The 140,415-nt window shown below is 30.9% G+C and overlaps 21 protein-coding genes and 1 long non-coding RNA gene across 46 annotated transcripts in view; 14 read left to right on the top strand and 8 right to left on the bottom strand.

Annotated features, from left to right (window-relative positions):
• LOC113864683 (proton pump-interactor 1-like) overlaps positions 1-312 on the bottom strand; it is a 5,397-nt gene extending 5,085 nt beyond the window's left edge. The window contains exon 1 of one of the 3 annotated variants that reach the window (XM_027498686.1): positions 122-312. The gene's annotated coding sequence lies outside the window, so the exon portion shown is untranslated. The other 2 variants (XM_027498684.1, XM_027498685.1) reach the window with 2 other exon arrangements.
• A 10,783-nt stretch (positions 313-11,095) lies between these two features.
• On the top strand, positions 11,096-14,008 carry LOC113865038 (beta-glucuronosyltransferase GlcAT14A-like). Its single transcript, XM_027499378.1, has 4 exons — positions 11,096-11,749; positions 12,074-12,149; positions 12,230-12,345; positions 13,506-14,008. The coding sequence occupies exons 1-4, from the start codon at positions 11,170-11,172 to the stop codon at positions 14,006-14,008; spliced, it is 1,275 nt and encodes a 424-aa protein (XP_027355179.1). The 5' UTR covers positions 11,096-11,169.
• A 612-nt stretch (positions 14,009-14,620) lies between these two features.
• On the bottom strand, positions 14,621-23,265 carry LOC113864802 (protein SPA1-RELATED 3-like). Of its 9 annotated transcripts, none has more exons than XM_027498922.1 (8): positions 22,910-23,085; positions 21,547-22,596; positions 21,223-21,380; positions 17,678-18,623; positions 17,446-17,592; positions 17,002-17,313; positions 15,756-15,815; positions 14,621-15,399 (listed from the first exon to the last, which is right to left on the bottom strand). In XM_027498922.1, exons 2-8 carry the CDS (start codon positions 22,390-22,392, stop codon positions 15,223-15,225), a joined length of 2,646 nt encoding a protein of 881 aa, XP_027354723.1. In that variant the 5' UTR covers positions 22,393-22,596; positions 22,910-23,085; the 3' UTR covers positions 14,621-15,222. The 9 variants fall into 9 exon arrangements, 6 of the variants coding, with proteins under 6 accessions (XP_027354723.1, XP_027354724.1, XP_027354726.1 ...); XR_003504922.1 differs by having other exon boundaries at positions 14,692-15,399; positions 17,399-17,592; positions 22,910-23,265; XR_003504921.1 differs by having other exon boundaries at positions 14,800-15,399; positions 17,418-17,592; positions 22,910-23,048.
• Positions 23,266-28,698: 5,433 nt separating this feature from the next.
• On the bottom strand, positions 28,699-36,158 carry LOC113864665 (probable serine/threonine-protein kinase At1g54610). 3 transcript variants are annotated; one of them, XM_027498643.1, is made up of 8 exons: positions 35,059-36,158; positions 33,829-34,113; positions 33,048-33,365; positions 32,243-32,470; positions 31,758-31,858; positions 31,111-31,225; positions 30,281-30,751; positions 28,699-29,511 (listed from the first exon to the last, which is right to left on the bottom strand). In XM_027498643.1, exons 1-8 carry the CDS (start codon positions 35,470-35,472, stop codon positions 29,308-29,310), a joined length of 2,136 nt encoding a protein of 711 aa, XP_027354444.1. In that variant the 5' UTR covers positions 35,473-36,158; the 3' UTR covers positions 28,699-29,307. The 3 variants fall into 3 exon arrangements, with proteins under 3 accessions (XP_027354444.1, XP_027354445.1, XP_027354446.1); XM_027498644.1 differs by having other exon boundaries at positions 28,854-29,511; positions 33,048-33,347; positions 35,059-36,115; XM_027498645.1 differs by having other exon boundaries at positions 28,854-29,511; positions 31,111-31,220; positions 31,756-31,858; positions 35,059-35,472.
• Positions 36,159-42,110: 5,952 nt separating this feature from the next.
• LOC113865619 lies at positions 42,111-43,729 on the top strand. The gene has a single exon (XM_027500305.1). The coding sequence runs from the start codon at positions 42,718-42,720 to the stop codon at positions 43,150-43,152; it is 435 nt and encodes a 144-aa protein (XP_027356106.1). The 5' UTR covers positions 42,111-42,717; the 3' UTR covers positions 43,153-43,729.
• Positions 43,730-44,899: 1,170 nt separating this feature from the next.
• LOC113864789 (cytochrome c oxidase copper chaperone 1-like) lies at positions 44,900-47,807 on the top strand. Its single transcript, XM_027498901.1, has 2 exons — positions 44,900-45,005; positions 45,913-47,807. Exon 2 carries the CDS (start codon positions 45,971-45,973, stop codon positions 46,211-46,213), a length of 243 nt encoding a protein of 80 aa, XP_027354702.1. The 5' UTR covers positions 44,900-45,005; positions 45,913-45,970; the 3' UTR covers positions 46,214-47,807.
• A 149-nt stretch (positions 47,808-47,956) lies between these two features.
• Positions 47,957-48,608, bottom strand: LOC113864790. The gene is made up of 2 exons (XR_003504920.1): positions 48,299-48,608; positions 47,957-48,155 (listed from the first exon to the last, which is right to left on the bottom strand). It is a non-coding gene; the product is annotated as an uncharacterized LOC113864790 (long non-coding RNA).
• Positions 48,609-54,337: 5,729 nt separating this feature from the next.
• Positions 54,338-59,928, top strand: LOC113865278 (probable ubiquitin-conjugating enzyme E2 26). 2 transcript variants are annotated; one of them, XM_027499721.1, is made up of 8 exons: positions 54,338-54,664; positions 54,752-54,860; positions 56,081-56,227; positions 56,314-57,465; positions 57,543-57,606; positions 57,992-58,131; positions 58,225-58,536; positions 59,386-59,928. In XM_027499721.1, the coding sequence occupies exons 2-8, from the start codon at positions 54,789-54,791 to the stop codon at positions 59,686-59,688; spliced, it is 2,190 nt and encodes a 729-aa protein (XP_027355522.1). In that variant the 5' UTR covers positions 54,338-54,664; positions 54,752-54,788; the 3' UTR covers positions 59,689-59,928. The 2 variants fall into 2 exon arrangements, with proteins under 2 accessions (XP_027355522.1, XP_027355523.1); XM_027499722.1 differs by having other exon boundaries at positions 54,608-54,860; positions 56,130-56,227.
• A 681-nt stretch (positions 59,929-60,609) lies between these two features.
• Positions 60,610-61,029, top strand: LOC113865120 (translation initiation factor IF-1, chloroplastic). Its single transcript, XM_027499494.1, has one exon. The coding sequence runs from the start codon at positions 60,610-60,612 to the stop codon at positions 61,027-61,029; it is 420 nt and encodes a 139-aa protein (XP_027355295.1).
• A 3,316-nt stretch (positions 61,030-64,345) lies between these two features.
• Positions 64,346-67,096, top strand: LOC113865119. The gene has a single exon (XM_027499492.1). The coding sequence runs from the start codon at positions 64,346-64,348 to the stop codon at positions 67,094-67,096; it is 2,751 nt and encodes a 916-aa protein (XP_027355293.1).
• Positions 67,097-69,060: 1,964 nt separating this feature from the next.
• LOC113865116 (putative RING-H2 finger protein ATL19) lies at positions 69,061-69,663 on the bottom strand. Its single transcript, XM_027499487.1, has one exon. The coding sequence runs from the start codon at positions 69,661-69,663 to the stop codon at positions 69,061-69,063; it is 603 nt and encodes a 200-aa protein (XP_027355288.1).
• A 4,719-nt stretch (positions 69,664-74,382) lies between these two features.
• LOC113865489 (3-deoxy-manno-octulosonate cytidylyltransferase, mitochondrial) lies at positions 74,383-80,144 on the top strand. 2 transcript variants are annotated; one of them, XM_027500079.1, is made up of 8 exons: positions 74,383-74,822; positions 76,283-76,328; positions 76,959-77,045; positions 77,936-78,060; positions 78,721-78,860; positions 78,987-79,038; positions 79,163-79,273; positions 79,924-80,144. In XM_027500079.1, exons 1-8 carry the CDS (start codon positions 74,541-74,543, stop codon positions 80,014-80,016), a joined length of 936 nt encoding a protein of 311 aa, XP_027355880.1. In that variant the 5' UTR covers positions 74,383-74,540; the 3' UTR covers positions 80,017-80,144. The 2 variants fall into 2 exon arrangements, with proteins under 2 accessions (XP_027355880.1, XP_027355881.1); XM_027500080.1 differs by having other exon boundaries at positions 77,936-78,064; positions 78,725-78,860; positions 79,924-80,046.
• Positions 80,145-80,977: 833 nt separating this feature from the next.
• LOC113865040 (thioredoxin-like) lies at positions 80,978-84,281 on the top strand. 3 transcript variants are annotated; one of them, XM_027499382.1, is made up of 3 exons: positions 80,978-81,288; positions 82,698-83,015; positions 84,044-84,281. In XM_027499382.1, the coding sequence occupies exons 1-2, from the start codon at positions 81,075-81,077 to the stop codon at positions 83,009-83,011; spliced, it is 528 nt and encodes a 175-aa protein (XP_027355183.1). In that variant the 5' UTR covers positions 80,978-81,074; the 3' UTR covers positions 83,012-83,015; positions 84,044-84,281. The 3 variants fall into 3 exon arrangements, with proteins under 3 accessions (XP_027355183.1, XP_027355182.1, XP_027355181.1); XM_027499381.1 differs by lacking the exon at positions 84,044-84,281 and adding an exon at positions 83,762-83,839; XM_027499380.1 differs by lacking the exon at positions 84,044-84,281 and having other exon boundaries at positions 82,698-83,537.
• A 2,505-nt stretch (positions 84,282-86,786) lies between these two features.
• LOC113865471 (E3 ubiquitin-protein ligase RMA3-like) lies at positions 86,787-89,020 on the top strand. 2 transcript variants are annotated; one of them, XM_027500048.1, is made up of 2 exons: positions 86,787-86,967; positions 88,016-88,990. In XM_027500048.1, exon 2 carries the CDS (start codon positions 88,093-88,095, stop codon positions 88,849-88,851), a length of 759 nt encoding a protein of 252 aa, XP_027355849.1. In that variant the 5' UTR covers positions 86,787-86,967; positions 88,016-88,092; the 3' UTR covers positions 88,852-88,990. The 2 variants fall into 2 exon arrangements, with proteins under 2 accessions (XP_027355849.1, XP_027355848.1); XM_027500047.1 differs by having other exon boundaries at positions 86,792-86,967; positions 88,071-89,020.
• Positions 89,021-96,753: 7,733 nt separating this feature from the next.
• Positions 96,754-99,444, bottom strand: LOC113865479. 3 transcript variants are annotated; one of them, XM_027500066.1, is made up of 2 exons: positions 99,381-99,426; positions 96,754-97,736 (listed from the first exon to the last, which is right to left on the bottom strand). In XM_027500066.1, exon 2 carries the CDS (start codon positions 97,732-97,734, stop codon positions 96,997-96,999), a length of 738 nt encoding a protein of 245 aa, XP_027355867.1. In that variant the 5' UTR covers positions 97,735-97,736; positions 99,381-99,426; the 3' UTR covers positions 96,754-96,996. The 3 variants fall into 3 exon arrangements, with proteins under 3 accessions (XP_027355867.1, XP_027355866.1, XP_027355865.1); XM_027500065.1 differs by having other exon boundaries at positions 96,773-97,736; positions 99,405-99,444; XM_027500064.1 differs by lacking the exon at positions 99,381-99,426 and adding an exon at positions 97,863-98,557 and having other exon boundaries at positions 96,802-97,736.
• Positions 99,445-103,161: 3,717 nt separating this feature from the next.
• LOC113865634 (expansin-A12) lies at positions 103,162-105,290 on the top strand. The gene is made up of 3 exons (XM_027500327.1): positions 103,162-103,219; positions 103,681-103,990; positions 104,978-105,290. Exons 2-3 carry the CDS (start codon positions 103,749-103,751, stop codon positions 105,288-105,290), a joined length of 555 nt encoding a protein of 184 aa, XP_027356128.1. The 5' UTR covers positions 103,162-103,219; positions 103,681-103,748.
• Positions 105,291-106,180: 890 nt separating this feature from the next.
• Positions 106,181-108,364, top strand: LOC113865932 (pentatricopeptide repeat-containing protein At4g21705, mitochondrial-like). Its single transcript, XM_027500745.1, has 2 exons — positions 106,181-106,470; positions 107,005-108,364. The coding sequence occupies exons 1-2, from the start codon at positions 106,207-106,209 to the stop codon at positions 108,238-108,240; spliced, it is 1,500 nt and encodes a 499-aa protein (XP_027356546.1). The 5' UTR covers positions 106,181-106,206; the 3' UTR covers positions 108,241-108,364.
• A 2,817-nt stretch (positions 108,365-111,181) lies between these two features.
• Positions 111,182-118,285, top strand: LOC113865650 (choline transporter protein 1-like). Its single transcript, XM_027500349.1, has 10 exons — positions 111,182-111,514; positions 112,094-112,452; positions 112,658-112,803; positions 113,623-113,806; positions 114,922-114,995; positions 115,078-115,191; positions 115,802-116,158; positions 116,617-116,877; positions 117,302-117,529; positions 117,857-118,285. Exons 1-10 carry the CDS (start codon positions 111,330-111,332, stop codon positions 118,049-118,051), a joined length of 2,103 nt encoding a protein of 700 aa, XP_027356150.1. The 5' UTR covers positions 111,182-111,329; the 3' UTR covers positions 118,052-118,285.
• A 1,407-nt stretch (positions 118,286-119,692) lies between these two features.
• LOC113865474 lies at positions 119,693-122,204 on the top strand. Of its 5 annotated transcripts, none has more exons than XM_027500054.1 (4): positions 119,693-119,775; positions 120,788-120,833; positions 121,599-121,703; positions 121,853-122,204. In XM_027500054.1, the coding sequence occupies exons 3-4, from the start codon at positions 121,628-121,630 to the stop codon at positions 121,957-121,959; spliced, it is 183 nt and encodes a 60-aa protein (XP_027355855.1). In that variant the 5' UTR covers positions 119,693-119,775; positions 120,788-120,833; positions 121,599-121,627; the 3' UTR covers positions 121,960-122,204. The 5 variants fall into 5 exon arrangements, with proteins under 5 accessions (XP_027355855.1, XP_027355851.1, XP_027355854.1 ...); XM_027500050.1 differs by having other exon boundaries at positions 120,783-120,833; XM_027500053.1 differs by having other exon boundaries at positions 120,783-120,833; positions 121,596-121,703.
• Positions 122,205-124,085: 1,881 nt separating this feature from the next.
• LOC113865688 (stem-specific protein TSJT1-like) lies at positions 124,086-125,672 on the top strand. 2 transcript variants are annotated; one of them, XM_027500406.1, is made up of 4 exons: positions 124,086-124,297; positions 124,655-124,895; positions 124,993-125,113; positions 125,479-125,672. In XM_027500406.1, exons 1-4 carry the CDS (start codon positions 124,086-124,088, stop codon positions 125,670-125,672), a joined length of 768 nt encoding a protein of 255 aa, XP_027356207.1. The 2 variants fall into 2 exon arrangements, with proteins under 2 accessions (XP_027356207.1, XP_027356208.1); XM_027500407.1 differs by having other exon boundaries at positions 124,993-125,046; positions 125,479-125,508.
• A 1,261-nt stretch (positions 125,673-126,933) lies between these two features.
• LOC113864797 (protochlorophyllide reductase, chloroplastic-like) lies at positions 126,934-129,708 on the bottom strand. The gene is made up of 5 exons (XM_027498911.1): positions 129,575-129,708; positions 129,377-129,475; positions 128,260-128,791; positions 127,539-127,897; positions 126,934-127,446 (listed from the first exon to the last, which is right to left on the bottom strand). The coding sequence occupies exons 1-5, from the start codon at positions 129,623-129,625 to the stop codon at positions 127,291-127,293; spliced, it is 1,197 nt and encodes a 398-aa protein (XP_027354712.1). The 5' UTR covers positions 129,626-129,708; the 3' UTR covers positions 126,934-127,290.
• Positions 129,709-131,145: 1,437 nt separating this feature from the next.
• On the bottom strand, positions 131,146-138,284 carry LOC113865114 (WD repeat-containing protein 44-like). The gene is made up of 7 exons (XM_027499481.1): positions 136,983-138,284; positions 134,553-134,643; positions 133,739-133,896; positions 133,601-133,652; positions 133,412-133,494; positions 133,177-133,270; positions 131,146-131,898 (listed from the first exon to the last, which is right to left on the bottom strand). Exons 1-7 carry the CDS (start codon positions 138,282-138,284, stop codon positions 131,300-131,302), a joined length of 2,379 nt encoding a protein of 792 aa, XP_027355282.1. The 3' UTR covers positions 131,146-131,299.
• Between the last annotated feature and the right edge of the window lie 2,131 nt (positions 138,285-140,415).

Raw genomic sequence — 140,415 nt, 5'->3', positions numbered from 1 at the left:
AAATACCTTGAATGGCCACACCACGAGATTGATATACCCAAAAAGGCAGAAAAATTGAGAAGAAAAAAAGCTTCAGAAAACAAGGAATGCAGAATGATAAAAGGGGTAGAGAGAGGAATACCAGTGTGGAGGAGTGAGATAAGCACAAAAGGATTTTACCCGCAAGAGAGAGAGAGAGAGAGTTTGCAAAAAAGAAGACCCTTTTGACTCCCAAAATCCAATTCCAAAATTAGGAAAAGTACCTCAGAAAGAGAGAGAGAGAGAATTGAGAGCAAAATGGGTCAGATCTCTCTCTGTCTCTCAATGCGGAGACTGAATATAAACCAGTGCTAGAGAGAAGGTGAAGAGAGAGGTTAAAAAAAGCACGCACCTTTATGTGAACAAAGTTAAATGTTTTTATTTTAAAATTCTTTCTTTAAATATTACATAAATTCAAAATAATAAGTTATTTCCTTTAGCCAAGCGGTGAAAAAAGGGAAGAATTTATGAGAAGAGTGTGCAATTGTGTGCATTGTATTTATTAAAATAATTTTATAATTTATATTTTTTAAAAATTAATATAATTAATTAATTTTAATTTATTAATAATGTTAAAAAATACTATTATGAATTTTATGTTACTAAGAATTTTTATTTACGTATTAATTAATATAAAATTATATTAATATTACATTATAACTAATTAATAATATGAAAAATTTATATTGAAAATAAATCAAAATAAAACTTAATAAAAGATAAAAAAATAATATAAATAACATTCAAATTATTAAAAATTAATGTTTATTCATTTTTCTATTTTTATTCACAATTTTTTAAATAATATATGTATATAAATAATTTTAAATAATTATTTTAAATTTAAAAAATTATTAAATTTAAATTTAATCATATAATATATCTTTTAATATTTATTTAAAATATTATTTTAATTTGATAATATTCATATAGTACACTAGGAATTTATTCTTATTAATTTTTAAATTTTTTATGACATGATTACCTTTTTTTTGTCTTTTTAAAACAACATTAACTTATATATATATATATATATATATATATATATATATATATTTCACTACTAAATTGCAATAAAAATAGTATGGCTATTTTTTTTCTGAAAATGAAGGACAGCTAGATATTTATTCAATAATGTATCGACATTGTGACGCAACACATAGTTAATGCGCATTTATGAATTTTAAGTTGGACAGTTTTATGTATCTTGTTATCAACATCCATGTTTATCAATTTTTGACTAAATAAATATAATTTATCATTTATTTATAGATTTAGAGTAATTTTGTAACATCATTTTTTAACCATTCTTAATTATTTCTTCAAATTTGACCTGAATCAAATATATCATGTATAATTTTGTTGTGTTACTTTACTTAAACCAGCATGGTATTTTAAAAAAAATTACAAAATTTAATTACAACATGTGAAAAAAATTTGGTTGTTAGAACAACTTTAATTGTTTATTTTTCTGTAAACTAGTCCTTACTTTTGGAAAAAATTTTTAAATAACTTTTACATCAAAATTTTCATTTACTTTTTGTATAGTAAACAAATTTTTATGACATTTTAAATTTTTTAAAATTTATATTAATACTAAAGGTATATATGATTGATGGTAGAAAGTTTTTTTTTTTTTTTTAACAATTACTAAAAAAATTACTTGATCATAGAGACTTGATGAGTAATTTTAATAAATGCAAGAGTAATATCTCTCTTTTCTCATAATAAGCTTGTAGGTAAATTGTATAATGTATTCTCAACATGAGCTAATGGATTTGTTGAGACAAAATTTAGTCTGAAGTAAAATTTATTGGTAGTAATAAACTAAAACCTTTTGATACATCGAAGTGATTAAGTGGAACAAAAATTGTATAAGTCACAGTTTAATACTTTTATGGTTTAAATACCCAAAAAATCTATTGGTTATGTTTTATTGTGTAATAGGCTCGGAAAGTTTTGGTAAACAAAATAAGCCTTTTGAAATAACTATGTTGACAATGATTTTTATATTGTTCAATTTGATTATCAATGACAAATTGAAAGTGATAAAAGGTGATTCTTAAATGATTTTAGATCATTACTTATCTATCTAATCTTGTCTCTTCAATTTACTAATCTAATTGTCAAAGAGGAAAAAACAAGCTCAATTTCAAAGGCTTAATTTGGTACTATATGGTGAAATTGTTCTAATTGCCCATGTGTATATCATTTTGCATGTGGTTGTATGAAAGTGAATCTATCTAAGCCTGTTGTTGGTATGGTTGGTCTCAGTGGTCTTTAGCATAATATAAATGTGAAGCTCTACATATTATATCTTCTTATGATTGTTATAGCACGTGGCTAAAATTTACTCTCCTGCTCATAAGGAGCAAAATCATGATTCTTGAGAATATTACAAAATTTTCCATGATTGATTAATGATAGATAGGTGGTGAGGAACAAATCAATGACAATGGTGACTAGCTACAATCAACGGTCACTAATCATGAGAAGTTGAATTTAAAAGATTATTTGTCATTACATATGGATTATAAAATAAGGAACTATAATGTTAAGTAAAAGAAGCAACAAAATACTAATAATAAAAATGAAAAGAATCAAGCCAAATCATTTTAACTGAGGTTAGTACCAATAATGTAAAATTTTCTTTGAGGGAAGCACCTATATGTAACGCTCCGAATTTTGGTAATATCAATTATTATATATATATATATATATATATATTCATATGTGTGTTGATTTATTTGATAATGATATTTATATGTATTAAGTACATGGATGTGTATATTTATGTGTATACATGACTGGATAGGGCGGAGATGGGCTAAGTGCCTAAGTGCCGGGCGTGATACTGGGTTGTTCTCGCTGTAGCGAGAGGGCCCTGGGAGGAAGGACTGAAATTGTCGCCTTTTCGCTGTAGCGAGAGATGTATCACTGTAGCGACGAAGCGACAATTTGAGTTGTATTTCTAGCTGCAGTCTTGCTGTAGTGAGAGGATCTCGCTCTAGCGAGATTCTGCAAAAACTAGAGTGCTGTTTCGTCTGATATTTTCGCTGCAGCGTGAGGGCGTGTCACTGCAGCGAGGTCCCGCTGAAGTGAGAGTGTCGCGACCAGAAAAGGATTTAAAAGGAGTTAGAATTTGGGGAGAGTTATTTCTCCCTCTCTCTTCCATCCTCTCATACCTAGAGTCCTATTCCACCGATTAACTGCCTCAAAAGACGTTCGGGAGCTTGATTAAAGGTTGAATTCATGTGGGGAACGCTTGGAGGTGAGTTTTAATAGTTAGAGTTCCGTTTCTCATCCCCTTTTCTCTGTTTCTGAGTTTCCTTGGGTTCTCATGGAATTCTTCCATGCGTTTTAGGCCGAAATATGTGTAGGGAGCACGTCCGTAGTCGAATCCAAGTGTGAGTCTTCAATCCAAAGTAAGGGGAGACTCTACCCTATCTCAATGTATTATAATTCTTGTATGTTTTATTGATTAATGCAATGTGACTGAGATAAGGAGTAGAAATTGTGTATTTGATAGAAATTGGTGTGCACTGTGATGTGTGCTAAAATAGTTAGGCCCCGTCGGGGTGATTGTGTATGATGGAATACCATTGAATTGTGAATTAATGACATTGTGAATGAATGAAGGCTATGTACCGTACATTGTGAATAAATGTGGGCCCGAGGGCCGTGTAATATAACTGAATTTTGGCTATGTGTCGTGTAATGTGAAATAAATGTGAGCCTAGCGTTGTGTATTTGGATGTAATATGAACTGTGTACCGTGTGTAAGCATGATTATTGCATGCGTAAATGGAATATATGTGAATGGGCGTGTCAGCGCCGTTGTTATGTGCTGTGAATGGTTCGGCGATACGCTGGGGGTGTAGAAGATGAGGACGGTAGAAATACCTTGGAGAAGAGGGAGTAGTGGTGACACCGACTGTGGAATAGGTGCACCACGGGCCACACACTCTCTTCATGACTAGACCTCTGATCACTACCTTTGCTGAGCGACCCGTGACTGCTCACGTAGTATCCGTGAGGTGGGGGTAACCGGCGACTATTCATAGTGTAAATTAGTGATCACAGTGCCACAGTGAGTGTGGCTGGTGTGCATATGCACGGGTTCGTGGATTGTACTTATGAATGTGAAATGCTACCGATGCCATGAGTGCATTGGTGTTAAATTGACTTGAGTTGTGTGATAATGCTGCTTGTGATTGTATTTACTTAATATATTGGTAATGTGCTGGAGGTGAGACTCTATGTTGACTGTGTGATTTTGGGTAGTGTAGAGTACTCACCCTTATATTCATTTTTTAGGTAACCAAGACGATCAACACTGGACTCAGTGAAGGGACGGATGGACTGCTATAGGACATAGAATTTATTTTGAAAATGTTGTAATTGAACTAGTCCTGTAGCAGTTATTTGATATTAATTTGTAACACTTCACTTATTTCGAAATCTTTTATGAAAATTTGGTTATCTGGTTTGCGAAATTATTATTTAATTAAAATTGAATTTAAGGTGTTACACTAGACAAAATAATCATGTGCTTGTTGTTGGTCTAATTAAAAGCAAGTGAAGAAAAAGGCATCAATCCTACTTCCACGCAGAAAGAGCACCAAGGTGATATTTAATTACTTCCCTTCTAGGCTTATATGAATGAGTTCATCAAAGTTTTATGAAAATAAGTAATTTGAGTTCATCAAAGTTTTATAAAAAATAAGTAATTTACCCACCAAGTGTGATCAACATCATGGTTATAATGATGCTATCACATCCTCCTTTGCTCATCCTTTATTTTATAGCCTTTTTAATGTATTTGAAGATTGAGTTAGAACATTCGTGATGGCAAAAATTTGAATGATAGGAAATATCTTTTGGAACTCTTTAAAAGATATAAGCCTAACATCATTATTTTTATGAAAACTCATATTTCATTTGATTCTAATGAAAAATTTTTGAAAAAAATTGGCTATAAGGTAATAATTGTAGAGAATGCTCGTGACAATGCTAAAAATAAATGTTTTTATTAAAATTTGTATTAGATTGCATTGAAAATCATGAAAAAAATGTATTCATTATAATTCTTTGAAAAATAAAATTTCCTTTTAAGTTTTTAACCAGTACCCTTAAGCACTGATTAACATGTGCCATTATTTTAAATTATAAAAATAAATTAATGCAATTTTACCACTTAAATTCTTTTTATTTATTTATTTTCATCTAAGTAGTTATTAAAATTTTGATTTATTTATTGTACCACAATTAAATCCAATCTTTTTCTCTAAATAAACTGTGAACAATCTTTATAATTTTTTTTTATGCCTTCTAATATAAATTTGTATTAAAATTTATTTTAAAAAACAAAAAATTATTTTTAAAACAGAAATTAAACATTCCCTTAGTATTGGTAGACAATAGTCCACCCTATTAGTTTGACTGTAGTGACTTGGCATTCGGTAGAAACAAAACTCACACGCAACCAATGTGAAAAAAGAAGCTGATATGCAAATATTTAATAACAAATTCCAAATTATTAGTTCTATCAAATAATGGTTTGCTATAGCTATTATGTTGTTTAACATTGCTTTTCATCCAACTAGCTTCAACGCACAACTAGTAATGAAAAAGACAGGAATATAAATTAATAAAGCTAACATATCTAAGCATTGATTTGTTATAATGTCAATTTTCACTCATACCTAAATATTAAGGACAGAAATCACACAATTTGAACATGTAGTACAGAGTTCCTCCCTTCTAGACTAATTTCCTCATGACTGAATTTCAGGCTCACAATTTATTCTCTCAAAGGTAGATATATTAACTGCAAAGTTACACGTTGAATCTAAAAGTGCAACGGTTCCCATATATATGAATTGTGACATATCACATACATTGCTTGCATCGAAATATGATCTTCAGTAATAAGACTTCAAATATTTGGGGCATTTAACTCAAGAAGGATAAAATAGAGAAAAGAAGCCTTTAGATCAATCATCAGGAAAACCAAGGAATCTATTTATATGCTTGGCTACAGGTGTGGCATCACCTGGAGAATAAGGTAGGAGAGATGTTAAATCCATATGTGCTACAGTTTGATGGAGTGTTGAGGACTAGCACAATATAAATGTTTTCTGTCAGCAAGCTCTTCTGCAAGCTTACTTTGATGATTATCCATCAAATCGTCATTTACAACTACAATAAAAGATTTGTCCAGCCGCAATGTCTCAAATATGCTACCGGACCCTGAATAAAATTTAAAATATCTACAGTTAGTTGACTACCTCTAGCCCAAATAATAACAACAATATCAAAAGCACAGGTCACTTTAATTTCTTTTATTATATATTCTTTGTCCTTTCGATGAAAATAGTAACCTTTCTGTTTAATCACAACACAGCAGTAATACAGAGAGGCCTTAGGGCAGCACAATCAAGAATAGGAACACATCACTCACACGTTGGTAATATCAGTATAACTCAGCAAACATTTCCATTCATTTGTTGGGCAAAGGGAAAGAACAAAAAATGCATACTTCACTCCGGTAAATCAGTGCAGTCCGGAACAATTGTACCAAGTTGCATTGAACCAACAGTTTTCTAAGGCAAAATTTGTATATGTAAAGAACAAGCCCCAATTGGGGAAGCTCACATTAGATGCGCTCAAAGAATCATGTTGGTCAGCCCCTATTAATCAGGCTTGCTAGGAAAACAGTTAATAGTAGCTAATTAGTTAACCAGCTAAAGTAGAAGCAGAAAATACAAGCGAAGGCAGTTAGTTGGCCAGTTTGAGCCAGTTTTGAGTGAGCGAGACCAAGCTCTTAAACTCCTGCAGAAGTGGTGTACCATTCTTGCTCTACTTGACCCAGGACCTGTAATACCTATCAATAGAGTGTATTTTTATCCACTCATTTTCTTTAATTGTCAAATAACCCTAGCTGTATGAGGATGAGAGGTCAGTCGCAAATACCTAACATTGGTTGGTTTAGGCAAGGAAAAGTTAGTTACTTAGGATTGTGATTGAGGTTTCTCGTTCAAGAGACCCTACATTTTGCGTCAAGATTCGGTGTTCTTGATGAGTGTTTGTAAAAGAGATAGCAGGTTCAGTTCCTAACTTTCAAACAGCCATTGATGTGGTGTTGGAGGAGGGTATTCAATAAAATTTACCATTTTTAAAAAAAGCTATTTATAATATATAGAATCTGACTTTCAAACTATAATGCAGCCACATCATCAAGCTTAAATAGCATGAATTTTGCCATGTGAGTTATTTTCTTGGTTAGCTGCCATCCTTGGTGGAAAGAAATTTCCGTCCAATGCAAAGCTAACAACAAACACTCAACTACATTGCCATAACCAAACCATGTAATTAACACCACAACTCTACACCGTCAAAATATAAATCAAACATCGGCGTGAAATCATTAATATCCTGATAGCTGATAAATCCTCATGGATGGAAGAGTAGAATACAATATAAGCCACCAAAATCAAGTAACAAATAAACTTCTCGGCTTGACTTACATAACAATAAGTGAAAAATCATGCAATAAAGTAATAAACAATCATACCTGCAGGGTTATGACAAGAGAAGCTGATCTGAGATGGTCTGCAATACTAGACAAGAAAGTGAAGTAGTCTATAGCCAACGAACCTCTCCTTTAGACTATAATTAAAACAAAAAGGTTACTAATACTAAACTCATTAAAAAGAGAAGTATAGGCCATAGAAAAAAGAGAATAATAAACTCTTCATATTATCTCCCTCCATTTCTGATGTTAGGTAAACTTGGTTGCATGCACAGTTACTAGATGTTAGTTTCTGTCCGAGTTTGTAAACAGATATAAAATCAATGATTGAAATTTTAACAATTTCATAATTTGTTGTACACAATGCTATATTTCATTAAACTACTAACCACTGATTTTCTAAGCATCATTTACAACAAAATTTTATGTATATCCCTCACTTAAGAAGAGCTAAATCCATGTATACATATTATCCAGTGATCAATGACTCAATGCAGTGTATAACTTTCTTCAAGCAAGCATAGAAAGCTGACTCAGCAAATGTTGAAGTGACAAATTCACACACCCATGTCAGCAAAAATTGATTTAAAATCTAATTATCATAAATGAAAATGCACAACCAAAGAAGACAGTATTATATGAGAAAGCAAGAAAGAGAGAGAGAGAAGCATGCATAGAGAAACTGAAAGAGAACACAAGAGAGAGAAGAACCTGAAAGAGACACAACATGCGAGAGGGAACCCGAAAGGGGAGAAGAATTTACAAATACGATGCCGTTAACATGCACTTGGGAAAACTTCTATGTGAACCGTCAGATACAATAAAAAAATAATGAACGGTCAAGATAGCTTTCATTTTACCGGTTGCACAAATTATGTTAAAAGAATATAATTTTTGCTACTTAATCCGTTAATAAGCCAATTTTGAAAGGTCGAAGACCTATGCCATTCTCAAGATAAATAAACATCTACACACATACTGCTACATTCTTATTAAGACATACATTCTATCCTATTTCTATTTTAATAAATAATGATCATATTCAATATCACATCATACACCAAATATAGTGTATGAGTGGTCAATTTATAGAAAAGCATTGGGAATAAAACTTCATACCCAATTGATCCTCATTCAAGTTTCGTTGAAGGCAACCCATGACAAGTAAAAATACATAAACAACTCCATGCCATGAGCCTGCTAGAAACATGCATGCAAGTAATGTAGAACGTGTCACACACTCAGATATTACAGGTAACAATATCAAACTTTTGTTTAAGATCTCCTAATCATGCATTCAGATCTTCTTTTTCTGCATGTGGTGAAGCTAGTTGACTTATGATGCCCCTAGAATTTAACAAAGTTCATAAAAATGCCTTTTTATGTATACAAATAAATATAGAAGTAATCTTTTAAATTTCATTATGCAGGTTTTATACTTGGTAGCCAAAGAACTCTAAAATGTGCTTTAGAGATTATTGAGTCTTTTAAAATAATTTTTATAATGTGTTTAAGGGCATATAATAAGAATATAAATAATATTTTTTATTAAAAATATAAGATGTTACATAATTTAACATAATAATAATATTGAATGCAATAATTTTTAATAAAAATTTTGTATTTTTTAATTTCTTATTCATTTGACTTGAGAATTATCTTACTTTAATTAATGTAATTAACTATTATTTTATGAAAATGACAATGAATGTGATACCCAAGACAACTTGTGGCAAAATGGTAAGGAAAAATATGCTCTTAGAAATGGATGTTTAATTGAGTATTAAAATATCACTTATTAGGTGGGGTTTTCATTTTATATCTGAATAAATTAGGCTCTCATAAGTCTTGACAGTGAAGCAGTTTCCAACAACCAGCTAACATGAAATAATTAAGTTGATCCAACCGATTCCCAAAATACAATTTCAAACTATTTGAAAATAGTCTTCAAAAGGCACCATTTAAGAAATTAATAAAATAAAATTTTTATTAAAAATCATAAAACATGTTGATAATATTATTTTTTTTAAAATTTATTTATTTTAATATCTGATCCAATTCTAAAGATTTTTTTGCATATACAATAACTCAAATCTGAGACTTTATCTAAGTAATACTGAGCTGCTTGCTACTCGAATGCTTTATAATTTATTTTGTTATTATGTGTCTATCTTTATTATTTGAATTATGAGAATAAAATTTTAATTTTTATTAAACAAAATATAATAATACTGTATTTAAATTTTGTTCTAAATTTATATTGTATTTAAAAATTTTCATAATCTTAAATGACGAAATTAGTAACTTTCATGTAAAAAGAATTTTTTATTAATACAAATCACTGTAAACAATTTTGACAATTAATATATCTAAAAATATTTTTTATTTTTTACAATGAGATTATAAAAATACGAACATATTTGTTATAAAAAGAATCGAATGTAATAAACGAAGGACGTATAACATAATAAAAGAAACAATAATTATACTGTTTGAATTGTAGTTAGCGTCTTCTGGGCAGAGCCTTGGAGTAACAGAAATGTAAGCTCAAGTGAGATTGATAGCGTCGTTAGAGAGAGAGATATATTCCAATTAAATAGAACCACTTTCTCATAAGTTTCATTTACATGTATGTATATAAATCATAATGAAACACTCAAACAAACGAAAGAAACCCATTTTTTGTTCTAATAATCTGTCCCTCTATTCTATGATTCTTTGTTCTATTGTCCACCTCCAGAAACAGGTTTGTGTGTGTCCTGTCTCCTTTGGTACTATATATTGATCAATGTAACATGCATACATACAACATGTTATGTATATGTATGTAAATAATGATTAATCCTATGATTGGCACCTTGTTTCATGCATATTTGAGCTTGACATTTAGCCTTATTATTTATCACCATGCAGTTTTTCTGTTGTCTTATGTTGTGTTTCTGTTGTTTATATGTTTCAACAACACAAAATGGAAAAACCAAAGTTGAATTTTTTATGTGGGGTCCATTTTGATTTGCCATTTTTTATGATGATTTTCTTTCCAAGACATTTTTTGGGATCACATCAATTGTTCTTTCCAAAGACATTGAAAACACAGTAAGGAATCAAATTTGTTTATCGTTGCTTGAGTTGAAGTGGTCTTGATTTCATCCCAACCAATACAACGATTGGTTCTAGATCCTTGTTTTTCTGTCTATTACGTTACAACCGATTATGGTTTCTTAGTTTTCTGTAGCTTTATTCTTTTGCTACTGTTTTTCCATTTTTTTATGCACTAGATATGTCTCTCATAGGAAAATCAACGTATTCTGATATAATTCACGCATGCATACTCATGTACCTGCCAATTTTGGTAATTTAAACTGTCTTTTTCTTTGTTCATTGGTACTTAACCTGTTTGATGTTGTTGGAACTGCAATTCCTTTGTTTATCAAAACAGTTAACATCATTATTCATTTCTTGAATTTGTGACTGAACAGACACTATTCCAAGGCAAAGCGTATTGAGAGGATACATTAAGAGGATCCCAAATATCATGTGGTTTTTTCAGTTGCTGCTAGTTGGTGAATTGACAATTTGATTTCAGTGATTCATGGAATACATGATAAGTCTCAGTGATGAGGTCCTTTAATATGGAGCAGAAATGGGTGTTTCCTTTCATTTTGATTTCAGTTGGGTGCATATTCTTTGCAGCCACATCCTTCAACGTGAGACTTGTCTCTACAATTCACAATTTCAATTCTATATTCTTCTTTCTCCCATCACGTTTAGCCACAAACCAAACTGCTCCAATTTTTGTGGAGGCAAAGATTTCTGCCTCTGCTACTGCTCCAGCTCCTGTTGTGTCTTCAATACCTCGATTCGCTTATCTGATTTCTGGATCAAAAGGTGATATGGAGAAGCTTTGGAGAATTCTTCTTGCCCTTTACCATCCACTAAACCATTATGTTGTTCATTTGGACCTTGAATCACCTTTAGAGGAAAGGTTGGAACTAGCTTCTAGAATAGAGAAACAGCCTGTGTTCACTGAGGTTGGAAATGTTTTCATTATTCACAAAGCTAATATGGTCACTTATAGAGGACCAACCATGGTTGCTAATACTCTTCATGCTTGTGCCATTCTGCTCAAGAGAACTAAAGACTGGGATTGGTTTATTAACCTTAGTGCTTCAGATTATCCTCTAGTGACTCAGGATGGTTAGTTTTTTTTTAAAAAATATATATATTTAGTCCCTATAGCTATCAATTATTTATAAATTATTCTCAATATATAAAAATACTTATGTTTTGTTACCGTTATGACAAAAGAGATTAAAATGTAACAAAATATTTGTACAAAGATTAAAAGTTAAGTTTTTTAGATATAGAAATTAATTTTCAATGAACCTCCTGTAGAAGCAAATATGTATTTTGACTTTTTTTTTATAAGATTGTTTCGGTGCATTTTGTTCTGATTCAAATTGAAAACTGTTTTAGCACAATGATTGATAGACTAATATGGATGGGTATATGTTTATGCAGATCTTCTATATACTTTTTCAGATTTAGACAGAAGCCTTAACTTCATTGAGCACACAAGTCGTTTAGGATGGAAGCTGTAAGTTTCTTTTTTCTTCCCCTCTTCAATATCACATTGAATTTTGATAAGTTCTTAATGAATTGAGCCAAACTGTGCAGGGACAAACGAGCAATGCCTTTAATTGTAGATCCCGGGCTTTACTTGTCAAACAAATCTGATGTATTTTTGGTTGGTCCTAAGAGAACTTTGCCAACAGCATTTAAACTATTCACTGGTTAGTTTAACCCATCAAACCTTTTTTCTTTCTCCTTAATGGTTAACTATTCAAATGGTTCACTTATGCTTATTTGGAGAATTTATGTGTATGTTTGGGAGTGTTGAGTTTTGGAGAGAAAGAGAGAGGGGAATAAAATTTGTGTTTCCAATAAATCTTCTCCAATTTGATAATTTTTAAAATAAAATAATAGATAGATTAATATAAACTTAATGTCTGAATATTTCTTTTTTATTTTTATAAATAATATATACGTCTCTTATTTTAAAAATAAGAAAATTTGTCCTCCCTTACCCTAGATAACTGTACCAATCATACGTTGCAGACACAACTTCAACTAGCTCCTAGGACACAACACAACTTATTTAAGAATCATTGCAATATATCTATGTAATTTGAAGACCTGTGTTATACCAAGAAAATGTGTTTGTTTCTGGAAATATTTTCCTTTTACATCAAGAAAAATGAGGGGAATAAGAATATTAAACAATATTCAGACCTGAGTTTTCATGTCAAACATTTTTATAATCTATGAGCTAACGTAATTCTACTGTTTAGCTTACTAAATGCTGAAATTATTAGTGTTGGTCGAGTCTTCTATGTTAGTTAGACACAGTAGCTTACATATTTTTTAGGCTGAATACATTTTAACTATAGGATGTCATATATTCCATTTTCAAAATTCTTTTATTATTACTATTAAAGGTCTACATTCACTGTAGATTTGGCTAAAGTAAAATTTTAAAAAGTTAAAACAATTTTCACCTTTCGATTTAGTTTTTGGAGTTGGATTAAGTTTTAACCCAAATTTAATGTGATATTAAAGTATATCCTAAATCTAATATTAGGACACTTTTGATTAAAAGAAAAAACTTGGTTCTACGAATTTTTTCAGTGTAATTAACTTGCTCTGTAAAATATTAATACAAGCTACTTGGTACTGCAACTTTCTCAATACAATTTAAAAAATAAAAACAATTCTAGCATTGAAACGTTTACTATAAATATGGTTAAAACAAAATTTATAAAGGGTAAATAAATCCTGGTCTTACTTGGTAGCTTTTGAGGTTAAGTTCGCCCAACCCAAATTTAAGAATTACATTATCTACTTTGATTTCTAAACTTTTTTCATTAAATCATGGTGGGTTGCTACATTGCAGGTTCAGCATGGATGATTTTATCGCGTGCATTTGTAGAATATGTTGTGTGGGGTTGGGACAATCTACCAAGGACCCTTCTTATGTACTACACTAATTTCATTTCCTCCCCAGAAGGCTACTTCCAAACTGTTGTATGCAATGCGCCAGAACTAGCTAGAACAGTTGTCAACAGTGACTTGCATTATATTTCATGGGACATTCCTCCAAAACAACATCCTCATGTGCTTAACATCAATGACACAAACAAGATGATTACAAGCAGCTCTGCCTTTGCAAGGAAATTTAAGCAAGATGATCCTGTCTTGGATGTGATTGATAAACATTTACTGCATAGGGAAAAGGAACAACTATTCACCCCAGGTGCTTGGTGCTCTGGCAATCCTAAATGTTCCAAAGTGGGGAACATTTACAAGATCACACCTGGTCCTGGATCTCAAAGGCTTCGTGTCCTTGTAGCTAGGCTAACTTTGATGGCTAAATTCGGTCAGAATCAGTGTAAATAGATTTTATTGAAAACTTCAAAAATACTAATGAAACACATTCTTTCTAGCACACTTTTAATTATTGATTAAAATTTATTAAAAATTATAAAAACACTATAAGTCGGACTCCTAATTTAATGATTTTGTCTCATTGTTTTGAAGCTTTTAATAAGTTTTAGCTTATAATTAAAATAAATGTGTTAGAAAGTGCATTTTGATGACTTCTCTTGGGAACTTTGATGATTAGAGTTGGAAGAGTGAAACAAATGCAACTTACTTAAATGGCCAGATACGTCACTCTAGCATCCAGCGCCTTATTCTTAACTTGTAAGGCACATCAATCCCTGATATGAACTAAGCCAATATTGCCAATCGTCACCATATTCAGTACCAAAGATAGCATCAGGGTCATCCTTTTTTTTTGTTTAAATATGTTTTTCTCTCTTGAAAAATTAATCAATTTTGATTTTAGTCTCTCTACTTCTTTTTTCATTATATTCTGGTTTTGTGAGAATACATGTTTTAATTTGTTACGTGGCGATGTGGCATAGTCATTAACACGTATATAACTTGATTTTGTCGCGTCACTACATAACAAAACAAGCTTAATAATAGGGACTATAAAGAAGTATTCGATAAAAACATGTATTTTCATAAAATTAGAGATCAAACGATAAAAAAAAAGTGTGTAAAATTAAAATTGACTAAATTTTTGGGGCAAGAAATATACTTTACCCCTTTTGTAATCCTATTTAGATGAGTTTTCACAATATTTTGCAGCATCAAGATTCCAAAATCCATCAATTTTTTACGTGATCTTTTCTTATTCCTACGAACAATAGATATTTGAATCATTAGATTTTAGGCTCATTCAGCCAAAGTCATCGCAAGACATGAATTTTTTAACCAAGTTATTGGCACTGATTGGACATGATCAACAATCTAGGGAATCTCGAACCAGAGGGGCTGGATATGATTAGCAACCTAATAGAATATCTAATATACTTTTCACCTTTCTTTTCTATAGCATTTTATCTACAGAACATTCTTGAAGAGATCAATCTCACTTTTTTCTCTCATTGCTTCCGTCATGAGCTAATGCAAAAACTAGTTACAAGTTCGTATAGAGTTCTCTACAGCCTTTCCCAGCAACAGATAGTGAACCTTGAACAATGTTTCTGTCACCTCCCTCAATGTACAAATGTTTGTGTCTTTATTACAGATTAAAGGTCAACTTAAGTCATCTCCAGAATTTTGACATTGCCTGTGGAATTTGCAGCAAGTAAGGTGGAGGATTGACCGCGCCAACAAACAGAAGAGATGAACTGTGAAGAATCATCCACTTCATTCCCAGAACTGTAAAATTTGAATGATAATGCTGGCATGGGAAAAGCCTTGTGATATATGAACACCTATTTCACAAAGAATAAGACCTTAATTAATGGGAAATGATGTTCTTGGGGAGACACATTTAGGTGTCTATTTTGTTTTAGGATAAGTATTTTTGGATGTGTTTATAGAAAAGATAAAATGCCAGAGAGAGAGAAATAATTATATACGAAATCACATATACTGAAAAATATAATCTCTTTTCTCTTCATTTAGTCCCTAAGTTTCAACAACTTTATTTAGCACAGAATTATGAGAAAGGTATGCAAAAGCAATATTGTTCTAACAGAACATTTAGAAGAATCAAATGAAAGAAACTCATTATCAATTATATACCAAAGATAACTGATAAAACAATGAAAAAGGACGTATGAAATACCTCGTTTGTCTCTGAACCGGTAGCAATGTAACCATCAGATACAGACAACCCTACAAAGTTCTGCAACAAAAGGAAGATGCATCAGCATGATGCACAGAAATCAAAACACTATATGCATAAAATATGATGTAAATTAATTACAAATGGCCCAAAAAAAATTAATTACATAAAATTTCCTAGGTAATTCTAAACATATATATTTTTTCTTAGTCATTCAAATTATGTAATTTAAAGGGTAGAGTCCTAGCAATGATAAGGTTGTCAACTTGTAACCTAGAGATCACGAGAGTAAATCAGGGAAACAGCTTCATTTGCAGGGTGTAAGGATGGACATATCTATGCACCCCAGACCCAAAAGATAGAAGCCTCATGTACTAGATCTCCCTTTTATTTGTCATTGTGTTTTTGAATCTCATGATTTGATAGATTACAAGTCACAATTCAAAAATCAGTTAGGAAAACATTTGAAGTGTGATTTAATAACCCCAACCATGGCATGCGAACAATTTTACCGTGTGAAACATCCAAAAAAGTGAATTTCATATGTGCATGATATCTAGTAAGTGCTTCGATAAACCACCATCGGCCATTGTGTGAAACTATTTGTTGCCAAAAACTGCCCACTTTGTGCCACAAATGCCAATTGACAATGGTTGATTACTTCTGATGCCATTGCCAAACTAACAGTTCATGGGTGGTTGGTATCCCAAGAGTTGACGTTCACATTTTCCGATTAAAATTTAGCATATTTGGTCTTGTCGTCAATTTACCTCATCCTAAAACCCCCAAATCCTTATTTCTATCTAAATATTTAACGTTCATGACAGATTAGTGATATGAAATAATTTTAAAAGTTTACAAGTAAAAAAATTAGTGAAAAGTTGAAGGATTTTAAAGACTGGGTTTGAAAAGAGACAATTTTTTTTTTTATATTTTTATTGAGTGAAATTTGAAGTTTTTGTTGGCAATTTTGAATAAAAGAAGGTTTAAAACAATTGAATCAATTTCATTTTTGAAGATCTTAAGTAGAATGTAAGAATTTAAAGGTTTTGCATAGTAGATATGGCAAGACTAAATTTGCTTAATTTTAAAAATAAAAAAATTTAAATGGCTTGAAACAACTTTGGGGACCAAAATTATATATAGTTCAAACTAAAGGGCCAAAAGCCATAATAATTTCAAAGTTTAATCAAAATCTACTTCATATTTCCAACAAAACACAAATAACTGTTATCAATACACGTACCTTAACATTTAAGTGACCAGTGAAAGATTGAATTGGCGAGTCTATTACACGAGCTGAACACAGAGACAAATCCCAAAGCTTCAAAGTGTTATCTGTGGATGCAGAGACTAGGTTCACAGTGTCTATGAATTTGATGTAGCTCACTGTTTTATTATGTCCAACTAGTGTACAGAGAGGCATTTTCAGGTTGCGAAGATCATAGTAATATATCCGATGATCTGCTGAGCCAAATGCAAGGAAACGAGCAAAATCAAGGGGGAACTGAACACAGCACACATTTGCCTTCGTTTTTATGGTGCCAACACTTACTCCCTGCAGTAACATCCCAGACGAGAGAAAAAACCCATCAAACATCTAGAATTATACACACAAAACATACAATAGATGACTGCAGTACGTTTAGTTTCAAAGCTGACATCCACCAAATGCAAAAATGGAATTTGCCTGATTGATACTCCATAGCTTGACAGAACCATCATCACTCCCACTTGCCAACATTGTTGGATCAGCTGATGAGAAATCAACGGACCATACCCGCTGCTCATGCTCCATCATTTCAGACTGCACTTGACTTCTTGTCACATCCCATAACTGAAACAAGTAGGCAACAAATTGCATATATTGCCATAGAAATTATAGTCAATCTATGATTCACATTTCACAAGCATTGACCTACCTGTACAACACCTTCAAAATTACTTGAAGCAATTTGACTTTTGATGTAAGTATTCCAACATATACTGCTCAACTTTGACCGGCTAACCATCTCCACTACTGGATAGTGGATATCACAGTCCTCGTTTATGGTTGTGTCACATTCAAAAACTTTAATTTTCTTATTTACACCAGCAGTTGCAAAAAATTCTGCATCACGATCAAAACTGAGAGAGCATATCAGGCTGGAAGACTGCAAAAGATCTCCTTGTTTCAGGTCACCCTTAACCTTCAACTTACTGAAAGATAAGTACTTGCACAAACCCTCAAGGAAAGGATTTATCCAAGGGCTTTTTCCCTCTCTACACTGCTCTTTTGACACTACTTTATTGACACAACTCCTTGGAGTCACAACAACAGACCCTCTATCATCAGTAGCTATAGGTGAATGTGTAGCCACAAGTTTCCCCAAGGAATAGGCAGATCTGCATCGTGTAAAACAGTATGCTGACTCTAGCTTCGTCAAGTTCTTCAAAAGTCGTGGATTTTTTGAAAGAATACTTCCATGATTTTTCTGATCATTGCATATGTTATTATTGCATCCCTCAGTGCTGTCAACACACAGATCTGGTCTGACCCGTTTTCTGGTTCTTAGACAAGCAGAATCCTCATTATCAACAACTGTAATGGATGGGAAACTTGATGCTGCACAATCATCACTCCCTAGTCCAATGCCAGTTACCGCTTTAAATACAGTTTGCTGTTTAGTCACTTCTTCAATATCTGAATGCAGAAAAGAGATAGTATGTTGCAACTTCTCAGCAGCTTCCCCTTTTTTCTGTTGAATTAACAAAAGGAACTCTAGCAACAACTCCTCATTATCTATCCTTTCTCTGAGTTCTACTGCAGCTTCACGCTCTTCCATATCATCTCTCGGTTCATTAAGAAACTCACACTGCAACAACTCCCTGCAACACAGGCAAATATTACATATATACAAATAATATATATATATATCAGTTTAGTACAAAATTACAAAAGCTTTGATCAGTAACGATCACGATTCTTCTTAGACTATATTATCTAGAACAGCTAATAGGCTATTCAGATGCAAAAATTTAGAAATTATTAAGATGTTCAGCATCAGTTAAAAATATGGCCAAAAACAGTCCTAACAAGATTTTTGGGGTTGAGCTAACTTTTGGGCAAATATCCAAGTGAAAATCAATGACTTTTGTGGAAAAAAAAAAATGATTGAGAACATTGAACTCAAATTTGGTTTTGCATATTTCTAAGGCAATTAAAGCTTTACCCGAAAGCACTCTCTACATTATTTTAATTATATGTTTTTTTGTACACAAAATAAGCTAATCAAAAACATGCAGAAACCAAGAAATATTGGATTATGGCGTGTTATTGACAATTCATTATAAACTATGCAAAAATTAGTATGCTTTTTGTTTTAAAAAATTGATTAAAAACACTATTCAGGAGTTTGGTTTTGCTCTATAACTTTTACATGATTAATGTTTTACAATTGAAATCTCTCTCAGCAGTCAGCATAATTTGTAATAGTTTGAACACAAAATAAAGTAATCCAAACAAGAATAATTACAATTTACAAGCATCTAGTATATGGTGTAAGAATATGTAGCCTCAACCTATCTTAGCCTAAAGGTATTGTCAAAATTTCCCCCATCCCTTCTTTACTCCCGTTATGTGCCTGACTGTCCTTTAATTTATCACTATCAATAGACTTGCTGTCCTCATTGTTTATCTAACTTCATTGATATTTGTTGAAATTAAAGGGGCTTTTTAGGTGTTTAGGGAGGGAAAGGAGCTAAAAGAGACTGACTGCACTATGATTGACATCAACTTAACTTGATATGATGTGTTACAGTGCAAAACCAAACATAAAGCACAATACATCATAATTCTAACTAAGAAAAGGAAATAAATCATGAAATATAAGGAAATAAGGAAACTAATCCTAAGAGATAATAAGGAAAGAGGGAAAAGTATCCTACACGATGTTCTATGATACTATAAATTAATCCAAGTATAATCAAGATATTCTAACAATAATATTGTTCTTTTGAGGGTCAGAGTGTAGGATATGAATCCAAGGGTACATGCCATCTTTCCATGCCTTAATTTCCTTCACTTTCACTAAGTTTTTTTTACATCCATATTCCAAAGTCACTTCAGTCAATCTAGCATCTCAAAGCTTCATAAGATGGTCTCCAAATTATCACCTTTGTCGTCTCTTAATATACCACCTTCACAAACAAGTACGTATTTTTCCTTCAAAGCATGTCAACAATAATCAGATTGTGTCCCCTAGAATTGGTGGATCCCCTCTGTATTTTTATTTACTATCTTGTCACCTTTATTTATTTTTTTGTCTCATTGAACCCAGTTATTTTTAATGAAAACTCATACTGAAATCTTTTCTATATTCCAATCTTTAGGTGTGGAAATTTACAATCAATTACCAATTTGTTTTCCACTATTCTTATTGTACACATAGATAATTCCTATGGATTTTTTTCTAATTGGTTTTGTACATTTATGATTTATGTCATTTTAGGGAATCCTTCACAAATCTATATGTGCCCACATCTTTGGCTGGCATTACTAAGCATGAAAACTGTCATTTGACTTGATTGAGTTACTCACACTTCATTTGAGCACAATCATTTCTATTTGCATTTTTAGGGGAATGTGGTTCTCACTGCATGCTATTATTAATTAATTGCATACTATCTTCCGTTTTGCAAAACTAGATTTTCTCTTGTATTTTGTTCCCCATTCAATTTCTATATTGTCTTTCCACTTGTGTTTTAATTGATGGATCCATTCTATCTTCACTACGTTGTGACAATTATATAATTATGTCTCGTTGAGACCTGATTATTTTAATCAGAAGTCATACTGAAATGTTTTTTATATGTCTGTTTTTTAGTGCTGAAGCTCACTATCAATTTTGGTCCTCTATTATTTTAACCATGGATATTTTTCTAATAGGACATCCTTCACAATCTTTATGCGCTCACATCTCTAGGCTGGAGTTACTTAGCAGGAAAATTGTCATTTGATTGAGATTATTCACACTTCCTGGAGCAAAATCATTTCCTTTTCACATTTCTAGGGGAAAGTGGTTCTCACTCCATGCTATTTAATTGATTGCATGCCATCTTCAATTTTGCAAAACCCAATTCTCTCTTCTATTTTGTTTCCTACTCAATCTCTATAATCTCTTCAAGCTCCCATCTAAAGAAGACAAACTTCAAGCCAAGTCCATCAAGGAGAACTGTAGACCACAAACCAATAAGCTTAAATAATCTCAAGTCATAAATACAGTCTTTTCCTATATTAAAAACCATCTTAAAGATCTTTATTCAAAATAATTAGGTAGGTAGCTTATTCTCAACCTTCCCATCAAAAGTTGAGGAATTACAAAACAGAAAGGAAAAAGAAAACAGTGCATACAAGTGGTACATAACATTGTCACCAGCAATTTGGATATTTGATATATATAAAAGCCATGCAATTAAGAGAATTTACCCCAATGTTGGACGACCACTCGGCTCAGGATGTAGCAACCATAAGCAAAATGAAGCTTCTTTAGGCCACTTTAGAAGTAATTGTGGAGGAAGAACTCTATGTCTAAGGCTGGACATGGTTCTGCTCTTTTCTTCACTTGAGCTAAGTGGACAGAATAGCTGATCACAAGTATGATACTCAAGTTAGAAAATTGAAATAGAAAATAGGATCTTTGAAAACTCATCATAGGAACGTATAACAAGGAAAAGAATTAAAAAATCAGATCAAAAGCACCCGACTAAAATCTAACAACATAAACAAGATTTGCATATTTTAGTTGTGAACCTCAAAAAGGAGAACTCCCAATCGGTAAACATCTGAAGCACAGGAACTTGGAGCACCAGCTACCTCTTCAGGACTAGTATACCAACTTGCCTCCATCAGCAGTACCTGTTTCGTTGGAAATGATTGCTTCTTTCCAACAACTTCCTCAGCCTTTCTCCTATTTTTCATTTTATTTTCTTCTGTCTCTTCTATTAATGATTTAGGCGCTGCAAACACTGCACTTGAAATCACACAACTAGAGTCCGACAAAGCAGTTGTTGTAGTAGTCTCAACAGGTACAGAATCTTCACTTCCTAAACATCTCTGATGATGCACATCATTGAGATGGATAGGTGTTGGCATTTTAATATCAACAGCTTGGTGGTTTAATCCATCTTCTTCTGAGGTATCTGATCCAAAATGTGAACAAGATGCTGACTCAATAAATGAGACACGGTTGAAAGACGACATAGCAAAGCAGGAGGGCCGCACATTATGAAAAACAAGTCCTTGAGAATGAGCCACATGAACAGTCTCTACTATCTGCCTAAAAATGTGCAAGCACTCTAAAACATTCACTGTTCGTTCAGGTTTGTCTAACCATAGCCTCAAGCTATTATCACCACATTCTATAGCATAAACAAAAGGGTCAACCCCTACTTCTTCATCCCCAAGAAAACCACCAAGGTTTTCATGTTTATCACCTTGTGCAAACACAACCCTGTCTCTCTCATTTTTGAAGCTAGAATCCTTTGACTCCTCACCAGAAAAGGGGTTTCTTTCATGAGGCTCTGGGCTCCTATTTAAGCCTCCAAAACTATCTAAGGCCGTAGAACTGAAACACTTCTTCCAAGAAGAACCCTCCATCTTTATCCATTAAGAGTTGCATGAAGGCCAAGGAACACACGTCCAAGACTTGGTGTAATTAACCAACATGTTTCACACTCATGCACCAACCCCACTATCACCATTATAACTCAAACTCATTTTCAGTGGTAAACAAAGATACCCAATGGACCAAAATCAATACCAATTTCTCAGCTTGTTGCCACACAATGCATTGACAACTTCCTGCAAAGTTACCAACGTGAATACATGAACTTTATCAGCATGCAATTCACCCCATTAAAGAAAAACCAATTCATCAGAAGTGAAAAAAAAAGCACTTTATTTTATAAAAAATATTAGAAAACAAAAAAAACATTTTTTTAAAAACTTCTCTGCATAGATTTCCCAATTATAGCGTAATAGCTCTAACACATAGAAAATCAACGTAGACCCTACAATGGATCAAAATTTTTCCATTGGATTCCAAACGTCCACCTGAGAAAATATAAGAGCAGAAAGATACGTGGAGAGAGAGAAAGAGAGAGAGGTGTATCACCATAGAAAGATCTTCAGTTTCTAGTAGAACAACCTGAAAATGGAATAACACTACAAAACTTCCTAGTTTCCAGTTGCACTTGCGTAGTACACCGAACCTCCACAAACGCATAAATCCACCACATGTCGAAATATTTTTGAAATAATAAAAAAGAAAAAATGAAATTAAACAAATTAGACCAAACAAACCTCCCCCACATAAAATAAATAAATGAATGAAAAAACACAGATCATACATGAAAATATTTAACTTCAAAAAAATAACTCTATCGTATTTCCTATTTTCCATACCATGTTTCCTCGTTGAGTCTTTTGTCAATTTACAGTTAATTTGTTTCAGATAAGTTAGTTTCTAATATAAAATAGGATGAATTTAAGGCTTAAAAGATTATTTCAATTCTTGTTCTGAAATTATAATAATGAATGTTAAAAAAACTTATATTTAATAATTTCAAAGATTAAAATAACTTTCTTATAATTTTAAAACCGAAATTAATCAATACTAATTTAACGTATCTATTAAAATGTCAGTACTTGCCTTGAACACTTTATTCTACACACACGACGTGGCTTTGCCATGGCCTCAACATTTGAACAAGGTTAAAGAATAAACAATAACAAGTAGTGGTGTTAAATATTTTTAAAATAGTAGTATATGCCAAGGACTCGGATGATCTGTAAAATACAAAAACACATAACAAAATTTGACGGAAACTGCATTGAATCCATATTCATACGCCAATTGTATTTGTCATTTGATCCATTTAACCAAGTAAAAGGTAATCATGTTCGGTAAAAGTGTCACCGAATATAGTAAAGATAATTGTATGTGTTTTGGTTATTGGATTGAAGACCAATCACAATCAACAAAGGTGCAAATAATGTTTCATAATTACAGTAGTAATCATTGAATAATTACATATTTAAATAGATAATTGCAAAAGTCTGGCATGAGTTTGGAAAACTTGTGCAGAGATTCTTTGTTAACCATTATGTGAGCAATGGAGTGTGCTTGCTAATATCTTATGTCATCATCAATGGATTTTCAGTTGAACCATTTGAGAATACTTCAGTGTTTTAGGATCACGCCTTTTAATTAGTTTGGTCAAATGAAATTTAAATATATATATTATTGTTTATTACTTTTGCTTTAACCCTTTATCATTGTTGTTAATTTTATTTGTGCTTCATATCACTTTTCCTCAAGTATTTTTCTTATATTTTGATTCAAAGAAGGATGATCAAACCAATGAATTTCAATAACAAGGAAAGAAGTGAAAGAACTTTAACGATAGAGAGAGAAGAAAAACACATTATTATGTTCACCAGAAATGATAAAAAATAATAATTTTTGTTATATTCATAAAATAAATAATTATATCAAATCATTATCTTAAAAGAAATATAATTTAATTAGTATAATAATTTTTTTCCTTCCAAAATCTTCCATTCGGGTGGAGAAACAAAATTAATTAGAGAAAATTTTTGCTTCAATTTATTTTAATCCTTTTTTTCTTTCAAAGTTTTAAACCAAACAAATAAACTATGCATTTATTCTCCATTCTCTTTCAACTAAGCATAATGTTTATGATTATAATTATTTAATTAATTTGGTATATTATGTGCATTTTTATCCTCTAACCCTACATCATTTTTTTCATAGTCTCTTCACCTTTCATCATCGATTTTTTTATTAAAATTATTTTATTATCTTGCTCCTCATAAATTTTAGAATTTTAAAAATAATCTTTATTACTAGTTATTGATGAGTCACATCACTTACTTTTTCAAAATAGTTATTAACAAAATATAGTTAAATGCATATAGCATTATTAGAGGTGATAAACAAGAACCATTTTTAAAAAAAACTAAAAAAAATTATTTAAAAAGCATAAAATCAAATTTAATTATATTTAAAATAACTAAAAAATATTTAATCATTAAACTTAAGACTGTCAGACAAATGTCTATTTCAAAAGAGGCCACTAAGCCTAGACAAATAGCTTTACCAGTTCCCATGTCATTTCACCAATAAAGTTATGCATTAATTCACCACAGACACAGGAAATATGTAAAGTCAAATCAAAAGGGTCTTTGCATTAATTTGTGATTACTCATGTAACCAAAATGCCAAAATAATGTTTAAAAAATTCTTTGACCATTGACATCAAAATTTGTGGCCACGTATTGTGTCTTTAGAAATCAAAGTATAAACGCTCATTATAAATTTAGTGTGCATGCAAAATGATATTCTGGTTATAATTTCTTACGTTAACTATTAAAATAAACAAGCAAATGTTAATTGTTTTTACATAGTACTTTTTATTAAATCACTCACTCAAACACTCATTGATGAATTATTTAACCTAATTATTTTATCTAAGTCAAAGAAAAGACAATTAAATTTGTTTCTGTAATAATATACTTATTATAATTTCTGTTTTTATGTACTGCTGTGATGTCATTATAAAATATTTTAAATTTTTTTTATCCATAAAAAAAGATATCTGCAATGACACTCTGACGATCAAGTAAGTATTCGATATAAAATAATAAATATTATTAAAAAGATTTCTATTTTTATAGATTTAGATAAGTATCAACTATTGTTTATATTTGTGGGTCGCCCAGTATCGTGTTGGATAATGTTATTCTCACACAAAAAATAAAATAAAATATATTTTATAATGAAAAATAGAAAAAAACTTATGAAATAAAATGAATAATGTGATAAAAATAATATAACAAAATCATGATAAAATTTTTTTTTATAAACATAGCATACTCGATTATGATATGCATTAAGTTTATACTAACTTTAGTTTTAATCATTGCGATTATTGTTATCATGGTTACCTTTCTTTTCATAGTTACCATTGGTAATTAACTTTCAACATAACCACTGTACCGCAGAGGAAAAAGCTAGACCATTAGACATTAATCTCATTTAACTTCAATGATTATTTTATTTATTAAATTTGAATATTTTATATTGCTGAGTAGTCAAGAAGATTAAATATAATCGATTGTGTTAAAAAAAGTAAAATACAAAAATTCTTATCAAATAAGAAATTATTATAGTGGATTGTAGATTTGATAATTATATTTATTAAAAAAATGTCTCTCTTTAACATAATCATATTTTGTCACTCATCAAAAGTATAATTCAAACATATATGATTTTAACCCATGCTTTTATGCCATTAATAAATAAATAACTTATGAAATATATCCTTAGTCAGCCTGCATTTATTGAAGGGGTCAAGAGAGATAGATAATGACATTGTTTGCAGCATAAGTTACATGGAAGTGGCACCTTAGATTTTGTATGGCAATATATAAGACCTACATGTTTTGATTTGAACCACAAAATTGGAACCTATAACCATTTGTGGGTTTTGTTGTAATAGGTAACAAGTATATAAATGTAGCCTTTATTAAAGATGCTCACCTGTTCTCATATTATTTTAGTGTTTTGTTTATGAATAAAATTTTGGTTTAATATTTTAAATATTTTTAATTATAATTATAATTTTATATAAATAAAAAGTTAACATACTTTTAAAATTGTAAAATTTTAATTCAATTAAAAAATAATGTTGAAAATATCTAAAAAAATTATATCTAAATTTTATCATTATTTATCATTGGATCTTTCGTTGATGACAAAACGGGGGTTGGTAGTGGGACCTAAACAACATCCAAAATTTATGATTTTTCAGAGTTGTGGCTGTCGTTTCCTTCTATTGTTTTTTTTTTTAACTAATTAATTAATTGATAGATAACGACGATACTTAATTTGCATAAGCCATAGAAACCATAAAAATTAAGTGAAACGTTTGATAAATAAATTTAAAGGAAGAAAAATTGTGATGAGAAATTGGAAAATGGAAAGCATATTACAGAATGTGCCCACAAGATATTTTCATTTGTTAGCAGAGAAAATCAGAATCATGCGTCAAACTACAGAATCACACACTATTTTTTTTCTTTATTGTTTTTCTGGAGAGAATGTGATTATAATGAAACGTGATTATTTTATCTCCAATTAATTCTTCAAGGTTTATAAATCACTACATAGTGAAAGTTCCTCAGATTTTTTATTATTATTTTTTTTTGCAAAGACAATTCTGTCTTCATAACTTCCTTTTCTATAAATCTAGAAAAGAAAAATCCTTTCTAAAATGCAGGTTAGTTTAATAACTGAAATTAGAGAAATATTTTGTGAACAAAATTGACACAATAAAAAAATATCTTGTTTAATTTTAAAAATATTATATATATATATATATATATATATATATATATAGAGAGAGAGAGAGAGAGAGAGAGATTTTTATCAGATTATTTTATTTTAACATATAATATAGTATTAAAATACAAATAAATATTAAACATTGGATAACATTTATAAATATCTAAATTAAATTATGTGAAATTTAACATATAAAATAATAAAGATAATATTACATGATTCTTATTAGACCCTTCAGTTCAATTTAACAATTTTTGTTTTTACAATGTTAAGAGTGACACACAATAATTGTTATAGTCTAAATATCTTATTTTGTAAATTAAATGAAATTATTTTGACCATATTAATTATCATAAATGTCACTTAATGTAATATCTTAATAAAAGTTAACACTATGATAATAAAAAAAATATTGAATTGGAATAAAACATTTAACAAACTAAGAATTAATAAATTCATTTTTTAAATTTAAAAGACCAATTTACCCTACATATATAATTTAGGAGACTAATACAAAGTTTACTCTTTTTTTTTTTTATATCTTCAAAAGTTTTAGTTTTATTCAAAGTAAAAATATCTCATTAAATCTAAGCCAAACAAATAAAAAAGAATTACAATAAATAACTTGATAATTCTTGATTAAAAAAATTGACTAGATAACTTTTATTTTCCAAATTGAAATTTATTTGGTACCACCTTTTCCAAGAAAATGATAGTGCAATCAAACAAAAAAGAAAAAGGAGTATAAAAATAATTTTTCTTTCAATCAAACTAAATCAGTTTGAGATTTAGTTTCACAAGATAAAGCATATCTCAAACTAATCAAAAAATAAACGGGACAAGTAATAAGTTTATTTTTATTTAATAAATAATATAACCTCAATTAATTTGTACATTGAATTTGATTTCTTTTTCAAGCTAATCAACGTAAATATTTTTTTTAAATAATATTAGTATGAAACTTTAAACCTCTGTATAAAATTATTACGTTTTGACAATTTATTTGTAAAAAAAAACAATATTAACCCAATTATGAACCCCTCTATCTTGATTGCAACTAAGATTTGACTCACTTAACAATCGATCTTCCACTTCTATTAAATCAAGACTTGAGTTTGTTTGTAAGCTTTGTTTGAGAATTAATTTTTTAGGAAAATGAGAAGACTTGTGCAATATTTATCCATATTTGAAAGTTTTAGACAAGGGAGAGTTTATAAAACCCCCCCCCCCCCCCAATCCCATATTTTTAAATTCTCTTAATTTAGAGACTTTTGTATTAACTCTCCTTTTTCTTCCTTTTTTTTTCATTTTTTTTTTAATTCTTTTCCTCCAAACTACTAAAGAAAGCCTTAGAATACAGCGTAGTAAGAGACTGTATGTAATACTTACTATAAATCTAGTTGAAATTAATAGTCTTCCCTAATCTTGCATGAGAATAAACTTTTGAACAAAACTTAGATGCTTTTAGCAATCAAAATTATAGTTTTACCTCAATAATCTATAATCTATGATCATATCAAATGCAAACCTTTTAACCAAAAAGGAACTCTAATTGTAATTGGTAAACATTAATAACACTTACAAAACAATTCATAAATTTTACCCTAAACTTTTCCAAACCTAAAGCCAGCATGACAGGGTAACATAAGTTTAGACTTAAAAAAAACTTAACCTGACCCAACCCATAATCAAGCAACCAGTTTATTTTTTTATTTTTGCCCAAAACCCACAGTCCGACCCATAGTAGTCACGTAGTCAGAATGAAAAGATAGACCGACCATATCACACAATATGGGGCTCAATAATAAAGTAGTGATGCATCAGAGAGAATGAGAGGAGGCATAGAACAAATGCACTTACTTAGGCCTCTTCCAAGTGAATATTAACTCTATCATAACATAATTTTTCCCCAGTATTCTAACAGCTTAAAACTGATAAGGCTTTACAAGAATGGCCATAATATACCACAAATTGCAGCTGTGAGTAGAAAGATGAGTGATAATTTTGAAGGGAGAGAGATTTCTAAGCTATAAAATTACCTAACATGGCCAAGGGGGCATTTTGCAAAGGATACTTTCTCCCTATACAGGCACCCCACTTAAAAAAAAGAATCAAATATTCTCTTTATGATGCTTTGCTGCATCTCAACGACCAGAAACAAATAATGAATTGGTGATCTGGTTCCCTTCTGCTTGAAGTCTTCTCATTTTTGCCTTATCCAAACGTGCTCGTCTCACGGCTTCTTGAATTTGGCGGTCGTGGTCTTTCAACATCTGATCTGTGTTGCTTGATGGAACCAGCAATGGACCAGAATAATGAATTTTATGACCCTTTGACCCATATCCAACCTGCATCATTACGTGGAGAAGGAAAAAATGAGCACAAGAAATATACAAGACCAAACTAAACCACAAACACTTTCAGATCCATTTTATAAAACGGTAAAGTGCTGACATAAGATCAACTTAGCAAAATCCATAGAAAGTAATATACAAAAACAAATTGTACAATTCAAGATGGAATCAACAGTATTGTAATTAATATGTTTGGATTATTAACTACGACAAATGCACATCCACAGCATATATCCGTGATTTAGATGAAAAATAATAATCATATTTGGATGTTTATCAAACGTGATTATGTCCCAAAAAGCACATTTGACTAATATAGTCATTGCATTTGATTGAGAATTTTATACTAAATTTTACTACAAACTTGCATTTGACATAAATAATTTCAAACATAAATCACTTTAAACTTGATTTTAACACAAATCAATTTTGCAAAATCATGATCATTTAAAATCAAGTTTGCACAGGTAAACTGCATTACCTTCTTCATTTACTAATTTTTTGCTATTTCATTGTTACTTTTTTTTTGACATGCTTCTAAATTACGCACATGTTGAACCAATTGTTTGTTTTTAAAACAGGAGTTAATCAGAGCAAGGTTTTAAAAGACCAAGAATTGCTTGGAACCTGGAAGCCAGAATTTGGGCCACTATTAACTATTTTATGTGTGGCTTAAAAATAAGAAGAAAAAGATTGTATATAAATTATAAACCAAAACACATACTAAGTCAGAACAGATAAGGGCAGACATTGAACTACTTACAAGAACTGGGTCTTTGTTGCTGCCTCTCCCTTCTTCCTTTTGAGAAGCACCTACTACACCCTGTACATGATGTCTTTGATCTTGTTGCATTGATGATTCAGAGACATCCTTAAATGATCCTGGGAACCTGCCTATTAATTTTGAAGCCTCCATTTGTGATGATCCAGCCCTTTCTCTGCGATCATCTGCCAACATACTCTTGGTTGCAACTAAGCCTGAGAATGTTGATAGATCACCCCCAACTGAAATCTTCGGAGCATCATCCTGGTTCTTCCCAGCTTTAGCCCATGCAGTGCGGTGAGCCAGTGGACCAGAATGGGAGGATCTTTTATGTTGCTGTACCTGATTTTCTATGCCTACTTCTACAGCTTGTGACTGTCTAGGGGGATCAATGGGAAATCCAGAAGCTTCTTCGAGATGAGGATTAAACTTCTCACTTCTGCTTTTAGAATTAGCCTGACCATGTCTCTTCTGTAACAAAAGGTTATTTAAGGTTTCAACAAAAGAAAAGTGTTAGACCAAAATAACAGCAATCAAGCCTTATCCCATTAACTGACGCGGGCTAGTACAAAAACTATTCTCACAGGATGCAAAGAAAATAATATGTCGGAAGGAAACAGAAATATGATTCAGTAATGCAACCTTCAACCACCCTTTCTCTTTCTTATTTTATTTTAGCATTTTTAACTACTATGATGCCATGGAGATATTTATTGCAAATCTAAAAGGATATTTATGCACTGACATGACCAGTAGAGTTAATAAAACAGGACAGGAAATACAGATTACCACCATTAAATCAAGTTAATATCATGATTAATTATGGGCACCTGCATTGACATGGGCAGTTCAGCATTAGCATCAGGTGCAGGGACTGCTCGAGATTCTCTTGCCCCTCTTCTTTCAGGGTCGTGTCTCTGGCCCTTGCTACCTGCTGCCCCTTGTCTGCAAACATCAGAACCAAAAATAAAAATCTAACAGTCAAATTTACAAGCTACTAATCAAAGAGTACAATGCCGAATGAAAATTCTCCACATGGATTAAAAAGCATGATTAACAAGCATCAGTCCAATCAGAATAATTAAATACATTTCAGATTTATTAATTGACTGATTTAATATACACCTATGTCATAGTCATATGGAATGTCATCCACTGTTCAATTAATATAGCTAATGGAATGTTTAATCCGAAAAACACATCCAGGCAATAACCGTTCCTCTTTTCCTATTGGTCAAAGTTTATCAACAAACATGAAGTCATTGCACTTTGAAAAGTAAGAATAAGAAAAAAAAATCTTGACATAAGATGCAAAAAGAGTATTTGCAGAATTTAATTACAAGAAATAAAATATATTTAAAGTAGAAACATGAAAACACACATGCAGAGGCACCCTTCAGAACTGAATATTGCTAATGCATTAGGCAATACCTAACTTAAATGACAAAATACATATTCACTCTAAAACTGAACACACCTTCTTGCTTGTTCATCTCGTACTTTGGCATCAAATTCTTTGCTAGGAGGGTACTTTGGCAAACTTGAAGGATCACAAGGTAGAGGCTTTGTCATGAAGAACTACATTAGCAAGTACACCAAAAGGAGACAATCATGACCAATGCATACTGAAGTATCAAAAGCAATGATTTACATCCAAAATAAAATAGAAATTAATGCAACATGCAGTTAAGTAAGAGAATGAATAAATACTCACCAACATATGAATGTGATAAAATATCAATTAGCTAATATATATATGAATTTTCTGCTATATTAAGATCATGGAGCAATACTGTAGCAATGATGAACAAGACCATTAATTTGATTGAAGCAAGAGAAAATATGCACAAAGATGCTAAAAAAATAATTTGAAGGTTGGCATTTTTTGGCCACAACCTAAGTAAAGTGAACATTATAAAATATAATATGGTATGTCTCCAAAATTCATTATGAATTTCGCACCTCACTCTCCAAAGCAGATGCTGCAGTACCACGATCAGCAGGATCTATGGACAAAAGGGTCTCCATGAGTGCTAAGGCAGGAGCAGGAAAGTCCTTGAATGTGTCAACAACACAACGCCTATAGGGTTGTTGGGGCTTAAATATTGTTGCATGGGGCAACCTTGATTTTCTCCAATATTCCTCAGAAGGTGAACCACAAAGTTTGAAAATTTTATGTAACTGCTCCACCTAGAAGACAGACAATACCTTCCAATCATCTTAATAATAGAAGTATACAACTAGGCCACTGATGCACAGAACCATAAAAAAGAATTTCAGTAGGTAATTGTACAGAACATGATATTTATCAGTTTTGTAAGGCACTACACTACTGACATCCCAATGTCACATATCCTAATTAATGTTTTAACAATTGTTCATCACAAGTAATGCACAAGTATAACCCAAAATTTCTTGAAGAACAAGTATTCACAGTACAGTGTAGACATTTAACAAATGATTTATGATGAAGTATTAATATTGTTATAAAATATGATTTATCTATAAACACGATTTATCATAGAATTGTGGGGTCATTTGATCCATGTAGCTGACCACACAAAGTAGGAAAATGCTTGGTTGTTGCTGTAATTGTTCAAAAGCCACCACATATTATAGTTAATACACAAGTATAACCTGAAATTTCTTATCTTACTTATGAAGAACAAGTATTCACAGAGCACTGTAGAGTGTAGACATTTAACAGATGAAAAAGAACAAAACCCATTAATGCTACATTTTAACAGAAACATTTTAGTTCATATACCTCGGTTCTTCCAGGCATTATAGGTTTGCCAGCATACAGCTCGGCAAGAATACAGCCTGTACTCCATAAATCTACAGCAGGGCCATAATATGTAGCTCCAAGTAAAAGCTCTGGTGGCCGGTACCAAAGGGTGACAACTCGGCTTGTCAAAGGCTGAGTTTGATTGGGATCAAAAACACTTGCCAAACCAAAGTCAGCAATCTTTAAGATTCCATTGTTGTCAATCAAAAGGTTGGATCCCTTGATATCGCGATGCAGCACACCACAGCTGTGGCAATGATCAAGTCCTCGTAAAAGCTGCTGCATGTAACATTTAACCTGCCAAGTTCCAATAAGAAATTAATTTCTCCTTGAATTCTGTGCTCGTGCAGCATTTTGTCTTTAACCAGGTTTGTTTTAGAGGAAGTCCCAAACTCTTTCTTGTAGATTCATTTCATCCCCTTATTTTCATAGTTTCTTTTTCAATCCCAAAATAAAAATGTAATTCAACCTCAGTGATCATTTTTCATTTTGTCTTTATCTATGGTTATCTTTAGTGGTACATAATATGTTCCTCTTATTTTCAATATATTCGTTTTCAATCCCAAAAATAAAAAAGGAATTAAAGCTCTATGACAATCAGAATGAACGTCTTCAATTATTAGCTTAAATTACAAATATGACAAATTCAATTTTGTTGAATATCACATCATACAACAAGATTCTTCTTGGAATAAGCCATAAATTAAATCTGTTGTAAAACGGAATGGAAGAACTAGAAACTTAAAGCTTTCAAAATTACCTGTGCTTCGGTAAACTTCAACCCAGGATGTGATGCAAGCCCGGCCAAGTCATGCTCCATGTATTCAAAAACAAGGTATAAGCTGCAAGACATCCTAGATGTAACCAGGCCTTCCAGTTTTATGACATTTGGATGATCAAGCCTACGTAGAATGTGAATTTCCCTTGCCATAAAGCGAACACTCTCTGGCTCAAGATTATCAAACCTCACTTTTTTCAAAGCAACAATTTTCTTTTGCTCAAGATCACGAGCTCTATAAACATTACTATAAGTTCCCTGTCCAATCTGAAAAATCAGAAGGAGGAAAATTTTCATCATTCACAGCCAACTAAAGCAGATGGAAGATAATGTCATCATTTAGTTAACTGATATCAACGAGAGAAAAAAGATATCTAACTAAAAATCTACAAACTACAGCAAAACATGTCCCAAATCAACCTCAATGTTTTTTCAAATACAACAGAGGTAAGAAGAATATTAAAATGAAACAGAAGCAGAATTTACTAGGTCCAAATTCAAGGTATCTTGATCTTGACCTTACTGAAGAAAAGCATTAAAAAAATGAAGCATAACATTATTAGCATCTTAAATTCAATAATTAATAACAACCAAGAATTTTGTAAGATTTGTCATAGAGTAAGATCATAAATTCAAATCAGTTTAAAAATGATAGGTTGTGTTACTTGTGTATTTTGCAGAGATGAGGGTTATAATAAAAAAATGACAAACTACACTGATTTGTGAAGGACAAAAGAGATAAGAGAGAGAGTTCTCTAAAAATCCCTTTCACGAAGTTTCTCAATCAAGAGTTATTATAGTGAAATAAGGTACAAGACTCATAATTTACCAAAACAGTGAATCGAAACAAGCAATTTTGATCAGCTATTTGCCAGCAGAACGTAGATATATAAATATAGGTAAGCCCAACCATAATGCCAACTATTGTACTCATAACCAAAGAAAGCAGCGGAGAAGTTGGTAACTCGTTTCCTGATGTCCATACTTGGTGCAGAGCAAATTTTAGAAACATAGATAATCAAAGGAAAAAGAGAAGGGGGGAGGGGGGTGAAGAAAAACCAAAAAATTTAACACACAAAACAAATTTGAAAACTTAACATTTGAATCAATATTCTATTGGCAAATGTAAAACTAAAGCAAGAATATCTGCATATAACCACAGAAAGCATTGTCAGAATTCCACTATGACACTGGATCAAGAAAGAAACATACCTTATCCAACTTCTCAAAAGAATCGGCACGGCGAGGCAACCATCCCTTGATAGCTTCTCCAGCCACTGCTGCCAGCCAAGAGGGCCACCCAGCTGCAACCTGCTCTCCTTCCATAGCTTTGGGAACACTACCAACTCCTGGATGTGGTTGAGCAGCAGCATATTCCATTTTCTCCTTCTTCCTTTCAACATTATTATCACTTTGCAACCGCACAGAACCGTTCCCTTGCTTATCAATCAAGGCAATTCTCACATCATTACCATCATATCTATCCTTCACCCTGTATGCTTCCTCCCTCCTCGACGAAGTACCCCTCGATACGCAAGGGTCCAACGAAACCTTGCTTGACAAACGCTCTCTTGGACTCTCTTTGCTATCCTCAATGGCAGAGGGCTTGCAACAGACGCAACCCATTATGCACAACAGGCAAACCCCTCTCCCAAAATCTAAGTTTCAATCTCAATATTCCTCACCCCTTTAATTTCATTCCCACAATACTATCCTAAATGCTTAACATCCTCATCTTCGTTCCCCATAAACACCAATTTCACACACAGACACCAGATTCTAATAGTAATAATAATAACAACAGTAACCCAGTATTTATATAATCCCAAATGTGATCTCAAAACACTGAATCCACAAAAACTCAATGAGCTACCAAACAGTATACAACCTCAAATTCAACAAACCAAACCTAAAAAATCTTTAAAATAAGATAAAATACACAGCGGAATGATTTACCCAATGAAAAACCGGTAGTTTACAAACAAGGAAGCACCAAAGTTTGGAAATTTAGAACAGAGAGTGAGAAATACTAAGAGGAAGATCTTCACAAGGTTTTTGGTGAAAGTGTGTTTGCAAAAGCTTTGTGGTGGATTGAATGTGGGACCCACAAAAGGATTTCAAGGACCCAAATAGGAAGAGTGAAAAAGTGGTAACATTGAAACTCAGCAACACATGCAATGAAGCCATGGATCTAGGGCAGCATCACAAGGATTTCACAGAGAGAGAGAGAGAGAGAGAGAGAAACCCGAAGAGTGTGTTTTCGTATTACGGAAAATATGAAAATAAAATAATAATAGAAATGAAATTCATATACACATATTTTTTAGATCAAAACCGGAATATATGAATTTCAAAATAAATTAAATTCATACGTTTATTTTATAATTAACAATAATAATGTTGTTGTTATTATTGAAATAAATTTAAATAAAAAGGTTTGAGAATAAAATAACATGATTAAAAAAGTATTAGTCGTTTAATGCTTGCTTGTGTGCATTTATTTTACTTGCTAAGCTATTTCTAAATTTATTTTTATTTATAGTAAAATCATTTTAAATTTCTTAATATAGTATTTTTTATTTATGATAAATGTATAAAATATTTAAACATTAAATAAAAGCATACTATAAATATAATAATTAATTTATCTTAAATTTCTAACTAGTATGATAAATAAAAATAAATACATAGAATTAAAATAATACCATTTGATAAAATAAATTGTTTATTTTAGTTTGCACTTTCGACAACTTTAAATCACATTAAGCGTCATTTTTCAACTTCAAACAAAATGAAAATTCAACAATATAAAATTAATTATTATTTATATGTGAATACGAACTTTGACGCACACATTGAATGCCTTTAATTTCTTATCTATTCTGCGAGGATCAATTGTTTGCTATTTTTTAAAAAGAAATTCGAGTTGAATGAGAGGATATAATTTAAAAGGATAAAATTCTCCCTTTATTTATAAAACATAAACTTAAAACTTTGTTTAAGAAAATTAATTTAAAAAATATATTAAAATTCAGTAATATGAATGAAATAGATATAACTATTTTATAGGGACAAATTTTCACAATTTTTTTATAAAACTTGAACTTAAAATTCTATGAAATTTATTTTTATTAATCTCTGTCAAATTAAAAAAAATTAATTGGAGCCAAATTAAGAGATGAAAAATAAAGAAAAGAAAAAGGTCTATGAAGTGAAATCTTGACCCAAAGCAAAATCATTCCTATTCATGACAACAAACACCCACGCGCCTCAATCAAAACCGGAGGAGACAGCTCACTATTGCCGTCACAGCAGTATATATTATTATCTAAAAAATAATAATATATTTTATAGATATTTAATTTTATTAATTAATTATTAAATTATATCAAATTTTAAACAAATTAAATAACTTGGCCTATATAATGTTATAATTGAGATTTATTTACATTTTAAAAAACATATTATCTATTTGTTTACATTATGGGTACGCGTGGAGGCACGTGCTTGCAGCGAAAGTGGTGCATAAATAAATAGATACATTTTACGCAGCTTAGAGTCGTTGGCTTTTCCACTGCTTTTATGAACAGAGTTGAAAATTGAATTTGGTGAGAGAATTATGATGCAATCACTCATACAATGAAAAGGTAATGGCAAACTGTTCAGTTCAGTAGGATACCCACAGATTCCTTATTATTGATTATTCATTCTATGCCCCATAATCAACGGTTCAGATCACCCAATCATCCTCCTTACACCTTTTCCTTTTGCTATATAATAATATAAACAATCTTTCATTGCCATGTCCTTCTCAATTTTTGGTATCACACATCTAACCCACTTAACTTGTCTCCATTTTTACCTTTTCTTTTTCTTATTTATTTTCCAAGACCAATGCTTATATATTATCATCCATTTGCAACCAATAAGTAAGAATGTTACTTATCACAATCATAAATTTATTAAGGGGAAAATTTAAGAACCTCCAAGTATTGAAGATTCATAAGAAACCATTTCCATCCGTGCTCTTGTTGGTTGTTCTTTTTCAATGCACAACCTCTTAATAGTGGGACCAAAACAGGATAAAAATAACATTTTTATAGCCTTTAGTTTTAGGTAGTTTAATAAATTTTAAAAGGAGCATATGATAAAATCATTTTAAACAAGCATTTGGTGGGTGTTTGATGATGAAGTATTTAACTAAAAGAAAATAAGGCACATATGACTAAGGGTCACACACATCCTTCTCAAAAGGCTTCTCTAACATGATTTTGAAGTTTTGAGATACAACTTAGTTCTTTGTAAAGTAAAATTATTTAGCCTTATATCTGATGTATAAAAGTATGTGATTGAAATGAATTTTTTTTATAGTATATTAATTCTTTAAATTTAATTTTTATACTTTAATTTAGTATTTTTAAACTTCTCACCTTAAAATCTCATATAAGAATCAACAAAAATATAATGAAAATGTGACATATTGTTGTTGTAAAGCTAGTAAGAAAAAATATACAAAAAATATTTAAAATAATAAATAAAATTATAAAGGTCTTTCTCTTTTTATTTCTATTCAATTAATTATATATTTTTATTTAAATATTTATATAAATAAACATTATATTATATTTGTTTGTCATTTATTAAATAAAATTTTGAGATGAAAGACTTAATTTGAATAATTAAAAATTATAAAAAAATATGAGCAATTAAAATGATAGACTAAAGTTACATATAAATTAAAAAATAAAAAAAATATAATTAAATTAAATATTTATTCAATATGAGAAAATCCCCTGTAAAGCAAGCTAAATCCACGGATTTTCTTACAAGACCAGCAACATTGAAACTTTAAAGAACAAGTTTGGAGCATTAAAAATGCATTTAATGGATATAATCACTTGCTTCAATGTTTGAAAGCTATTCTTAGTAACGTATAAATTGACGTGCATTGTTTTGATTGGCTGAACGCAATTCTAAACCCACACATAAATTAATTTGGAAAAAGGAAATGAAATTTCCTCTTATATAATTTGCTCACAACCAAATGATAAAGTTCTCTTCAAAATTTCATATTTCATTTTATTGAAAAGCAAATTGAAGAAATGAAGTCCTAGACATGGATTTGAAGGTGCTCCTACTTGCCACCCACTAACAACTATTGTCTATGGTCATTTAATGATGAATAGTTATCCAAATTATAATGCATAGGTAAAATTTATAACCTTGCATTGTGTCATTGAGACAACACAACGAGTGGGAGGGGCCATGGTTGAATGGTTTGGTGGGTCAAAGTGCTACCTTGTGTATTTTTGTGTCTTCTTTGGACTCTAACATTATAGTAAGCTTTTCCACAATCATAGGTCTCTTTGTTTGTACAATATATATAGATACCCAAACTTTTGTGTAAACTTTTGTTGTAATAATGTTTACACAAAGTCAAATTCAAATCAGATAGTCTCACTCCAAAAGACCAATGGGACATGCCACCCTCACATGTTTTGTTGGGCCACACACATCCACTAGTTTCATTGAATTAATATGAATTATTACCATTTTTTATTTTGGCATCATCAGATCTACCCAAAAGAAGTGTGATAGGAAGAACTATTAGATCTTGATCTCATTTATTTAACATAAATTTTATGAATAATTTGAATCCCATATATATGATTTGTTTATATGTTCAGATACGCATTGGTTTTCTAATCCAATGATATGTCTTGCTTATTGTGTTATATTTGTTGAAGGATGGATTAGTCTTAATAATTCTTTAACAGTTCATTTTGCTGTAGGATAGTTAATTAATTAAATATTACCTGAAAGTTGTTCAATCAATCAAGTTATTTAGACATGGTTGTAAGTTTTGAATTCCTTCTTAATTTTTGTCATGTATTTTGATAATCAACCAATTATATTGAAAATGTTATGTTTAATTTAAATACTTTAAAAGTGGATTAATGTGTTTTTAGTGATTTCTTTGAATAAACTTTAATTTCCATATCTTAAAAGTTAAAAATGAGAAAGATTTGTACTTTTGGTCAAAAAATGAGAAATATTATAAATGTTTAGACAATTACTATTTGAACCTAACTTGGGGTCCAAGCCTAATCAACACACGTAGGCCAGCAAAATATTATTAATATTATTAATTGATTAAAATATATTACATTTTTATATTAATTATTGTAAAAATAAGTTTTTTAACATGTTAATTTATAATTAAATAATAATATAATTTTTTATTTTTCTCTTTACTTTTTATAAATTCAACCCTTTGATTCATAATTGTTACAAAAACATGAAAATTTAAAACATAAATAATGTTTTTATTTTGATAAATATAATTAAATATAATTTAAATCTTATATACATATATTTTTTAATCCTCATAAATATTAAAGTTTTAAAAAATAGTTTGTGTCATTATTTATCATTGATGTAGCATAAGGTTAAACACGTTACGCTGTTTGTCACTTTAAAATATCATTTGATGTAATCGATTATCACATTGATAATTAACATGTCACATTATTTGTTATTTTAAAATTATCTTTGACGTAGCATAAATAGACATTCAAAGGACTAAAATCAATAAATTTTTATAAATTAAAATTAAAATTACTCAGCCATAAAAAATAAATTTAAGTCATTCATTTTTTTCCTTTTACTCTGATGGAATTGTTAGCTGGATTAATTCCAAATAAAAAAAGGATGGAAACTTAAAGTGGATGGATTTGCAAAACAGAAAAAATATAAAAAGGGAAAATGTTTATACATTTTTTAAAGATTATTTTTGCAACTTCTGTTTATAAAAAAAAATGTTTTTTTTTTCTAAATTATATATAGTATTTTTTTAAGAAAAGGAAAGTTAATGAAAAAAAGAAGTCAAACGTTGCTTAGATAATGATGTGGAGCTTTCTCTGCTGAAAGGGAAGTACAGAGAATTAGTGTGTAGAGCACGATTTCAAGTTTTAATGGCACAACATGCTTTGTTGCAACCTCAGTGTCGTGGACCTCAAGAAAGCAACATTAGGCCAAGCCTTTGCTTTAACTTGAGTATACAAGATGGCTCAGCCATAAATTTTAAATATTTTTATTAAAAATATAAAAATCATAATAAATTATTTCTTTTTTAATTAAATTATTAATTTCCTTAAAATTTAAGTTTTTTATATGATATTTTTTTAGTTCTTTAATTAATTAATTTATTTTTAATAAGTCTTCTTTGATATTTAACTTTTTTTATTTCTAAATTTGTACACGTGCGCCAAAAAACATCAACGACAATTTTTAAGTTTCTGTATGTCATAATTTTTTTAAAAAAATTTATAGTTTGATATATTATTATAAAAAAAATTCTAAAATTTAAGTTTGAAGGAGAAAAATATTAAAATACTTAGTTGGAGAATAGATCACTGTCCCTGGAAGGTGAGCTCTGGTTTTAACTTTTTTCTAATTTTCAAAAGGAAAATTCTCCATGTCCCTTAGTTGTAAGGTAGAAACCCGTGATGGCATTCCCTTTAATACAATTTCACTTTGTGTGATACGATAAGATTGTTGTCATTAGGTGAGTGGACAGAATCAGAAGATTCAGAACATGCCACATTACCTGTTTGGGTAAATTTTAGAGATTGATTTTACTTTATGTGCACCAATGAGAAAACAAAGTTAATAGGAACAAATTGCAACTTATCATTGGATTTTCAATGATTAGATTTTCCAAGCAGTTTTGTATTAATAATTTAACAAATATCAATATTGCCATCAAAGCAAAGATGCCACAATAAAGAGGTACTGTGGAATTTATTATTTTAAAGAAATTTGAATGAATCTAGTTGAAAGAAATTTGCTCTACATACTTCAAGAAAATAAAAAAAAATATGAAATCCAGCTTTGAATTCAAAAAGGGTCAGCTACATTTTCCTATTGCATTTCACCTTTGATTCTTAGTGCAACAACTTACTATTCTCCTACGTAATTATTGTGTCATGAACAACTTACATGATGAATACAAAATATCAAACATTAAGAATCAAGTGGCTTCTATGCTTATCCAAATATCGATTAACCAAAAATGATATTAAGACATGAAAGAGCCTTAGCTAAAATCAAATGTTTCTAGATGGCACAAGTCTAAAATGAGTAACTCCATATGGGCCCCCCTTCATGTTCAAAAGTCGGAAGATTATGACACAATGCATTGAATAATCTTTTAACAATAGTTATGTAGACCCATTTCCATGACCCCATTGGCCATTAGTGCTATTCTTTCCATTTTCAATGTTTATCAGAACAAAAATGGAAGCAACCAGAGAAAAGAATGGCATTTTTTTGCATGTGATTTGGAATGTGGAAGCAACTTCTGTGCTATTTATGGCATAAGAAGCAACATGTTCTTGTGGCTTCATTAATCCCTATACAAATCCAATCTAGAAGATTAATCGTGTTCCTATGTAAGTACCCTGAGGTAGAAACAGTAACCCCTTTATATACCCTTCTGATCTATTGACCTATTCACCCTCAAACTTTTTTTTTTTGTTCCATATCTTTTGATCTTCGCAGCTTCATAGGCAATGATTTAGGATTCAACTTTCCAGCCTCTCTCTAATATCTCTGACTCAAAGGGTTCTGTAAGTTTTCTTGAGCTTTGTTTGGAAGATTTGTTAAGGCAAAATTGCAGTTTTTGTTTATTGAAAGTAGAAAATTTGAATTTTCAACTCTTAGAAAGGGTCTAATAGATCATCATGTGCATCAAACCAGCATCAGAATTGGTCATGGATGTCTTACACTACTAGAAAGTAGTGCTAGAGATTTCAACTACCATTGTAGGTATAGAAGCTCAATTGAGTCCTTTAAAGTGAAGTTGGATCAATGGTTTCTTCGGTGTTTACCCTTATCTGTGTTCTTCATTCAGCAATAGCTCTTACTAGTGGATCTTTGATGATATTCTATTCTAAAGAGATATCTGTGTTGGGCCATGGACCTGAGACTGCAAGCAAGCTTCAAGGGTCAACACCACATGATCAGCTTTTGATTCAGACTTCTGATTCCTTCTCTGGCTTGTTGTTGTTCACAATTGGGTTCCTTCTATTAATGGTTGCCTTTGTTAAGGATAGAGAATTTCAGAGTTTCTTTGCAAAAGGGTGTGTGCTGCTTCACATTTCCATGGCAGTGTGGAGATTCTTCTTTGAGAGAAAGCTTGAAGATCTGGCATATGACTGGCCTAGGCATGCTGTTGGGGACTTTGCATTGGCCATTTCATGGGTCTTCTTTCTTGTGTATTCATGGAGAGAAAAATATGATTAGTTTGATTTGCAAGTTTTGGTGCTTGTGGAAACATGGTCCAAAAAAATATTGATTTGGTTTTGGTTGGAAGCAACCAATATTTTCAGGCTCTCAAGTTGTTTGGGCATTTCAAAGGGATAAATAGAGCTCATTTGTTTGAGAAAAATGTTTGGATTCAATTGGCCTAGTGAATGCTCGAATTCTCAACATAAATATAGAACCATTGTTAAAGCTCTGATCTTTTTCGAAGAGAGGATGGAATAGCTTGTTGGGTCAACTTTCTGGTTCTGAGTTGCACAGATTCTATGCTCAAATTCTGCAACTTTCCTTTATTAGTCAGTTTCAATTGGGAATTCGAGTAATTAGCGTATACTTCATTTCTGCTTTGTGTCCTCAAAAAATGTACTATTTGTTTTTCTCTCATCCGTTTTGGCATAATTGTGTAAGTTTTAGTGCAAGTTTTTCAGTATTGCATCCATAAAATTAGTGCAAATATGTCTGATTGACATATTGTTATTTGATCAATAAGGAGGTGGAATCTTTATGGTAAGAAAAATACCATATTTCCAAGTTTGGAGACGATAACAAGGAATTTTTCTCTCTTGGATATGAACTTCAAGTGTTGTCTTTCATGATGTTAATTTGTTCTTTATCCTTTCCTTTTATCTAAAGCAGATGCTCTCATTTCGCAGTCATCATTTTTTTATAAATTTATTAGCTTTTTAAAGAATAAATTATAAGTATATGACAATGACGTTTATTCTCTACTTCCTTTTTAAAGCTTTTTAATTATATGTATTGCCTAGGATTTTGATATTCCAAAGTCATATTATCTCTAAAATGCTTAACTCATTTATCTTTGATATTGTTTGAAAATGTTAGTTTTAAATAAAATAAAACATTACAAAACATATCGTTTGCATCAATTTCATTCCATTCATTTAAAGTTTGATTTTTAATTAATAAAAATTAATTTTAGTTTAATTTTACAAGCAATTTCACTTGAAATCAACTTATTGATAATAAAACGAATTAGTCCCTCTAAGTGATGAATTAAGGCTTCAATGTTCAGATTAAAGGGTTATTCATATTTAGTGTTCAACCACATTAAATAACTTATTTCTTTTGAAGATGCTTTAAGAAAAAGATAAAGCGATAATAAAAAATTTTAAATTCGTAAAGTTGAGAGAAATTATGACATAATTTGAATAAATTTTTAGAAAAATTCTTATAAAAAATAATCAATATAAAATTAATAAAGTTTTTTATATAAATTATAAACAACTTATCTATTGAAAATTTTAAAAAATTAAATAAAAAATTTCTTTTATAAGTTAGAAATAATTAATCTTTTCCAATTTTAGAAAATTTAAATAATTTAAAAAAAATAAAAAGTATAAATTATTTATCATTTATTAGAGAAATTTTATTTATTTTTGTATTAATAAAAAAATTTCTTCTACACGAACTTCTCTTTAAAATACTTTTATTTAACAATTAATATGTATAAATTATATGTAAAAATTGATGATAATTTTTTTAAAATATGGTCTCTTAATTAAATTAAAAATATATGATATTTAAATAGATCAAACAAAAAAATTTATAATATTTAAAAATATCAAATAAAAAAATAAGAATTATAAAATACTGCTTCTTAAAAACATTATATAGAATTAAATGTAAAAATCATAAATTTGTGAGAATCAAAAGCTTAATTAATAAAAAAGGAAAATACCATTGTTATATTGACAGCATGCCTAAATACGATGTAACAAAACCCCAGAATCATCTTTCTTATTCTTTAGAAGAGTTAGAATAGCAGAACAAGAGAAGCCCCCGATACTACAGTGCATTGCATACCTCAGAGGATCGTAAGTTCTCTTCTTTCTCCCACTTTTTCTATTTCTCTTCTTTCTTCTACACTGTAACAAACCCATCTCAACTCCTCTTCAAACTCGTCGTTTTATACCTCTCTTTCTGCTGAATTTTTCATTCCCTGTCTTCTTCTCGAGTTTATGCAAAACTTTCTACAAATCCATTTGTGTGCTAGATTCAGAATTAGAAAAAAGGTTAGATTTTTAGCCTCTCTTGGCGGGGGGGGGGGGTTGAAATTTGTAATTAATTGATGCTTTGACTTGGTTCATCGAATGTTGAATTCTTATGATTTATGTGTGTATTTACAAATTATTTTCAGAAATTGGGTATTTTGGTATTTGATGATCAGTCATAATATACAAATTTAATTTCCGTTTTTTATAATTTTTTTTTCCATTTCAAGTGGATGTTCCATCCGCTGCCAATTGGTTATTTGTGAGATTGGAAAGTTCAGTACTTTAATGGGGGAAGGTGAACTGGATAGAAATACACTAAACGTGGTCCGAAGGGGTTTATTTCTTTTCTAGCTCTTCGTCTTGTTATAAAGTATATGCATAACTGTGGTTCTTTTTATTTTTCTCGTGTATGGCATCCATCAAGCATTTCATTTGCTACTAGTCATTATATTGTGTAAAATTTTGAACATTTATTAAAAATTCGCCATTCAACAAGTGCTTAATAACTTGTCTTGTGTGCCATATCCATTAGGGTAGAATAGCAACTTCCTGAATTTTAAGGTTATGTTTGGTTCAGCTGAAAATGAAGTGATATATGTCTTGCATGAAAAATTCCCTTATACTAAGGTTTATTTAAGCTTATTATATTTGCTTGTGTCCCTCTGGCAAATTGTTTCTAAATAACTTTCGTTTGTTTGTGTTCTCAATCTCCCCTCTCTTGCCCCAGGTCTGTCTGAGTTGCACTTGTTTTCCGGTATTACTGTTTCATTCTTTGGAGGATTACAATGAGTGGTGTGCAACTGCAAACTGCATCCCCTGCCTCGACCTTACAAGGGTCACAGAAAAATGAATGTTCAGTTACCGTAGCAACTGGTGCGGATTCAAAGCCTAAGAAGAAAATCTGCTGTGCTTGCCCTGACACTAAAAGGTTGCGAGATGAATGCATAGTGGAGCATGGTGAAGCAGCTTGTGCAAAATGGATTGAGGCTCACCGTCTGTGCCTCCGTGCTGAGGGATTCAATGTTTGAGTTGGTGATGAGGAAAAAGAGAAAAAATAAATAAATTAGTAGAATAACTCAATTGATTTTATGAAATTGATAAACATTTTGGAACACAGTTTTCAGGTTGATTGTTGAAATTTTGAATAAATATAGTGAAATTGATTGCAACATGCAATTCATAATTTATTAACTTCTAGCTCTGTGATTCAGCAGGTACTACCCCGTTAGTTTTGTTGAGACTGAAATATTTAAATTAAAATACAAACTTTTATGCTTTCACTTGCTAGCTGCGCTTTAGTTTATGTTGTGGAGTGTAGCAGTTATTTATTTATTTTACTCAAATCAATTGGTTGGCAGAAATTTCCTTACCCATTTTTTCCTCCACTTTTTCTTGTTTGTCCCTTCTCATTAAGAGCGACTAGTAAGCATAGTTATTAAAGAAATTTAAAGGTGCAGGAATTGTCATTGTTTCTTATTGTTTTCTCCCTCAATGCTTTTGTGGTTATGTGCTGCACTAGAATATGGAGCAAGGTTTACAATGCTTTGTTCTGAAACTTGAACCAAATTGCGCTGGAGCAATAGAGTAAATCATGATGCATAGATATCTAACTGAGTGTCTTTAGATGGGTATTGCAAGTGTATATTGGATGGGCAATATAGGCTGAATATTATAAAATTTGTGCATTAGCAACTGCACTACGAGTTAAGAGAGAGTGGAGAGAAAATTAGTTATTAATAGTTGGAGTGAGTAGTTAGTTAGTTAGGGAGTCAATGACTTAAATAAGGAAAAACCTTCGGAAAAGAGATATCTCTCTGATTTTCTATTATTTTGCAATCAAGAAATACAATTTTTTTCTTTTCTTCTAATTGATACCAATTAAGCTTAAAGGGGAGTTTTATTGTACTATTATATGATTAATTATCTTCTATAGTAGTCTATTTGGGCTTTAAAGGAATGGAACAAGAAGAAAAAGAAAAGAGTTGCAAAAATAAAAATCTTAAAATGAATATGTAATCACAAAAAAAAAAAGAAATAAAGAAATAACAAATGAATTTATGTAAGAAGATATTTAATTGAAGAGAAGATGACAGAAAATCGACTAAAATAGTTTGAACATGTACGGAGGTCATTGGAGGAATAATGAGAAGAGCAAATTGCATAGATTTTAGTCTTGTGAAGAGGAGTAGAAGGGGACGTAAAAGAACTTCAAAAAATATTATTAAATGAAATATTATTTTTGCAAAATTTTTTAACCAAATTTAATAGCATCGGGTGATTTCTGTGGCCAATTTCACCTGATAGTATATTGGTGTTTTTTTTACCCATGTTTTTAACAAACTAATTCAATTTGTCTCTAAGTTCAGGCAATGTGAATCTGCAAGATACAAATGAGTATAGATATGGAGATGATAAACAAACAGCACCCGCAAAGAAGTGCTACTCTTTTTATTATCTTTACATCTACACTTACTATCGACTTTCTGAAGTCTGAACAGTTAAGTGTCATGTCCATTCACCTTGACATTGAATAGATTTCATTCCTGTGATCACTATTTTTCTTCCAAAATTTGTCTTTTTTTATGTGTATAAAAGCTTTATGCCGATGAAGATGATAGTGTTCATAGCAGCACAAAAAGAGATTGTTAAACAGGATTATACTTATTTTAGTTTATTTAACCATGGAATGCCACAGCCATGGCTGTTACATAATTATGACAGGAACTGAGCATGATTCAGATTCAGAGTGCATCACTTATACAGACCTGAAGTAGGATAACAGCACACACATTTATTGTTCAGTAGATGTTACATTATTAGGAGATTTATATTGCCAAACACATGGCCAATACATGTTCATATTTTCCTTAATGGGCACAGGTGCAGTTCACACAAGCGCAGCTAGTACCACACTTGCACTTCCCATCATGCTCAGCAGCTGGAACATCCATGACAACAGTCTCGATGTAGCTGGAAGAAAAAAAGAAGAAGACACATAATAAGCATTTTTTTCTTGGTCTAATCTTCTGGCTTTGCATTATGTGTCCTGGAATGATTAGAGACATCAAAGCACAGATAATCATATACAAGGGACACCAAATACAAACTTTTACCTCTTCTCAGTCTCTACGATGTCAACACCATAGTTGTTTCCCTTCCTGGTGAATAGCATAGCATATGAGAACTTAAGTAAATAAGAGATCTAATAGGCATCATTCAAGCTTTCTGTGGTGAGTGATTGAAACATGAACTATATTTATGTAGCTTTTTTCTGTACAAGATAAATTCAGAAAAGAAATAAAGCACTTACACACACTGACTCTTGTCAGCGCAGTCACAGTTGCCGCATGTGCTTGACATGTTTGGTTCTGAAAAAACCAGAAATGAACTTAGGTTGTAGATTTCAAAGCTTTGTATGCCGCTGCTATGACTTCAAGCATTGAACCATGATCCAGTATTTATAGTGGAAGAAAGAGCATAATTTACTAAAGACATAGCATTGATTGGAGTTTCTCTTTTATTGTGGACCTTACACGGCTTATGAGGGGTTGCTGAATTCCTCTGGAGAATGTTATCTGAAGGAATTTAATCATGGAGAGTGGGCCCCTTTTGCGCCTCTAATGTCAATTAATTTGGTTATTGGGAGAGACAATTGCATATAGATATTCTTAGATTCCAGGACTTTTTGTTTCAATTTCTTTCTTTCTCTTTTGAAAAATAATGACAATTGATACATTACTATCATTTTTGCTTGATTATAATTTATAAAGTACATTATTTACTTTGAAATCAATGTTCTTTCTTTGTCATCTTTTTTACTTCTTCAATCTCCTTTTTCAATTATACTTATTCTACAGAAGATATGTGTCTATAGGTAGGATGTCTCAGCCAAATGGTCCCTTAGATTTCCTATCAGGAGCTTAGCTTGTCTGGAAAATATGGGTTCTTGTGTTTGGGTTTAAAGTTTAGATATGCAAGAATTTAGTGTCACTATCAATTTATTCTGATCAAGTGGATGTAGTTTTAGAATAAATTGCATTTATCTTAGAATTTTGTAGGAATGAAAGGGTTAATTTTGCTGTATAGGCATGCCTAAGAAGGTGAGAATTTTGATGATCATTTCAATTCCATTTCTTGCATAAATAGTACTACAGTAATCCTGAGTACAATGCAACCCGAATACGATTAAAAGCTCTTTTATATAGCTATTTGCCCCCATGTATTAGGTTGTATGGTCAATATTTATTTCAATTTCATTTTAAAAATAGGTTTAATTAAGTATTTGAGATGTTCAAAAATTTGTGTTTTTAATTTTTTTAAACAAGTTTTTCATAATATACTTTTTTACAAAATGGTCTCCTTGTGATTTATTTTTTATATGGTTTCTCTAAATATTATAATTTTTTATTTAGCCCATCTAATATCATGGATTTTTTTTATTTGAGAGAGGTCTTTTTATTTGGTTATCCTAAAATGAGGGACTAAATGAAAATTTTGTGATATTAAAAGTACCAAATGTAAAAATAAAAAACAGAACAAAATAGTTTATGCAAGAGCCATTTGAAAAATATTAAAAATAAGGAATTAAATAAAGAAATTACAAAATTTTAAAGGACTAAACACTTAATTATGTCTAAAAAAATAATCTTCTAACTATTAAAAAAACATGATTTTGAATTTTTGTTAATCTTGATATTTGATAATTTTAATAGTTTACCAAATCCAAAGTTCCATGGGAAAGGGCCAAGCCACAGGCTACATTATCAATTTTTCTTTTTACAAAAAAATTAAACTAAATCTTAAAGGTCTGGGTCAAACCATTATGTGTATAGATTTATCACTAACCTGATAAAGACTCATCAATTTAGACCAAAAATCTTGACATATAAAGAGCAAAAACAAAAAATGAAGACTTATGAAGGCTATAAAAACAAAAAATGAAGACTTATGAAGGCTATGTAACACCTCTTAAGCAAGAATGAGAAGTCATTTTCACCATAGAAATCCAATGCTTCAGGTCACATTAACTCTTGCTTCTGTCCAAACCAGGGGGAAATCTGTAAACAATCAAGCAAACTTAAGCAGCAACCCCATTTTTTAGTTAATTTGAAACAAAACATGAACAGAGTATAAGAATACTCTTAAATCATTAAATTAGAATTAAACAAGTGGATTCGGACAAAAGTAAATAAACAGTAACAAGAGTCAAACCAATTCTATATTTGATCTTTACTACAAAGGATAAAATGAAACAAAATAACATAAATTTCATTTCACATCACAGTTGACAATCCAATACTTTATTTCCAAACACCAAAGATAGCAATAGATACTAAGTTCTTCAACTCTACCTGCTGTGCTTGGAGCCTACCCCTCGATTTAAGATAATTTATATATAACTTATGAAAATAATTTACAATATTTATAGGTTATTTTTAGTTTGCTTTAATAATTTTTTATATAACTTATCAAAATAAATTATTTTCAATTTATGTCAACAAGTTTCTATAGTTAAATTGTTACTCTCATGCCCATCTACTTGAACTTGTCCTGCGCAATGTTGTTGTTCAACATTATGACCACAATTTCGTATAACTTTAATCTCAAAATCAAGCAAATAAGTTAAACTTTACAATTTATATTATACTGTAATTTTAGAGTTTACCTTAAGCTGGATCATATAATTCAAGAGGCCAAAACCAACATAGTTAACTTAGTTGCTACCACATGTCAATTTTAAGTCGAAGCATGTTACCTTAAGTTGGATTATAATAAAAAATATTATTTTTTGTTAAATAATACTAATTAACAATTAAAAATTTATTAATTAGTTTTAAATAGGATTGATATAAAAACAAATAAAATTATAAAAAATTACATTAAAGTATATTAAAAACTATAAAAAAATGTATTAATAGTTTCTCAATTTTAATTTCCTAAATTTAATTAATTAAAGTAATGTCTTTAAGATATTATTTAACATTTATCTTTAATTAATTATTTATAAAACAACAATAATTAAAAAAGAGAAAATTTTGATAATTTTATAATAGAATAAATTATTTGTTTTTCTTTCTTTTTCAGTGATATTATTCGTGTTATTACATATATTTTTTCATTTCTCTGAATAAAAAATATATAATTTTGTTTTAGAAAATAATTTCTCACAACCAACATTTCGATTTTTGTGGTTTATTTCTATTTCCCAGTACATATTCTCTGCATACTAGAAAGCCGCAGAGAGAATAAGATATGATGGAGATAGGAGTGAGAGACAAGAAAAAGCTGTAGTCAGAGGAAAGTTGCTGAATGCTACCAAGTTATGAATGATGCCTCTGCCTCAAGGTAATTGACTGTTCTTATGACCTTTCTCTGTTTTTTCTAGTATTATGACATTTGCTTATTATTTTTGAATCAAATAATGTATTTTTCTCTTCCATTAAAATTTATTTCTTTCTTTTTTCATATTTAAACTGATTATAAAAAATATATTATCTTCATTAAGATTCATTTGAGTGCTCAACCTTATGTAATCTTTCCATCTTTGTTTTTTGCTGTCCTTGGCTTTATCCATGATGTTGTTCTTGTTAGAGTTGCCAGAGTACTTGCCCACTTGATTTGTGTAAACACAATCCAAGAAGGGGAAGACCCATTTTACTACTTGTGCTTGATTTTGGCTTGTCCTGTTGAAGGGGATGTCATATATATGCCAGATAAGTGCTGAAATCTGAACACTAGACTCAGTTTATTTGTGATTTGAATTGCATTGTTCTAACTTATCATGATTATAATTTGTTTGCCACATAGTTTGAGTCCCAGCACTGAATTATTAAGATTATGCTCAATTTGGAAGGAATCCATAAATTGTACTATGCTGCAGCCTTTGATACAATAGAGGGTCTGGAAAATATCTAATATGTCAATATATTGTGTGAGGATTTAAATATATTGTTAAGAATAAAAAAACATGTTTTGATTTAATTAATTTTAACATGAATAAACTTTTAAAGATTTTTTTTTTCATTTTCAAATTTAGGTGTTATCCCTAAATGAAAGAAGTCATCCTGTATTCACAGAGAAGTCACCCATAATTTGAACATGTTAGACAACAATCAAGTAAAACAACTAGTTAGTATTAAGTAGGTAAAAATAATAATTTAATTTAATTAAATAATAAATAAAAGATTCTAACTTAACATGAAAGATGACAAATCATTGGTGAAGAATAAGAATATGTTTCCCTAAATTCATGCCACCCAAAACTGTGATTTATAACATGTTTGGTATCAAGTTAGGATACAAGTAAATCTATATTTAAAATTAGAGGGATATATTGGGTCAAGTTTTGTTGAATTGGGCAAAACAGTGTAGACCCCAAAATAGGTTCCAACATGGAAAATGATTATTGGATATTTGTATTTATAAAGACAAATTCATACAATCAATCCTATTGCTGATTTATTTTATAAATTTATCAATAACCTATCAGTTATTATTTTTTGTTATATATTCACATAAAATTAAAATAGGTATTGCAATTACAAATTATAGATGAAAATTTTATTTAATATACGTTTATCGTGTTAATAAAAAAAATTCATCGTGGTAATTATATTATAAAATATTAAAATAAATGAATAAAAAATATTTTGAAATATGTAATAATACAACAATAACTGATCAGTTATAAATAGATTTATTTAAATACAAATTAATTTTTAGAATTTATAATGAAATAATTATAATAAAATAATATATTATTATTATTTTAACAAAAAATTATTAGAGCATATTAAAAGCTTAATTTTTATATATAAATAAATATTTTTATTTTTTAATGCTATAATTTTATCACAGTGTTGTAATAATTTTATTTAGTTATATGTAAATTACATAATACACACGATAATTAAAAAAAAGCAAATAAAATAGAGTTCAAATCTATAATCTTAAATTGAAGATAGAAACTTGTTTGTTTATATAAATTTATTTATTTATTGCTTGATAATTAATATGAAATTAAATTCAAATTAAATCCTAAGAATATAACAAAATACACATAAAATATAATATTTTATATAAAATAATGAATTAAAATTTTATACACAATTTCGCTCTCATTTCACGTTGTTCTCACGTTTCTTGAATTTACGTTTTTCTTAACATTTTTTATTATTATTATTTTCCTTTTCCCATATCTCACATATATTGGGCCCCACCTACTGGACTGTTACAAATAAATTCAAAATATAATAACACCTTTCCAAACAGAACACTAAGAGAAACACAAACAAACAAATATACTTTATACCAAAATTAAAAACAATTGCACTTTCTATGCCCCATCACAGTTTTCATCTCCACCGTTCACATTCAAATCAATGGCTGGTAACTTGTGATTTGGGTCAACACAAAACCATGGGCTACTCAATCCTTGTAATTTGTAGCATCTTCCTTCAGACAATCTCAACCGTCCCTTAATATGCTCCTTTCAAACTGTGAAACTAAATTAAATAATAAATATTAGCTAAAGAGACAAATTACATTCAATATCTATCTTTAATGAATTCATTACAATTAATTATTTTAACTCCTAACATTTATTATCCTCTTTTGCTTGTATTTAATAATTATACAAATTCAATAAAAAAAAGGATTTAGAAGGAAAGTAGCTCTTTTTTTTATTTTAATATTAAAAATTGAAACATTTAAAGCAATTCGTTTAAAATAATTTATTTTTTTTACATAAACCTTTTAATTATTTAGAGATGAAAAATAGAAGAAGATAAAAATATAAAATTTGAAATTCACAAAAGTGTTTTAAATGGTTTTTTCCTTTGACTCTCTTTTCCACAAGAGAAAAAATTTATTAGCTTAGTTAATTTAGGAAGACTACATTCATAAAATGTATGTATTAAGATAATAAAATTTTTATTTTTAAAGTTAAAGTTAATATATTGGAAATTAATGAGTTATTCAATTTTGAACACCTTTTTTAATAAAAATATTTTTGCAAAATAACATAAAACCCACCGTTTATGAAACTTAGCACATATTCTGCTAAAATTGAAGAACAGAACAAAAAGTAATAATGAAGATAATGAAGAAAGCAGTTTTGTTTTGATTGGTGAATGAAAGAGAGAGAAAGCTAAAACCGAAGGCAGAGGAACGGGCTTGCTGACACACACACTCTTTGGTCTTAACCGAAGTGGCAAAACGGTAAAATTGAGAAAAAGCGCGTTCTTTTACGTTAAAAGCGAAGCACAGAACAGAGACGGTGTCGTCGCAACCCATGCTTATGTTCTCCATGACAAGGCGCGAACCCTTTGTCACAAAAACCTTTTTCTTCATTTCACATTTCTAATTCTCTCTCTGTTTGCCCAAACACACAATTTCCTGATTATTCCTCTCACTTCATTGCTCTATGAACCCATCCATTGAACGGTCACCGCTTCCACTCATTCGTTTCGGAGTTCCAAGTCATCACTCTATTTCTCTCTCCGTGTTTGTTGTTTTCTTCTCTATCTCCAATTCTCTGCATGAAAACACTCTTGTTCTTTTCGCAGAGGAATAGTATATTCTGGAAGCAGTTCCCATCGGTTCATGGACCCTGATGTGATCGAGATTCCGCCTCAAACGTCGCATAACCCTCTCAATTTGATGAAGCAGAAAGAGGTATCTTAATCTCAGTATCCTCCGTGATTTTTTTTTAAATTTAATTTAGTATTCTCTTTGCTAACGATTTGTTGTTTTTGTTTTACTTTCTTTATTCTTTGCTAAGTTCTGAACTTTTGATTTTTTAAACTTTTTTTTTGTTCTCTTTTAATTTGGGGCTTGGGAGATGATCGCGTTTTGCTTTTGAAGTCTTTTTGATGTCGTCGTCGCAGGCATTCCATGGACTCTGAAGTTTTTTGCTTGCATGCTATGAGCTTTGTTTGTCTTGTGTCGGAGGAGTGGGGTGTTGAAGTTGGTTGAAAATTCAGTGAATGGACGGTGTTTTGATTGCAGCATTGTAATTTTGTGTGTGAATTTTTCTTTGGAAACTGCACAGCTTAGTGCGCTTTGGTGCCATTTTTTTTTTATAAATAAAATTATTTCATGTTTTTTTGAGATATTAATTTCGGGTTTTTATTGATGGTTACACTGTTGTTACCAAGAGTAGTTGAAGTAGCGATTTTTTTTTTGGTACATCGGTTAGGAATTTAGCTAAGATTGGATATCATCATTGTAGTTGTGATCGTATCTTCTTTTTTTCTTTTTTGCGAGCTATGTAGTCAGAAAAAGAAAAACAGCAAGAACTTTGACAGGATTATTCTATTGTTGGATGGAATGAAGTGGTTGGGTTCTCACCAATCCAAGAATTAACAAGCATGAAAAATAATTAAATTTTTTTATTATTTTTTTCTGTCTATCATTTCTCTTTCTTTTCTTTTTTTCTGAAATTTTGCTGGTATTATTATGTGCAAAGCCATCTTTATTGTTTAAGTTAGGTTGTTTTCAATTGGTAACGCTCAGTAGGCTTAACATTAATGATTTGTCATCAATGCTGAGGTCATTAAAGTCTTCATCTATGAACAGATGTCTCCTGATTGCAATTCCAAGTTGAGCAGTTTGATTCTTCTCTGTTGCTGATGAACATTTTGTTGTCTTCATCGTATCATAAATTTTGAATAGTGTTGCTTTCTTTCCTAATTTTGACTTGGATATATTCAAATTGACTGAATTGATTGGATTATATCAGTATTTCCTTGACATATATTTCAAAAGCACAATTGTTCTCTTTGATCTAATTCACTCTGCTTTCTTGTTTTTTTTCTATGATTAAATGATGTCTTTATGAGCTTGTGTTTTCCTTACTCAGACTCAGATATATTAATCATATTTTACTTTTGCAGGCCATTTTTCATGATGTGATTGATATTGACGATGAGGATGGCTCTCCAGATTTAGCGTTAGTTGGTGAAAATGTGGGTAAAGCTTACCGTAACAAGGGGAAGATGATTGAATCCATTCATGATGGTTATGATGATCATCAATTTATGGTATAGGATTTATACTTTCTTGCAGATGATTGGTGTTATCTTTTCCAACATATTAAAAGACTGACACTTTGCATGAATTTTTTCAGGAAGTGTTTGATGATAGATTTTGTCCTACTGTTATGGATAAATCTGGACCAGGTAGCAAGGTTGAGTCTTCCAATGGTTATACACCAGTATCAGATGATTTACTCAATGTTGATGGCCATGGTTCTGACCATTCATTTGATTATGATGATGACAATGACGATGAATATCCTGATCTTTTTATTGATGATTACATGGATGTAGATCACTATGCTTTACTACAGGCACATTTTGATAATGTGGATATACCTCCTGGAATTGAGGCACCCATTCCTTGGTTAGCAGACTATGATCTAGGTTCACAGAAGACCAATCATGATTCATTGTATCCTTGGTCTCATACTCAATCTGATGTTGAAATTTCTCATGGTACTGACTCATCCCAGCCTTCATTGTCATTACTGCATACCAACCCTGAAATCCAAGGACCTTCAGCAGGTAGTTCTAGTTTGCAAATCAAAATGGATGCTATTAAGCACCCTTCTGGAAAAGAGTTATCTTCTCCGCCGTTCTTTTCTCAAACTGCCCTGACGAGGAAGAAACCTAATGCCTCACAACACAGGAGGCATAAGTTAAAGATGGCATTAGGAGTGGAATCATCTAAATCTAATTTGTGTTTAGGACCTTCTGAAAGTAAAAAGAAACCAAATATTGTTTGTACTTCTTTAGCTAACCATGGCTTTGGAAACAATTTGGAGGCCAAGCAGCTGCCACATGGAGGCAAGGCACCAAATTGGGGACATTTTGAAAATTCAAATTCAAATAAAGCAGCGGGAAGTAGCAGTTCATATCATTCAAATTTCATTGGACCTGTTGATGGATCGTTGAATTTTGCGGGAATTGAATTTATTAACGATTGGTGGTTGAAGAATACTATTCATTTTCAGTCATTACCTAGTTATACAGCAAATTCAAGCTTTTTTGATCCCTTTGTTCCGCTTCATGCCCAATCGGAGCAAGTGCTTGATAACTCTTGGGTTCATAATTCTGCAAAGCATGGAAGTAATGGAACAACTGCAGATAGTACTGTTGTGACAATATCTGATGAAGCCAGGGATGAAATTCTGAGGAAATTTCTAAACTTCAAACAATTTGACACCATTGAAGACACTTCAGACCATTACTTTGTTCATGCTAATTCTTCCATGAATCAGGTAATCTTTTTAATGCTTTTTATTTTCTCTTTTAAGCTTTATTATTTAGGTTCACTGTCAGTTTATTTCCTGAACAGCATTCAAAGAATTGGCCTAAAAGAATCCAGGAAGAGTGGAAGTTATTAGAGAAGGATTTGCCTGGTGAGTTTGTTTGTTTGTTTAGTATTCTTGTTATAGATTGGCAAAAATATTTTCCTTTTCATCATCTCATGTCACTTTCATATTTGATTTCCGTTTTCAAGCTTGTGGATCTGTATTGTATGATTGTCTCCATTTAATATGCTAAGCGGGTACTTGTCAAATCCAAAGACCATCTGCATGGTTGCATTTTCTTAAAATATATATATCTATCCTAATGGAAAGCTGCTTGGCATTCTTTCCCTTGGTGCAGTCCAGACACTTATTCTGAAATTGGAAGTTAGAAATAGCTGTAAATTATGTTTTGAATATCTTAATGAGCAGTGTGTCACAGGGTTTTTGTTCAATCTCTCTCTGTTTCTTTAACATTTTTTTTTATCTTCAACAGATTCAATATTTGTCAGAGTTTATGAATCAAGACTTGATCTTTTAAGGGCTGTGATTATTGGAGCAGAGGGAACTCCTTATCATGATGGTCTTTTCTTTTTTGATGTTTTCTTCCCCGGTGACTATCCCAATGTACCCCCGGTATGTGGTTTATGATGCAGTATTTGACTTGCATTATTTATGTTCACTCTTTTTATTTTCAAGTTTTAACACAAGGGACATTTTTCAATGCAGCAAGTCCACTACCACTCTGGTGGGCTTAGGCTCAACCCAAACTTATACAATTGTGGCAAAGTTTGCCTTAGTCTGCTTAACACCTGGTCTGGCCATAAGAATGAGAAGTGGCTTCCAGGTGTTTCAACAATTTTACAGGTTCTAGTCTCTATACAGGGTCTAATCTTGAATACAAAGCCTTACTTTAATGAGCCTGGATATGCACGTCTGAGTGGCTCAGCAGCTGGTGAAATGAGATCCCTGCAGTATAATGAGGAAATATTCATCCTATCATTGAGGACAATGGTGTATATAATAAGGAGGCCACCAAAGGTTTGATTTTTGAAATTTCTCTTGGTTTGTTTCTATATATATCAAGCAAGGTATATTGTTTGAAAAAATGTGCTTTGTTGTGTTCATTCATAGCTCCTCAAGGAAGTAATGCCTAGGAATGCTCCTGTTGTGCGGGTTGGCAAGCTACATTAGGAAACAAATATAACATTTTAGAACAATGAAGAGAGCAAATATAAGCAAACAACTCTGAGGATTTTGATTCAGTCCTTTTGAAGTATATTAGAAGGATATATACTTCCATTAGCACTTAGTTGAGATATTGTCATAGAGCTTTGTCCACATAATTTAGCTGCATTAATCAAGATACTTCAGAATAGGCTATAAACATACTAAACCTCTGCACACAATTTGGCAATATAGTTTGTTGCTTTCTCATTAGGTCTTTCTATTTTTCTTTCCTATGCTGAACAAGAAGTTCAATTATTGAGAGAATATAAGACCTAATATAAGACCTAATGTGCATTGGAAAGCATGATTTTGTTTTCATGAAATACATGCCTTGCTTCAGAGAACCTGTGTCTCTGCATCCAAATCATTTAGGCTTTACAAATACCTTGGTATTTTGTGTGTTGTGGAAATTTAAGTACTATTGCAAATCATCAATAATGATGCACGTCCATGCGATTTTGAAATATCTTCTCATGCAGTGAATTCCATATTACACACATTGCATCAGTTTATTGCATTGTTATTCGGGAAGAACTTGGTGCATCGGTGGTTAAATGCACATTCATCATCAACATATTTATAATCTTTTAATTAGCCTCACTTGTAACTGTCTTCTGTTTTTGGATTAAAAAGTTGACCTTGGTTGTTTTTTGTTTTCAGAATTTTGAGGATTTTGTTGTGGGACACTTCTGCAGCCGAGCTCATGACATTCTGGTGGCATGTAAAGCATACATGGATGGTGCTCAGGTTGGCTGTTTGGTCAAAGGTGGGGTTCAGGATGTTGATCAGGGTGACAAGAGCTGCTCCAGGCAGTTTAAGATATCTTTAGCTGCACATGTGGATATGCTTGTTGGAGTGTTTACGCACATCGGAGCTAAGGACTGTGAGAAATTCTTGTCTCCATCAGCTGCAGGGAAACAGTCATTGGGTGAATTGCCTATGGCTGCTACAATTTCTCAATGAACCTAAATTTTGAGACTTGATAAAGGATTTTAGTACATTTAATTTATACAGCTGATAGCAGGTTTATGTTCCTTTTGTTAATTGTTGAACTCGTTGTAGAATATCTTCTCTTCATGAACATTACATGCACATAATTCTGGATATTGTATATATTTGCAGATGAGTAATCAATGCATTGTTAGGATATTCCATAAGACCCTCGTTCATTTTATTTTGGCCTGTGTGTTTTGACGCTCATCTCTCGCATTGGTAAACCAGTATGTTGGGGGTACCAGCATATGAAATGAGCCAGTTGATTATTACTTGTTCTCAGTGTGCGGTCGCAGTTGCGGTTAATGCGATTGCAGATATTGTAGTCACTACAATGCACATTGTTGTCGCCGCTATAAGAATTTATATTATGTTTTCACATATTATAATTAAGGAAACATTACAGACTTCATAGATTTTCTTGGTGAGTAGATAAAACATGTAGACCGGAATTAAGCAAACATCACAAACTTTATAGATTTTCATGTTAAGCTAAAGTTTTATTCTCTAAAAAAATCGTAATTTTTTTTACCATGTGGTTCCTTATTTTTACTTTTTTAAATGAATTTTTATAAAAAATTAATTACTAAATTGTCTTTTTATTTATTTAATTTATTTTAATCAATAAATAAAAATTATTATATTTATATAAAATCAAATACAAAATAATACAAAAACTAACAAAACACTCATATACAGAGGAATTTGATAAAAAAAAAATTCATAAAAAGAAATTTTACAAAATTTTGAAGATTGTAAAACTAATAACCTTATCCCAGCAGAAGTCCCATTTCCCTGAACACCACCAATCCCTTACAGTCTGCCAAACTTCAAAGCTTCTTGTTGTCTGCAAAACACAACACCCAATCTTACACTACACAACAGAGAGATATGCTCCCTTCATTATCCTTCTCACTCCACACCCCAATCCTTCATCATCATCACCATCCTCTTCTCTCATCCAAACGCACCCAATATTCCCCGTTCACTCTCACTTCCCCTCTCACCCACTCCTTCCTCCGCCCTCCTCCGCTTCACCCTCCGCCAACCACCCTCTCTCCCGCCGCCAAACCCGACAAGTCCGACGAACAAAAGTGGGTCCACGAAGGCCTCATCATCGAGTCCCTCCCCAACGGCATGTTCCGCGTGCGCCTCGACAACCAGGACATGATCCTCGGCTACATCTCCGGCAAAATCCGAAAAAACTACGTTAGGATCCTTCCCGGCGACAGAGTCAGAGTCGAGGTAAGTCGCTACGACTCCTCCAAAGGACGCATCGTTTATAGGCTCCGAACCAGCACCCCCTCTTAGCCTATCCCCACGGTCGCCTCCCTCACGTGTTTGTCAAAACGACTGACACAATCATGTAAAACAAAATGCTTCGCATTATTTATTTAAGGAGTTTTTATAATTTTTTTCGTTTAATTTCTCTTGTTTTTATTTTTTAATCTCAATTTCTTCTTTTAATTGGTGGTAGTTTTTGTAGTTTGCATTAGATTTTGGCTTCCATTCATGTGTTCATGCTTCAATTGCGTAATTTTTTTTCCCTTTTTGGATAATTCTCGTCCTCATTCTAGTCTTTCAGGTTTTATAAAATTCTTATTTTGAAAAAGTTCATTCATTTGCAATATAAGATTGGTATATTTCCTAGTCCATTGTTTTTGGTGTTATGGATATAAAGACGTTTTACGACTCTATATTGACTGAAAGAGGTAGAATAGGCTAGTTTTTGGTCTACAACTTAGGATCTAATTGCAAGGTAAAGACTTAGTCGCATTTGAAGTATGAGATTCTAACGTGGGATTTATAAGGTCATGAACTCTCTAACTACAATGGCTAGCCTTTATAGCATGGTTCTCTCAAGGTTCTTATCATGATCTCCAGTCTCTATTTAGGATGAATTTAACTGCTACATGAACCAGAAATTGCTAGGGAAACATCTTCCCTTCGCGTTTGAGAATCTCGGGTATGATTGTGGACAATTCAAAGAATTGGTGGTAACTGTTATCGCCATGGATCCAAACTTTCTACCACTCTTCATGTCCACCACACTTTCTTTTTAAGTTGTCACGGTTCCTTGCACCATTCATTGTGCCTCGTTAGTCCCTGAATCATATGTCATTGCAGTTGCTGAACATACCACTTTCTGATTATCTGTAATCTGGGTTTATAGCTGTATATGATAAACTTGTTTTAAAAATGCTTCTATATGATAAATTACTTTCCAAATTAACGTTTAGTCATAAGCCCACATAAGGCAGCCATACACTTCTTACCCATCCATAACTCTCCCACTCTAACGGATAATCATCACCCTTTAAAATCTTACATTGAAAATAGTACTTTTTGAGGTATCCATACTCTTACTATGCACTAACTTCCAATAATCTTCCCTCATTCACCCTCTACCATAGAGTTCGTAATATCACACCAGTATTTTATATTAAACTAGGATGTAATTGAGTTCAAAACTTGTTAGTAAAACAATCTTAGAAGCAAAAACATTTGTAAGGTCCACTGTCAATGCACTTTCCGAAGCCTCGAAAGTTTCTATATTTGAGAAAGCAAGCAATTCCTCTTACATTTTGCAAGATTGCAGTGTATCAATTGTAACAATTTTGTTCATTTTTCAAATGCAGCTGCTTCGCTTGTCCTTGAAATAACTAAAATATAAAATAAAAATACAAAATAGGAAAAGCTATTGAAAGTTTTGCAGCATGCATGGATGGATTTTAAAAATTGTGAAATGAACAAACCTAAAGCAAAATGATAAGCTTAGCCATCTTTAACAACTGTGATATCAATAACAATGAGCTGTATTCATAATGTTTCTATGGGGATTATAAGACGAATAAGGAGGATGCATTTTGAAACACACTTAATTAACCGCTTATTCAATAAGCTATTTTACATGAGAATTTATATAATAAAATTGATCATAAAACTTCTTGCAACAGGCTAAAAAGAGTTTAGTTTGATAAGTTATATTAAGATTCAGATTAGATAAACTTTTCAATGAAAAAATTATTTGGTTAAACTTTGCAAAGCCGAAGTCTAGAATAAAGTAATTATTGAGTCTAGAATAAAATTATAATAGCATATTACTAACAGAAACATATAGAAGGCTATACACTTATTATATCAAACTAAGAGAACAGTTATAGTTTTTAAAAAAAATTAGAACATGATTTTTTATCTTTTATTTTCTACAATAAAAGGGTTGATTATATGTTTTAGCTTACCTATCAATTAATTTATAGTATTTAGATTTTACCTATTTAGTGGATCAATTCTTCCCCACATCATCAATTTATTATTTGTATTATGTTTTGATTTAATCTTTCCTCTCTTCTCCTCTCAAATCATTCTTTCTCTTCCTTTCTTTTCACATTCATACTTGCGATTACTATAATTACCCTTAAACATCTTCCTTGCTCATAAATAATTAAAACAGTTTTGTTTCTTTAGTTTTATCTATTCTCGATCAATGTTTATCATAATCTCTTTGGTCGCTTAAACTTGACCTTTTCCTTCTTAATTTCTTTTATTAGTAACCATTATGAGCATTATAGTTTAAGAAAGATATATATAATTTACTTGTTTTACTTTTCTCATCAATTTTAACCTTTAACAACCTTAATTTAATCTTCAAAATAATATTCATCGAGGTAAGTTTTTTCTTTTCTTTTTTAAACTAAGCATTAAGTTTATCCAAGTAGAATTATATTAACAATAAGATTATCTAACAAATGAAACAAATAATATATATAAGTATTTTTTTAAAACTTTTAATATCTCAAATTATCATTAAACACTCTTTAAGAAACTTTTAAAATACTCATACAATACGTGGATGGGTATCTAGTTAGAATAGAATATTTAGCTATGAACAAAGAATCTAAAAGAAAAATGGTTTTTCAGGGCCTGTTCCGGATCTTCTTTTATTGTTGGGAAATGGGGATATTGCTTAAAACCTTTGGTTGACGTCATGGCTTACGATTACGAATGTAAAAAATGTTCACTTAATCTCACCAAGCTTTTGACCAAAATAAAAAAGAAGGAAAGAAAGAACTCATCAAGCTGGCAGCAGGTAACTCTTAATAACATATAAATTAAATAAATTTGGAAAATCAATTATCGTCAAGAACATGAAGTGTGATCTTAATTTTACACCACAACTCAAGGTGAGTTATCATTATCATTAACTTCTATTATTTTGAAATATATTACATTTAATTTTTATCTTTATAAAAATATTTTTTATTCAAATTCTAATATATTTTTTAAATTATTACTCTTAATTTTTAATTAATATTAAATAATGAAATGGCTGGTTATTATGTGTTAATTTCTTCTTCGATCCACATTTGCGAAAGACTAAAATGAATTAGTTTTAAATATATAAAAATTAAACTTAAAATATTTCATTAAATCAAGATTTATAACATATTTAACTCAAGAATAATAATCGCTTACATAATTGATACAATATTATATCTTATATAGTTTGATATGAAAAAATGTTTACATAAATTTACAAGCTCAAATTCTCTCCCTATAAGAGATTTTCATGAATCTCTAGTTCCACTCCATCTTTCATCTAAAGAGAAATTTGGCTACACTGATCATGGAGCCCCCAACAATATCATCATTTCTTCTCACGTCGTTGTTTCTCTTCACCACCATCACCCTTAACACTTTCTCATCCTATGCTTCTCAACTCACTTACACAGATCACTGTGCTTCTGTGGTTCTATACTCAAATCCAAACGAGTCCAAGTTCAAACTCTTCCCACATGGTCAATTCCAAGCTGGTTACTACCTTGGTGGTGACACAATTGTTGGTGCTGACTCTATCAGAACCTTGAGACAGAAACAAGTTACCCTTAGAGTCAAGAGTGTGTATGAAACTGATGTCTTAGGCATACTCAACATTGGAGCAACATTGATCCTACGTAGTGCCTCTTCCTACTACCGTGTGGGAAACTCCACACGTGGCAGTAGATTGAAGAACCACAAGCGTTTTCCAAGTTCAATGACCTTTAGGCTTGATGGGTTCTGGTCAGAATCTTCAGGGAAGCTTTGTATGGTTGGAACAGGATCTGGCTATAACATGCAACGTTTTGAGGTTGTTTTCAAGCTTTACAATGTTGTCAATTCTAGGAATACTATTTCTACTTTGCTTACTGGAAGCTTGGAGAGCTTGAGTTCTGAGCATGAGGTGAGTTATTTTGAACCCATTTCTATTTTTATTCTTCCAAGAATGGATTATGAATATACTTTGAATAATTATACTAAAGAAGCTAAGAATGAGTATTCTGATGAAGGTCTAGTGCCAGGTTTATCCATTAATCCGGGTGGTTTTTGCTCAAATATTTTTTCAATGATTAATGGTAAATTTGATTTGCAATATAATAGGGATTGCAATTCTGCAAAGAATTGTAGTCCTATTAATAGGGGTGATGCCAACCAATTGCCTTATATTGTGTCTCTGAGAGAATTGGTTTGTTCAGATGTTAAGCAAAAAGTGAGAGTGTTGATTGGCTTTCGCAATAGTGGTGCTCGCTGGTCTTTCAATCCTAATGCTACATTTGTCGGAGAAGGGTGGTGGGATGAGAAAAATAACCAATTGTATATAGTTGCTTGTCATTTCTTGGGCATGGAAGAATCAGTGGCTAGTGTTCATGTGGGTGATTGTTCAACAAGAATGAGCTTGAGGTTTCCAAAGATATGGTCAATCGAAGATGCAAGTAGCATTGTGGGCCAAATTTGGAGCAACAAAACTGAGGGGGATTTGGGTTATTTCAAGAGGATGGTTTTAAGAACTCCTCAGGACAGAAGGATTGAAATATCTGGCATAAAGTATGAGTATAGCCAATTGGACAAAGTCAGAAAGATGTGTCCAAGACAAGAACCTTTGAAGAACAAGGGAATAAGGTATCCAGATATATATTCTCCTGATATGAGATTTGACATGTCAGTTAGAAACTCTAAGAGGAGAATTGCCTGGGGTTATTCTGTTCCATTGGTTGTTAATGATCAGATTCAACTGTGGGACTTCGATGAAACCTTTCCTTCTAACTCCACCTATGCACATCCATTCATCTCTACAAACTCCAGCAGCTCTGGCTTCTACAATGTTAGCTACAAAATCAGCATCAATCTACTACCTAATGGCAAGTTAGGAGAAGAGAAGCCTATGTTAAATACTACAACAAATGCAACTGAGACCATGAATGTTTCAGCTGAGGGATTTTATGATGCTGAAGCTGGAAGCTTATGTATGGTAGGTTGCAGATATCTTGGCTCAAAGAACCAAATACCAACAACAAATTCTGTGGATTGTGAGGTTATTGTCAAGTTTCAGTTTCCACCACTACCTGCAGAGAACAATGGTTATATCAAGGGAAGTATTGAAAGCATGCGCGGAAATTCAGATCCTCTTTACTTCAAGCGGTTGGACATGACTTCAGCGGCATTTTACACAGCAGAAGCAACACAAATCTTAAGGAAAATAGATATGGAGGTCATAATGATTCTGGTTTGTACCACACTAGCATGTGTTTTTGTGGGCTTACAACTTTACCATGTGAGAAGAAATCCCGATATGCTTCCCTTAGTCTCCTTTGTCATGCTATTGATTCTTACTTTGGGAAATATGATACCTCTTGTTCTGAACTTTGAAGCCCTTTTTGCACAAAATCATGACAAGAAAAGCGCTTCACTTGGAAATGAATGGCTTGAAGTAAATGAAATTGCTGTAAGGCTAGTTGTAATGGTAGCTTTCTTGTTGCAACTTCGACTCCTGCAGGTAACTTGGTCATCAAGAAAGGCCGATATAAAGCAAAAGGACCTTTGGATTGCTGAGATGAAGGTTTTCTATGTGATTTTTCCTCTATATGCAGCAGGGTTCTTAATTGCATTGCTTGTACACCAAAACAATATTTTGCATGGTGAAATGGTGTCTTCATCTAGCCTTTTAGACCACCAACAGCACTCATATTGGGAGGACTTGAAATCTTATTCAGGGTTGGTACTAGATGGCTTTCTCTTGCCTCAAATTTTGTTTAACTTGTTTTGGAATTCCAAGGGGAACGCTCTTTCATTTTCATTTTACTTTGGAATCAGTTTGGTGAGATTGCTTCCTCATGCATATGATCTCTTTGAGTCTCTTGTTTATGTTGATGGTTCATCCTTATATGAGGATGAGATTGCAGACTATTACTCCACTGTTTGTGATATAATCATTCCTTTGGTAAGCTTGATGTTTGCTGTAATTATCTATTTGCAACAACGTTTTGGTGGTTGCAGCATTCTTTCTTGGAGAATCAAAGGTATAGAAAAATATGAAAAGGTGTCAGTTGTGACTGAGGGATAGTTCTCAAGAAATATTGTATGCTACATGCTGATGCTGAGAAAACAGAATGACTCACCCTTTGGCATGTCTTTTTCCTCTTCTATGAGGATTACAAATTGTAACATTTCAGTTCTTTTTATCAATGATTTCCACTCTATAAATTGCCATTTTGTTACTATTAATGATTTGCAGAGATTATTTTGTGTCAAAGATGAATCAGAATTGGTAAATACTCTTGATGTAAAAATTAAAATAAGAGTATATAAAAAAAAAATGTTAACTTTAGTCGAGTTGAGAATAAAAAATAAAAAATATTTATCATCTTAAAAATAAATAAATATTATATATTTTGATAAAATAACTACTATTTTTATTAAAAATTAAAATGTCTCTCAAAACGTTAGTAATTTTAAAAAAATTTCATTCCCTTTTATCGTTTGGCAGGGATTGAATCTTGGTCTGCACCTCCAGAACCTTCTTTTTCACAAAAGAGACACGTGTCATTCAAGAACTGCGCCACGGCATTGCTAAAAACCCTAAACCCCTCCATCTTTATATTCTAACTAATAGTAATAGCCACCTTCACTCCCTCAGTGGCAACGAAACAGAGCTCAAACCAAAAGAAAATAACCACCCTCTGTTACGCTGCCAAAAATGGCAACCAGAACGCTGTTCAAAATCAAGCCTAGCCTCACTCTTCCATTGTCGTTTCTCCGTAACCCTGCATTTGTTCTGACCCGACCCGTTTCCCCGGTTGCCCGACCCGAATATTTGTCGCTCTTTAAAACCTCCACCTTTACGTTTCCCGTCACGTTCGCTCGGCAAGTAAATACTGGTAGGTCACCGACACGTGGCACTCCTAGGAGCGACTACGATGAGGATGAGGATGAGGATACGGACGATGTTGATGATGATATGGATTATGATGATGATGATCAAGTGTTCGAAGATTTTGATGATGATGACATAGACGATGAGGATGAGGAAGAGGAAGAAGAAGAAAAGGTCGAGGGAAGAAGGCGAGGAAATGAATGGTGACTTTTTTATTTTTTTTTCTTAATTATCGAGTGTTAGTCATCGACTCATCGATTTCAAATGAGTTAGAGTTGTGTTTGTTATGTGTTGAGTTTTATTTTGAATCTTTGTTTCTTTCCTGTTTGATACATTCAATTGGTAGAAACAAATGGAATGGATTCAAAATGCTGCCATATTTCATTCTTGTTCGAGAGAAATGTTTGCAACATTTTTATAAATGATAAATTTTATTGAGAATTCTAAAAAATTATAAAAATTTTATTTTTAATTTAATTAATTTTATTTGTAATTTTTTAAATTTTAATAACTTTTAATTAATAATAAAAATTCATTTAATAAGTGATGTAACCATATTAACCATTCTTAGAATATAAGTAAATTGAAAATGAGTATAACAACATAAATTCAGGGATTCCAATTTACTCCAAAAGAGATCTTCTCGAAGCATTCATTAATTGTCACTCCATGCTATAGTATCTTCCTATTTAGATTTCAAGCATGTCATTTTTATATCACTTGTGATATTAAAAAATTGATAGATATGATAAAAATTTGAAGGTGATTTTTAACTAATTAAGGACAAGTTCTTAACATTGAATCACATGACAAAAGCTAACAATAACAAAAGTCTTTTTTTTTTCACCAAGTAAGGTAGTTATTTGCACATACCTCTGTTAAGATTCATTAGAAGTGATTCGTATATGAGTTTTGACAAATTTTTTATTCAAATTTAAAACCAGTTGAGAGACTGTAAACAGAGTTAACAATTGAGAAAGTGAATTAACTTACTTAAACTTAATTCTCGATAATGGGAAATAATTAACAATAAAAAATAGAAAATATATATGAAAATTCTTTTTCCAGAGATGACCAAAAAGTAGACCAAAGTTTTCAATTGTAACTATGACTTCACAGAAACATATATACGTACCAAAAATCACTTTGAAACACTAAACTAAATTTGCCAGCAGTTCTATGCTTCTAGATTTAGTGATCATGGTGGCAGCTGATGGGACACAATGACGACAAATTGGGCAATTGGGCTTCTTCTCTACCCAACGGTGGATACAATCACAATGGAAAATGTGGCCACAAACTGAGAAAACAAGGCATTCTTCTCCCTCCTTGAAATCCTCAAAGCAAATTGCACATTCACTACTACTTGATGATGCCATTTCTTGGCTTCCAAAACACACAACAGATCCTATTAGTAGTTTCCTTTGCTTTCCCCTCTTTTCCTCAACAACCCAGAAAAGCTTATTGAAAATTCTCACTACCCTTTGGTTATTTGGAGGGATTTGGGCATAAAAAGAGGTTCTTTCTCTCAATTCAGCATTCAGTTCACGATTGTCACGAGTAAACTTGCAAAGGAACACTGATGTGATGTAAAGGGCTAGAAGTATGGCCACAGAAACAATGGCTGAAAAAACATAGAGGCACAGGAAGATTAACGTTGCAATTGCAAGAGTTGCAATGAAGGAAACTAGAGGTGGGGTCGGTGGTGATGGAGACATAAGAATTCTTGACACCCTTCTCATGTTGTTGTCGTCCATGGTGTGTGATTGTTTCAAACCAAGTGTGAAAGCTTAACATGACTGTTTTATTTGGATTATTTTATTTTATGGCTCGGTATATTGGTTAACTTATATTAAACCAATTTTTTAATTGGTGTTGAATAACATATAATAATAAATCAATAAATAATAAATTTCAATAAAAATTTACAGTCATGTATCATTAAGTATACATTTAAATTTAATATTAAATGCATCCATAATGTTATCTTAAGAAGGATAGAATATATAGAGAGTCATTAATGTGATAATTGATATAAAGGAAAATGAAAGAGAAATAGAAAGAATATATTTAAAATTTAGATTGTAAAAACAGTTAGATTTGAAAATATATTTTAAAAATATTTTAAATCACTTTTATCCTTTATAATAAATATACTTTTAGTAACTTTTTATTTTCCTAATTAGATAAAAAAAATAGAAAATGATTTTATTCTAATGTTTCTTTTTTGGTTAATTGTCCTATGCGGAAAAACGCATCTGTTTTCTTTGTTTGTAAGTGCATTGCATTAAAGGCACACGTCGAAAGAGGAAAACTGATGAGGATATACGCACGCATTGATTCACAAATAAACAAAATTTAGGCACAAGGATCATGGGTGGTGTTTATTAATTAAAATTAGTTTTATTTTATTAGTTAGTGATAATATTAAATATAAATTTTTATTAACTTTTTTAATTTTAATTAATAAATAATATTAATAACAATTAAAGAATAATATATAAGTATTAGCAAAAAATAATATAAATATTAAATAAGTATGATTTTGCATCTTGTAGACCAACAGTTACAACTTTTCACTGTTTTTTTTTATCTGATTATTAGTTCTTTATTCTCTCTTTGACCGAAATGTCTTAAGTATCCGTTTAATACGAAATACTTAACGTATTTATCAAATAATAATATATAATTAAATTAATTTTTAATTATTTTTATACATTAAAATTCTATAAGAAATTATGTCTAAAAATCAATTGTCTTGCTTTTAAATTTATTTAAAAATATTCTTTAACTCTTTTTATGTATAATAGTTAAATGCATGATTTCTAACATAAACGCCCACTGTAATTTTTAAAAAAATTTATGTAGTACTTTTGAAATAAAACTTCATTTTTATTTCTTTATTTATTCAAATTTTTAACAAAATATTAATCATTATTTCTTATTTAGTTAAATGTATTTTTATTTTTTTACTTAATTTCTGAATACTTTACACACTTATCATATATGATAAAATATAATAATAACAGAAATCATATTCAGAAATAATAAATAAGTTGTATATGAAAAGCATTACTTATTTTTAAATATACGTATTATTCTTTTAAATATACCAATAATAAAACAGAAATAGTACTTTTAATTATACTAGCACATCACCACGTCCTGCACGGTAACATTAAATTAATATTATAGAATGTGTTAAATTATATATTTAAAATTTAAAAAATTATTATTATAAAATATTAAATAAAAATATATTTATTTATAAATAAATATAAATTGTTAATAAAAAATATAGTTATTAATTACTTTAGAATGAATATCCCATGTTACTTTTTAACATTAAAAAATATAACATTTTTTATACTATTTGTTATTAGAAAAGTTTAAGTGGTTTATTTTTATCATAAATAAATAAAGTTTATTAACAGTTTTATATCATTAGATTTGATTTTTTAATTAAAAAGTATAATATTTATTATATTTTAAAAAATAATTTAATATTTATTTTTAAGTAATTAAAAGTGCACGTAAATTATTTAATAATAATTTTTTTATCTTAAGTTATGATTTCAAATTTAAATTTTAGTAAATACTATTGACTTTTGTCACTTGTAATGCCTCGAGTTTTGTAATAGCATTTTGTTTATTAATATAAATATACGAATTACTATTGAATGTGCATTTGAATTATGTGGTGATGTGAATATGTGTATATATTTGTATATTATGATTGAAATGTGAGTGTGGACTTGTGATTTGGCTGAAATTGATTGAGAAATAAGCTAAGAGTGTGCTGTAAGGGCATTCTTGCTGCATCAAAAGGAATCTCGTTGTAGCAAGTATGTCCTATGCAGAGGGCATGCTTCTGTTGCGCTCTCGTTGTAGCGAGAAAGCAACAAAGAGAGAGTATTTTTTAGGTACAATTTCGCTATAGTGAAATTTTGCAGAAACCAAAGTGCAAATTCGTTTGAGATTTTCGCTGCAGCGAGAAAGGGTTTCATTGTAGTAAAAGATGTCTCGTTGTAGCGAAAGAGTCATGACTCTTAGAGTATTTGAGCGGTTTAAGATTCGGAAAACACATTCTCAGTTTTTCTCTTCATCTCTCTTTCGATTCTCTTGATTTCCAACCCTATTTCACCTATTAAATTGTCTTCAAAGTCACTTAGGTGCAAAATTGAAGGTTGAAATCACGTTTGGGACGCTTGAAGGTAAGTTTTGAAAGCTAGAGTTTCGGCTTTTGTCCCTTTTTTCGTTTTATCAGATTCTCATGAAAATTTTCTATGTGTTTAGGACGAAGAACTATGTGGGGAAGGTTTTCTACTGTTAATTTGTGTTGTGAGTCTTCAATCTAAAGTAAGAGAGGACTTTACCCTATTTCTTTGTACTTATAGTTTATTTATATTGCTATGTTTTGGAATGTGATTGAAATAAAACGTAGACATGTGTATATTTAGATGGAAATGACTTGATTGTAATGAGTGTAATAGAAATTGTGTGGAACTTAGTGTGGTTAAATATGTGTATATGTGTAGATGTGCCATGTGTGAGAGTGAATACGATGAATGATTGAGAATGTGGGTGAAGTGCTTGGAAAATGACATGATTGAAAACTATGAATGATTATAGCGATATACTAGGGGTATGAAAGATGAGGATGATAGAAATACCTTAGAGAAGAGAGAGTTGTAATGACACCAATAGTGAGCGTGGGTGCACCACAGATCACACACTCTCATCCTGACTCGGCCTCTAACTAGCACTTTTGCTAAGAGGCATATGACTGCACACATTGTATCCGTGAGGCGGAGACTAACCAACGACCACCCATGATGTAAAACTAAATAAGTCCTTGAGGTTGAGGGTATCAGAAATCTATGATTACAATGCTATAGTAAGCATGACTACTGTACGTATGTTTGTGAATTGATTGAAAGTACAATAAGTGTACTCGTGTGTGAATTGATGTGATTTGACGTGCGTATTGATGTAATGAATTGACTCAGGATTGCTCAATGAATGAATTAAATTATATCATGATTTATGTTAGAAACATGCGAAATGTGTAAGATGGGTCTCTATGCTTGTGTGTGTAGAATAGTATAAATTACTCACCTTTATATTTATTTTTCAGGTGACTAAGATAATCAATACCAGGTTTAGTGAAGGGATAGATGAAGCTGCTATAAGACTTAATAAACTATTCTTTTAAAATTATGATGTATTAATTAAGTCTTATAGTAATGATTTGATTCAAACTTGTAATCCATCATTATTTAGAAATACTTTAATGAAACTATTTATTAAAAATTATTTAAATGACAAATTTATTATTCTTATTTATTGTGAAATTAATTTATTTAGAAAATATTAAAAATTAAATTAAGATGTTATGCCACTTTCATAACAATTTTATCTAACTCAAACTTGATTATATCAAATGAATAATATTTATGAGGTAAAAAAATTATTAAAAAATATAAAATAATATATATTTAAATGTCTTTTAATTTGTGTATTGAACATGAACAATAAAAAAAAATTAATCATTTAAATTTAACTAAATTAATAGATTAGTATCTTTACTCTAATTAAAATGTTAAATACATAATTTTCTTTTAATAAACTCAATTATCATTATTATTACTAAAACCTCTTTCTCTCTTTTTCTTTGTATGTAATCAACAGTATTTTTTTATGATTTCACTTAATTAATCTTTATAATATAACATTATTACATAATATTTAATTTAAACAATATATGTATAATATTATATTAAAAAAATTTATAACGACGTTACATTAAAATTAAATTTTCATATAATTTAACAAAATTTAAATTTACAAACTTCAATATTTTTATTTATTTGAAATAGTTAATTTATATATCAATAACTATACATAAATAACTAAAATTAAAAACTAATGAAAAATTATGCAATTATTTTTAAAAGAATATGTATTTTTTAATTTTGATTATTTAAATAATATATTCACACACGAAGATTTGGTAGGACCTGATGAAACACCTGTATCATAATCCTAATATCTGAAACCATAGGATGGCTAACTCTGTCGGCCACAGAGGATCACAAAACCATTTTATACGAAAAACTATTTTATTACGTTATCGGTTAAAATTTATGAAAAATATTTGGTTTAATTTTAAAATTTATGAAAAACAATTACATAAGAAAGAAACTTTCTCCGGTGATACAGGTGGTTTTCTAACTCTAATAAAATATAAATTAAAATATGGTTTTAGTTCTTTTTATAAATTTTTATTTTTAATTTCTAGTGCTGATTTGATTCATTAAAATGTTATCTGTCCATTTTTTATTTGACTAGTATTAAAAATTAAAATAAAGAATTTGTTAAAATGGAAAAAAAAAATTAATCTAACTATATTTATTTGCGATTGATAATAATTTACGATTGTAAAAAATATTATATTTTTATTAAAGTGAAAGTATTGTTATTCCAAAAAGCTGGTGAATGTAATACGTTGGAGCGAAGGGAGATCTAACATCTAAGGTTAATGGTCCAATACGCCAATTAGCACTGTCACTGATTTCATTATCTTCTTCTACTTCCAAATCAACGCTCTCTATTCGAATTTTCTTCTTGGGTCATGGCAATTTGTTCCTCAGCTTCCTCTTCATCATCATCATCATCTTCTTCTTCTTCTTCTTCTTCAATGTCGTCGTTTGATTCTTCCAACAACTCAAAGGCATGGATCATCCATGGCATTGTGGCCGGAGTTGCGATTGCAGCAGCGGTGGGTGCACGCGCTTACATGACCCGATTCAACAAATTTCGGAGTCGAGTTGTTGGTATCATACCCGCCCGATTCGCTTCCTCTCGCTTCCAGGGAAAGCCTCTAGTTCAAATCCTTGGCAAACCCATGATTCAGGTTCACCTCCCTACCCTCTTCTTCTCTTCCCAAAATATATTTTTTTAATATTATTTTAAGTTATGTCTATTTATTTCAATTTCTTTTTTTATTATTTGCTGGTCGTTTTCTGCTTTAGTTTTTTTTTTAATAATCCATTATGTTTTAAAAACTAACTCAAGAAATTAGTAAAAATAAATATAAGTTAAACTACATATGCGCTTATTTATTTTAAAATTGAAAGTGGATTGTTGTGAATCCTCATGAATTATATTTAATTTAGCTTTCATGTTGGTTGGAAATGAAAAATCTAAAAAGGGATAAAGGGTCGTTTCATTAATAATAATAATAATAATAATAATAACTTTAATGCTAACAAATTCTGGAGTCTGGACTCTGCTTAGGGGTAGCTTTTACACGTGAATTGAAAGGTGAAGGTTGCTTTTGTGACACTTTTGCTTTTTGTCTTTTGAAAAAGTTGCACCGTTTTGTTTTACTCATTCATTGTTAATTTGTTCAGTTAACTCACAATAAAGACATTTCAGCGATTCATTCAATCAGCTTTCTATTTGATGGACAAAATTTTGAATGAAGTTCCTTTTCCTTCTAGTTGCCTCCGAATGTGTGTTGTCGTGATTCAAAATATGGATCTGTGAGTTGAAGTTTTGATGGGTAATGGGTTAAGCCTATGATATTTTGTATCAGTTGAGATAAATTTGGAGAATAATTAATAGGCTAATCAAATTCTCTTCTGAAGTGCAGAGCAACCATGGAATTTACATCAAACATAACATGTGACTATCATCCTATTTGAGGAAATTAAAAACAATATTACATGTTGGAACCCACTTTGTGAAAATTTAAATGAATAGCAAAAGTGGACATATGCATAACACGAACTGTACTGAAACTCTTGTATAGGTGCATTTTGGGGTGTCCTTCAGGTTCTGAATTTGTACAAAAAACACTGTGATTGATCATGTGTATGATTTGACAAGTTTTATGTTGACTATCAAAAGTCTAACACAATTCTTTACTTGGGTTTGGTAATAGATATCGGAACATAGACAGAGTTAATTTGGACAACAAATGAGAAATAATTAAAGAAAAGTATAAATCAATATAGAGTGGCTGTCAAACACAAGGTCTTCCAATGAATTTCAGCACATGTGGTTAACTCGACTCTGATCACTAATTAAAATAAGCATGGTAAGTGTAAATCCATGTGAGCGTGGCACTTTTGTGTAATGCTGAGCCTCATTGAATTAATGTGCAAATATGAAATATGTTTTTACATCTCTCAACTATTGCTTTTGTATCACTTGTATATCTTTCACAACTAGCTAAATTTTTTTTTTGGTCCAATATTCAGTTATTAGAATTTTCAGTTGACTTGTTGGATATAAACTATTCCCAACACTTATTTCTTTCAATGGTCAAATTATGATGTATTTTACCTACTTTGGGCTAAATTTTTACAGAGAACATGGGAAAGGGCAAAGCTGGCAGCTACATTGGATCATGTTGGTAGGTTTAACCACATGATCTTCCTCCAATCTGGCATTGGTAGCTCTAATATATAATTTGTCTTGGGTTAATCTCTGAAAGGGGTATTATAAAATTTATGCCTCTAAGTGAAACTGAGATTCATGTCTTATTTGTTGCATGTGGGCACAGAGATCCTAAATTAGATATATGAAAATCTTTGCCTAGAGTGTAAACTGAAATTGAAATTCAGTTTTATGCATATATCAATGTGTTCCTTTTGAGAACCGTCCCAATTTATGCACAAACACATCCTAAACAAATAAATGACTTTAAGTTGCATATATCTTTTACAGTTTCTGCATTTGTACATGCATGTAAGCCACATGTTGGGCTTTTGAGGATAGAAATCCTCAAATGTTTCCAAGATCTAGCAGCTTTGCATTTCCTTTCTGAACTTATAGGCAACTTAACTCAAGAACATCATGAGATGGTTGGATTGTGATAAGTAGATTTGAATTCATTTTGTATGCATGTCATCTGATGCTTCATATTCAATCAAATAAAGTAATAAACAGTGTTACAATTTAGTAAATGTGTACATACATGTGCAGTATCTTGAAAAGACTGGTACTTTTTCAATGTCTAACTGGTAATTTTCTCTAATTCTAGTTGTGGCAACTGATGATGAAAAGATTGCTGACTGCTGTCGACAATTTGGAGCTGATGTTATTATGACATCAGAATCTTGCAGAAATGGTAAGCAAATTACTTGCTTGTTGGATTGTAGCTATTCAAAGCTTTTTTCTTCAGTGTTTCATACTCTCTGTTAAGAAACTTGGGTCTAACTTATTCTCAAAAGCTAGCTCATAAGAGGAGGACTGTCCTTACTTCTCACCTTCGTGTAAATTTACATGTAAACTTCTACGAACAGAGACACTTTACCCACCCTTTCATAAAAACCCCATAAAGATCCATTAAAATCTAGGGCATAGAGCAAAGCAAAGTCAACAAACAAAGCCAAAATCTTTGATTGAAGCCATGGATGAAAAGGTAGATTGGTTTGAACTACCCATAGAGCTGTGGCCCAAGATTGGAAAATCTCTTGACAATCACATAGATATTCTCAAATTTCGCTTTGTTTGTGAATCATGTCGATCTTCCATCCCTCCCTCTCTTCCAAATTCTCTCCTTCTTTTCCCATGCAAATACCTCATTCCACCAACCACTCCACAGACACTTTTCTTAACCAAGCTCTGATACTATATTAAGAAACTTGGGCTTAACTCACTTTTAAAAGCTAGCTCTTTAGAAGAGGACTGTCCTAACCCTTATAAAGAGTATTCTGACTCTATTTGTAACCAATATGAGACATCTTAACACACTCTCTTCACGCCCAGGACTGGATATCTTGTACGTGAAATTTGCAGGACTGGACATCTGCAAGATGGACCCAATAGGACTGGACAGCTATGGGTAGCCCAACGTTCAAATTAAATAGGCTCTGATACCATGTTAAGAAACTTGAGCTTAATTCACTCCCAAAAGCTAGCTCATAAAAAGAGGATTGTTCTAACCCTTATAAGGAGTTTCTGGTTTTATTCCTAACCAATGTGGGACATCTTAACACTATCTATTTTCATTGATAGGTACTGAGCGCTGCAATGAAGCCCTACAGAAGCTTGGGAAAAAATATGATATTGTTGTCAACATTCAGGGTGATGAGCCACTTATAGAACCTGAGATAATAGATGGTGTTGTGAAAGCTTTGCAGGTATGTTTTTTTTTTCTTCTTAAATTTATTCTTTTCATTCCATAGAAAATGCAAATATTGTTCCATTGGCAAAGTAAGGTTAAATTAAATAGTTAGCTCTTGTACTTGACATTATTTTTTGGTTTAGTTCTACCACCAAAAAAAAAAAAATCTACATTTTGGTTCCTTGATGGATTTTTTTTACAAATTAGTCTTAACTGATTGTTGACATTATAATGGTGTTAGAATATTTTTCCTATAGGGACTAAATCAAAAAGATATTTTTAGGTGTAAGGACCAAAATGTAGAGATCAAAACAAAGTGTAAATTTATTTCATATAGGTACTAAAATGAACAATACTATCAAGTATGAAGACTAAATCTAAAACTGTGCTACCGTGACAAATGGAAAGGACCATTTCATCAACGGTTTTTCATGCAAGGACTAAATATAGTGTTCATATAGACTAAACAAAAAAGGATGTTAGGTGTAAGGACTAAATTCTTAATGACTACCTGTTTTAGTTTGTTAATAAACATTTGTGCATTTTTTTCTGAACAAAATGGTGAGTCAATGGTTCCAAATCACTCATTTAATATAGCATCAGGTTATCTTGAAAATTTTCACTTTGAACTATTGTGACTTTGTGGCCAAAGGAATTCATTATCCTGATCCTACAGGCAGCTCCGGATGCAGTTTTCAGCACTGCAGTCACGTCTTTAAAGCCTGAAGATGCACATGATCCAAATAGAGTGAAATGTGTGGTAGATAATCGTGGCTATGCCATCTATTTTTCACGAGGACTAATCCCATTTAACAAGTAAGTTAGAAGAAATGAAAGTTTCAGGTTTTTGTTCTTAATTGTTCCTTTATTTGCTGTATATCTTGTGAAATTGTTCTACATATTTTTGTAAAACTGTAAAATGCCTGCATACATACTGTATAGGTCAGGGAAGGTCAATCAACAGTTCCCATATTTGCTTCATCTTGGGATTCAGGTACTAATGTTAAAATTCTTTTTAATTGGCCATGATAACAATCATTGCTTATTTGTAGTTTATTTGTCTCTTACCATTATTTGCTTTGTTGAGAATTAATTCTTTTTTGTATAATTTCTGCCAGAGCTATGATGCAAAGTTTCTAAAGATATACCCAGAACTTAAACCAACTCCATTGCAACTCGAGGAGGATTTGGAGCAGCTTAAAGTCCTTGAGAATGGCTACAAGATGAAGGTACCTAAGTTATTTATATTGGCCCTTATTCTTTTATCTATATCCCACCGATTTGCAACTTTTTACTTGATTATTCCAAGTGCAAGGTTTGGTTACCAACTTGCCATTAGACGGGAGTTGTCCAAAATATTCAGCTTTTCTAATGAAGTTGTCTGATTATGAAACTGAACACTTGATGATAGCTCTAGCTGGTTAGATGTTTTATTATTACTGTTCAACGCTCCTCTGCACTGCAGTAATCTTGAAATCCTTCTCAAGTGGAATGTTTTACTGATTATAGCATCCAGTACCTGATTTTGAGGTGTACTTGGATGTGTTCTAGTCTTCTAGACAACAGTAATGGAGTTTCAGGTTTCCTGAGTGATAGGAATTCACTTAAAATTGTGGACAAAGAAAATTGCACCGTTCCCCTTAAATTCATTTACAAATGCCAGGGAATAAAAAAATGGACTGTTAATAAAATGTTCTTCTAAAGTTTAGTGACATTTACATCATCTCTCAAGATTATAGCTGCTGCTAATTAATTTAGAACTATTATAGACTCATAGTTGTAGTTGATGATTGCGATTTTAATAATCTGATCTGATGTGGGATAAATTATTCATATCATTGTTGTGCACTTCAGCTTGTATTTTTATTTTCTGCTGTAGGTAATAAAAGTTGATCATGAGGCGCATGGGGTTGACACTCCTGAAGATGTTGAAAAGATAGAATCTCTAATGCGTGAGAGGAACTTGTCTTGAACTCAGTTGCGGCAGTGAAGCCATATAAATTAACCATTAGCACATCACATAACAGATAGATATGGTTTTTATTTTTATTTTTTAGCTTTTAATGTAACTCTTTTTGTTGCTTTCAATATAGTACGAGTGTTATAATTTATAACATATGTTAATTTTTAGCATCGGCAATTGAGCTAGTTTCTCTTTTCATGTACGTTGTAACATACACGTTGGAGAATGAAAATTTTAGTTACATATATAATATGTATCTTTAATCTTAAGAAAATAATTTCAGTGGGACTTGGGTCGTATTAACAATAGTGATGATTAAGACAAGTAATATATCGTTAGGGGGATTTATAAAAGTTCAGATGGCGTTGGCATTACACAATTCAGAAATGTTCTAATGAAATTAAGAAGCCCATTGCAATTTTTTTTAACTGTGAATAAAATTAAATTTCAATTAAGAAATTAAATATTGATTATAATAAATATAATATTATAATGAAACCCATAACTATTTTTAGTTTAGTATTTAAATAATGCAATTTGTTAAACAAAATATACAACAATTTTCAAACACACTCCTTTTATATTTTTTTCTTTGACGCATAACATTTTACAAAAAAATATTACTTAATTTTCATCGTACCTCTCATTTACTATATCATTTTTAAAAAAAAATTCTTCAACCAAATACATATTAATTAATAAAAATAAAATTAGACAATTATTCATTAATCAAGAAGTACTTTTAATTAATAAAAATCAATTCACTCAGTTTATCCCAATAAAGCAAATACATACACCTCTTTGAAAATTTAAAATATGTTAATAATTTTTTTAATTAACATCTATAATATTTGGAAAAGAAAAGAAAAAAGCATGATTTATTATGGAACACAAGTTGCGAAGTGAGTATTGGGAGTGGTGACATGGCGTGGAACCATTGGGGAAGGCACATGAAAACGCAACCCGACATAGCACAACTACAACCTCATCCTTATTCACCTGCCCACACTCTTCTTCTCTCTTCCTTCGCCGCTTAAGAATATCCACATCTCATCTCTGCTTCCACCATGGCCACACTCTTCGATTCCCTCGCCGTCGTTCCTCTCCCTTCCGCCCCCTTCTCTCCGGTCACCGCCCGCCGCACCACCGCCAAGTTCCCCCACTACGCCGGCCTCAAACTCAGACCCCTCGCCGCCACTCGCTTCGCCCCTTCCTCCTCTCCCAGAATCGCTTCCCGCACCGCTCGCATCGTCTGCGAGGCTCAGGATACTGCCCTCGATGGTCAGATTTTTTTTTTCTTTTTATTATTATTAATATTATTTTATTTTATTCTTATAAAACATTTTTAAATTTTTGTTTTATTTTGTTGTTGCTTTCATTTTGAATAAATGCCTATTTTAGTTTGTTAATTGATAGTCGTCAATCACTTTAGTTTTTATTTTACAAAAATCTCATATATATTAAATCACTCTTGTAAGTATTTTTTTTTTATTGTCATTTTTATGGGGAACAAAAGACTGAAACAAATGTTGATATGAAAATTGAAGAATAAAGTAAATTTTTTATGAAATCAGGAATTAAAGTAATTTGAAGGACTAAAGTGCGTGTTTATATCTTTCATTTTCGATTCCTATTTTTTATATTTTTGTTTGGTTTTGGGTTATTATTTCTGGGATATTTTTCCCTCTCATGTCCAATTGTCCACTATTAGACTTAAGACAAGACAAATTGACACCACTCAACAACTTCTTACAGAAAATATTTTGAACACATTAACCATTGAAATATAACTAATTATTTCGTGATCTACTGTTTTTATATTTCTGTTTATTTAGGGTGTTATTGGGAATGGGGGTTTTCAGGGATAAGAAAGAGGGGATAAAATTTTTATTTTTAATAATTTTTTATAGTTTAATAGTTTTTGAAAATAAAAAATGAAATGATAAATTAATATAAATTTAATGTCTTAGTTATTATTTATTTTATAAATATTATATCATTCATAATTTTAAAGAAAATATATTATCTTTCTTTTTTCCCTCCAAAATCTTATTGTCAAACATACTCTCATAAAAGTACAGTGTGGATTAATTTTAAGATGTTTAGAAGGTAGTAAGTGATCTTGGATTTATGTTAAATTTTATAACAACGATGTGAATGATTGGTTTTCATTTGTGAGAACTTCATCCTATAGAAAGTTTTCATTTGTGTAGGATTGGTTTGAATTGCACTAGTGGCAATGCCTACCTCTCATGGTCACAGAATTGATGCATTTGATCACTGTTTTATGTTGACTATTTTGGACTCGGGACGGGACTTAGACCCGATTAAGGCATTTTACCTCTTTCTGCAGGTGTGTTTAGTGGAGATGGAACCTTAAGACATAATTGTTTTGACTCTTCAAGGTCTAATTTTTGGCTAGGAGTTTTTCTTTTTTCTAATTAATCAACATAAGCATAGCTTGCTTTTAGTAGTGTTTTTTATGCCTGTTTGTGCTTTTTTTATCTGGTTTCCATGTTCACCATTTCAGCACTCTTCATTATTGTAATAAAATTCTTGAGGATCCTAAGATAGTTTTGGATACACTTCCAGGGAAATTTTGCTTATTTGAGAAGTAACAATTTGTAAATTTTGTTTGGTAGAGAAATACTAATTGGAATGAAATGATTTTTTTATCATGTATATTGCAGTGGCTCCTATTAATGATGCAAATTGGCAATCCCTTGTCCTTGAATCTGAATCTCCCGTTTTGGTTGAATTTTGGGCCCCATGGTGTGGTCCCTGCCGAATGATTCACCCTATAATTGATGAGCTAGCAAAGCAATATGCTGGGAAGCTAAAGTGTTACAAACTTAACACAGATGAGAGCCCTTCAACTGCTACAAGGTATGGCATTCGAAGCATCCCAACTGTTATGATATTCAAGAATGGCGAGAAGAAAGATACAGTTATTGGTGCTGTGCCCAAGTCAACATTGACCACAAGCATAGAAAAATTCTTATGAGGTGGTAAGTAAAGAAGGCTTTTGCTGGAAGTACAGCTGTTTTTCCTTTTAGCTTATTTTGTTCTAAGCCCATGTCCCAAGTTTCTGTGATTTGTTTACTCAAATACTTATGTTCCTGTACAGTTATCAGATGCAATCTTATTTTCTGCTTTTAGATTATTCTAGTTACTAAGTGAATTTGCCATTGATCATAGCGCATTTTAAATTTACTTTACATCTTTGGCTGGCTTCTGTTTCTTTTAATCTTTCACTGAACACTGGTGACACGTGGGGTATATGTTTATAAAACATAAGTTAGATAATTTAAATTAGATCTATTAGGTCTCATGGATATTAAATGGATAATTTGGAAATGTAACGTTAATTCTCTGGTGCATTTGGCTGAAGCGAAATACATGCATATCTTTGTTATTGACTCTTTGACCTTAAACTTTCTGTGCTTCTAGCCTCTCTTTTGTATTTGCTATTAGCCAGTGGATGTTTCAATATTGCTGTTATCTTCCATTTGTGGAGTAACTCAGCTACATTTGTACTTAACTTGTTAGAGGCTTCAGTTTTTTGTTAATTTCGAACAACACTAATGATACTGTTAATCACCAAAAAAAGAAAGAACAAATAACAAATAGTATTTGAAATGGTATGCTCATGGCTCTCATCAACTAAGCTTTAAGGGAAATAATGTATAACTATATTAACATGAAATTTTGCTTATACATAAGTGTCTTTAAATTGAATTTGTATAGCATACAGTAGAATTGCAGTTGCAGCTACGGAGAGATAATAAACGGACATGCGGGTTCTGCAATTTCTAAACTGAGATTTGCTTCATGTCTGCTTCTCTCTAACTGCAACTTGCAGTTCAAATGTTGGGGATTTGAAACCCTGAAAATCAGTATCTTGCATCAATGATGATATGCCTTCAGACGATGTTAGTAGGAAAATGAAAGGAACGTATCAAGTGAATAATAAGAAATGCTGAATGCTATCTATGTGTAGTTAATTTTTTTAATTAATTAATTATTTTGATTGAAGGAGAAAAGTGGAAGAGATGAAGGGTCAATTACCTTATTGGATGTTTCAAGTGTATGATCGATGGGAATTCTCTTTCCCTTCTCTGGGAGTTACCAGTTTGAAGGAAAGCAAGTTGTTTCTCCTTAATATAAGATTGGTTCAGTTCTTAGAGTTAATTAATAATTTTAATTTTACAAGATTGGTTATGTTATACTTATTTATCTTGATAAGCTTCAAAACTCAATTCATGTAGAATTTTTGCAACAAAGGGTTCATTTTCACAATAGATAAGATTAAAATTAATGTTGCATCAAGGAGGTGACTTTCAACCAAAGACCCACACAATGTTATTTATTGTGCCAGCTGTAACCACTTTCAAAATGCATAAGTTTTTGCAATCTAAACAAAATCATTATTTGTCCCGAAATTTAATGCAACAACAGCATCATCTCCATTAATATTTTGGGCCAACAAGCTTTTTGTTTTCACCAATGATAACAAAATGGTCGATATTGACCATTGGTGTTTTCATCTATAAAAATTATTTATTAATATATTTAAATTAAAAAAATATTTTTAAATATATATAAATTTATATCATTTAACTATTTTTGTTAAATTTCATGATTTTGTTATTTATTTCTCATAAATAGGAGAGGAGGGAGTATAAAAATATTTTTTTAAAAATTTATAAAAATAACTTTAATTTTTATAAATATTTTATATGGCTTATCAAAATAAATTATTTTGAATTTAAATCAACAAATTTTATAATAAAATTGTGATATAATTTTACAATACAGGCTTATTAAATAAGCCTTTAATTAAATTAATCCTCAAACACCCTCTAACTTTTCCAATTACTAAGGTGTCTCATTCATCTCTAACAATACGTTTTCTAGAGTTTCAACATTTTTCATGCGATTCCATTTGTTAATTGAATAATACATGAGGAACATTCATTACACAATACATCCACCAAATCTTTTTACACCTGCCTCACTAATATTCTTGAGCAACGATAGTAATAGTCAATAGATGAAGGTGATGGAGGGTTTAGTGTCCTAATTTTAAATCATTCCCTTATGTTCTTGAGGCCTTCAAATTCATATGTTGTAGAGATTTTTCCTTTATACAAGAAACGCTTGTGAACGATAACCAATAAAATAAAAATATATGTTAATTTTACGAGCATTTTGAAATTTAGGTAGAATTAAAAAGTATAAAATTAAAAAAGACAAAATATTTGTAAGATTTTAAATATGTATAAGAAATTTGTGTATGTTAAAACTATATATTTTTCGTATAAAAATATGTATAATTATTTTGAAGCTTTAAATTTTATAATAAAAGTAAAAATTCATATGCTTTATTTTGAAAAAAAAGTAAAATGAATATTTAAATACTTTAACAATTTATTTTAAACTTTTTATGGAAATATATGCTTTATTATGTACGTAGAATCTCCTGTCCACGGATTACAGTCACACACACAGTATTGTGAAACCTAGCGTCAATACCATCGGCAGTGAAACTTTTTAGATGTAATGTAAAAAGCTTATAATAAACGTTTTATAAAAAGAGTTTTATCAAAAAAATATTTATTATATTTTTATAACTTTAATATAAGAACTATATATATTTTTTATAAATTTTTTTATTTATAGATATTTAAATTCAACTCTAAAAACTGAAGTTAATAAAAATATTATAAAAAAATATACAATATCTCATAAAAAATATCATTAAAACTTTTTAAAAGATGATTTATAAAAGACAAGAAGAAGTTTATTTTATTTAATAATTAGAAGAATTTATAATAATATTTTTTAACTTGTGTAATATATAAAAAAATAATATTATCTAATAATAAATTATGTATTTTTTAATAAAATTTATTATATATAAATTTTTATTATGTGTAATGCTATATATATATATATTAATAAAAATAAAGAATAAAAAAATTTAAAATTCACAAATATTGAGCAGTAAGTAAGGAAGAAAAAGTAATTTTTAAAACTTATTTTTATTCTTAACTAATTTTTGAATATACTGATTAAGAAAGTAAATTAAAATAATTTAAAAAAAAATATTAATAACACATTTTTTAAAGAATTTAATTCTGATATATTATTAGTATGAATACTTTTACACTATAATCACTAAAATATAATTAGCATGATTTTAATGATAATTATTACCAAAATTAAAGATTCTAAGTCTGATAACAACTCATAATTGAATAGTACTGTGCATTCTTTTAAAATTGTATTTAAATTAATTTTTTAAAATATATTCTCTGTAATTAGTTTATTTTTTAAAAAATAAAAAACACCTCTTTCATAAATTAATTATAATGTAAAACATATTTTTACCTTCATAAAAATTAATGAATTATAAAAGAATATATTTAAAAAGTGAATTATTGACTTTCCAGTGGGGAAAAAAGAAGAGAAGACAACAGCAGTAGCATGTGTCACTCATTAATGCACGTTTTTAATAATACAAAATGAAAAAATCAAAAGCCTATTCCATCGCAAGAAAGCGCTCCCAAAAAGCTATGATTTGAACCCCCACAGTGCTACGTGTCTTAATATAACCGACCTTTGAAATTTTAAATAATAATTAAATGGCGTTATTATTGAGAAGATTATTCATAATGATTTTTGAAAAAGTAAATAAAAACAAAGTTATTTATTTTAATGAATTAATAATTAGTAAAAATAAATATATACATAGAATACATAATCTTCATATCCATATTTCATTCTCATCCGTTGCTTCCTTTTCAATCCGATTCTCTCACACCCTTTAACCCCTTTTCTTTCCATTTTCATCTTCTCTCTATTTGGAGTTCTTTTTTTTTTATTTTTTTTTCTGCTTTTGATTCCTTTTAACCACTGGGTTGTTCATTGGCATCTGAATTTCCGTTTGTTGTAAAGGTATTTTTGTTTTCTTATCTCTTGGGTTGTTGAGTTGTTATTCTTGTTATGATACGTGATATGAAGAATTTTAGTTTTCCTTAAGGTTTTTTGGCATCAAAATAGGGTTTTTTGACATGGGTCTTTGGTTTTGTTTCTTGATGTTCTTCCCAAATGGTTTGCATGCATTGGGTTTTTCATGTGGGGTAACGTTTAAGGTTCCTTTCAAAACGCTCTCTTTTTTTAGGATGGAATCAGCTTAAGTCTTTATTCAATTTCTGTTACTGGAATGGGGAATTTGATATTAGTGATGAATGATTGTGAAATGACCTTGAGATTCCCCCTTCTCTTAAATCGTTGTTTTCTTTCTCTTGATGAATAAAGGGTTTTTTCGGGGGATATTTTTCTTGAAATTGGGGCACCATAAACACCTATTATTTTGCGGTAAGGTTGGTAAGGGGTTATTCTGTTGCAAGTTTTTAACTGAAATTGTTAAAAAATGGTGTGTTTTTTGGGGTTTAAGAGTATTGCTGATTCTAAAATGAGAGTATGATTCTGTTAGGGGTATAGAAATTTGATCTTTGCATTTTCAATGTTATAAATTAATATGAAATACATGAGGATATATTGGACTTTGGCAAAGTTTTTTTAGTTGCATTTCGTAGAAATGATCATTTCTTAAGAAATCAATGTTGTGAACTCATTGCTGCATAACCCAAAATATCTGTTAATATGTAAGTGATTTTGATTTTGAAGGGGCCTTAGGAACCTGTGTGTTAATAAATATGGTTTGTGATCCACATATTTTTCCTTATATTGTGGAACATCATCATAAATTTCTAGGCTAATTTCAAATATTTGGGTGTGCCTGCAATTATTGAATAGCTTTTGTGCCATGCTCATTGGGTGTAAATTATCAATTAATAATTCCACAAGTTACCCATTGAATGGAAACATTATTCAACATCACAGAGTTTTAATATGTTTACAATAGAATACTGGAAAACATGCAGCTATCTGAAGTTTCATTTGTCTTCTAAATCTCTGATCTCATTGGTTCTGCTTGTAGATCTGTTTTGTCCAAAATAGTTGCTGCTTTCTGACATTTTTGAAGTCTTCAATAGGGTATATTGTGGAGAAAATTCAATGGACTCTTCATACTTTGACTCTAATGGGGGAGTCTCACTAAAGCAAAAACTGAAATCGGCTTCAGTGGAGACAAAAATCCCTACTAGTGACAATGGTTGCTTTGAATGCAATATTTGTTTGGAATCGGCACATGACCCTGTGGTCACTTTCTGTGGTCACCTTTACTGTTGGCCATGCATATATAAATGGCTTGATGTCCAAAGCTCTTCTGATGAATCAGATCAGAATCAGACATGCCCGGTTTGTAAATCTGAGATATCTCATGCTTCATTAGTCCCCCTTTATGGCCGCGGAACATCTAATTCAGAATCTGAATCCAAGAAAATCCAGAAGAGTCTGGGAATACCTCACAGGCCACCTCCTTACAACTTGAATGCAGTGTTAACTTCTACTCGTCCGCGGCTGCGGCAGCCGCATCCCGGGCAGCAACTCCATCCAAGTTATTTCCAGGCACAATCACGGCCATTTCATTATGAACACTACATTCCTCACCTTTATGGAAGTTATGGTACCAATGGATTACCTTATCTTGGAGGTGCAGCTATGACTAGTTTCTTTAACCCTGTGATTGGTATGTTTGGGGAGATGGTCTTGACAAGAATTTTTGGAGTCTCACAGGCAAATTTGTTTGCTTACCCTCATAATGGAAGTGGCAGTCCTAGAATGAGAAGGCAAGAAATGCAGATTGACAAGTCTCTGAACAGAGTTTCTATCTTTCTTCTTTGTTGTATCCTTTTGTGTCTTCTCTTATTTTGAAGACCATTTTATTTCACTGAATGTATAGGCACTAGTGTGCAGTTATGAATATTGATACTGTTAGGGATATATACTACAGGTTGTGCAATCATGTGGATAGTAGATTTTGGTATATATTGTGATTATGATGATGTTTATTTTATGATGAAGTATGGAATGATGTTACTAGATTATAGTTTATGTTCCCCATATCAAGCCAAATAGATCATTTTTGAGATATATTTTCAGCTGATGAAAGCTTTTGGACCCAACTCACGCAGTGATAAATATCCAAAGGGCAGCTTCACAATTTTCAAAAATAGCTAGTGGCATTTTTGTCTTCAAATAATAAAACTAAAAAGTTTTCCAAAAATATTGTTGGTTATCCTAATATATTAATTTGTGAAAAAACATTTATTTTAATTTTATAATATCTTGTGAATTCAATTAAATTACAGGCCTTAAATACACAATATAGGGGCATTTTGGTTATTTCGTGTTTACTATTTCCAAAATTTAATTAAAATTTCCCATAATAGAAAGAATCATTTAAAATAAATTATTATTTCTCAAACTCAGTCTAAATTTTTTTAATAAAACAAAACAACATAATTTTATTTTTGGTTCACTAAGAGAGTTAAAATTTGGGTGTTATACCTCTTAGGATAGTCCTCGATGAACCCAAAATGGTGAGAATGATCACTTGGACAATTAACCTCTGACAAATAGACATATCGTGAAAGAGTAAAAAGGTTTATAACAGAGTAATCCTTTATGTTAACTTTGCCTGCCATGTAAAAGTCTTCTTGGCCAAAAACGATGACCTATACAGTAATTCCCAAAGGCAAATATTAATATCAAAGAACCAATTCTATAGCAATAAACAATGAGGATCAAAGAGAGTTAAGAGAAGGATTCACTTGAGTATGGTTGAAAATGATTAATCACTTAGTTTCAAAATTAAAGGATAACAGAAATGAGTAATTATTTCTTCAAAATAATTTAAATCAAGCACACGTTTATTCGACATGACGACATTGATCAAATATTATCTTGTTCTTCCTCAAAATTTGAATTGCATCGGCATATCTCATGTCGGGGATGCGAATCAAAGCCTTTGTCATATTAATATGGCAAGATTCGCCCATTTTCACAAGCTTTTTGCAACAATCCTTAGTAATGTTTTGGTCGAAAATTAGTTTGTTAAAGACTTCTGCTCCACACTCGTTGCCTAGTTCTTCAACACACTTGGACAAAAATTTATCATTTTCTGGCTTTGTTATTTCATCACACTTCTGAAATATCCTGTCAGTCTTGTCTAAAACTTTATCCCAATTTGCATCTTTTAACTTTGGATTTGTTCGAAGATCGGATATGGTGAGTCTGATGTGACAAGAATAACCTGTTTGAATAAGCTTATAGCAACAATCTGTAGAAATTGTAGCATTTTCATGACTCGGCAATTCGTCAAAAACATACTCAAAAATTTGTTTTCCACAAGATCCAATATGTATTGAACATTGAAGTAAAGATTCTTCTACTTCACAAGCTAAGATTATTTCCATTGTGGAAATAAACAAGAAAACTAATAAAATAAGAGACTTGTTAAGCTTTGCCATGAAATATGAGAAAAATACACTCTATAATGAATATTTTTGTTTTATGCATGTTACACTTGATGCTAGTTTAAATAGTGTGATTGTAGCAAGTTACAATATTTTTAATGTGAAACATTACAACATTAAAACATATGTTACAAATTGTAAAATTGGGTGTTTGAACTTTCTTAACTTCTTAATTAATTTGCAATGCTTGAAGAGTTATGAGATACGGATAACAAACTTTTAAGTTATGTTCAAATTAAAGATCATTTATGAATAAATTGAACAAAACTTAAATATGTTAATAAAATGATATTTTTAGATTGAAAAATATGTTGTCATCTAATCTTTATTTAATAATTTGAGACCTCTTGCTACCACTCCAAATTGAAATTTTGCCGTAAAATTATATTTTAATTATAGATATTTCTATGTCATATATGCTGCCTTCAAAAATGTAAAAAACAAACTAATGGAAGTTACTTGAACATTAAAATGAAATATCACTAGATTATAAGTTTTTCATGTCATCTGTTCTGCTTATAATTTGTTTAAAATAATTACATTTTTCTAACTTGTTTATAATATATATAAAAGTAGACTCTTTAATTATATTTTTCTAGTTATTAATTTTAATAAAATTTAATACACGTTTGAAGAGTTGTTAAAAATACACACAGAGAATTGCTTATAGATCAAAGACATTAAAAAAAAGTAAAAGACAAAATAATTCAATTAAAAGAGGAGATTCTTTAGTTAAAAAATTTAATAACAATTGAGTTTCTTGAAGTTCTAAATTTATGAAAATAATATAGATTCAAGTTTGATGAGTTCAAAATCTCAAAAATAGGTTTAAATACTCTTATTTTTTAATAAAATATTTATATTTTTTATATACATTAGATTTTTCACTAAACATATGCGTTTGGAATGCAATTTTAAATAATTTTTTTTTTTACTTTCTATCTCTTTTTTCTTATTTCATCAATGATACGAAACTTGATGTTAGGCAGAGTATTTTGATTTGCAATTAAAATATTTATAAATATAACTAATTTAAAATTAATGGTAGCTAAATAGGTTCTCACACCTTCTCATTTTACCTATTTTTTATTTTAGATAAATGAAATCTTAATTTATAACTCAATAAAAGAATTGTTATTTATATTTCATAATTTTTAAAGGCTTTCATATATATTATGAATCTTTTCTAAGTAAAAATTTTGCCACAACAGATCTTACGGCCAATATCAATTCCTTTGGTGTCTATACTATCCAACGAAAATAACTCATTCAATGTTCCTTGTCCTAATTTTCGTCAGTCAATTGACCTATTAGCAATTGGCAAAGAGTAATGTTATATTTTTTAATAATTTTTTTATTATTTTATAAAGTAAATATTATAACAATTATTTATTATATTAAATATTTGTCATTTAATAATTAAGAAAAAATTATAAGAATAAAAAGTTAAAAAATTTAAAATTATTCTTTGTACAATTCCCTCCGCAATCTCATATCTTAGCTTCAAAATCCTATGAAAAAATGACCGCAAGACGTAGTATGGATTTATTTTTCTTTTAAAGATTAATGAATTCATCAACGAAAACACTAAAGATTATGTTTGTTTGAAAATTAAATTTTAAAGAAAAAGAAAGAAAATGTAAATATTTAATTTTAAATTAATATATATTATTTATAAAAATAAATAATAAATTAAACTTATATTAAATTATGTATTAAAAAAGAGAGAGAGAAAAACCCTTTCCCATAATCTAAAATATATAAACAACCAAAAATTGGGTGTAAAATGTTTATGTTTTGATCTGCGACAGAGCATTTTAGAAATGTAATTGGTGACAGTGAATATGAGAAGTAACAGTTGCAATAAATATATTAACTTGATTTTGTTATTGATTCATATTGAAATTGGATCATTCATGCATTACAATCGTATATGCAATAACATTTGTAAGGGTTTCTGCCAATGCATCGTCCAATTCCTTGATATTGTATAGCACAATCGTCCTGACACTTAGCAAGATTGCACTTCTTTTCATCCAACACTTTCTGGCATTTCCTTTCTATCACTGCTTCACAACTTGCCCTTGAAGCAACTGAGAAAATGCAAAACCAAAGTTACACACAATACAACTTATCATTCAAAATCTAGTTTGGTTTAGGTTAAGTCAATCAAGTTCAACTAGTTCATAAATTTGGCAAACAACAGTCTTAAGAAACACATAAGAAACAAAATTAGATATTGAAGAATTATTAAACCTGTAAGAATAAGAGCAAGAGTGAAAATTAGTGTGAAAGAAATTTTGGCCATCTCCAACGATGATATGAGAAGTTCAGTGTAGAAATTATTCTTGTGTGTATACTATTTAGTTTAAGGTGAACTCAAGAATTTATAGTAAACGACTATTTTAAAGTGTATTTAAAAATATAAAGTAAAAAATTATGCATAAAAAAGTTTTATTAAAAAATATAAAATGTATAACTTTAGAAACTTATAAATAAATGTCATATTAAATGATATTCAATGTCAAATTTAATAAAGTGACAGTTTTAATATATATTTAACACAAATAAATGAAGGTTACAAAATTTATCCAATTTAAAAACTGATATATTATTTAAATATAAGTTAACAGTTATTATTATATTATATATCTATAAATATTTAAATTATATAAAATTTTATATATTTGGTTTTTTGATAATATTAAAAGAATCAACAATTGAATTAATTAAATTTATTTTAATAAAAATATCAACACCGAGTATTATTTTATCAAAATCAATAAATAAAAGATTGATAAAATATTTGGATTGGGGGGGTCGAAATCAAGTCACAAAATCCTTAATCTAGTAATTTAATTAGTGGTTAATCATTTTGATACTCTACACAAATGAACTAATCATTTAAACTAGTTCAAAAATTTGGTAACTGTGGTTTGAAATATTGGACTTTCAATCTAAAAAACAATTATAATCAACAATTTTAACAGAGGCATATGAAAGAAAATAATTACTAAACGTATAAGAATAAGAGCAAGAGTGAAAATTAGTGTGAAAGAAATCTTAACCATCTCCAACGATAATATGTGAAGTGCAATATAAAAATTATTCTTATTTGTATAGTATTTAGTTTAAGTTGAACTCAATAGTTTATACAGATAAACGACTATTTTAAAGTGTATTTAAAAATATAAAGTAAACATTTATATATAGAAAATTTTTATTAAAAATATAAAATAAAAAAAATCTGACTTGTCAGTCACATTATAGCTTAATATTTTTTTATAATATATTATTATTTTTTATTGATTACTCTTGAACACCTTCAATGGAAGGAATAGCTCAATAAAGAAAAAAAGACAAAATAATTAATTGCTATAGAAACAATGTTATTTAAGTGTCATTTATTTTTTTACATTTTTTATTCCTAAAATGAAAATAATTACATTTATTGTCCGAAATAAATTACAAGAAGTAGGCTGATTTTCCTATGCACGCTTTTATGACTTTGAGTCAATTACCAAGTCTTTATGATATTATATGATTGATTTTCTGAAGTGTGTTTTTTTTATTAATTTATTTTTATTAATTTCCTGAAGTGTTTTTAATCATACTATTAATATAATTTTGTAATAAAATAATACAGTATTTAATGAAATTAATATATTAAATTTATAATATTTTATTATTTTAATAAAAAATAATATACTTATATATATATATATTGCTAGATAAAGGGGCTAAAAGCCCTAAATTTTTTTTTTGCTAATAAACCTAAATTTATATATTTTCAAACATAGATTAAAAATTTATTTTATAATTTATTAATTTTTAATGTATGTTTAATAATATATATTAAGAATATTTATATATAAAAAATTTAACACTTAATGTAATAAAAATCATATAATAATAACATTAAAATGCTATAATTTTTTACAAAATTATATTTGGTGAGCATATATTTGTTGGGCTTTACTTCATTCAGTTTCAAAATGATTAATCACTTATATTCAAAATTGAAGGATAACAAAAATGAGTAATTATTTCTTTAAAATAATTTAAACCAAGCACACATTCGTTTAAAATTTTTTCTTCTCGAAAACAACTAAATAACATTCAAACTTTTTGTCTTAACGAGGAAAGACACAATGTTACTCTCTGAATTTTTAGCTCTATTTAATATTATAAGAGTATATTATTATTGAAAGTATTAAATATGTTTATGAAATTACATTACTTGCTTTCTATAACATAGCATAGACCAATTTAATAACGTTGTCCTGAGTATAGTTTTCTTGTTGGAAAAGAATACAAAATTATGCCTTTTATTTTACTCATCAAAGACTCACATAGTTTTGTATTGCTAAAAAAAAAATCAACACTCTTTGCAATTAAATAGTTTTGCAAATACAATTAATAGATGAAAAAGATGATAGAGAATTTGCGTATGCAAGAAAACAATTTAAAAAATGTAAAAATTAATTGATTTATTCTCTTTTATTCTACTTCTTAGATAATTTCTCCACTTGAATAAGTTATTCCACATAATGACATTGATCAAATATTATCTTGTTCTTCCTCAAAATTTGAATTGCGTCTGCATGTCTCATGTCAGGGATGCGAATCAAAGCTTTTGTCATATTAATATGGCACGATTCACCCATTTTCACAAGCTTTTTGCAACAATGCTTTGTAATATTCTGGTCAAAAATTAGTTTGTTAAAGACTTGTGTTCCACACTCAGCGCCTAGTTCTTCAACACACTTAGACAAAAATTTATCATTCTCTGGCTTGGTTATTTCATCACACTTCTGGAATATCCTGTCAGTCTTGGCTAGAACTTTATCCCAATTTGCATGTTTTAACTTTAGATTTGTTCGAAGATCAGAAATGGTGAGTCTGATGTGACAAGAATAACCTGTTTGAATAAGCTTATAACAACAATCTGTAGACATTGTACCATTTTCATGACTTGGCAATTCCTCAAAAACATACTCAAAAATCTGTTTTCCACAAGATCCAATATGTATTGAACATTGAAGTAAAGATTCATGTTCTTCACAGGCTAAGATTATTTCCACTGTGGAAGTAAACAAGAAACCTAATAAAATAAGATACTTGCTAAGCTTTGCCATGAGATACGAGAAAAATACAATGTATTATGAATATTTTTATTTTATGCATATGTTCCACTTGATGCTAGTTTAAATAGTGTGATCTAGAATTGAATCCATTTATGAGTAGAAGGAGGTTACTATTATAATTATATTTTTTATGTGAAACATTACAACATTACAACATATGTTATCAATTGTAAAATTAGGTGTTTAAACTTTCTTAAGTTCATAATTAATTTGCAATGTGTGAGGAGTTACACGGGTGGCAAGCTTTTAAGTTATGCTTAAATAAAGGATCATTTATGAAGATGCTATAATTAAAAATATATATATTAGTCTTCAATGACTCTTTTCAAACTCATACAAAAATATTTGTTCTATGTAAACTTATATATATATATATATATATATATATATATTATATATAATGTTAAAAAAAATTAGTTTTAGAGATACTAAATTTGTAACCCAATGAAATTTTTCCTTCATTGAAGAATGAATGTAGTAACCTGGAAATCGACATCCCACCTAATTCGTTTTACAACAAAATTTTCATATAGTTTTAAGCTTATTATTTTTATTTTATTAAAAATATTTAATTTAGGTAATAAAAATTAGAATACATTCAATACTGAGATTATTTTAACTTGTATTTTTTACTTTAAAAATACTTAAATGAAGAGCTTTAAGACATTTAGAAGAGAGTTTTTGAAGAAAAAAATATTTATTAATTTTAAATTAAAAATTATATATTATTTATAATTATAAATACATGATTAATATATTAAATTTGTATCAATATATTAATTTATATATTTTAGTTTTTAAATAATATTTATTTAAAATATATTTATTTAAAATAAAAAAACTTTCTTTCCTAACAATTTTTTGCTGACCGCTAAAATTAGTATAGAAAATACTCATTATTAAAAAAGTCAAAAGTAAAATATTCAAAAGTTACTAAAATCTAAAACATACTCTTAATTTTATTAGAAGATTAAATAAAATTTAAATAAAACAAATAATTAGAATTATGAATTAATTGCACACAAAAAAGGATAAGAATATTGTCAATAATAAAAAAAAAAAAATTCATAACAATTAATCAGTTTAATGACATCTTGTGAACCTTAGAAAAACATAAAAATAGGATCTAATAATAATGAGCAAAACTGTTAGCAAAATTACTTATTTTTCAAATTAAAATAAATCTAAACTTAAAAAAGATAAATGAAATTTAATACTAATTCATATACGTCCTGTTTCTTCCACGGTTTCACAATCCCTATTCAAAACTGTCTTAATCACGAAATGTTTTGTATATACTACAGTAGTCCTATTTTGCAAGGATAATTCAATACTAACACTTAAAAGTAAACATAATTGACAGAATAATCTTAACCTAAATAAATAAATGAACACTAAACATTTTTATTTAATGACAAGTCAGCAATACTGGCAATAAGATCATCAAGTGAGCCTTCCTCCATGTCTTTCCACTTCGCTGAATCATCAAAAGGTGATGGCACTGTTTGAAAGGAATTCTCTGATAGGGCTTTGTCCAACTGTTTAACCAGTTCACCATCCTCAGATGGAATGTCTAAATCCCAGATTTTGAAGATATTCTCGGCCAGGTGCTCCATCTCATACGTGGAAGAATCCAGATTACGTCCAAAATCAATGGTTTCATTCTCCTTCAGGTCTTCATTATAAGTTGGCAGAAAAGGATTTCCCTGAAAAGTGAAGGATGGCAAAGTCCCACTCTTTTCATCATCAGGAATTTGATTACTGCTTGTTTCTATCGCCATACTTACTGGTTTAACATGAAAAGTTGAAGAAGCCTCTGACAAGTTTTCCACATGAGAAGTTGAAGATTGCTGATTAAGTTCTAATGTACTACGTTCTGAACTAATACTGTAGGGTGGAATTTTTGTCTCTTCAACATTAGCACTGAAAGATTGCGATTGGGAACTAATAATTTCTAATAAAGCATTTTTCAGAGGGATCCAATCACTTTCTGAAACGTCAGAATCTTTATTTAGGCATGAATCAACCCAGGCAAGATCTTCTGGAGAAAGAACTTCATTCTGCCGATAACCTATGGAATTGAGAATAACAGACGAAACTGAAACTTTATTCTCTGCATCTTCGATATCCATAGCTACAAGTCCAGTGAGATAAATGTAAGTGAAAAGAAGAAAGTGTTGGGTTTTGCGTGGATGAAACTCAATTAATGAAAACAATATAGTAAGTTGTTTCATCAATATGGCAATCTTAATCACATTACCAAAATTTCTAAGGTATGGATTTACTTTAACATGAAATATCATCCCATGGCAAGAAAGGTATAGAAAGAACTGATTTTCATGTTCAACATAGGATGCATACATTCTCCATGCAATTTGGCTAGAAAATCCATAGAAAAAACAACCCCATATCACTTCCATAATTGATAAATCACACAAACAGGATGTAGGTGCCCCCAACATCCATCAGAGTATTTAGATGTTGGTTACTGTTACTGAACCAAGTGTTTTAACATTTCCAGTTGAAAGATACAAAATATTAATCTGTTGATCTTCAAAACTACACACATATATAACAAAGAAAAAAAGGCCATATGATTGCACATATAACAATGAAATATATGCATAAAATACGATGTCGAACCAATTACTCTAACTTCTGTTGATTGGATACAGTCTGATACAGGATCAAACAATGAATTCAACAATTGCATATTATATTTTTGTTGAAATCCAGAGCTTCAAATGGTAAAGCAAAAAAAGGTGAATCGTCATTATGACCAGATATCTACATCATGGGAGTAATATCATCAAGTAGAGATTAGGGTACTTCTATTTCAAAGATACCACCAAAAAGGCAATGGTTTTAAGACATTACGATAAATTACCAACAACAACAAAGTAAAATACATGACGGTGTTAGTTATATAGATCAAACTACACTAATCTCCATCAGAAATCACACTTTCAACAAATCTATTTAGAGCAAGGACTTTTTGAAACAAAGATAAGAGAATTTCATGATCAGAACAAAATCTCAAGCCTTTCAGAATAATGCTGCAAGCAATCTCCCTTAGAATCTACTATACTATCGCACAAAAATGCAATTAATACCAGAGTTTTTGCCATTCAGTGCCCTGTGTAAGTACTTACTAGATTTGGCAATCAAACAGGTGACAAATAGAAGAAGATATCCTTGCCATTCAAAAATTCGAAAAGGAATGAGATATCGCTTAAAGTCCTTAAGCTCAATCTTCTTCATTATCGTTCCTTATCATTCACATTATCTAATACAACAGTATCTACAGCACTTCAAAATTTCACAAAGCTTTTTTCCCCCATAAACATCACAAGTGCTCAAATAATTTCCATTCAGTACCAAATTTGACAAACAAAAATCATCACAGAAAAATTAAAAGCAAAATCTTAACCGTCCTAAAGTAAATAAACTCCACCACCCAACCCCAATTAGAAAAAGTTAAGGGCAATTAAACAAAATTTAAATTCAGTACCAAATTTTATCTTAGGAGAAAAAAGAAAAGAGGGAAAGAAGCATAGAAACCCACCTCTCACTAGGTTTTGAGGAAAAAGAAAAAATCACAAACAATTATGAACTTGAATTCCCTGTTTATGATATCAATAATCACTCCATAATTGCTAAACCAATTTACACCAGCAATATCGAAGAAACAACGAATTAAGAGCAAACATATAAAGCTCCGAATCAAAAATTTCAAACACACAGATAAAAATAATAACAGAGAGACAGAGAGAGAAACCTTTTCCCGAAAAAAAACAATTACCGTTGCAACGAAGAAACGAATCAGCGATAACCTGCAAAGCGAGAGTATACGTGGTAACGTAGACATGTAATTTAACTCTTCTTTAACTTTAACTGAGGTCAAAACCCAACTATGGTAAAATTATAACTACGATTACATCTTTCTTTTGGTGTCGATAATGACAAAATAAATATAAAATTAATTTATTATAAATTTAAATATATTTTTATATTTTATAAAAAATTAATTTTTTTCGTCTCGTCCTTAATTTCTTTTATTATATTATTATAGATTAATTCTTAATCGCTTAATAGAGTTATAGTGAAGTCAAACCTGTTTTTTATATTTGACGCAAAATTTTATTTCAATTCATATATTTACACTTTATTTTATTTTTATTCTGAAAAATTTTTATATTTATTCTTTATATATAACATATTATTTATATTTTATCTTCTATATGAAAAAATATATAAATATTATTATTATTATTATTTATAATCACATAACAAACAAAATAATAAATATTTATTAAAAATTATATTATTTAATATTATTAATATATTTAATTTAATAATATTATGTAATTTTTAATAAAATATTACTACACACACAGATATATATATATATATATATATATATGAAGAATTTTCTTTCCTTTTTTTAAAGCTAAAATAAATTGGCTTCAAAAACTTTAAAACACCTTTAAGATAATGTAATCTAATTTAGTAGATATAAGTAGTAGATAAAATTTGGAGAAGAGAAGCATCGTATAAACTTTATAATGTGAAATATTTCATGTTTTGTATTTTCATTAAATATAAGGAATAGATTGTGTTGATTTAATGACATTTTTAATATTTAAAAATAAATTATTAGATGTTGCTGATATTAAATATAAATAATTCAAATTTAATATTATTAATCAAATATCACAAGAATATATAAACAAATTTACTAAAGAAATTTGATTCTAATTAGAGTAGAATAATAATTTAATTAAACTAAACAATTAAAAAATAAGTCTATAAATTAAATCATGCTCGTTAAAAAAATATCTTTCGTAAAAAAAAATATATGTGTAACTCTAATTACGTGTAGTTATATATACGTTTTCGCAACTACTGCTATACAAAAGGTTAATGTGAATATTTGGAAAGATATAATTAGGACTATTACATTTGTTATAATAAAATAATATTAAAATTAAAATTGTATATATGTTTTTAAAATATAAATATAGTATAAAAATTAAAATAACTTGAAGGTGTGTGTGTTTTAGCCATTTTGGGGAAGTCAGAATTGGACACCTTAACCATAGAGAATAAAAATTGTTTTCTTTAATTTCTCTTCTTTTTTTAATAAATTGTGAATTAAAAATAAAAATGTGAGGATTCACAAAATGTAACAACAAAACAAAATTCAATGACGTATAAAAAGATTGGGATAAGTTTTAGAAATTATTAATTTAATCATAATGAAATAATTTTATTCTATTTTGTTAAGAGCTTTATTTTTTCCTTTTAAATTTTATTTAAGAAGAAGAAACACTTTTTGCATTTCATTATGCTTAAGAAAAGATCAAAAAATGAATAAAACTAAGATGTAAAAAATGTTAAAACACTATACAAGAAGAAGAACATACAGTTAAAAGAGTAAAAGAATGAAAAAGTTGTTATTTGATGTATTTTTTTTTAGGATTTAGTATTATATCTAGAAAAAGAATCAAAGAAAGTGAAAGTGCAAAATAAAATAATATCAACACAACAAGATTGTGTTTTGCTCTCCAATTTTGCTTTTTGTTTCTTCTATATTTTGATTTTCTTGAGCTTTGAAATGTTATTTTTTCTTTCTCACCTTATCTTTTTTTTCTCTTTTTTTATTTCTTTTTTCTCTAGGTACACTTTTCTCTTATTTATAACTTTTCTTGATTAATATTATTTTTATTAAAAAAATAAAAAAAAGACTCAATCACCTCCTCATTCCTTATTTCTCAGTAACTACCATTTATTTTTCTTTATTATCTTATTCATTCTCCTAAAAAACTACCCATTATCTTTGACTATTTTTAAATTTTCTTTTCAAATAAATTTTATCTACTAATCGCTCATTTGAAATTCTAAACAAATCTATCCATTTTTATTTTTACAGACTTTTAATTTTTCCAATTTAAATTTGATATACTCTCCTACCTTTTTTCAAAATTTAATCATTATCTGTATTTTTTTAAAAATCTTCGTAAAAAAGCAAAACATCCTTAATAAAGGACTAATTAACAGACTTATCATAGGCTTTCTCTGGTTCAAAGTTTGGTAGCCATGAATATTTTTTGCCTCTCGCGGTCTTCATAGTGAAAATCATTTCCTAGAAGATGATGACATTATCAACACTATACCTTAATTAATGACAGGTGCAACTTGTTGGATAACACTTTGGTGACCTTTTTGTAATTATATGTTTGTAATTATTTGCATATAGTATTCTGATTTCCATACTTTTTTTAATAGTCAATGTTTGTTATATAGTATGGAAACCATTATGATTAATTTTATCTACAATAACCATGATAGGAAATCAATTTAGCATTCCTTATTTATGGTTCTATTTTAATATTATTCTGTTTAGACATATCGAATTTCTATCCTCTGCTCATTAATATCTGCTTAAATAACTTAATCACAAATTTATTTCCTCCATGTGTACATGATTCAAGGCATCTTATTCGAAGAATCAAATTGAATGCATGTCTATATATTATATATGCGTGTCAACTATTACTCTTTTGTACGAAATTCAGAAAAGTAAATAACATATAAATAAGCACATGCTAAGAGAATGAAAAACTTCGACAGAAAAAGAAATAAACATTAAACTAATGCCTAGGCAAAGATATTAAAAGGGTTCAAACAAAATATATATATATATATATATATATATATATATATAGACACGTTATGTGTTCAAATTATATGTATTCAAACGTTAAGATAAATCATTATATTATTATTTTATCTTAGATAAAAAAAAACATAAATCAGGTCACAGTTTCTTCATTATGGACAGTTCATTTAGAGATTTTCCTATATCAAATTATTAAATTAGTAATAATAAAAAAATTATTTGTTATATAAATTATGGATTATTTTTTGCATTTTATATAATTTGTCATTTATCTCTAATTAATAAATTTCTCATTTTTCTTATTTTTAACATGCATACAATGCAAATATCTATATTTTCAGTTTTCTCAAATTGTTAGTAATTAATACGTTTTCTTTTCTGTTTTTGATGTTTCAAAGGTCAAAATGTGAAAGATATATAGGTGCTCATTTCCTCACAGAGCACAGACACTAGACAGAGAGAGGATCTGAAAACTTTGCTGTGAGGACAGGCCATAGCATGTGCTTGTTTATGTTCTTGTCTGAGAGTTCCTTTCTCCCACCGTACATTTCTTTCGTACTACATAGGAAGTGTAAAGCAACGCGTTTTCATAAAAGTTCAAAATCCCATCAAAGTCGTTAATTAACAGATCCAATTTAATTATATATATTCACCGACAACCGCGTATGCAATCTATAAAACCAGACACTTCCTCCGAGGATCATACGTAGCACACTAGCTCTGTAGTAACATATATTGTTTAACGAAAGAAAAAATAGAGCAAAAATTGTTCTTTCGTGTGAAAATGGGGCCTCTTATGTTTTCTTCAAGTTTTCTTTGGTATCTTTTCTTGGTTCTTAGTGTAAGTGCAGTTAGAATCCACGTCCAAGCTAATAACGGTTGGCTTAATGCTCATGCAACGTTCTATGGGGCCAATCAAAATCCCACCAGCCTTGGTAAGTCGTATTATTATGTAAAAATCATAATTTATACGCTTAACTTTCTTGCATTGTCATATTGGGTTGATCCATGTGTATAGAGGTCATGATCATACAGCATAATAAGATAAAATTTTATTCGTATATTTTTTTAAACTAATAGTACTTTTATAGTTATGATAATCAACAAAATTATATTTGAAAATAATAACTTTGTTCACCTATATTCCTCTCAAAACTAGTAAATTAAATGTCATTCCATGTTATTCATGCTAAATAGCTTATTGGTATAAATCAAATTAAAATGCAATATAACAATGAAAAGGTAACACAATAATAATAGGACATGCAATATGAACATTATAACATCGAAATGCTCATCCTTGAAATACTTCATTGACAATTATTAAAGCAAACAATTGTTCTTCATATTAGATTTTGGATCAACAACATTGAATATAATTCTGTAACATTTTCAGGGGGAGCTTGTGGCTATGATGATACCTTTCATGCTGGGTTTGGTGTGAACACTGCGGCAGTGAGCACCATGCTTTTCAGAGACGGTGAGGTTTGTGGTGCTTGCTACCAAGTGATGTGTGATTACAGGGTCGACCCAAAATGGTGCCTCATTCGGCGCAGTGTGACAATAACTGCTACTAACTTTTGCCCTCCAAACAACCATGGTGGATGGTGTGACCCTCCATACCATCACTTTGACATGTCCATGCCTGCTTTTTTACGCATTGCACGACAAGGCAATGAAGGCATTGTTCCTGTCCTTTATAGAAGGTAGTAACACTTCCAACTTCTTTCATGAAACACCATTTTCAAACAAAAAAAAATTAATATTATATGTGATATTATATATCATTATAATTATTATATAGAGAGAGACACACATTTTAAATAGCCCAAAAATAAGATAATAAAATGTTATGTTCTAAATTTGTTTAAATCATAATTTCTACCATGAAACCAGCAGCAAGAAAACTATAAAAGTGTGGAAGACCAGCATTGATTGATGACAATTTTACATCTCAAAAGAACATAACATAACTTTACTTTCAGGATTAATTCATACGAAATACCAAGTGAAGGATTGTTGGAATATTCAACATGAATCTCAATGTACTTTTACAACTGATCTATGATCATATATATATATATATATATTATACCTACCTCTACCTCTACCCTTGTCTAAAAGGATCGAGGTCTTCTTTATTTTCTTTCCTATCAGATCTGTGTCAAGTAGTGATAGCATCTTTTAATAAATCAAGTGTGAAAGTGAAACAGTTTTCTTTGATTTTTTCAATTTAATTTTACACCTATTTTTTTAATATTTTTATCATATTATCTATATTACATTTATCCAAAATTTCCTTCTCTTTCAAGGTGTATAATGTGAGGAATTTATTTTCTCATTTGACTTGCATGCCGTAAGTTAGATCTGCCTCCAATTACTTGATCTATCTGTTGTGCTTACATTTTGATGTTTAAAGGGGGTAACATTAATATTTTAATTAATGTGCTTATACATCATACCACCAAACAAGTTAACAACAGCATAATAAAGATGAAAAGTAAATATATGTAAAAAAAATAGCATAACATTTTCTTTAATATATAATCAAAAGAAAATGGTAATTGATCAACTATATATGGCCAACTATTGGGGAAAGGTTGGAGAAGGTGGGATGAAAAACCAACTTGTGAGTACATTTAATTAATCAATAATCATTCATTGACTTGTGATTTCCATTTCGTGCACTGAAGGGTGGCATGCAAAAGAAGAGGGGGAGTGAGGTTCACATTGAAGGGGCAATCCAATTTCAACATGGTGATGATATCAAACGTTGGTGGTAGTGGGGATGTTAAGGCTGTGTGGATCAGAGGATCCAGAAATGGAGTATGGTTGCCAATGCATAGGAATTGGGGTGCTAACTGGCAAAGCAGCGCAGATCTTAGAAACCAAAGACTCTCATTCAAAATGACTTTGGTTGATGGTAAGACATTGGTGTTTCTCAGTGTGGTGCCTTCAACTTGGAGATTTGGACAAACTTTTTCGTCACACAATCAGTTCTTTTAGATGCTGATCATATTAAAGTGGAAAGACAGACATCAAAATTAACATGTCCACAACCATGCAATTTTTAAAAGGATGGAGTGGAGGATATGATCATATATACAATTCTTCTTCTTTTAATTGATATTGTTTCAGAGAATTCAATAATGCAGTAATGCTAAGGATGTACTCTGCATCTCTGCATAGTCGAATGTGTGTTTGTATATGCTCCACTTAATTGTTGGGAGTGTTAAATGTTTGTTATTTCAATATTTACTTAGAATAAGAAAATGATGATGTTAACAAAAATTAACCAAATGTGTTAATTCTCACCTTCTCGTGTGTGAAATATTGGGATGTAGGTTGAGAGTTGTCAACTTTTACTTTTCATTCATGTATTCTCTAATTTTCTTGGCATGATATATATATATATATATATATATATATATATATATATATATATAATTCAAATCTAATTAAATAGAGCTGTGTTAAATGTTCTTTTAAAAAATATTATGGTCTATAACGGTGTTATGCACCTCGATCATGATGGTTCTTAATAAATAATACATGATGTGATGTAGACTAAAATTAGAAAGAGATGCAGATTATATATACACGTTTTAATGTTTTTTAAATATAAATTATGTAACTAAAATGAGAATTAATAAAAATATTTTTTTATCAATTAATAAAATGTAAATCATGTTGAAGATCACTTATGATTCAAAAATATTTAATATCTATTAACCTTCAATTAATATAATTTTTTCTTGGGCTGAAATCTTGGGCTTTCAAAACCCAGCCCAATAAGTTTTCGCGCCGCTTTGCTATTTCAGACTTCAGATCACTTCCCTAACATTGTTCATTCTCTTCACAGTCACTTCCCAAATCGCTGCGTCAACAAACATTCTTACAAACACTTGGTTAGCGTTTGGCAATGCCGTTAACGCCGTTTTTTTCAGCAATCGTTGAAAAGTGTGGGAACTTCACCGCGAATTTTCTGCGTCGGAGACTGTACTGTTCAACGAGCACGAATCGAAGAAACCTGTATTCTAGAATCAGTCCCCTCGGAGACCCTTCCATCAGCGTAGTTCCCGTTCTCGATAAGTGGATCGAAGAAGGTAACGCCGTTAACGGCCCTCAGCTTCAACGCATCATCAAGATCCTCCGTAGCCGCAAGCGCTTCACTCAAGCGCTTCAGGTCACCAATCCTCTTTTTGTTTTGATCATGTCATCTTTTAGAATAAACTATTTTGATAAGTTATATAAAAAAGTTCATTAAAAAAAGTTATAATTTATTTCCACAGGTTTCCATAAATTTTTCCTTATTCCTTAACTTCTTTGGAAGAGAAAGTGGAAAATAATTAAGGTTGTGTTTTTTAGAATTCTGAAGATTTCGCAATAATGAGAACGATTAAAATGTTGATCACATATTAAAAAAATTATGAATGATAATTACAAAAAGTTGAATATTATTGGGAACTTTTAAATTTTTTTTCTGAAACTATTTTATTTAAAATCCATTGTAATTCACATGCAAATTCTAAAGCATTCTACATATACTTTTTTTCATTATCTAAATACATGTAATCTATTCATCTAAAATTTCTCTATCCAAACTAAATGAACTAAATTAAAGTTTTAGCAAAATTAAGAACTTAAATGAGTACAGCATGCAATATCAAATGCTTTATCTATTAACTATTGAGATATCTTCTATGACGATTAAGTTCAGGTTTCTGAGTGGATGAGTAGCAAAGAGGTGTGTCCAATTTCACCCCGTGATGAAGCAGTGCAGTTAGATCTTATTGGCAGAGTTCGTGGAGTAGATAGTGCGGAGAGGTATTTTGAGAGTGTGAGTGACGGAGACAAAACTTGGAAGCCTCATGGTGCTCTTTTGAATTGTTATGTGAGAGAAGGTTTGGTTGATAAGTCACTGTCCCAGATGCAGAAAATGAAGGAAATGGGTTTTGTTTCCTCGCTCAATTACAATAACATAATGTGCCTCTACGCACAAACCAATCAACTTGAGAAAGTCCCTGGTGTTTTGGAACTGATGAAAGAAGATGGTGTTTCTCCGGACATTGTCAGCTACAGGATTTGCATAAACTCTTATGGCGCGAGATCTGATCTCGTAAATGTGGAGAAACTGTTGGAGGAAATGGAAGGGGAACCCCACATTGGCACAGATTGGATGACATACTCTATGGTGGCTAACTTGTACATAAAAGCAGGCCTGAAGGAGAAAGCTTTGGTGTGCCTGAAGAAGTGTGAGGATAAGGCAGACAAACGCAACGCGATTGCCTACAATCATCTGATTTCACATTATGCAGGTCTTGGGAGCAAAAGGGCCATGATGAGACTTTGGAAACTCCAGAAAACAAACTGCAAGAAGCAACTCAACAGGGAATATATAACCATGCTGGGTTGTTTGGTGAAGCTAGGAGACCTTGATCAAGCTGAAAAAGTACTTGGTGAGTGGCAGTTATCTGGTAACACTTATGATTTCAGAGTGCCAAATATCCTCCTGATTGGGTATTCCCTAAGGGGATTAACTGAAAAGGCAGAAACACTGCTCCAAAGCATGGTCGAGAAAGGGAAGACTCCTACTCCTAACAGTTGGGCTATCATTGCATCTGGTTATGTGGTCAAGGAGAACATGGAGAAGGCATTTCAATGCATGAAGGAAGCTGTGGCTGTACACGCTGAGAATAAAGGTTGGAGACCAAAAGTTGATATCATTTCCAGCATATTGAGATGGGCCTCTAATAACAAAGATATTAGTGAAGTAGAAGATTTTGTCAATTCATTGAAGACTGTGATTTCATTGAATAGGGACATGTATCTGTCCTTGATCAAGATGTATGTTAGATGTGGGAAGGATGTAGATGGGATTTTAGAGAGTATGAAAGCTGATAGCATAGAGCTAGATGAAGAGATAAAGGAAGTTCTTGACTTAAGATTGCAATAATATGGATTTTTTTCTCTCCCTTTAGTTTTTTGGTCTTTCATTTCAGTGTAGACAGAGAGATCTAAAGAAAATTGGACTCTGATGCTGCAATATAGTTGGATGGAATTTGCTGTGAATTGAAGAATTCGGGGAAAGATTACGGTGAGCATTTTAAAACTATCAAAAGTTCAAGCTACTTGAAATAAACGATGACATTACATGTATCATTAATGTTTAAACAGTCATGTAAGTCGAGAAAGTTCAGAATGTCTGTAAAATCCTCCGAATGTATTGAATGTATCTGGAAGATTTTTGATATATAATGTAATTCATTAATTGTCTTACTGAAGAAATCTTAAGAGTGATTCTCTATTCTTTCTTTTATTTATTTAACTAGGATTTTTATTCCCTCGCTTTTTAGTCCCTAACTTTTCCAAATGTCATTCATGCTAGTGTTGTTATCAACTACCGTTAGTACTCAATAATGGATACACACTTAATTGTCACTCCATTTCTAAATTTGACATATGCAAATAAATTATTTTTAAGGAAGCTAAGCCTTTCTAATTCAAAAATTGTTTTTTTAATTACAAATCTTTCACATTTTTTTCTATTTTAAAATGATTAAAAAATTATTTTGCAATGTTTTTCTTGTGTAAATCTTTAAAAAAATAAAAATAAAATAATAGTTTTATGATTAAAATTTAAAAACTAAAATAAAAGTAAAATACATTCTCTCAAACAATCTCTGCTCCTTGTTTCCCGTGCTTTTAGAAAAGTGTAAATAGTACTTTCAAGTTCCCCCTCCCCCTTTTTTATTTCCACAAAAGCAGGCGAGGAATTTTAATTTATTCGACTTTTTTTCGTTAGCTTCTTGAAAAAGTAGTCCAAGTAAATGCTGAATGAATTTTAATTCATGATTAATATAATACTATGTCTATCCCTTTTATTTATTTGAGTGATTCTTAGGTCCACCTTAAACAAGCAAGGGAGATGATTCTTTATAAAGGCTTATAAAATCTTGTATTATATTTTTCACTGATAATTTTGAATTGTTTCAATCTAATGGCTAAATTTGTAGGATACGAAACCAACTATACAAGTAACAATAGTGAATGACATTATTGTAATTTTCTATACCTCCATGTCGATGATCGCCACTTTTCATTTTGTTATGTCAGTATCGTTCAGGGTCATCGAAGGAGTTGTCGAAGGTGAAAATTTGATGGTTGCCTCTTATGCCTCTTTACAAGCCCAAATCAATTTTTTCTTATTACCAACAATTGTTGAAGTTTTGTCCCATTATCAATTGCCAAAAGGAAGTGCATTTTCTTAAAAATCACTTCCATTTATTTGGGTCCATATACTATGTCTATGTCTAATGTAAAATGTAAATTGTTGATACCAATGAATGAATCAAGAAAAAGAAAAAGGTAGAAATGGTAAAGATACGGTGTAGATATGGAGCAAAGAGACCTTTCAAGGAAGGAAAGAGGGAATGCAAACAGTAGTGGGGTCCACCAGTTGGATGATATGAACTCATGATGAGCGTTCTCTGTCCGTCTGATAATAATGGTGGGACCATCCATATACTATTATTCTCAAATTTCTTTTTTTAAGGACTTCCCATATTAGCTTGTCTCTCCACTTCGGCTAACGGCTCATTCTTCATTCCAACTCTCTTTTATCACAGTAACAGTAAACATGATGTTAACAGTTTTTATTAGTGAAGTATGAAAATACATAAAATAGTAGACAAGGCTCTTTTAAACTATAAGTATATTTTATTATTTTGTTTTAAAGTAAAGAGCTTTAATTATTGAATTAAAAAATTCAATGGATGAGATACAATAACTCATGTATAAAATAACATTTAATTTTAAACATTTTTTATTCAATGATGACTAAAATAAAATTATAGTAGAGTGAACTTAAATAAAATTATCACTCTATTGTTTCATCTCTGAGTATTTTTTTATGACAAAATTAGGAACACTCATTCCATCCCATATCCCAATTTGTAAAGAAAAATAAACACCATTTAATATTAAATACATTTTTAATCAAATTCTACCTTATTCTAGCTTGTTTTCAACCATTTAAACAGTAAAATTAAGACAAATATAGACACTGGTAAAAACAAATCAAATTTAATTTTTTTAAATAAATCTAACACGATTTTTAATCAATTTCTATTTATTAATTTCTTAAGTGATTTTCTAAAAACACTGGTCAATGGTATCCTAGAAGTAAATATCATTATACTCTATTCTACATTATTTTTCATCCATTAAAGAATAGCTTTTAAATACCCAAATTCTTCTTTGACTTCCCCCCCCCCCCCTACAATTTGTAGTTATTTTAATGAGATTTATCTGTTTTGAAACTAAAAGCAAGGTTAAATGATAAACTCATTATTTAAAATTAAGATACATCATAAATTTAATTCACATTCAATTAAAAACAAATTCATTCTTTCTCACTTCATGTATATATATTTTTTACTTTAAAGGTTTATATATATATATATATAATTATTATAATTGAAAAGCATTTATAAATTAATTTTTATATTAAAATATATACTTTAATTTTTATATAAATATTTAATTATATTTTAATCTTCGTCACTTTTATACCATTAAAGTCAATAATTCAATAAATGGTAAATTTTTTAGTAATATTAAAATAATAGAGATCAAAACATATTAAATTTATTTTTTTCAAGTATAAAAAATATTCATAAATAAGCGTTACTTATATATATATACTCAAAACTCAAAAGACGGTGGAGAGTGGAGTTAAGCCGAGGAGTGGGGAGCAGCATGCTGGGAGTCAAATGTGTTGAAGAAGCCACAAAACATTCACTTAAAAAAACACCCACTTTAGAAAATCTCTGTCTTAAGATGTAATAAAAAAAATCATATTATTATAAAACCCAAATCTAAAAACACTTGCTTTTTCGCACACACAGGCTTTCACGCTCCCCTAACTAGTTTCTGCTCCACTCTACTCTGCCCCTTCTTTCTCTATCTGCTACACTCTCTACTCTCTCTGAATGCTAAATTGAACCAAAGCTGGTTACTTCCTAAAGATACAAACTTGAAAAAATGAGGGGTCCTTTGGGTGCAGTAATTGGAAGGTACCCATCAAGTGATGGAGTTACACAAATGGGTGGAATCATACGGCACAACAGAAAATGCAGAGACATCACTGTTCTTGTGATCTTCATAGCCTTTTGGATAGCAATGATTGTTAACTCCAGCTTTGGCTTCAACCAAGGAAACCCATTGAGGTATAGATTCTTAAAGTTTCCAACTTTATCCATGATGTGCACGGTGCTGAAGCTGTTAATGGAGTTTCTGCAATTGGCAAGTTGTAGTATTGAATGTAGATTTTTAACACATGGGGTGTTGTTTTTCAATGGGGTTATTTTTATGGTGCGTATTCTTTAGTAAAATTTGTAATGGATGCAATTTTCTGTTCAGAGGTCCACGATTTTCTACTTTCCATTTTACTTTCTTTTGAGTTTTGAATAGTTTACTTAATTAAGAAATTACAAAAAAAACATTGTTTTCTTAGTAAGTGGGTTTTCTGTGTACCTTAACTTGCTTTTGATTATATGAAATTATGATTTAAGATGTGTGTAAAATCATTCAATTTTGATTTTGGCTAATGTATTCTTACTGGGTTTATCAACTATTACAATGCTTTTTTTCAACTGGGGATCAGTCTTTGTTGTTTGTTTGGGTGCTAAAGAACTTAAAGCAGAAAGTAAGAGTAGAATGTGTAGCAGCATGAAGTCAACAAATTTTATTCTCCCTTTTTTAATACCATTATGGAACTTGTGATTATTGACACTATGACTTACCAGGCTTACTTATGGACTGGACTACAAAGGCAATGTGTGTGGAGACAAGCATGCACACCCTGGTCTTAGCGAATTGGAACTTAGATATTGGCAAAATCCTAATCAGGTTTATCAGAGTGGATTGAAGGACAGCCAATTTAAACTGGCCGATGCACGGAGTATATGCTTGTTGGACTGCCCTATACCTTCAGAAGATTCTCTTAGTTGGGTTTGTGACTATCCTGAAGGAGATATTCGTCTTTCGATGAAAGATTGGGTTAATGTGAACTACGATTATTTTGAGTTCCTTACACCGGAAATGAGAAACTCCTCTCTTCAACTTCAGGGTCCGTGTTATCCTGTCATTTTTCCCAGTGTAAATGGTGAGCAAACTATTCCGTTTCAAGGCATTCATATGTTTGTATTTTGTAGTATGCTTGCAAATGGTTGTTTAGATGCATTCCTTTATCTTTTGAACTTGGTTGCAAGGTATGCTCCTTGTATGAAATGCATTCATTTTAGGGGAATTTGGTATAGAGCTGCCAATCTTTCTTAAATGAGTTTTTTCTAATGTATATTTTTGTCTAGTTTACTGGAGCTGCCAATTTATTGCTCGAGCATCAAATACGTCTTTGAAGCATTGGCAGCAGATGGGTGGAGTTAACATCAATGAAGACATTGTCATTGATAAGTCCATTCACAAGTCTATTAATTCCCGGTCGGCTGTTTTAAAGGTTAATAATTTTCAACCTTCTACTTTTCTTATTGGGATTATGATTGTGATTTTGATATTTTGTGGGGAAGTGTAACCACTCAACATCAATATTCTATATGTGTATATTATATTGGCATGTTAGTTTTAACAAGTGAAAAACAATTGAAGGATGTAAGAATACTTTGGTGACCTTGTGCCTATTGTCTTCATACTATTTCAAAGAACAATTGATTTGCGTAGTTTATTGACTGCAATATCATCTCCCTTTGTCCACATTGGGTTTAAACAATTTTGAATTCGTTGCCCATTATAAACATTTAATTCTGGAAAAAGAGAACTTGTTTTACTTCTATTATGCCTAAAGCATGGCCATTTCACCTCCACAGTATGGGATTTTTTATTTGTGATCATAAAGGCTGATGGCCTAACCAAGAATTCACCAAGGATCTTCACTGTATGGAAAGGGTTAATGAGTGGCTTGGCTTTTTCAATTTGTCATGTGAAAAGCTTTGTATGTGCTTGATACTATCAGAACTGTATACAATGTTGAGTTTAACATTCATACAACTAATACTTAAAGAAAGTTTTGTGGTAAGAGTAAACATGCAAGGGAAGGAGTAGTAGTGAAGTAAAGTTTATTGATGCGTGTAGAGATGCATTATGTCTTGAATCATGATACCGTATCTGTTTCCACATCTCCTATCTTTCTCAAATTTACAATCCTACTAAGTGCACCCATGCTAAACTTTGCTTACCAGTATATTGTATGTTGTACGATTCAGCATCACATGTATTGTGTGCCACAGAATTTTCACTGTCTTGTGATTTGTATTTGCAGAGATACATGGCTGACATAGGAAAGGCCTGGCCTGTGCTGATTGTTTGTGGAGGGATTTTGCCGCTTTTTCTGTCTGTGATTTGGCTGATGATGATTCGGCATTTTGTAGCTGCAATGCCATGGATAACAGTGGTGCTCTTTAATGTTCTAATCATATCAGTCACAATGTTCTACTACATTAAAGGTTAGGATTAGGAACTCTTTGGTTTTTTCAGTTTTTTTTTTCCCTGAATCAAATATCTATGTTTTCATGAAAATATCATTATACCGATGTCAAAACAAAATATGAATATTCCTTTTGCATTAGTGTCTTTTGTTCCCCCTATCTCCCATTGTATCTATTTAATGCCTTGCTCCTTTCCAGCTGCATGGCCTTTTTTTATCTTTTGAGATCACCATTTGCATGAAGCCATATCAACTGAAACTTTTATATCCAATTTGATATACCATATCAAGTAATCAGAGAAGACCTGCCCAAGCACCACCTTGTGATCATAAAGATTAATATCCAATACAATCAACCAGAAAAAATAAAAACCGTACGTATCCGGGTCGGACGCCTGGAACAGTCGTACAATCTCGGCGATTCAAAAAGGAGTATATCCTCTCCCTTAGTATCTTTCCACTTTCCTCGTTCAGGAACAAACCCTTCACCTAAATCTTTTGAATCCCGGCCTGGTTTTATCCCACTAACCAATTACGTTACGACCACTGAATAAACTTGGTTGACAAACATGGTTTATGCGCCGCTACATAAGAACAATAAAATAAAATCATTACTGGATTTTGTATATAGACAAGGGCAAAACCATTGTTTGGGGCTTAATACAGATCTCTTTGCTTTACAACTTACAATAAAACAAAGAAATGGATTCCCAAGCCAGACACAAGCTCAGCTTATTCTACACATGTTTGTGGTAAAGTATTTAACTTTCCGTATAAAGATAGGATAGGTTCCATTTAAAAGAACAGGAACTTTTTGCAATATGTTTCTTCTAAAATATTGGAAAATGGAGTATTGAAAATTCTAGGTTATTTTGTGTTAATATTCTTGGAGATTGTGTTTTGTTAGAAGAATTATTGATTTTTATCTTATCCTGTTTTTTCTATGCAGCTTAAGCATTTGGAAAAAATAAGTTTATAGTTTGCTGGTGATTCTATTTGATACCTATTCTTATATTGCTGTGTTGATTTGTCTAGCTGTTTAATATTTTAGTTTCTTTATCTGGTTGTTGAACAAACAACATCAATCAAAATATAATGCTGAATTAATTTTTCTCGGTTCTTCCTATTATTTAGCTGGATGGATCGGAAATGATGCTATTTCTCCCATCATTGGTGAACATGACCCTTACATTAGTGTATATGGGAGGGTAAGAAACATCCTCTTTGAACTCTCTTTCTCTCCATTGATTTTTTTTGCGTGTAGATCTAATGAAAATATGTTACTTTCAGGAGCTGACCCATATACGTGCTGTGACTATACTCATGACTTTCATCATGGTTGTTGCCATTCTTACATCAATTGCTATTGTTCGACGCATCCTAATGGCAACATCTGTTCTGAAGGCAAGCATTACTTTATGTTATGCAATTATTAAACTATAATTAAATTTGTTTATTGAATTGACATCTGGTAGTGATCATATGTATTTTGGGACTGTATCAAGTGCTCCAATACCATAAATGTTATTGGCTACTTAGGACCAAGCAATTCGGTACATGTATAGCTTTGTTCAGGGAAAAGAATACCTCAAAGCCAGTGCTCATTTTGCTAATTTTATGTCTGGCAATGGAAGTTCCCTCTGGTTAATCTGACTAATCACTAATATCATCAAGATTTGCCCTGTCTTTCCTTTTATTTAACTATCCAATGAACGGATACTAAAACTTCTATTCTCCTCTTTTACAATTGTATTTTTCATAGACCATAACACATGTCTGCATTGATATATGATGCAGCTCATGCTTGTGAAACATTTGTCCACCCTTTTTTGCAACTTTACCTCCACGTAATGTGTTAAGTTTGCACCATCCAGTTGTCACAGTGTTAGATTTTTTTGACAAAATTGTTGGTCAAATGCAATAACCACTTCTAATTGTGAAATGATTATGCATCATTCTTTCCATGACCCTGAGCCAATCAATTTAATTGATTTAATGCAAATTTCATTTACAGGTTGCTGCAAAAGTGATAGGAGAAGTTCAAGCCCTCATTATTTTCCCACTCATACCATATGGTATCCTTGCAGTGTTTTACATGTTCTGGATTTCAGCGGCTCTCCATTTGTTCAGCTCTGGCCAGGTTGTTCAGAATGACTGCAACTCTAATTGCTGCACATATGATCTCATTGCAAAACGGGTAAACTGTGATCGTTGTTGTGGTTATAGCATTCATTACACACCACATATTGGAATTGCCATCCTTTTCCACCTATTTGGGTGTTATTGGGCTACACAATTTTTCATAGCATGCTCCTCAACAGTGATTGCTGGGTCTGTTGCTTCTTACTACTGGGCTCGTGGTGAAACATCTGTAAGTCACATGCCTTGTCCAAAATGAAATGATGTTATGCAGAGGATTTAGTGAGCATTTTATGTTGTCAATATAACTGATTTTATTAGATTGATCATGTAGTCCCAGCCTAAGCAGCACAATAGTTTACTAATTGGCTCAGAAATGGTTCCTGATAAAAAATAACACATGGCTTTATAAATTATTGAAGTATGACTCATTCTATCCATTATAAGGATAATATGAAGGCTTGTGTTGTGTTTAACAAGATTGTTAAACTAATCACATGAAACACTAAAGGAAAATTTATAGCTTCATGATATTTAAAAAAAAAATTCTAATTGGAAACTGCTAGTGCTAGGGCTTGTTTGTTTGGCTGATTTGAGTTTGATCTTCTACTGATTAAGCTATTTGGTTTTTATACATACACAATTCTGTTATCCATGTTATTGAATATGACATATTTCTTCTCAATGCAGCCAGAAATTCCATTTCTTTCAGTCTTTTCCTCCATGAAGAGGCTTATGTGTTACAGTCTTGGGTCTGTGGCTCTTGGCTCTCTGATTGTTTCATTTGTAGAATCAATTCGCTTTCTGCTTGAATCTATTCGTCGCAAACTAAAAGTCTCTAGTCATGGGCATGACAGCTGGATAGGCAAGGCCGTATACCATTCTTCTTCTTGTTTTCTCAGGTGTATTGAGTGGACTATCAAATCAGTAAACCGAAATGCTTACATCATGGTAAATTTTGTTAATCTACAGTTACTATTGCAGATTTTTATGCATGCATGATGAATTGATAGACGTGTTTTATAATATTGTTGTGGTGCATTAATTCTCTTAAAAAAGAAGGATATAGTAAGCTCCATTAATATAAAACCCATTCTCACATTGTGATTGGCTAATTTGGTTGAGACTGAATTTCATTTCCTTGCTTTGGATGTGTTTTTGTAAGGTATAGTTCAACATAGAGAGCAAAACATGTCCCAGAGGTGTACTCTAAATAGAGTTGATGCTTAGTCCAATTTATTTACCTTAGCTCGTTCTATCTGCTGGGTACTTGTACCATTAGTATTTCTAATCAAGCTCCCATGCCTTGAACATTAGATAACACATCTTGGTTTATTCTTTTTCTGATTTTAACTTCTTGATATGGTATTTGCAGATTGCTATAACAGGCAAAAGTTTCTTCTGCGCTTCGACTATTGCAACAGAATTGATCATGAATAACATTTTAAAGATTGGGCATCTTAATGTGATCGGAGATGTCATTTTGTTCCTTGGAAAACTCTGTGTCAGCCTCTCAAGTGCTTTGTTTGCATTCCTCATGCTGGACACACACAAGTACAGATCTGCTCATAACAAGACCTCATCTCCACTCTTTCCTGTTGTGGTATGTTTTCTATAATCTAATTATGAGAAAAGAGGGTAAAGACCTATTTCCATTTAGCAAAAGCAATAAGAAAAAACGGTAATTCAGAATAGAGGGTAAAGATCAACTTTATGTTATAAGAGCTTAATTAGGTTGTATACCAAATGCATCCATAATTGGGGGGGGGGGGGGGGGGGGGAGTTTTGTTGTCATTGCCATGATGGATAAAATGCTACCCAAAGAGACCAAGAACTGGAAAATAATCGCAAAAAACAAATTGTACAAATTCACCATCCAATATGAATTTTGAACAATTGTCAACCTTATTTTGTGTTTTGTGTAATGCAGGTTTGCTGGGCTCTTGGATATATAGTTGCCACCCTTTTCTTTGCAGTTGTGGAGATGTCAATTGATACCATTGTTCTCTCATTCTGCCAGGATTCTGAAGAGCACCAAGGAACAGCTCAATATGCCCCTCCCCTTCTCATTGAGACTCTCAGTGACCAAAATGAGATGCAGAGACTCACCCAAGGACCTCAATGAAACATGTCCATCTATAATTTTTCTCATTGTGACAAGATTTAGAATTTTTATTAAGGTGCTTATTTTTGCCACCATAGTTCTGTTCTTACTTGTATATATATGTTTATATACTATGCTGAACTCATGGGAATGTTGGGGTTGCCTTTTGACAAATGGATTGTGTAGGATATCATGCATGCCATGGCACAAACAACACATTCATTATCCTTTACCTATATAATTATAATTATAATTATAATTACAATAATTTCTCAGAAGTGCATCTTCTAATGAATTAGTTAGGCTTTTTGGTTCGTTCCCTAACTTCTATTGCAAAATGAGTGAACTCTCTCGAGTCAATTCTTGAGATTGTAAAAGTAAGATATTTCAATACTTTTTAAAAATCTTGTTAGTTTTTAATTTTGTATCAAGTCATTTTTAAGTATTATTTATTTATTTTTCATTGTTATTTTGCATTGAAGAAAGGCTAAATTTAGGAGCATATTATAAGTACTTTTTGTGTTATTTTTCAATTAAAATTAGACTTTTACCTCAATAATTTATGCCAACTTTTATGGAATGAATTACTAAAGTGAAATTTAAATTTTAAGTGATGAATTATGATACTGTGTTAATAAAATGTTAACATTGTCTTTTTCTATTGTCATTTTAATTTATGTTGAAAGTTTGATTGGTTATGTACTAGAATTTCCCTCAGGTTGTTGGCCGAGGTAATCTAGCTTAGTATGTTTAGTGTTTATCTATGGAGAGATAATTATTTATCTTTTAAAAATTGTTTCAGAAAGTTAAAAAGAATAAGCGATTATTGTTTTAGGCAAATGAAAATCACCCTCTACTCCACCTCAACACTCAATTTCTTAAAGGTTAAACATATTTTTAATTTCTATATTTTTTTATTTTAATCTCTGCAAAAAGAAATTCTAAAATTAAAATCTTATAATTTTACAAATTTTTTATTTTAATCCCTTTTCTTGATGTACTTCTGAAAAAATCACACATAGTAGCCTTTTAATGAGCAATGTCATTCTTTTAAAAGTTTTGATTAAAAGAAAAAATTAAAATTAAAAATTTGTAAAAATATAAAAATATTTGTCTTTTTATAAATATCAGGGCAACTTGATATTTTTGGTTTCAATTTTATTATCTTAAAGGTTACTTCAGCAAAGTGGGCCTATCCAAAAAACTTGTAACTGTTTACTCATAAATTTTGCACCTTCAGTGTACCAACAGTAAATGTGTCTTTTATTTTTTAAAATATACGTATTTTAATTTTAGCTTTTATAATTTTTTCGTGTTTCATATGTTAAAAATTTAATAATTATTAAACAATGATGTAACAAACTTTAATGTAATATTTTATTATTTTTTTTGTCATGTTTTATTTTTTCATAAAATCGTACAAATAAAAACAATGATTTTTTTTTTTTAAAAGTATAGAGATAGAATTAAATATTTTTGTAGAAATTCAAATCAAAATAGAATGAAGGATAAAACACATTTTAAAAAATTAATCTGAATTTTTAAGATTCAAAATAAGTAACCAAAATAATAATTTTTGGTTAAAAGATTATTTATTATTTTAAAAATATTATATTTTAAAGCCCAGGATTGGGGGGGGGGGGGGGGGGGGGGAGTGGAAGTGGAACAGTAGTGAACGCAGTTTGAGTATCAGTATCAGTTGTAGCGGTGAGGAAAGCTTTGCACTTGAAGGCCAACGCTCGGAGGTACACTCTGTTCTTCCATTTTCTATTTTCATAGATTATTGAGATTCCTCTTCTTCTAACTGCTTTTCAATTTCGCTATTTCTATTTTCTTTAATTCATCACCGAAGCTTCAATAAGGGATAATTTCTTTTAAGATACAAATTATATAATATTTTTTAATCTAAGGATTGTTAATGAAATGAATCTTTCGGAGAAAATGAACTTCTAAGCTCATTCGTGATGCTTCAGTGTTTACGTACATCGTGTGAAACCGGTTTGTTTTAGGGTTCCAAATTTATAACAATTGGAGCAACTAACACTAACAGTTTGTAATTCAATTTAAACATTCTATAATTAGGTCGGAACTGGAATTTGGAACTATTCCTTCACTGTTAATGAATTCAGTTTGGCTGAAGCATCAGCCACTCTTTTGGTTTTTGGTGGCTATAATTAGGTGTAAGAAACTGCGGCAAGCTGGTTAGGGTATTTTGAGCATGCCTAGCCTGGAACATAGATTATGGAATGTAGAAATATCAAATGCTTTTGTATGGACGTCTGCTAATTAAGGCTAGGAAGAGATACTTAATAAATGGCTTGCAGTTACTTTCTCCATACAATGGAGCTGTCTAATTCTGTGTTTTTGTGAGCTCATGGATTTTATGTATTATAGCATGGTTGTTGTTAAAGATATCACATGTTAGCTAGGAATATGGTCAGAATATTTCTTATAAGACTTGGAAAATCCTTTTTCTTTGAGTGAATTTATTAGAGGTAGTTAGTTATAATTCATTTCTAATATGCTAATCAGAGCTTTTCCAATTTTAATGTTAGACTACCTGTAGATGTCTAGTCTTACAAACTTCACACACTAAATATCTAGTCCTAGACATGAGGCTGGTGTGTTAAGATGTCCCACATTACTTAGGAATGTGATCAAAATATTCCTTGTAAGACTTGAATAATCTTTCTTTCTTGAGTTAGCTTTTGAGAGTTTGTTACGTACTTAGACTTAATATATTTTGTCACAGTGTAGGAGGATGGGTAGGTTGAAGGAAATGTGCAGTTCTTGAAGGAGATAAGTGGGCCATTAAATTTTAATTGCTGCTGGTTGGTAGTTCCCTATATTTTGCCTTTGAGGATGGGTGACATGTAGGTAGCATGAATACAACTTGGGATACTAATATGATATGAAATGAACCCATGGATTTGACAAATTTTATAAATTATGGATATGACATGATTACAATATAATATATAAAATTAGTATTAAAGCACTGAGGTTAAATTAAAAGAGAGAATCAATGTTTATTTAGCATTAGTTTATTAAACTTTATCACTTATCTAATTATTGTATTTCCATATGTGTTTGGATAAAATTGAAAAAATTAAAGGAAAAAATAGCATAAATGTTACTACGAATGTGTTAAATGTTCATGAAGTGTCTAACATGGATACATCTCCAACATGGGTACAACAACTTTTTTGAAGTGCATGTACTTTGAAGACTGAGATGGTGTTTTGTTTCTTGGATTGTCAAGAAATTAGAGATGGGCCAATACAGGTGCACTATCCTGCAATGGATTTGCAAGAGTCATGATACCTAATTTAATAATAGTCTTTGAATGCTTTGAGCTGGAACTAATAGCTTTTGTGGTAATAAAGAAAAATCTATTATCTTATTGATCTTTTAAATTGAAAATAAAAATATGATTAAAACAGTCTTAACCACTAAATTGTTTGCTTGTGTCAAATGGGATGGGATACTTAATTGACAGTTTGACAAATTATGCTAGTTTCTCCTATGCTAAGGTATATAAATTTTTATGTCTTATCCTTCATTTCAGAGCAAAGTTTCTGTCCTATACTAAATACCATGGGAACCAGAGGAGTAGTTGGGGACAAATGGTCCATGAGAATTCTTTGGGCTTGTGCTATTGGAAGTGCTATCGGTAAGTATTCTTGACTCTTTTTAATGGAATCATCTTTCCCCAGATCTTGTTATCAAACTATGTCTTGTGCTACGACCCTTCCTTTCTCGTGGAAAACTTTGTTCAGTTATATTCTTAATTTTTTCATTTTGATGACTATGATTGTCTAGGCCTGTATATGGTTGCTGTAGAAAGACAAGCAAAGAACAGGGAAAGAATGCTTGCTGAAGGATTGAAGGCAATGGAGTCTGGGGAAAGCAATGGCGGAGATGTTTGAATTGTGTCACATTATGGTTTTATGAAAAATGAGTACTATCATATAGCAGATGCAGAGTTTCAGATTTTCTGAAAGGTGTTTCTCCTTGTGTAAAAGGTTTCTGCATTCATCTTTTGTCCATTTGTTAACAGTATAATTTCTTAAGGTTTGAGCATTTTCCAGTGGGAAAATAATCAAGTAGATTTTCATTTCAAATTTACTCTGGGAAGGATTGAAGTGAGCTATCATCGAAATGAATAAAAGCCACGACCACAGTTTTAACATTGTTGCAAATAAACTTGTTACTTTTAAGCTGTATGTTTTTTTGATGATTTTGTTGATGGCTATTGAAAATAGTTTCCCTTACTGTTGCTAGCATGATGTTATGTAAATCAAAATAAACAAATAACTACCCGTACTTTACAAGGGTTAATCTCTAAAAATATATTAAAAGATATAATTATATGAAATCATAATACTGCAGCCTCAAAAACTGAAATAATAAATATATGAAATAACAGTAATAATACGTAATTATATTAGAACTGGGTATGCATATCTAAATACTTATAGGATATGAAGATGATGATTAAAATTATAACCTATTTGAGTACTAATTTAAGTATGAATATTTTTTTTAAATATAAAAAAATATATTGTAATGCCTTATGAAATATTAATTAAGGTACGTAGGTGGGCGGGTGTCATTCCTGTAAGAAAAAGAAAAGGCTGAGTGAATTCATATCTATTATTTAAACCATTAAAAATTGACTCTTAAAGGGATATAGTTTACAATTATTCTTTTTTTTTAATCTTTTTTCATATACCATCCCTAAAATACACTCTGAAAACAAGGGATCCGGAAACTTAAAAAAAAAAAAGACAGAATATGAAACCAAAATAGTCATAGTTACGCAGCACGTACCCACTGGTTATGACAAATAAAGTGGCTGTGCTGACTTTTTGTCACAGTGATCTCAATTGGATAAGTCTAGAAGTCACCACGACAAATCATAGAGATATTCGAATTATTTATTCAACATTTGATCAGCATCACTAAATAGCACATATTATGAATTTATCCCTGTATCAATAGCTTGTCACTTCCGTTGCTACCTATTACTCAGATGATTGAACAAAGATCCATTTTATCTTGTCAAGATAAAAAAGCTCGTAGTAGCAAGTTAGTGCTAGCTTAAAAAAGAACTAAGATTAAAGATTAATTTCATCATTGAAGAGATGTTAAGAAACACCCAACAAAAGTAAATATTAATTTATGTTGCACGTATTTTGATATAAATATGAAGTTCGATATAATACATAAATACGATAATTTGTCTTTTTTTAAAATAAGATATGAATATGATAAAAATATATTAAGTAAAATATAACTAACTGTTTTATAAATTATTTTTCTATTATCTTAAAAATTTATGTTAAAATGATTAAAGATAAAATAATTGAAATTTAATGTTAAAACAATTACATAATAAGTATATCAAATATCCAATATGAGCATAGATATAATAATGTCTATGAATCATAAATAACCATAACACAATCATGGCAAAGAACTTTTACTTGTACAAAATCCATAGTTGAAGGTGGAGAGAACAATTATTTGGTCATTGCTATCATAAGTCAGTGACTTTGGTATTCGCACAAAGTAAGGCTCCCACAGTAAACAAATGGGGAATTTGGGTAGAATGCATGTGAGATAAGATGACACTGACCCACGTGGAATACTAACATTTTAGCTTAGTTAAAAGGAAATTTTTTTTTAATATTATTAGTTAAGAATTAAAAAAATAAAAAATTATTTAAAAATATTATTATATATATTTATAAATTTAATATAATTTAACTTAATTTAAAAAAATATTTTAGTTTAATTTCTTACTAATATTTAAAGATACTCTAAAAACAATAATAACAAAGTAAAGATAAGAATAAATTGGAATTTGTGAATCTGATCCATCACAATCTTGATCCACGCCCACAAATTTGACGATTCAACAGCTTCGAACACCCTCATATCTTTGTCTTCATTCTATGTTTGGTAGATCATATAATCATATAAATACGTCAATCCCTACATTAAATTTTATCTATAGTTGTATTTTCTTTACACTTTGTGAAGTCTAAAAATGTTGGCAATTTTTCACGAGGCATTTGCTCACCCACCTGAAGAACTTAACAGTCCTGCATCTTACAGTGGTACCAAGAAGCCCAAGGTTCCTCAGGAAACTCTAAGAGAATTTCTTTCCCATTATCCTCATAACACTTTCTCTATGAATTTTGGTCACGCTGCTGTTCTAGCTTATGTTCGCCCTGATCAACATATCTCTGTTCATCAAAGGTCATTTTCTTGAGAAACTCTATTTATACAATAAAATAACGCATTTTTTTTATATAGATAAAAGTTAAGTAGAAAAAAGAGAAAATGTGAGATATTAAAGAGTAAATAGAATGTTATATAAGTTATCTTATAATTATGTTGTATGAATATATTATAGGTAAAAATATACGCGTTATTCTTTTGATATTATTTATGTTGTTTATCAATTATATTTAGAGTTTTACTTTAATAATATCTTTACATTTATTGTTATGGCATAATGTAGAGATAAAATTTTAACTTTAATTAATAAAAACACTAATAACATTGCACATCTTATAATAATATATATAAACCAGATTTGCCTTGTGATTTCAGGCAGTTTTGTGGGCTTGACGACATATATTGCCTTTTTGTGGGGAGTTTGTATAATTTGTGTTCACTGAATAAGCAGTATGGTTTGTCAAAGGGTACCAATGAAGCAATGTTTGTGATTGAAGCTTATAAGACACTTCGTGATCGTGGTCCATACCCTGCAGATCAAGTTGTGAAGGATCTTGATGGCACCTTTGCCTTTGTTGTCTATGACAGCAAAGTTGGTAGTGTCTTTGCAGCATTGGTAAGATCTATATCTCATTTTCCAAAGTCTAAACTCTCTTGAATCAACACAACCAATGTGTGTTTGTTTCTACTTTCTCCTCATCTTTTGGTTATAGGGTTCTGATGGTGGAGTGAAGTTGTATTGGGGTATTGCAGCTGATGGATCTGTGGTGATCTCAGATGATTTAGATGTCATTAAAGAGGGGTGTGCCAAATCCTTTGCTCCCTTTCCAACAGGTACTATTTGGGCCACTATTCATTAGTCTAAATGTTCAACTCACAGTAGTTCAGAGGCCAGAAAGAATTGAAAAATAAGCTTTTTTAGTGACAGTACACTGTACAAAAATTAAATAAGTAATTAGTTCCTAAAATTATCATTTTTTTGTGTGTTAGTACCAATATTTTTGTATTTATGCAAAAAATAAAGAGTCATAAAAAATCAATATATATAATCAATGGGTCATATTATTAGTCTAATATCTATTATCTAGTCACAATATTAACACCAACAATTAAATATCATCATATACATATTTAAAATTTTTTCCTGTTAGTGTATAGATCTAAAGTATGATCCATGACAAGTTGGTGTGGGAATGCAGGGTGTATGTTTCATAGCGAAGGAGGTTTGATGAGCTTTGAGCATCCAATGAACAAGTTGAAGGCAATGGCAAGGATAGACAGTGAAGGGGCCATGTGTGGGGCAAATTTCAATGTTGACAAGTACGAAAGGGTCAACAGCATACCCCGAGTAGGAAGCCAAGCAAATTGGGTGGAATGGAACCATCATTCTTAATTAGCTTACAAAATATAATGTAAATAATAAACTTTATGGGTTTCTCCAATTTTTCACTTTTACTGTCTTTCCTGTTTCCTTCTTCATAACACGCTATCTTGTCACTATTCCATTTTCATATTTAGGAAGGGATGAATTTTGTGTGAAATTTACTTAAACGTGTGTCCATTTTCATATTTAAAAACATACACTGATTCGTTTATGGTGCCCTATGTAAAATTCCAAAATCTACGGTAATATATATATATATATATATATATATATATATAGAGAGAGAGAGAGAGAGAGAGAGAGAGAACTTAAGGTAATATTATTTAGACATCAAATGTTTATAAAATATTTATACTACTGGATAATAATTAAATTAATAATGAATAAAATATGTACATTGTTTAATGCATTAGTAGAACATGCTTTCGGCTTATCAGTGAGAACAGATTCACATATTTTGGAAAAATTTATATGTATTATTGATATGGAAGACTAAAGTTACACACTGTCCTAAAGAGTAAATAAAGGAAACGGAGAATAGAATTTCTAAAGAGAAGAAAGCCATCCTTTAACTGAATGCAAGAGAGCAGTAAAGAAAAACCTAATGGATAAGTCTGTCAAACCTTTTACCTTTTGAATAGATATTACTTTGTAAAATTAGTATGTTTTGTATACATTAAATATATTGTTAAAGTATAATTAATAACTTATTTAACAATTATATAAACAAGCCAATACGATAAGGAGATTTTACTTTTTGGAATAATTTAAATATATTTTAAAACTTTATAAATATGACTTTATTTAACTTTGGTCATTAAAAATATTGTTAGTTTTAGTCTTTCACAAATCCTAATCTTTATCACTTCTTAGTAGTGATGTGTCATATTTAATTATACCTCATTAATAAATATTTTAAGGCGATTTACAACGTGCACTTGTCTATATTCATTTCTTGTCATCACTATATGGCAATAGAAATTAATTTTAAAAATTTAAAAGTTTGTGAGAATTAAAAATAACAAAAAGTTTTACCCATTTATTTTTATTTTTGACGTTTTTTGTCAGTGTTTTTTTTTTTCTTCGGCTATAGGCATGTCCTTTGTACACGTTTTTTTTTTGGCTGACTGCAGAAGCCCATCAACCATTGACTCAAACTTGCTTATAACATGAGGTATCCTTTTAGGTCAAAGCATCCTAATTCAGCTTAAATATTAGATTAAATTGCCTAATTTTCAGGAGTTGTTATGCTAGTATGTGCAGTTTATGGGTTGAACTTAGCCTCTCCAAATCAAGGTTAAAATATTAATACATTAGCCAATTCACTCTAGAGTTCACATAGATGACTATTAACATAACAAAAATTTATAAAGAAATGAAGAGAAAAAGTCCAAATGCTGACCCAAAATAGGGAATGACATTGGTTGTAGTTAATGTGCATAGTTATTTCTCATATAGAGTGCACTTGGCCACAAGGTTGAAGGACTCATTGAAAGTAATTGAGGAGTTAGCAGCTAGGAAAGCATCATCTAACAAACGCATCTGAAAAGGGTCTAAACTCTTCTGGGATGTTATTGAACTCAATGAAAAAAGTTTCTGAATCAACTTTGATGTTGGAAGCTACCATTTAAGCCAAACCGACAAGTTTCTCACTAATCTCCCACACCTTACGCGCCTTATCAGCATCACTTGCCTCCTGAGACAATTTGTTTTCAAATGATGCTGAGTCCTTGTTCCAGCTCCAGTATACACCTGATTTTGTTAGGCTTGGATCACTTACAACCTACATAAGAGCATAACAGTTCGTTAGTCATATTTTATTCTAACACAATTTATAATAATTTCCAAAGTGTTTTCATTAGTCATTGCTATTACCTGTGCAAGTCTTTTTCCTGATTCTTCTTCTGAGACAAAGCCTTTGGTTATGAACTTTTGGAATGGAGGGAAGAGAAGTCTGAACAAGGGAATGTGCTCTCTGAACAAGCCTGTTGTGGCAATGCAACCAGGGTAAAGGGAAGCAATAGTGATTCCAGTTTCTTCATGGTATCTTCTGTGGAATTCTTGCATGGTGAGCATGTTGCAAACTTTGCTGTCCTTGTAAGCCTTCGCGCCATCAAAGGCTCCTCCATCTATCATGGCAGAAGTGTTTAGCCCATTTAAGCCTCCAGCTAGTCCCCTCATGTCACCAAGGTTAGCCTTGGGAGGCACATTTCCAGCCAATGTGTTGGTGTTTCCTGTTTAATTTACACAATCATCAATATGAAGCCCAAATATGCTCAATAAATATAAGGCTTCACAATGCCCTCTCTCACATATTCTTTATTATTAGTGAAATTCGTTCAAATCCTACCAGTCACATAAAGTAATCCTACATGAATTTCACTTAATAATAAAAAGTATGTTAGATAAAGTATTGCTAGCATACAATAGAAATCTCAGCAATATACTCAATGACACTCTTTACTATTTAATGAAATTCACGAGTTCCTTAGTTATTGAAACTCACATGAATTTCATTTAATAATAGTGTGTGCAAATGAACTTATTAATTTGTGTTGCTGGCATTTCTCTTAATAAATGTGCTTAAGAATTAGACCTGTGATGGATCCAACAATGATCAACCGTTTTGATGGGTAATCAGATTTGTTCAAGTCTTCAAGCAAGAGTCGTGAAAGGAGGAAATGCCCTAGATGGTTTGTCCCAACACTGAGTTCAAAGCCTTCAGCAGTGAATGTAGGTTCTCTAGCAGTTGGCAAGTAAACAGCAGCATTGCAAACAAGCACATCTAGAGGCCTGCCAGAACGCCTGAAGTTATCAACAAATTGGCGTACACTGTCAAGAGAGGCAAGGTCTAAATGCATGATGGTGTAGTTTTCGTTAGCAATGCCAGCAGATTTTGCAGCTCTTTCAGCTTTAAGAAAATCCCTGCATGCCATTATCACATGCCATTTTCCTGTCTCAGCCAAAGCCTTAGCAGTGGCCAGGCCTAATCCAGAGGAAGCACCAGTGATCACAACACTTCCTTTCCTCAAAGTTTTCTTGCCTTCTGATGCAGCCTTTGTGACTCCTGGAGTTGTTGTTACCACTGACTGGGCCCTCACTGCACCAACTTTTTGTTGGAAATCCCTCTGATAAAGAGAAGGGGAAAAGTAATTAAATTAGATTATGCTTGTGTTTTGACCAACTACCAACATTATACATGAGAAACCATGCCATCATGCAGGGTCCAAAAATATAAAAAGAAAAAGAAAATTATGTGAAAGATATTAAGGAAGAATGAAAGTATTTAGAAATAAATATTTTTAAGACACTTATTGTTGATTAAAATTTACTAAAAACCTTAAAGTATGTATGAGAAAGTGAGACTAACATAATTATTGCAACTGTCAATAAATTTTTGTAAATGATAAAGAGTGTGTTGCTCATTTCTCATCTCAGTAACGCATTTTCGCGAACACATTATTAGATTGATTTTAAGTGAGCAATAAGACTTGAATGAAATTCACACAATAATAATAAAGAATAAGATTACAAGACTAATATGAAATTTGTACAATATATTATAAATGCTAAAAGCGGTGTTTAATAGAAACTCACATGATAATAAAGAAGATATTAAAAAAATAATGAAACTAATCTCCTCATAAATAAGTAGAAAATATTTAATAGAAAATAGGTAACAAAAAAATAAAAAATTATGTTGCAGTACGTACTTTGCATGTCAATGCAGAAGAGCTGAAGTCAGTTTTGAGAGTGTCAGACAATGAAAGACCAAAGAGAGTGGTTCCCCTGAGTGATACACCACACTTTCCCTGCAAATACAAAAAAGGGCATTTCCCAAGTTATCTTCTTTTATATCTTTAAATAGTATACATGAAGAAGATGTGATCATATGAGAAATTGAAGCAAACCTCTTTAGTAATGTTGAAAGCAGGAACCAAGGAAGCAGCTTGGAGAGCCATTGGAACTTGAATTTAAGAAGAAAAAGAGAAAACTGTGAAGTGGGTATTAATGTTTTAGAATGTTCCACTCAACTTGGTTATAGCGGGAACGTTAGTGTAACGAATTTATATAGTGAAGTTCTGTTTCGGATATGAAAGGATAAGATAGTTTGCAGCATGTGCACTTGCCATGTCACTTTAAATTATCCAATGAGGTTTTGAGTTTTAGATTTCTTGGGATATTTACAGTAACTTTGTGCTTGGATTAGGAAAGAGAGGATATTTTGATCCGTTGCAGGTATCAACAGTGCTTATTGATGCTGAAAGGGATTGGGAAGGGAAGCACATTTCGAGTACAAGGCAAAAAAGACAAGCCTTATTTTGTCAGTTACGTATATAGAATAATAGATAGGATATCTGTTCACATGTCTACAAGTACAAAGTACAAGAAATTTACTATATCCTCAAAGTTTCATTTCGAGATGGTATACTATAGGCTCAACATCTTTTTTTGTAAAAAACAATACTTATTTCAATTCATTTTTATTAGATTTTATTTTAAAAATACTGAAATCAATGTTATTTTATAAAATTAAAGATTAAGAAAAAGTTTTTAAAATTTTAAAACTTCTGATACCCGACTCACAATATTAAGGATTAATTTTAAAATTTACTCAGAAATTCAGTGTGGCATGCATGTTGGAGTAATGTTGAGGGGCTTTGGTATGCTAGAACTGTAGATAAGCTATTGAGAAAGATTATTTTTTTATACCGCCTTTTTTCCTGTTTACATCACTTATTTTATGGTCATTTCTAAAATTTAATATTTAAAACTCAAAGGTCTCCCCCACTCAATCACAAAGAAGACTAAGTGTGTTAAGTCAGAAAACGAGTAAATTGTAAACTGGTTGAGTTTCAAAATTTTTAAAATCTTTCGTTAATCCATAAATTTATAAATGTCATTTACTATATTCCTTTTTAATGTAAAATAATATAAATAAATAACTAACATAACAAAACAAACTGAACAAGTTTTTATAAAATTTAAGCGCAAACAAAAAAAGTTAAAAACTCAAACTAAAATATTAAATTCATATAATTGCAAAGGTTAATGTGCGAGTTAACTCCCCAGAAAACTAATAAGCTTTAGACAAGTCTCGAGTTGTCTTGCGTAAAACAAAACCCTCTGAAGCGTTCCATAGATAATTTCTAGAATGAACATGCCTTAGTCGCACTAGCACTTGAAGCCATACTGTTTTATTCAAAATTATGTGACAATAAATTGAATTGCATAACAAGACTAATATTAACAAATTTAAAAGAATCATAGTAATTCAACAAGCTTTTCCCATGCCCGTTAATCTCTACATTTTCCCATTCAATAAATCCACTGGTTTTGAAATTCCAGGTGTACTTTTTTTTCCTCTCTTTTGTTCAATGTTATGTCTCCCATTTTTTCAAGTCCCCCTCAAAGGCTTGATCGGAATGGCTACATATCTCATCCGATAAGCAAAAGAACGGGGAAGAAACGTAACTCCCCTTATACTATCTCACCAACACCTCTCTGTACAAATTATCACCAACAAATGGAGAAAGTGAAAGTCTACAACCCCTAAACCCCTCCTTTACCTTTGCCTGAGTTGATGTCTTCAAGTTATTCTCCCATGCTCATAGGCATGAATTTTCGATCACCTCTTATATACCAAGTGGCAATCCAAAATTTTGGAAAGTTTTAATTTCCCCTTGAAAGCCAGCAGTTACAACCACCATACCCCAGGCTGACATGTTTTGATTCACCCCATTAGATAAATCTATGCTGACCCGAGGGCTCCGGTCCCTTGTAGTTAGAAGTTTTTCCTCAGGCCATGTCGCCGAAATTCTTTCAAAAAAATAATTGTTTGTTGCACTTGCAATGGTTCCATGAAGAGGACTATTATTGCATCCTGAAGCAAATTGTGAACCCTCAGAACCAATATTTTCCTCTACAGGGGTAGGAGGATGATTGGCCGATGAGACCTCATCCAGGTTATCATCATCGAGCTCAAGTCCACCACCACAAAATGTATCATGCATCTCCCATGCATCATCCATTCCAGACCAAGGAATGGCCACTGACACATCTTTACAGTGAAAATGCTCATATGAGCTTGTGACAGTGACACCTTTGCTCCTGCTAGGTCGGCAATCAGCTTCATTTTTCCAGATGTATACATGAGAATCCTCACTTGCTGAGACAACATATTTACCATTTTCTGTGAGGCAGGCAGAAATTTGGCTATTTGCATTCCGAAACCCTGGAAAAAAAATGCAGCATTTTACTCTGAAATGGAAACGAGGACGGAAAGAAATATCTGGTAGACATTACGTTTCATCAAAGAATTAGAACAAGCAATGACCACAATTTTCTTTTCCTTATATCCATATCAATCAAATAAATGTACGAGATCCTACTAAAAGATATTACATTCCAAAACGATGTGGAGGATATTAGGTGAGAGTATAAAAAGAACTAATATTGATCATATACTTACATGGACAGTTTTCAATGACCTATATATTATGGTTGTATGATAAAGATTAGCTCCCCACCCTCTCACTTAATGCATCCTACACACACATATTGATAAGAATCTTAGGAGAACTACACCACAAAAGCTAGCCATTATTGCTAGAGAGCCCAAAACCTTATAAATTCCACACTAGTTTCTCATATTTCTAATGCAGGACTCAAGTCCCATATTTTGCAATTGGATCCTAACATCTCACCATGCTCTGCAGACTAGCGCCTATGCAAGCTATACCTATGCATTAGCCCCTTTAACTGGTCTTGGGAAAACATTGCAATGCCGGTGTCATCATTGGAGCCCCTCATTTGCAACTGAGATATGGCAGAAGGCACTCATACAAATTGATCAGAGCTAGGAAAAGCACACCACAAAAGTAAGTTTGTTGTAGTTGGAGAGCTCAAAGCCTTATAAATCTAACACTAAAATCCCATCTTTCAGTGTGAGACTCAAGTCTCATACCTTACAATTGGATCCTAACAAACCTATATATGTACACACTTTTTAGCCACTTTGTTCATTATTTCTGTCAAAAGTTGTCTTATATGTTTCAGAATATTTATCATCTCTAATAGTGTATCCTTGGCAACAGCAAAAATTCTCATATACACAGCAATGCTTATATACAATAATCGATGGAAAGTTATAATCAAATAAAGTAGGCCTCATACAAATACCGATATTTACACAGTTCTTGTCCACCTAGAGCAAGGAAAAGCAAGCCAAAGCCAGGAACATAGAAACAATCTCATCTCCATCAAGAGAAAGAATAAATTAATACTTTTCCATAAATGATATATGCATATGTAAAATATATAGAAGTAGAAAATATACAACCATACAAGGCCTCAAAGAAAAAGATAAAATACTTCTGCTCCCTGGCAAAAAAAAAAACCCAGGCCAAAAAAAAAATTTATTCTGATGAAAAAAGTTTATAAAATGGTATATTCATTTGTTATGATGATATCTTCAATAAAATTCACTTGATATAGAACTAACTTTACCTACCTTTAAATTTATGAACCAGATCAATACCATCAACAAGTCGAATCCGAGAATCAGAAGATGTGATGAGTACTTCTGATGAACTTCCTGGCACAAACTGTTCATAAAAATCAGTAGGAAAACAAGCACAAGCTATTACGCAATAGTTCTTAAATCTTCAATTTTTTACATTATTTTTCCTTTTTAACCCTTCAGATGGGGAAAATCTAATACAGGCCAGAGTTAAGCCATTAAATACCTGGAAGCCAGTAATTTTCTTGTGGCTCGATTTCTTTTTCCTATTCTGCAAATTTATCTGACTTTTCTGTTGCAACTTATTTTCTGAATGAAATGAAAAATAATATAATAATCAGTATCTCTGCAATCATCAGAATAGTCTATATAGTTTATATATAGTTAAATAGAGTCGCACAGGCACTGACAATACCAGATGTATTATATAAATGGCAACTACCCTTGTATGAGCCAACTAGTGCACCCTGCAGAGACCAGAAAGTATTACTGAATTGCAACTTAAAAACATACTTTTCATGGGGAGAAATATGCATATAAATGTTAAACCAACCTGGCCATCAGGCGTATAACAAGCAGCAGTGACCATCTCATGCAGATCAGTCCAATCAACAACTTGTCGATCAGGAATGCTCCATATGCGAACCTTAGCATCCAAAGATCCACTAATGAAGTATCTATCATCAACAGGATTAAACTGGATGCAAGTTACTGTGCCAGGAAAAAACAAATTGAGGCAAAGGTATAATTAGCAAGGGGGAAAGAGAGGATTTGGGAGGGGATGGGGGCTACAGGAATGCTTTCATTGCTAAATTTAAGTGACAATTGATAACCCAATAAATGTGAAAGAACTCTTATATAATCAGTTCTATATCCAGCATCAAGTAATTTTGATAAATCAATGCCACCGTGCTTAACATGGGTACTCAATCCTTGCATAAGGGTTGACTTGGTCTAGAATAGACTGTATAGGGATAGGTCATACTGTGAATCTAATCCAAATTTGAGAAATAACAACAATACACTCTCTAATATATTCTTTAATATTAGTTAAAATTTATCAAGGTCCACAAAATGACGTGACTCTCATTTCTTATTTGATGAGTCTCAACAATAATGTCAGGGGTCTCAATAAATTTCATCCTATAATAAAAAATGTGTTATTGTGTTAGGGTGTTTTGCATTTCTCTTCGTTTTTGTTGGGGAAGGGGCAGAAGAAACTTCTAATACAAATGCATAAAAGTATATGAGTGCTCTGGCACTTATTTAATATTAACGCCCAAAGGAGTATACCATATGAAATCTACTCAGAATAGGGAATAGCAAAGATGAAGGCAGTGCAAGATGTAATAGAGGCATGTGCTCACCATAGTCACTGTGTGAAAAAATTTTCAAACAAGACTTGCTAGACAAATGCCACAGCCGCACTGTTTTGTCCATTGAAGACGAGAGCAAGTGCTGATCAAACAAAAAATAAAACACTGTTTACATTTCTAAAACACTGCACATCTTCATGACCAATCTTTGAATTTTAAAGATAATAATTAAGAAAGTCTTTAAATAAATAAACAGATAAACCAACCATTTAAGCTCTACAAAGACATCTTCCTAGCTTGCAATAGTATGTCACTACTCACTAGAATTGATCTTTTGCATTTTAATCACTCCATAAGATGGTCAAAGCAAAATTCCAGAACTACAACGTGGGGGCAATGTGGCAAACTAAAAACAGATTAAAAATTGTTTAAATTCAAAATACTTTTAAATTCTGAGGAATATTATGCACAATATTTTTTCAAATCTCTCACAAATTTTTCTTGCTTGTCACTCACTGATGATACTTCAAAGCTTGGCCCCTCATTTTCTTCTCTGTTTGTCAGCTCCTCCACAATGATAAAGGTTGTGGACTGTTAGCAGTGAGCTTGATGACAGTAATTCCTCAGTGAGGTTCCAGTGCATTCATGTGAATTCACTCACACTGCAGGAAAAAGTCCGCAGCTCTTGCCTTTGTACTGTTGATTTGATGTAACAACCATGCTTAAGTTCTTATAACTTCAATTGTTGTTCTAACTTCTACAGCAGAGTGCAATCAAAAAGTGATATTTTATATCTTTGATGCTATTCAATGATTTAAAATTATTTGAAATAGGAAAATACTTAATCCAAACACATTCTAAAATTAGGTTTTGAACTAGGCCAACAGTAAAAAAATTTGGTAAAAGTAACTTAAGCATTCTTAAATTTTCAAATGAATTACAAAGATAGAGGAGAAATAAAGCACTTTTTTATTTTTAAAAATGACAAAAATAACAAACTTACATTGTTATTTTATTTGAATCGGTTTTAACAAGAACTGATTTTTCAAAATGGAGTTAACCCAGGATTTTGATCCCAAATAAGTGTAGCTACTTATCCGATTTTTTCAAGTCTAGCAAACACTCCCTAAAATATATATGGGGATCGGGGAATAACGATAAATTGATTTAATATTAAGCTTAAACAAGACAAATCCCTATCATAACATAAATACAACAACTGGATTATCGTAAAGGCAAAAGCCAAACATCTAAATGAGAACAACTAAATTACCTCCTTAAGCAAGTTACTGACCTGAACATATTCTTTCTGTCTCCTATTTATAACCACTATCTCTAAATCTATTTCATTATAGGAATTTCTGGAAAAATTTCATGGTAAAAAAAAATATCACCAAAATGAAGAAATCATAGATTCATAACACCTGTTAACAAGTTCTTTACAAGTTACCATTTAAATTGTTCATCAGCAAATGCCTTTCCGAGGAAGGCCAACAATAAAAATACAACTCCAGGAAAATAAATAATTCTAGACCTTTAGAATAAATTCGAAAAAATTGTAAATTTAATAATTTGCTAGGAAGTAGCGAAAATAGATTCTCACATCTTCTCACAGATACAGACAACATATTCTACTTGTTCCTACAATTCATATTTTAATATTGAGTTTATGTTTATGACTACAGTAAGTAATCCCAAAACGTAGAGTGACAAATATTAGCAGTGTCTAGTAGCTGGTGCACAAATACTTTCCATGATGTAATAACCAGAGAAGACTAAACAAAACTAGTCTCACTCCTTCTAATAACAAAATTCTGCTCCATAGATTGCATATTCAACAAAATAAAAAGTTTTAACATAAAATGTTATATTCTAATGGAATTTAGAATCCATATTTTATCACATGAAGCCCATTCTACCCATTTAAAACAGTACTACGTAAATCAACAACCAAGTTTTATCCTAATAATAGGTGAGGTTAGCTAAATGAATCAATGAACACAACTGGGCTCTATAAAAAAATCAAATTTTGAATATATTCATTTGGAGTAATATCTTTTTAATGGTTTCCAACAGTTTTCTTAGCCACTACTATACCCCTTTTAATCTATGCTTCCATTAGATTCACTTTCTCACAAGAGCCTCAAATTAGTCTTTTTTCTTACATGACCAACACACCCTGGGCGAGTTTCTTCTTCTCGTATATGCTACTCTTCAAAAACTGTCCTGTTTTAACCAATTACAATGAGTATTGAGTTTTTGTTCTACTAGATACAAAGTCGAAAACATCAACTGTTTTCTGTAAGTGACTTTTTATCAGTTAACAGGGCAACATAAAAAAACCAATAATAATTTGAATGCATATGAGTGTATTGAATATAAGATCATTAGTGCAAATATAAGAGCGAGTAATACACTTCACAAGTATATCACATATAACACACAAATGAAGTTACAGAATTACACAAGTTCGTAGCTAACCTGAGACTTGGACCAAGAAAGGTCAAGCACATCATCGAGATGGCCCTTAAAGGAGCATATAGGCTTTTCAGTGAGTGCAAACACAGTTTCTGGCACCACTAATTGGTCCAAGCTCAAAGATTTTCTGCTAACGGACAACCTCCCCCTTCTCTTCTTCTCTACACTACTGTCCACACCAGGAGACGACAAAGCCGGCTCCGGCGACCCATTCACTACAAACAAGACATTCAAATTCCCTTCTTCCGGTTTCTCCAGCAGCAACTCACCCTTCCTCTCCGACTCCACAACCTGCCAAACATGGATCACACAATCCTCACCTGCACTAGCAAGATACTTCCCATCCAAACTAAACTTGATGCTCCAAATTGATCCATCATGAGCCTGTATCTCCTGGCTCTTATAAACCCCTGTAAACTCTTTACATGACTTCCCATATTGCCTAACCCTCACTCTCTCAGGCCCATGAAACAAACCACCACCACCACCATTACCACTACCATCCTGGCTATCATCGGTGGCGGAGCTCGACCTCCGGCCTCCACCCTTCTCGGAGGACGAGGTATCCCTCTCGTCGCCACTCCGCCTCTCCTTATGACCAACAACAACACTCTTTATACTCTTGAAATTAAACCAACCCCCTCTCTTCTTCACCTTGCCACCATCACCATCACAATCACCATGATCATCACAAACACCACCGTTCCCATTCAAATCCACACCATCCCCATTACCTTCCTCCACATTCTGCCTACTCATTAACTCTTGAACAATGGGAGAATGCCCCACAGTCATCTCAAATTCCTCCATAGTCAAATGCCTCCCAGTCCCCACTTCCTTCACCTTGTTCCACACCCCATCCTCCCTCACCTCCTTCACCACAAACTCCTTCCCATTATCCAAATCCCTAATCGTGCAAGCTTCTTCATCCAAACCCTCACTCCCAATTCCACCACCCCCACACACACCCACACGACCCTCATTGCCACGAATGCAATGCTTTGCGCCGCGATCGGCGGAGTTATCTGATTTTGATCGGAATATTCCGGCGCCGGCGGCGGAGGGAGGCGGAGCAGGGAGGCCGAATTGGCGGAGAAGGCGGGAACGGCGTTCGGAGAGGGAAGAAGGTTCGGAGATCCAGGCGTCGTATTTGCACATGGTGGGGAAGGGGAATTGGGTGGGAGAGTTGGGAGTGGAAGTGTTGGTGACGTCGTTTTGGGTGATGGTTGTGTCGTCTTCGGAAGAGTAGTGTGGGTTACTATGATGGTGGTTTCGTGCTTCTTCCACTGCTTTGGCTTTGGTCATGGCTTAGGAGGCATTCCCATTTGGCTCACAAATATATGGATCGGATCGGAACTCAGATCCAATGGTGCAGTGTGTGAGAGAGATGAACGAATGCTTTAGCCTTTCGTTGTTGAAGTGTGCAGTGTGCAGTGTTTGGGTTTGCAATGGAAGAGACTACACAGAGAGAAGATGCGTTGCTGCTGTCAAAACTCATCAATGAGAGAGAACCACCGTTTTCTTTCTCTTCTATAAATGAAAGCCCCAGTCCAAAATTTTAAATAATTTTTTAAACACTTTGGTTAAATTTTAATTTTATGTGCTATGTTTAGAATAAAAATAATTAAAAAATATATAATTCAGTTCAATGATCTTTATATTTAGAAACAAATCATCTTTGACAACCTACTGACAAAAATCACTAGTATTCAGAAAATAATAACTCTTTAGTTTTTTGTAAATTGTTTACCTCTTTCTAATGGAAGTTAAAAAGTAATTTATAAGTCAAAAAACCGCCACACTTAATAGAAAAGAACAATATTACAATTAAAATTATAAATTTTGATAAAATAAATTAAGTTCTTAGAATAGCTAAAAAGGTTGTGCATGGTTTGCATGATTAGGGTGATTATTTAAGGTAACAGTGGTGTAGATCTCCAACGAACAACAGTTGATGTTTGAGTTTGTCCCTATTTTACATAGTAATGTTTCTGACGGAGTGATGCAATTTTAGTTAGGCATTATGATTATGTCTCTCAGATTAGATTAGCACTTTGCAACATATTGTCATTTCATTGGCAATTCAAAGTTACGATCAGAACACAGTTCTAAAAGATAAAGATTTCAGAGATACTTGATCCTGCTAATTGGAGACAAATCAAAAGCCAGTGAGCCCCATTCTTGTTCACTCAATTTTCTATTTACATATCACACTTCTTTTGGAAACTTCATGTTACTTTCTACTTTCTGTTTCAAAAATTCAAATCAAAATCTCAATAACATGCCTCTACATAAAATCTCTTTTTTTTCTAATTTTCATTCTCCTTTTTCCTCTCTTTTCTCATTTTCTTTTCTTTCAACTAAACACACTGTTAGAAAAGTGGTTCATAAAAGTACCTAATATTCCATATTTTTAAAACTGAAATTAATTTTATTTATGGAATTAGAGGTATTAAGTAAAATTAGAGGGATAAAAGTACCTAATAAATAATATGTCATATGTTTATATAACCTTTTGATATGTATCATCTGTATTTGTATATAAAAGATTATTTCTAATAATTATAATTTTTTAAGTTTTCTTTCTAACTCCTATCATTTTCCTTTATGTCGTGTTATTTTTTGTTACGTCACATCTATTAGAAAGGCTGAAAGTGTTAACTTTTTAAATATTAGAGATTCAAACTTAAAATTGACGTACTAAAATGATAATCTCAAAATAAGATAGAGATTGAAAATATATTTATGCCTTAAAATAAATAGTATAATATTAAAACAAAGACTTTTATTAAAGTATTAAGAATAAAAATAAAAATAGGATATACCATAAGCTCAGATATTCTTTAAGTAGCATATTAAAAATATTATAAGATTGATCAAATAAACTTTTAATTAGTCAAATAATTTTTTTAATTAAAACAGATATATTTAATAAACGAAATCTTCTTACTAACTCATTATATTTTTTATGTTACTTGAATAATATGTCAAATTTATAACTTATTATTTCTTTTACCTTTATTATTTTAATAAAATTTCTTATTTACGCCATCCTTTAATATTATATTTTATTCTTGAGGACAACCTAAGTTAAAGTGACAACAAAGTGACTTCAATGAGACACAATTATTGACCCAATTAATTAAATGAATATATATATATATATATATATATATAGAGAGAGAGAGAGAGAGAGAGAGTGTGACTAAGTTTATTAATTCTCTTCGAGTGAGAGGTAAAAAAAACTTAGAATAACTAATTAGTACAAAAATTTTCCAAATTATTTCACCAGGTCATATAAAAAGCACAACAATGAAATATATTCATTCAACCTTAATTAAATTAGTGACTCCTAATTAATATTTATAGGTCTAAGTTTAAAAAGAATTACTTATAACTTCCTTTGCAAGTGTAACCTAAGTCACTCTTCAACTTA

This window comes from Abrus precatorius, unplaced genomic scaffold (assembly GCF_003935025.1).
Source record: "Abrus precatorius isolate BTA unplaced genomic scaffold, Abrus_2018 Scaffold4, whole genome shotgun sequence".
NCBI lineage: Eukaryota > Viridiplantae > Streptophyta > Magnoliopsida > Fabales > Fabaceae > Abrus > Abrus precatorius.
Note: the sequence above shows the minus strand (reverse complement) of the source record. Positions and strands in the feature narration are given on the sequence as shown.

Bases quoted from the DNA above. Each gene is read 5' to 3' on its own strand.
- LOC113865116 (XM_027499487.1), bottom strand. From the start codon at position 69,663: ATGGACGACAACAACATGAGAAGGGTGTCAAGAATTCTTATGTCTCCA.
- LOC113865474 (XM_027500051.1), top strand. From the start codon at position 121,628: ATGGGAACCAGAGGAGTAGTTGGGGACAAATGGTCCATGAGAATTCTT. The intron at 121,704-121,852 runs GTAAGTATTCTT...ATGATTGTCTAG, and splicing joins TGCTATTGGAAGTGCTATCG to GCCTGTATATGGTTGCTGTA.
- LOC113865650 (XM_027500349.1), top strand. From the start codon at position 111,330: ATGAGGGGTCCTTTGGGTGCAGTAATTGGAAGGTACCCATCAAGTGAT. The intron at 112,453-112,657 runs GTGAGCAAACTA...ATTTTTGTCTAG, and splicing joins CATTTTTCCCAGTGTAAATG to TTTACTGGAGCTGCCAATTT. The intron at 112,804-113,622 runs GTTAATAATTTT...TTGTATTTGCAG, and splicing joins CCCGGTCGGCTGTTTTAAAG to AGATACATGGCTGACATAGG.
- LOC113865038 (XM_027499378.1), top strand. From the start codon at position 11,170: ATGAGGTCCTTTAATATGGAGCAGAAATGGGTGTTTCCTTTCATTTTG. The intron at 11,750-12,073 runs GTTAGTTTTTTT...ATGTTTATGCAG, and splicing joins TCCTCTAGTGACTCAGGATG to ATCTTCTATATACTTTTTCA. The intron at 12,150-12,229 runs GTAAGTTTCTTT...CAAACTGTGCAG, and splicing joins AGTCGTTTAGGATGGAAGCT to GGACAAACGAGCAATGCCTT.
- LOC113864802 (XM_027498922.1), bottom strand. From the start codon at position 22,392: ATGGAGGGTTCTTCTTGGAAGAAGTGTTTCAGTTCTACGGCCTTAGAT. The intron at 17,314-17,445 runs GCAAATTCCATT...ATGTTACTGCAG, and splicing joins AGCTATGGAGTATCAATCAG to GGAGTAAGTGTTGGCACCAT. The intron at 15,816-17,001 runs GTACGTGTATTG...CTTTTGTTGCAG, and splicing joins CTGGTCACTTAAATGTTAAG to AACTTTGTAGGGTTGTCTGT.
- LOC113865120 (XM_027499494.1), top strand. From the start codon at position 60,610: ATGCTCCCTTCATTATCCTTCTCACTCCACACCCCAATCCTTCATCAT.
- LOC113865619 (XM_027500305.1), top strand. From the start codon at position 42,718: ATGGTTTCTTCGGTGTTTACCCTTATCTGTGTTCTTCATTCAGCAATA.
- LOC113864797 (XM_027498911.1), bottom strand. From the start codon at position 129,625: ATGGCTCTCCAAGCTGCTTCCTTGGTTCCTGCTTTCAACATTACTAAA. The intron at 129,476-129,574 runs GTTTGCTTCAAT...TTGTATTTGCAG, and splicing joins CTTTCAACATTACTAAAGAG to GGAAAGTGTGGTGTATCACT. The intron at 128,792-129,376 runs GTACGTACTGCA...TCTCTTTATCAG, and splicing joins CTTCTGCATTGACATGCAAA to AGGGATTTCCAACAAAAAGT.
- LOC113865479 (XM_027500064.1), bottom strand. From the start codon at position 98,064: ATGTTGGGGGCACCTACATCCTGTTTGTGTGATTTATCAATTATGGAA. The intron at 97,737-97,862 runs GTAATGTGATTA...CTGGACTTGTAG, and splicing joins TCCATACCTTAGAAATTTTG to CTATGGATATCGAAGATGCA.
- LOC113865471 (XM_027500047.1), top strand. From the start codon at position 88,093: ATGGACTCTTCATACTTTGACTCTAATGGGGGAGTCTCACTAAAGCAA.
- LOC113865114 (XM_027499481.1), bottom strand. From the start codon at position 138,284: ATGACCAAAGCCAAAGCAGTGGAAGAAGCACGAAACCACCATCATAGT. The intron at 134,644-136,982 runs GTTAGCTACGAA...TTGTTTGATCAG, and splicing joins TTTCTTGGTCCAAGTCTCAG to CACTTGCTCTCGTCTTCAAT. The intron at 131,899-133,176 runs GTAGGTAAAGTT...TTTTTTTTCCAG, and splicing joins TCTGGTTCATAAATTTAAAG to GGTTTCGGAATGCAAATAGC.
- LOC113865932 (XM_027500745.1), top strand. From the start codon at position 106,207: ATGCCGTTAACGCCGTTTTTTTCAGCAATCGTTGAAAAGTGTGGGAAC. The intron at 106,471-107,004 runs GTCACCAATCCT...GATTAAGTTCAG, and splicing joins GCTTCACTCAAGCGCTTCAG to GTTTCTGAGTGGATGAGTAG.
- LOC113865489 (XM_027500079.1), top strand. From the start codon at position 74,541: ATGGCAATTTGTTCCTCAGCTTCCTCTTCATCATCATCATCATCTTCT. The intron at 76,329-76,958 runs GTAGGTTTAACC...CTCTAATTCTAG, and splicing joins AGCTACATTGGATCATGTTG to TTGTGGCAACTGATGATGAA. The intron at 79,274-79,923 runs GTACCTAAGTTA...TTTCTGCTGTAG, and splicing joins AGAATGGCTACAAGATGAAG to GTAATAAAAGTTGATCATGA.
- LOC113865119 (XM_027499492.1), top strand. From the start codon at position 64,346: ATGGAGCCCCCAACAATATCATCATTTCTTCTCACGTCGTTGTTTCTC.
- LOC113865040 (XM_027499382.1), top strand. From the start codon at position 81,075: ATGGCCACACTCTTCGATTCCCTCGCCGTCGTTCCTCTCCCTTCCGCC. The intron at 81,289-82,697 runs GTCAGATTTTTT...TGTATATTGCAG, and splicing joins TCAGGATACTGCCCTCGATG to TGGCTCCTATTAATGATGCA.
- LOC113864789 (XM_027498901.1), top strand. From the start codon at position 45,971: ATGAGTGGTGTGCAACTGCAAACTGCATCCCCTGCCTCGACCTTACAA.
- LOC113865634 (XM_027500327.1), top strand. From the start codon at position 103,749: ATGCTTTTCAGAGACGGTGAGGTTTGTGGTGCTTGCTACCAAGTGATG. The intron at 103,991-104,977 runs GTAGTAACACTT...CGTGCACTGAAG, and splicing joins GTTCCTGTCCTTTATAGAAG to GGTGGCATGCAAAAGAAGAG.
- LOC113865688 (XM_027500406.1), top strand. From the start codon at position 124,086: ATGTTGGCAATTTTTCACGAGGCATTTGCTCACCCACCTGAAGAACTT. The intron at 124,298-124,654 runs GTCATTTTCTTG...TTGTGATTTCAG, and splicing joins CATATCTCTGTTCATCAAAG to GCAGTTTTGTGGGCTTGACG. The intron at 125,114-125,478 runs GTACTATTTGGG...GTGGGAATGCAG, and splicing joins CTTTGCTCCCTTTCCAACAG to GGTGTATGTTTCATAGCGAA.
- LOC113864665 (XM_027498643.1), bottom strand. From the start codon at position 35,472: ATGGGTTGCGTCTGTTGCAAGCCCTCTGCCATTGAGGATAGCAAAGAG. The intron at 34,114-35,058 runs GTATGTTTCTTT...CTGATTTTTCAG, and splicing joins CTTTTGAGAAGTTGGATAAG to ATTGGACAGGGAACTTATAG. The intron at 30,752-31,110 runs GTGCCCATAATT...CTTTTGTTACAG, and splicing joins AACTGCCCATGTCAATGCAG to AAGAGACATGGTCAGGCTAA.
- LOC113865278 (XM_027499721.1), top strand. From the start codon at position 54,789: ATGGACCCTGATGTGATCGAGATTCCGCCTCAAACGTCGCATAACCCT. The intron at 57,607-57,991 runs GTGAGTTTGTTT...TATCTTCAACAG, and splicing joins ATTAGAGAAGGATTTGCCTG to ATTCAATATTTGTCAGAGTT. The intron at 58,537-59,385 runs GTTTGATTTTTG...TTTTGTTTTCAG, and splicing joins TAATAAGGAGGCCACCAAAG to AATTTTGAGGATTTTGTTGT.